At 40.3% G+C, this 144179-nt stretch overlaps 7 protein-coding genes across 9 annotated transcripts in view; 4 read left to right on the forward strand and 3 right to left on the reverse strand.

Moving 5' to 3' along the window:
• Positions 1-4585, forward strand: part of kcnk13b (potassium channel, subfamily K, member 13b) — a 14052-nt gene extending 9467 nt beyond the window's left edge. For both annotated transcript variants that reach the window (XM_061052537.1, XM_061052538.1), the window contains exon 3: positions 3907-4585. In XM_061052537.1, coding sequence (XP_060908520.1) covers positions 3907-4062 — 156 coding nt within the window. In that variant the 3' untranslated portion in view covers positions 4063-4585. The remainder of the gene's footprint in view (positions 1-3906) is intronic.
• A 4333-nt stretch (positions 4586-8918) lies between these two features.
• psmc1b (proteasome 26S subunit, ATPase 1b) lies at positions 8919-18236 on the forward strand. Its single transcript, XM_061052539.1, has 11 exons — positions 8919-8941; positions 9455-9508; positions 9837-9933; positions 10536-10660; positions 10809-10994; positions 11134-11262; positions 11418-11514; positions 14310-14499; positions 15049-15200; positions 15566-15720; positions 17848-18236. The coding sequence occupies exons 1-11, from the start codon at positions 8939-8941 to the stop codon at positions 17980-17982; spliced, it is 1323 nt and encodes a 440-aa protein (XP_060908522.1). The 5' UTR covers positions 8919-8938; the 3' UTR covers positions 17983-18236.
• A 4534-nt stretch (positions 18237-22770) lies between these two features.
• calm1b (calmodulin 1b) lies at positions 22771-34635 on the forward strand. Its single transcript, XM_061052540.1, has 6 exons — positions 22771-22918; positions 27550-27580; positions 28418-28561; positions 32268-32374; positions 32668-32803; positions 33568-34635. Exons 1-6 carry the CDS (start codon positions 22916-22918, stop codon positions 33594-33596), a joined length of 450 nt encoding a protein of 149 aa, XP_060908523.1. The 5' UTR covers positions 22771-22915; the 3' UTR covers positions 33597-34635.
• Positions 34636-61143: 26508 nt separating this feature from the next.
• Positions 61144-68894, reverse strand: brms1lb (BRMS1 like transcriptional repressor b). The gene is made up of 10 exons (XM_061052541.1): positions 68610-68894; positions 68294-68384; positions 67186-67313; positions 66942-67021; positions 66139-66235; positions 65682-65771; positions 65469-65533; positions 65344-65383; positions 65040-65169; positions 61144-63064 (listed from the first exon to the last, which is right to left on the reverse strand). The coding sequence occupies exons 1-10, from the start codon at positions 68743-68745 to the stop codon at positions 62947-62949; spliced, it is 975 nt and encodes a 324-aa protein (XP_060908524.1). The 5' UTR covers positions 68746-68894; the 3' UTR covers positions 61144-62946.
• A 13859-nt stretch (positions 68895-82753) lies between these two features.
• On the forward strand, positions 82754-85138 carry LOC132985252 (NF-kappa-B inhibitor alpha-like). The gene is made up of 6 exons (XM_061052542.1): positions 82754-83052; positions 83571-83676; positions 83795-84002; positions 84116-84204; positions 84325-84585; positions 84689-85138. Exons 1-6 carry the CDS (start codon positions 82829-82831, stop codon positions 84716-84718), a joined length of 918 nt encoding a protein of 305 aa, XP_060908525.1. The 5' UTR covers positions 82754-82828; the 3' UTR covers positions 84719-85138.
• Positions 85139-87554: 2416 nt separating this feature from the next.
• LOC132985253 (proteasome subunit alpha type-6) lies at positions 87555-93601 on the reverse strand. Its single transcript, XM_061052544.1, has 7 exons — positions 93417-93601; positions 92710-92804; positions 90162-90243; positions 89385-89540; positions 89098-89276; positions 88820-88914; positions 87555-87763 (listed from the first exon to the last, which is right to left on the reverse strand). Exons 1-7 carry the CDS (start codon positions 93490-93492, stop codon positions 87706-87708), a joined length of 741 nt encoding a protein of 246 aa, XP_060908527.1. The 5' UTR covers positions 93493-93601; the 3' UTR covers positions 87555-87705.
• Positions 93602-114247: 20646 nt separating this feature from the next.
• Positions 114248-118535, reverse strand: zgc:153383 (uncharacterized protein LOC751751 homolog). Of its 2 annotated transcripts, none has more exons than XM_061052546.1 (5): positions 118362-118535; positions 117909-118118; positions 117656-117722; positions 116071-116168; positions 114248-115989 (listed from the first exon to the last, which is right to left on the reverse strand). In XM_061052546.1, the coding sequence occupies exons 1-5, from the start codon at positions 118518-118520 to the stop codon at positions 115777-115779; spliced, it is 747 nt and encodes a 248-aa protein (XP_060908529.1). In that variant the 5' UTR covers positions 118521-118535; the 3' UTR covers positions 114248-115776. The 2 variants fall into 2 exon arrangements, with proteins under 2 accessions (XP_060908529.1, XP_060908528.1); XM_061052545.1 differs by having other exon boundaries at positions 117903-118118.
• Between the last annotated feature and the right edge of the window lie 25644 nt (positions 118536-144179).

Genomic DNA, 144179 nt, shown 5'->3' on the forward strand with positions numbered 1-144179 from the left:
AAATAAAACAGGAATCACAAAAAACTAACACAGGACTGAGGCAGTAAAGAAAAATCACAGACAGGGAGTGTAGAAACATGAGGGTAGTTAATGCCCTAATAGAAAATGTAATCTTATCTATGAAAGAAAGAAAAAACTACTAAATCAAAAAAGAACATCTCATCTTGACACCAAAATTTGAACCAAAAATGAATGAAACCAATTCTAAAGACGTTTTTGATGCTTTTATATATGATTAAGCAATATCACTGGAGAGGGAGTGATGTTGTAATGAATATCAGCACTTCTGTGAGTCCCCCCCCCCCCCCCCGAAATCGGAATTCCAAAGTTAAAACTCGGACAACCTTCAGTAGTTCCAGCTAAAATCCAATATGCCTGCTGCCGACATCAACAATAACAGCAGCTTAGTCCTCGTTTTCTGTAATTTCATCAATCATTTAGATAGTATCATGCATGTTCTATCTGTGAACGTGTTGTCATGTTACTTTAGCCCGCTAAATAGCACGTAGTGTTATGTCATTGCCAGGTATTAGCTAACAAAAAAAAGAAGCTCCTTAGGCGCCCATGTTGCTTGTCTGACTTGTTGCCAACTCACAACCAGAATGCAGTTCTGGTTTTGAGTTCCCAGGTTAATAGAACGCACTAAAACACTTGGCTGTGGGAATGACACTCACTTGGGGAGGGTTACTGCCCTTTGTAATGTCACAGAGGGAGAATCTCCAAACGGCCTGTTTGAGAACACATTCTCTGAAAAGTGCAGCTGTTTTTCAGGCTATAATATTTGTAAAAATGTCTCTGAATACCAATGATGTTACTCACAGCTATCATCACCTCAACAGCCCTTGTAGCCACTCAAAGGTGTCAATTGTCCATACATTTCCATAACTGCTCCCCTACTTTTCACTGACAAGAGGAATGAGCATTGTGAGCAGCAGCATGTCAAAGCGATGCTTATTCACCCCAGGATTCTTGTGATTCAAAACAAGATTTGAATTTGCACACCTAATTATCACTCTGATTAAGAACCTGAGGGGTCTTGACTGAGAAATGACTGAATGGTGTGATAGTGTAGTATCAGGACACTTAAATACACAATCTGCTATTAAGATATACTTACATGCTGTGTGTAAGATAACCTTTAAACAGTAGTGTATTTAATTTCACAAATGTCTTTTATCACAATGAATTCTATGTTAAAAACTGAAATAATGTCATAGCTCTGTACAAGTTGTTCTTGTGCAGAGGGGAATAAGAGTTAAATCAGAGGGAGGGGTGGAGGTCCTCAGAGGGGGACTTGTCAACACAACAAGTTAGAGTGTTGCTACTGCTGCACATTTTCAATCAGCACCAGCTGAACATCGTGCCAATATAAACTGGTATTATAGCCTTTGGAGTTGTGTTGGCGTTACACTATGACAAATGTCTTTAATACTTGTAACCTCTCTCCAAACACTGAATCATCTTCAGAGGTGTGTCAGTCTCAGTGATTGGACCAGATACTTCTGATAAGGTCATATGGATCCATTTACTGAGACAAGGAAAATCCTTGATTAGGATAACATTGTAAGTTTGAACTCAATCAGTGCTCACTGCTGCATTGTTCTCTAGCGTGGGCCGATTTCTCACATATAGAACAGGACGTATATCTTACTATGTTAGCTTGATGCTAACACATAGCCTACTGGAAAGTGCCAACAGAAAACACTTAACAAAATTTCAGAGGGACCGAACCGTTGTTTTTTTAAACACAGATCATAAATAAAATGGTGATGCAACGTAAGACTAGTGTGCAGGATTTTTTCTTTCTAATGTGATAGTTTTATGTCCTACGCATCAACTTCATGAGATAGTTGGATGTGTGAACACCTCCTTTAAAACTTAACATACTTAACAAACATCACTCTATGCCTTTGTACTGACAGGCGTTTAACATGACTTTTTCTTTATTTCTTTGTTCATGGGACGTATCACTCTGCTGCCTACTTTAACCTGTTGTTTTAAAGAGTAGCAAAAGGGCATGTGCAATTTTTTAACGAGAGTCTAGAGGGGCTCGGAGCGCTGGATTCTAGCGTCCCAGACCGAAAACACATCATCAAAAAGTGGCAACCTCCGGTGTTGAAAAATGAAGCCCTTGCAGAAGTGCGAAATCCTGCAGTGTGTCGAGCGTCTGCTTGAGGCTGGCTGCTGAAGCACTGGAAGTCACATACACACCCATTTAAAAAAAGCCGTTTTTACAGCAGAAATCAACATCCTTACATCCTGGTACAAAAAACTAAATTGGTCTCATTATCTCATGTCTCAATTTGCGCACATCGTCAAGGGGTTGAATCTTTTGATAACTTATCCATTTTGATTTTATGAAGGATAAGCGTTAATCACAATAATGCGTGAAGCCTACCTGATTGACAGGCGGGCGCAGTATGTATTCAGTAAAGGTCTGTCATTCTCCATGTGGGGAGTAGGTGGGTAGCGCACTACCGCCCTCTATTTACAATCCGCCACTGAACACCATGATGATACAACTTTGTGCAGAGAACATAGCTTGTAGGGGTTTAATCATGACTCAGCGTTTCTTCATATCCAAATATAGCTCCCTTACATTTTTGAGGTACGAGGATCCAACCTTATGGAGTTACACTCTTACACATGTTCTGTTTCATTTTATTTTTTTAAAGCACCCTGTCACACTCTTAACCCCTGATATTAGGAAACCACATGTTCCTTTTTTCAAATATAGCACAAACGTAGTAATGTGTTTCATTTTCCAATCTTCATAATTGACTGTTCCCTACGAGGCTTGATAGCAATCACTTCAGGAATAGATACAGCTTGTATCAGACAAACAAAAGAGTGATTTGACAATAAGGTCAAGATGAGAAAATATTGATGCTGATGTTGATGATGATTGATTATCACACTTTTAGATACACGTTTTTTTTTACAAGGGCTCTTTGTTTTAATTCATAAAAGAAAATTGCTTTGCAAAGATTGCAAGCCCAAATCTGTTTTTTGCACATGCAGAGTGAGTCCAGATGGATTTAAGAAGGTGTTGACGGCAACATGTGTGGTTAATGTTAACATTGGCTGTCAGCTTAATAACTAGTCAAAAGTGACCCACTTCACTTGAGGTCAAGGAAATGATTCATGACACCGTTATGATGGTGTAATAATGACAGCCAATGCCAACATTCACCACATGTGACAGGTTCATGATAATCAGGCTCGACATGTTAATGTGAAGTTGTCATAACAAAGACATCCTGAACAATGTCCACTTTGCATTAAATGTGACATAATTTACAGGACACTTAATGACAACATCCATACACATCCATAAAGCCTCCTTCATGTTAATGATATGTCATGTCATGGTTCACAGTGTCATGTCAGTCTTATGCATACCCCTTCAAATTAAGTGTTACCTAAAAGTCAGTGGAACACCAAAGTGAGTGGGTCTTATACTGATGATACATGTCTGCACAAAATTCACATGCACTATACCACATATTTTATAGCACTTATTTTGCTGTTTCCATGGGGGTGGAGTAATGGAGCATCCACACAGTCATGCTGCTATCTGTGCTTACATCTCACAATTATGTGTTTAACACAGTTTAGCACATCATGGACAATCTCCACTCATCCATTTGTATAATGGACGAGTGGGAGACTTAATTCATGGCTTCTTTCAGTAACTCTTGTTCAGTATTCATCGTCTTTGTTCTTGTATTTGATCATTTATAACAACCCACAAAAGAAAAAAGAAAAACACCATACGGCCTCCTTCTATCACACCTGTGATGACACCAACACGTTGTCTTAATCCTGGTTTCACAGGGTGCACTTAACACTTCCGAAGAGAGACTGAAATAGTTTCCACATCTCTGTGTTTCTGTATCTCTGCAGGTGAATCTGGCTATTATGCAGAAGCAGCTTTCCGAGATGGCAATCGGGCACCCGCGCCAATCCAGCTCCTGTTCGCATCAGAATGGATTCTCCGGAGGGGTGGGCGCCCTCGGCATCATGAACAACCGGCTGGCAGAGACCAGTGTTGACAGATAGGGGAACAGCGTGAATCCTGTTTAAAGGGTACAAAAGACTGGCAGGGTGAGACGGTTATGGACAAATTGACACTGAAGAATGCCTTCCTGAATAAAAACCCCGGCAGAAGATCCAGGTGGTGAACAAGACTGAATTTATGAATACAACTTTTCCATCATCGAGCAAGCTGACCCCCGAGCAAGAACAGAGTAGAATCAAACTCTCTTCTCTGACAAGAACATGGCTACATGAAAGATGCATGATAGTCTGCTGGAGCATCACATCTGGACCACGCTCTGTGTGCTGAAATGTTCCCCTGTGAGGAATTCAGTTTCCATGGTGATGTAAAAAAAATTCCTGCCTAGAGATCTTGTACCCAAGCCTTAAAGACATGATGGACTACATGCTTCTTCACACCAAACCGCTTCACTTAACTTCCACTCATCCACAGTACTTCACAATACTCTCTACAAGTCCAACCATGTCCACGCTCTATCTGTATTTAACGAAGAAGAAATAGCTTTAATAAAATGCCTGTTTCTTGGCTGTGTGTCTTACAGTGGTTCTTATTATTTAGAGTTTGGTGTCATGTAGAAAACTCTACACCAAACCCCGTTCATTGATAAGTGATAACTGCATATGAATCTTCAATGCAGAATACAAGTAGAGTATTTGATTCATGCACTTCATGACTGAATGTTCCACAGCTATATTCAGCAGCCTCTATCTCTGGTATTGCTTTCTATAATAACAATAAATAAAATTGTCCTTCCTCCAACAGAAACCTCATTACAAGCTGAACAGACCAATCTATAGCTGCCGTTCTGGGTCGCAGATGAAACCTGTTCTGAGAGAATGCTGATTACTATGAGGCTTCCTGCACATTTTATCCAAGCAAAGACGCAGACACTTTACACTCTGATTACAATCAGGTCTGTAGGTGATTGGAATCGACATGAATGTCGAGACAACAAGTCTATCCAGAGAGAAAATTATTTCTTGTTTTCAGCCCAGTGTAAGGTTTACATTTTCACTGTGCAATAAAAGAGGATGGGATTGTTGGCAGCATGCCTTTAGAGGGATTGACTCCTGTGATGCAAACGAGATGAAATGACATGGTGAGAATTCTCCACACTTCATTCATGACATCCTCAGCTTTGATAAATCAGACTTCACTTGTGTGTCTGCTTACATGACAACAAGATGGTAGTGGAACGAAATCCATTGTTGTAACCTTTATGAAAAACGCCATAGCAACACCACAAAGAAATCATGTGCAGTATTGTTCTGATATTTGTTCAGAATTGCAATGGGTTTGTTTTCAGCAGGTTCAAGAGATCTTTATGTGAGTCGACTGTTGCCAAATCCTTTTCATTTCACAGCACAAACTGAGAAGGAGGTGAGATCCAGGCGGAAATTAATAAAACATATGCAAGGTAAAGAAAATATCCATACAGAAAGAAGGGAATTTGATGTGGAAAACATCCCTTTTAACAGTTATTTTTGCATTCAGGATTTTTTATAGTAAGGCATGAAAACCTGTTCAAGCTTTAAACTTCTCCAAATGTTGAAGAGGTAAACAATGAGCTGTAATTACAGCAGAACATAACGCTGTTTTTGCATTGAGATTTGACAAAAGTGTCTTTTTTGGAGACTTTACAAAGTCAAAAACACACAAGCAAAGTGAAAATCAAAAGGAGTTGAACAGTGTATATCTACTTTAATGAGACGACATCATTAGCACAGCCTCCTAATTAACTTCTCTTCTCTAAAGAGAGTTGATAGGCTGTGCAAAATGTAAAAATAAATTAAATGTGATGATTTGCAAAACATTGAAACTCCAAATCCTTTTGAAAATAGCACAAAGAGGAGCCTAGTGGTTAGTGTGTGTGCCCTGTGTACAGAGGCAATAGTCCTCCCATCAGGCGGCCCAGGTTTGAATCCGACCTGTGGCTCCTTTCTTGCATGTCATTCCCCACTCTATCCACTGTCCTATCTGTAAATAAAGGAATAAAAAGCCCAAAAATAAAACTTTAAAAATGAAAAACTAAAGAAAATTGCCCAAGGACAACATCAAAAGTTGAATCTGGAAATGTTTTATTATGATTATGAGCCCACCTAGAATTTGATGCCAATGATAGATTAAAAAAAAGAAATTGAGACAGAGGCAACAAAAGACTGAAAAAGATGTTAAAAGCTTAAAAAACATCTGATGGAATATAATTGTATAACTATAAAAAGGAAAGTAATATGATTTGCAAGACTTTAAGAAAAATGATTTTCATCTAAAATTGCAAATAATCAGGCGATTTCATCATGTACATGAAATAAAATCGTTTAAAGACTTAGACAATCTGAAAAATTCCCTGTACACAGGGGACGAGGACGGAACAGTGGTTAAAACAGACTTGATTCAGTCTAGGACCTCACTGCATGGGCTCAGGACACTTTTTCAAATTTTGACTTTCTGTTCTCTGGAAAATCTGTTCTCAAGTTCTACAGTAAGCCTGCAATCAAAGGTCACTGCTTAACAATGACATGCCTACTTTTTTCCTCATTAGTCTATAATCAAGGACCCATTAATTAATTTCGATATCAAGCAAATTTGCCACCAGTATGAATGCAATCTGGTTATTTGGTGTGCAATTAAATAGAGTAAAAATAGAGAGACAGGCTTTTGGGAAGCAATGGGTCAATTGCTTCAGCAATTTGACTCACTTGTCCAAACAGTTCACGAATGTACTTAACTTGTCTATGCTTTCAAGACAATAAAGGTAAATGGTAAAAGACTTGTATTGTCCTTTTTTAGTCTTCTAGCTACTCAAATCACTTTTACACCGCAGGTCAGACTTAACCCCTTCACACACGTTCACACACTGATAGCAGAGGCTGCTATAAGTGTCGTCTTCCATGTATTTAACAACCTATTCTAAAATCTCAGCTACATATTTAGCAAGTCAGTAAAATAATAAGTAAAAGGGAGAAAATAAGACAGGCAGGAATAATTCTTTAGTTTGTTCTCTGATATCTTGTGCAAAATAATGAAAACTGACTAAAATATCTTGATTCTTGCAGCCCCCGCTCGTTGGAGACAATCCCAGACAAAATGAAGATGCACATGCATGTTGTGCATACACAAACAAAAGCACACACAAAATCCCACACTCAGGAACATAAACACACACACACACACACACACACACACACACACACACACACACACACACACACACACACACACACACACACACACACACACACACACACACACACATACAGCCTCACAGAAAATGAGAATATGCCAGAGAAGCAGTGCCTGGTAATAATAGCTTTGAACAAACCTCTGTGTGTTTCTGTCTGTTATTGTGTCGGTGCGTGCGCACGTGTTTGTGCTGAAGTGGACTTTGACATATACAGACATACAGAGACTCTTTGTTTAAGCTTTTTTCTGAGTCATGACAACTCCCAGAGAGTGACTGACACCAGTGTGGTATCCACTGAGGTGGAGACAAACACACTCTAATGGAACACCCATGTGGGATTTTACAATGAGGTTGATTCTGCCGTGCTGCAGATGTGGCCTCAGTGTTACCCCACCACTATGGTTCAGTGGGAATCTATAACATCTATAACATCTATAATCAAACATAGAATGTTTGATTATAGATGTTTAATAAAAGATAATAGTAACATAATATGACATTTTAAAAATATCATATTATGTGATTATATAATGTGATATTTATCATATTATATATATCACAGTATTGATCACAAATTAGCTACAGAAATGGAGGCAGCCCCACACAATAAGCTAAATACCGCAATGGCTTAATTAGGTTGGGAGGCATGCACTGTTAATGTTGTGTGAATAATTATTGATTAGTCATGTGCACGAGTGCAATGGAGGAGGGAAAATAGTCTCTATGAAAACCAAGGCTGTGAGATCTAGGTGGATCGTGATGATAGTTATGTGAAGAATACAAAAATCACATTATTTGCTTTTTTTTCTATCCACCTTACTGTTGAATAAACAGGTCATGACCTTGTGCTGTTCATTAATTCTTAAGTCAAACTTTGTGTCTTTAACTGAGCGTTTAAATGTACATGGTTTTAACCACATTGGTTATTTCGTTCACCTTCAAGGAATACAATAAACCAACTTTAAGTGTTATTATGGTAAACACAAGAAAGAGCTGACAGTTTGTTTTTCAATGCTATCCAGTCGGTGAACTGTTTGTTACACCTTGCAATAATGTGCAAGTAACCATGGCAACATATGTTATGTGATGTCAATGTGATCTGAGAATTGCCTTCAGTAGACCAACATAGAGTGAACTATTCCAATTAAACTATTTCTCTTCAGGTGTAGATAACTGTGGAGCCTCAACTGAAAATTGTTGCCTCAAAGGAATGATGGCAAAAAAACTGTATTTTAAAAATATATATTGTAGGTTAGTTTAATGCAATTGCAGATACATGCTTTACATTTTCCTACCAAATATATTGTATTTTACAGAAATTAACATGTCTGCTACTTTAATTCCTTTCCATTATGCATTCTTCTCTTTCGGCTAAATTACTTTTTTGTTTTAAAACGACAATGATTGAATTATTAATAAAAGGCTACGTGCTTAACTCGACATGTTACTGATTGGACTTTAAACCCTATTTTGTATCAAATTACTTTTTTTTTTTTTTTTTTAAAACACAACTGTATTAAAAAATAAGAGAAACGAAAACGTAAAAGGAAGGAAGCAAATTATTAGGGATTGACTTGACAGCGGATGCTCAAACTGGATTGATCCAGCGATAAAAACTAGTTTTGTTATTCGGTTGATTTTTGGCCCTTCGCGTAGCCGTACGCGCTGACGTCATTAGAGAGCGACACGTAACAATGGTAAGTGAGCAAGCAAATTTCTCTTCGGCTCCTATGTTTATTTTTCAAAAACCTTTTTTATTGCGAATAAAACACAATTTGCAGGGCCGGACACTTCAACAGTCACACTAAAGTATAGTTCCAAGTGGCTGTATGTCTTATTTTGTATAATTTAAAGCAGAATTAAAAGAAGTTAACAGCCTACGAGCAGCTAGCAGCATTAGCTTGTTTCTCCGCAGGTAGCAGCTATGCTAGCTTTTATTAGCAAAGTCATCCGGGCTGCAGACACAGTTTCTCTTTTAACTTCATATTATCCTGTTTCTTACGGGTCTACTTCGGTCTCACGTAGTTTGTCTCTTCAACAATACGAGTTGACGGGTTCAATCTATCTTACCGAGCTGCTGACGGCGACGCCAGCTAACTTTATTGTGACAAATTATCCATTAAGGAAAGATAAACAATGGATATAAAACTCTCAGACTGGGAGCTTCTTGTCTTTTTAACTTTACTGAAATATGTGTGATATTGTTTTAGGGTCAAAGCCAGAGTGGAGGCCACGGTCCAGGAGGAGGAAAGAAAGATGACAAGGTGAGAATGACACAGCTTCTGATACATGTTTATATTATTACATTTTATATTGTAAGATATGAGTCTGATCTGACAAGTCATCAACACAATTTATTCACAAACTTCCCTTCAGCAAGTTTTCTACAACACTTTGAGTAAAATTAGGAAATTAATTTGTAGAGCTACTGGTATCAAGATTTAAAAAAGTGTAGATATATAGACTACATTTGTTTTATGTTGCAACAAGTTAAATGTGTTTGTTCAACATTTGTCGTCTATTTGAATACTGATGTTTATGCTTTATGGCTTCCTTTCTGACTTGCACCGATGCTATTTTTGCCTTCTTAAGGATAAGAAAAAGAAATATGAGCCTCCAATTCCCACCAGAGTTGGCAAGAAAAAGAAGAAGACCAAGGGACCAGACGCTGCCAGTAAACTACCTTTGGGTAAGGATCTGAAAAATACAAAATAAAGTTGTGAATTCATGTTTTCGGTCTGATGGGAGGTACGTATTAGCCCTTTTCCTTGTACAATCCCATTACAGCGTCGTAACGAAGCTCCACTGTCATTAGCAAGAGCTCCACATATACACACAGTCGGACATGAAGACACAGCGCTGTTCTCGCGTCTCACCCCTGTAACGCACCTTTTTCTTGCTTCAAAGGCAGTACAGAGTTGGGGAGATCACTTTGTCCCCCCATTACAATATAGGTTGTTATATATGTTCTTAGGTTTCCTGCCTTACTGTAATGAGGTCAGCTGATGCAGATAATTTGCAGATATTCTATCTTTCTCATGTACCATCAGTAATTACATAAGAAATTCAAGTACCATGTATCAGTGGCACGACACTGTCTTGATGGGGGAAAACCCTGCTTGCCACATTTTTAGTCGATTATTTCTTGTGTTATTGTTGTAATTCTACCTCCTTCTCCTCCTTTTTCCGCACACACACACACCTACATCTCTGCTTTCTTACTGCAAATACAGGGCCTTTATTTATTTTTATAACCAGACTAACTGTTGCTTACCTGTTTTTGCTTTTCAGTCACTCCTCACACTCAATGCCGTTTGAAGCTGCTGAAACAGGAGCGGATCAAAGACTACTTATTAATGGAGGAGGAGTTCATCAGAAACCAGGAGCAGATGAAGCCTCTGGAGGAAAAACAGGAGGTCAGCCTATGTTCCATATTTACATCACTTGCTTCTGTGCAGTGTTTTTGTTTTTCAAAATAATTCTATTCTTTGACTTCTGTGTTATGAAGGACCAAAACTTCTCACAGAATTGTCTTAAAAACTAAAACTGTCCTTCTTTTTTTAGGAGGAGAGATCTAAGGTGGATGACCTGCGTGGAACCCCAATGTCAGTGGGCACTTTAGAGGAAATCATTGATGACAACCATGCCATCGTTTCCACCTCAGTGGGATCAGAGCACTACGTCAGCATCCTGTCGTTTGTGGATAAAGATCTGCTGGAGCCTGGCTGCTCTGTTCTGTTAAACCACAAGGTCATTTTCAGTGGGAATCCTTCTCAATAATCTTTCTTTTTCAACTATGAGGCAAAGCAAGTCTCATACAGTTACTGAAAACATTGTAAATAAAGTTTGTAAAATGTTTGCCCCACTTGGATTTGTGTGTAACTTGTAGGTCCATGCTGTGATTGGGGTGCTGATGGACGACACTGATCCCTTGGTAACAGTCATGAAGGTGGAGAAGGCCCCTCAAGAAACCTATGCTGACATTGGAGGACTGGACAATCAGATCCAGGAGATCAAGGTACATCTCAAATGTCTTACAACCTCACATGACTCAAGAATATATTATAATAATGCGCATAAAGAAGTGATAAAAACAGGCCAATGGTTGTTGCAGGTTTATTTTCCTGTCCCTGGATACTGAGTCTGATTTCATTTTCATGTCATTTTAAACAGGAGTCAGTGGAGTTGCCTCTCACACACCCAGAGTATTATGAAGAGATGGGAATCAAGCCACCTAAAGGTGTCATCTTATATGGAGCACCTGGCACAGGTAAATTCTTCTTCCAAGTATTTTACTGTAACTAATTTCCAAATGTGTAAAACCCGATCAGAAGATAGTATTTCCTAGGCCAGGCATTCACTGCTTGAATTAAAGTAGTTTAGACCCGATTTTTGAGTCACAATACTGATTTTGAAGTTGGGACGTATTTCAGATGAATCATTTGAGCCTAACTGCTGTCCAGTGTACAAAGGTGCAAAATGGCTCACCATGTCCCGATCATCTCCTCCTGATGGGTTGAATTAATTCTAGTATGTTAGGAATTCTGTCAGCCGACAGCATACTCTTGTAAAGTGGAAGCAGAGCCATGAGACAATCCCCTAATTTTAAGGCTCTTTTTCTTCATTGCGCCCACACAAAATGGCAGACAGTGTCTGAAAGCACTTAAAAGTTAGTCCGTAAAGAGACCCCATCCTGGATAGATGGAACTATTAGAGATTTTTCCAAACCGACATGGTGCAAGAAACAGTCAGCTGCAGAGTTTGAACAGTTAAGGTTTGTACTTTGGATGGCAACGTAACAAACCCTTAACGCGCTCGAGACGTCTGCTGAGTGTCACAGATCGGAGCTCAGACAAACAGTCAGTGATGGGAGATAAAATCCTGGTGTTTAAACTGATGCTGCCGGTGTTTTCTGCTCTCTCAGTTTTTACAAATTACTAACAGGCCTCTCCACTCAAAGATCACCTGTTGTGATAACGGGAACGAGAATTAAACTACGTTATGAAGCGGAGGGAGGCGATCATATCAGCGAGGTCTGGACCGTGGTTGTAAAAAATGTTTTTGAACAGTAGGCTAAAATCATTTATTTCCATGCATCAGTATCAATGCATGCTGCTTGAAGTAGGCCTAATGTCAGTCAGCTGCTCTTTTTCCTCTTGTTCAGTGTGCAACAGGCAGGTGAGAGTAAGTAACCATGGTGACTGTCAATCAATCAATGATGTCCCGCCCCCTCTATGAATAAAACTCTTACTTTGACTGTATGTCGCAGAATAAACACATTCTGGATAATGATTGAAATCTACATGTTTTTAAATGAATGCATCACTGTTTCAAATATTTAGGCCTACCTGATGAACACTAAAACAGATTTAAAGACACAAAAGAGGACACAATACTAAATCATAATTTTAAAGTGGTGCAGAAAACCCTCAAATTGTGCATGAAAAATTCTGAGAATGCAGGGAAAGACATTTCTGGTCCTAAAAATGTTCTGGGTGAGACCACCAGACCCCCCAACAAAGACATGTTTCAAATAGACAAAAATTATCAGCACACTTTTTGTGCATTTAAAGAAATTATACATGGAAAAAGTGGTTGAACTGGTCAGTTACTGGAAAAATGTTTCTTTAAGATCAGTATGAAAGAAAATCGTGATTGTGATACTACCATAAAAAGATTGTGATGGCATTTTTTCCATATCGCCCACCACTAGTGTATGTTTCCCCGGCCTACATCCCTCTAACCTGTAAATGTTTATCAACCCTCTCTTATCAACGTAAGATTCAAATAATTGATGAATGCACCCGATATTTAACATTTCATTTACAGAAAGTTAGATGGTACTGAAATCGATGATGTAAGTTTTATAGATATTCACCTGGTAAGATTGCAGGTTTGGACACCCAGTTTGAAAAACATATTCTCTACAAATTTTTGCTTTTGCAGCTCAGTCACATAAGTATGATTTTTTTTTTTCTTCTATAAACTAGCAAGATTAAGAGGTGGCTACCACTGATTGACATCACTAGCACATTGCATTTGGCCATTAGAGACCTTTTTGTAAAGGGCACTGCAACAGGGAAGGTGCCAGACTGTCACCAACCTCCTGCAAGCCTCTGAGTACTGCCTCAGATTAAAATGCTCTTAATTCACTTTTACCCTGTTGTAATAATGAATCAAAATCCATAACATAGGTTTTTTTCTTCAACCTGCTTTTGTTACATTTGCATTTTAAAATAACAGTATGGTGGTCAAAAAAGGCAGTAGAACTAGCCATAAACCAGAAGGATTGCCTTTGTGAAACTGACACATTCAACAGTCATTCGGTAAATGTTCAAAGCAAAGCTGTTCTTCATTAAAGAAGATCTTATTACATCTGAGTGGCTGTGGCTCAGTGGTAGAGTTGTTTGTCTCAACGGGAAGGTCAGGGGTTCAGTCTCCAGCTCCTGCAGTCACATGTTGAATGGTCCTTTGTCAAAACACTGCACCACATATTGCTCCCACTGCTGCATCAGCGGTGTGAATGTGTATGAATAGATAAGTTAATACTGATGGAGACTTGACATAGCAGCCTCTGACATCAGTGTGTGAATGCGTGGGTGTGACCTGCTGTGTAAAAAGGCTTGGAGTATTCAGAAGACTGAGAAAAGCGCTATACAAGCTCAAGTCCATTTACTCTTTTATCATAAAAGCAGAGAGTGCTTGGCTTTTGGCAGTACATTTAATACCATCCCTTTGACCTTCATAGTGACTTTTTGAAAACCTTTTCCAAAAACTTCACATTTAATACAAATACAAAAAGATGAGTAGAAATACAGCTCCAATCCATCAGATTACCAGGTGAATGAGACAATTATGAGTTCAAATTTAAAATATATATAAAATCAATGTAGTCGTCATCCTATAAACAATGTTTAGAGGGATATTTTGAGGATTCATTTAAATTTTTGTGAACAGAGTCTCAAGTTTCAGTCTCTAATGGAGCCACAATTTGAAGTTATTACTTTTTCATGCTGTGTATGTTACTGTGGCAAAGTGTAAACAGAGCTGTTCCTCATGTGCCAGGTAAGACGCTGCTCGCCAAGGCTGTAGCCAATCAGACATCAGCCACATTCCTGCGCGTGGTGGGCTCCGAGCTGATCCAGAAGTACCTGGGAGACGGGCCCAAGCTGGTCCGAGAGCTGTTCAGGGTGGCAGAGGAGCACGCTCCCTCCATCGTCTTCATCGATGAAATTGATGCTATCGGCACAAAGAGGTACGCAGACTGTCTTCTTAAAACTTTCATACCAAGAATGTGAGAGACCGAGAGCACCCGAGCAGAGGTAATGTGTCACCTGCTGTTCCAAGGAGTCAGGAATAGATAACAAGGTGTTGGATTAGTCAGTGAGATAACTGACTGTTCCTGAAAATATCACAGCTTTATTTTTAGGCAGCATTTGACAGTAGAAGTTGGTTAACTTTTGTCATTATCAAACTGAAAGTACTCTTCTCCTCGAGAAATTTAATTTCACTACTGATGTCACACTTAGCAAGTTTGTGTTTTAGGTTGGCATGATGAAAAACATCATGGCAGGTATAGGACAAGACTAACAGAGTGCTGAAAATATTGATTTAAACCCTTTTCTTTTCTTCTTTTTTTAACAAGCCAGACATTGTTTTGATGCTGACTCGTGTTTATAATAAATGAGCTTGTACTGTTTCACCTCAAGGAGAAAATGCAGGATGGACAAGCTTGTGGTGCTTATAGTCTGCTGACATCACTTTATGTCGTAGATTGTATACATTAAGATAAATGTGTGTTTAGGTATGACTCTAACTCTGGAGGTGAGAGGGAGATCCAGAGGACTATGCTGGAGCTGCTCAATCAGCTGGACGGCTTCGACTCTCGGGGAGACGTCAAAGTTATCATGGCCACCAATCGGATAGAAACTCTGGACCCCGCCCTCATCAGACCTGGTCAGTGAGAGTCTTCTGGGCTCTGGTTCAGCCTGTATCTGTTGCTGACTCCCTCTTTTCTGTTGTTGATGACTGAGAGTACTTAAGCTTGATTTAAAAAAAAAACAAAACATGTTTTCCCTATTTTCAATTTCATAACGGCTCCACCTTTGTTGGAATTCAAAAAAATGTAGAACTTACAGTAATAATTAAACAGTACTGTTTTCATGAAGCAGTAGTTAAAGCTGCCTTGAATGACTACAATTTGATAAATGAAGTGAACAAGAACAGTGTTTGATCAGTTGGCACCCTTCTATGTTTCACAATCTAATTTGTCAGAAGCACATTTCTGGCAGTTTCTAATGTGTTTTTTCCTTCCCACTCAGGGAGAATCGACCGTAAGATCGAGTTTCCTCTGCCAGATGAGAAAACCAAAAGGAGGATCTTCCAGATCCACACCAGCCGCATGACAGTAGCGGATGATGTCACCCTTGATGACCTTATCCTGGCTAAAGACGACCTATCAGGAGCAGACATTAAGGTAAGTTGAGTCAGTCTGCAAAAAGGGTTTCTTCTCTGATCACAATAGTTGAATTAAAAACGTCCACGTTCTCAAACCTCAACAAACAGTGTGAGGGTAGGTGAGAATGGCCCTACTGAGTTTCATCTTTGTCCCCCCCTCTTCTATGGCTGTAAGTGTATCAGTTAAACGCACACTATCTAATCACAGCGGTGGATAAAGCAGCATGGTCCGAGTTGTCCAATCGAGCTGCGTCTTTACTCTGTCTGTTTTCCTAATTTGCTCCAGCCTGGATTTGTGACTCCAGTGCTTATTGATTATAAGAGAGGTTGGCAGCGAGCCAGCTCACTCTGTGGCTCAGCAGAAAGGTGAAAGCAGTATAAAGCTGTCTGAAGGGGAACCACAAGCCTGTTTTTTTTACATTATTGTAGCATCATCACTTTTTAATAGTGTTATGTTCTCCATCCAAAGTGTTAACTGTACATGTGTACCTATAGCTTACATTGACCCAACTCTGCTGCCCTCATGTGGCATGTGGCAGAATGACACTTTAACTAGGGTTTTATTTTTCTATCAAATTTAAATAGTTTCCTTTGAGTGGATTAAATTATTTTTAACATTTTTAAATAGATAGAAACGTCAGTTAATAAGAATGGCAGGTTTCAAAAGAGACAAACAACCTGCATGTCTGATATGTAAACTCAAACTAGAGAGGAAACCTTTAATGTCAGGACTCCACACCAAGTTTTTATTAATTTAGATACATTTTCAAACTCTGTTTTGATTCTTTAACAAAATTGACAAAAGAGCTGTTAATTAATTAAATTCAATGTTGAGATATTTTTCACTGATAATAAGCAAATGTTCATTTATTTGCTCAGGTTGCATAAAAAGTTGTGCTTTGGATAGGAACAGGATGATTCAGGAGTTGTGATTAAAAAAAAAAAAAAAAAATTGTGAACCTTTTTAACCCTCATGCATCACTATGGACATTTTTCTCCTTAATGACTCAAGAGGGTAGTAAATTAAACTGATGCCTGAGGGTTAAATGTTTTGACATGATTGAAAAATAATAATGTAACTTAAAACTATAAAGCTTACAAAACAATGTAGTGTAAAGGTTAACAGCACAACACTGTGTTGTGTTTTTTAGACAAAAGGCTAAAGAGGATGTGAGTCTGGTGAGAACTGCTGCTGCTGTGACGGTGCTTTGTTTCAGCACCAGGCGCTCTCTGTTGTCTGCAGCGCTGCTCGCACGCTGTTCTGTGACGAGAATGTTTGTGTCTGTTACTGATTGTCACGAGTTGTTAAGAAAATAATCATATAAATAAAAGTCACAATCAAAATAATTTTGCGGTGCAGATAGTATTTGCGAGGTGAGACCTCAAATACGATGACTTTCCTAGTTCCTCAGGGAACCTTTTAGTGCAGATTTTACAAATTTCCTCATCTAAATCAGCTGGTTTAACTTTTTCATTTTGCTGAAAGCAGAAAATGTAACCCAAAGGGGCGAAGTTACATTCAGTTTAGGTACCAGATCAGTTGTCGTTGTTTCCGTCTGATCATGAGGTTGTGCCGTTGTGACGGTGCCCTACGATGCTCAGTGGTTGGCTTGTCAATATTGCAAGGATTAATTTTTGCGGTCACCATAACAGCAATGTGTAGCCCCTGTATGTAGTAATGTCAATTCAAAGTCCTATGCCTTGTGTGCCCAAGAGAAGGCTGTTAAGTTCACCCTTTTATCTTAAATGTGGTCAATTTCTACTGTGTGTTTTTAGAATCTGTTTGAGTTGAATCAAAGTAGGGTTGAAGCAGTCTCTCTCTAAATACAGTTTTGCCAAATCAATAGTGTCCTTTTTGTGGTACTTCCTTTAAAACAGCTGTTTCCACATTCACAATTTTCCAAAGCTTTTTTCTTTTCTGTTTCTAGTTTGCCCTGTGAAGCAGGACGCTAAACACACACAGTCAGACTAAATGACAACATCAAAGCAGATCATTGTTACAGCTACTTCTTGTTCCCACTGCATTCATTAGAATGAGCTTCCACAGTCTGTCTACCTAATGTGCCTCCTTTTCTCCTGCTGAAGCATTTATTAAAGCGCGTCCCGTGTTATTTATATGTGCTCTCCTCTCCCTGTGCTCCTCCAGGCCATCTGCACAGAAGCCGGCCTCATGGCTTTGCGGGAGCGCCGTATGAAAGTCACCAACGAAGACTTCAAGAAGTCCAAGGAAAACGTCCTGTACAAGAAGCAGGAGGGCACACCGGAGGGCCTTTACCTCTAACCTTCAAACTTTTACAGATCCCTCACTTTCACCTCTCCCTCATCCCTTCTTTATCTATCGCTGTGTGAAAGAGAAGAGGCCGCAGCTGAGTTGTCTGCCTCCCCAGAGAGAGTTTTGATATATTTTGTGCATGTAATGTCCGGCTTATCCCACTCTCCTGTTACCGTTATGTGTAAAGACAATAAATAAAAAGGACAAAAAAAGCGGCAGTTTACGATGTTTTTGTTCCCTTAATAAATGGCTTCAGAGTGTTACTCATCTTTTTTATCTGTCTTTATTTGTTGGGGCGGTTTTTGCTCACAGCAGCACCCTCTCAAATCGTGTTTGCACAGAGGCAGCATCTGTTGATGTTGCTTCTTATTAGATTGCTGTGTATTGAGTTCATTGCTGTGCTGTAATATCTTGAGATAATTAATCACATGAATTATTCAATTAGTTCGGTCTCTGTGTAGCTGCCCTGTGTCACAAACATAATCAATCTTATCAATATGCAAAGTCATGTCTTTCCCTCACTTTTGTCTTGCATGCACACTCTCTGAGGATGTTACCTGTTATTTCAAAAGGTGAGAGGAAAGAAAGGGGCCTGCTCATGCCTTCCTTTAAAGAGACATAATCCACTAATTACAAGAATAAGACTCCCACACACTAGACGAAAGTGCAGATGCACATAATTAAATCTCAGGGTTACAGAACGAGATAAAACATCCTGACTGCAGCATTTTACTCGGACTTTGCCTCCAGGAGCAGCATGTCATCGCAATAATGCTTCACTCTGAAGTGTTTAAGGAGACCGTTCCTGAGCAATAAACAAAAGTTAACTTGACTCTCGGTGCATGTTTTGGATTCATGGTGCATGATGACACATTTGGCAGAGGGATGAGAGCGCTCTGATTTTATTTTGCTGTCTTCTATTCAAAAATCAGCCTTCCCGTTATTACAGCACGGTTAAGTAAATCCAGCTAAGCTGCCCGCTCTGCAGTCTGACATGAGGGTGGTGGTGGTGGGGGGGGGGGGACAGCAGAGTTGATTTAATTCCTCTTGATGTGGAGCCATGTGTAACTCAGTGCTCAGCAAAAAGTGGCCCCATGCAGCAGGCATCGAACCACTTTGCAGGGCCATCTCTGGGGCTCCGAGTGAGAACGAGGCTACTGCTGCTGCAGCCCCCTCCTCGGAAACACTCTCCTTATTAAATCAGTCACGCATTTCAACCGCAGCTCATACATCGCGGCGCATTCAGCAAATGGGAGAAGGGGGGGAAAAAACCATTTAAATCAAGCGTGGCATGTTGGGCCAGAGATGCTGGGAGGGCTACAAGAAGAGGGGTGTGCGTTCTAATGAGGCATTTGCCCTGTCGGCTCAAGGAAAACTCTGAGTTGGGTTTTCTAAACCACCCCTGTGAGAGCTTAGATACTGATGGGGGATGATACGGCAGGGCTGATCATAGTGTTGGCATTCTCTGAAATGTCACTTCCACATAACTCTCCACTCATGATGTGTACAGAATGTGCTGCTAGATAAGAAGTGCTTGTTTTAATGTCCCCACATCAAGGGATAAAGACCTTGTAAAATAACCCTCCCTATAAACCACACAGGCCCAAATAAAAGTGCCACAGATTTTTAGATCTACATGAAGTGAATGTTTTTAAAAATATATATATTTAAAGGCAGTACATCATTTTTATTATATGGAAATGATAATCATGATATTGCACATTAGATAAACTTGAGTATTTTAAACCTTAAATACCTCAGGCCCATTTCTCTGATACTTTAAAGGGAAATGGGAGTTTTAGACGAAAAGCATTTATAGGACAAAGAACAATGATGCTCAAAAAAATCCTCAGCAAGTTCCCTCACCTAGGTGACTGGCTGGTAAAACTGGGCACATCCTCAGTGTGACTGAAAAGAGTGAAGAAATATGTGCTTGTGCCTGTGTGAGTGAATTAGAGACAGGGAGACGCAGAGCAGCGAGACAAATGTATGTCTGCTTATGTAATAGCTATGTCTCCCGTTAAACAGGGCAAAACACTGAACAAATTCAGTAGGAAGTCCAGATTAGTTCCAGTAGATTAACATGGGAAAAAGCTCAACTTGAGTTAGAGTTACTTAACCTGATGGGAGGACTGGCTGGACACAGACTGGACTGCAGAGATTTGCTAAGTTGTGCACAGAGACCAAATGATTATATAAAAATAAGTGTATGGATCCACTATAGCTGCAAAAAGTGTGAGAGTTGCTGTTCACGTATGTTTGATCTACGTTCAGATGATTCATGACATGTATTTGCATATTCACATGCACTCACATTAAAAAACAAAGATAGGATAGGCCCATTAAAACAAGGTTGAGCAGTAGTCAGATATATACCAGTAATCAGCAGGCTACCACACAGTGCACTCCACAGACATATGCAGAATGAAGAACAATACTTCCATTATATTCCTTTGATGACAAACTTTTTAAGCCCTGAATCAGTGAAACATTTTTTTTCAGTGACTCACTACAAATCTCTTAAGCTGTTCTTACAGCCAGAATGTCATCCAGGGATTTTGTGGATAAATAATAGTAGGATATTCATGTGAATGGCTGCACTATGCCAAACTGTCCTCTCTTTAGAGCATTGTTTTGGGCTGCTGTGTGACTGTTACCGTTTTATCCATTGTCACTTGTCTGGTGTCAGTGTCAGGGGGAGTGACTCAAACAAACCTTTAACAGCCTCAAACACAATGTGAAACTCTGATTCCTGACTTGTTTCCCTATGTAGAGGGTCAACATTCTTCATTTGAGTAATTTTGTGACTTCATGAAGTGTAATGAGTCTTCTTTCCTTGTGTTCTGGTTGTATAGCCCGTCAATAAGTTTCCTACTTCTACACTTTGTCCACTAGGTGGTGCTTTAGGTAGGTACACTTCACACACTCACACAGGCAGGAGGAGGACTACTGTGTGTGTAGAATATGACAACACAGCGATACTATCTGCATTTCCCATTTTTGCGTCGTCATTCTTCCTTCAATTCAGTGTTTTACACTCAGGAGGCAGACATACGATAGTTAATTGGCTAAATGTCACAACATGGTAGTCTCTTCTTCCAAGCTAGTCTGTTGTATACGGATAAAATAAACAGGCAGCATCTCTGCCATGCTTCATTGTTAATTTCACGTTGGCCTACCACACTTTGTAGTAGCCAATAGTAAGTCTGCGCACTTCCTATATCGAGCCTATCAAACATTTACCCCGCACCAATGAAAATCTGTCGCATTTTCCGTCTGCTTCAACCAAACACTTCAAAATTACTATCCACATAAATAACGCTGGGAAAAGACAGCACTGAATGGTGCTTTGGTTTTTAAGTTTCTCGTATTTATATTTATTATACTTCCATCAAGTGCCACTGCCTGGTGCAATGCAGGTCCCGTGTAGCCAATCGATGAAGCCGACACATTGAGTATAATATTGCAGGTCTGCAGCGACCAATCAGAAACGCGATCACACACCGGCACAGCAAATTCTCCAGTGTCAAGCAGGCTGCTTCCCAACTGAAGTATCCTTCCGCGGCTGCAAAGTAGTACTCTGTGTGGGGAGATTTTATCCCTCTTTTTTGGAATAATGACCAAAAGGATAGATGGAAACGGCCTGATGGACCATTGCGAATTTGCAGCATATGTATTTCACCTTGATCATTAGATAGCCTATATTCACTGAAGTTAAGAGGTGTCACATTCTGCCCCAATTTAAAGGACAAGTTTGCTTTTTTCAAGCCTACATGAGTTTGAGTACAGTGTTTAAAATTGTCATATACTGCAATAAAATTGCATATAAATATATAAATAGGTGTTTGATGCTTTGATCTACACGTTCAATAACTGCTGGAGCTTCATTCAACCTAAACTATGGGTTATAATATTTTTTTAGGTCTTCAAATTTTAGACTTTAAATACAGACTTCTGATGGTAATTGGGTTGTGAAAACTTTAGAGAAATCTTCAGAGAAGACTTTTGAGTCTGTGGAGACTGAAACTGACAAAACTCAAGACAAACAATTCAGTGTGACTTTGTCATTAAAATGTGTATATCCTCTTTATAATAATGGTAAGGATGGTTATGGCTTCCTAAGTTCATTATATTCTTTATGCAAACTATGGTCACTTAAGTACAGTTTAGGCATTTGATTTAATGCTATGCCGCTACATTAATAGATTAAAAAGGCCTTTAAAGAAACTCCAGAAAAAAATTGCAATATATTTTGTAATATGTGTCAGTTATGTAGTTGTGCAGCATGCAGATATGAAACAAGAAGGACTGGTGTGAAAAAGTGTGTGAAATGTGTTTAGCTGTGGTGGTTATATTATTTATAGATCTATGTGAATTAAATGCATAGCAGAACTAAAAACATCCATTCAGACCATTCAGAAGTACCCTCACCCCACATGACTTTGGCATTGCTTCCTGTAATTGAGGTTAATGCTTAAGTTAACCTAGCAGAGCATCAACACATTAACTGGTGGAGGTTTGTCCATAATGTGTACTTTGTATAGATATATGTATTCTATGTATGCAGGTAAGTCATTACAGCTTAAGAGTGCATTCTTAAAACACCATCCCACAAAGTAGATATAAAATAAATTGCTGAATAATCACTGCATCCCCTGTCATGTAGTTCAATATGTGTGTAATGATGCTCCTCATGCACTGCAGGCGTTTTAGCCCTAGTGATTGGCATGTCTTCTGCTGGGGGCCTGTGCTACTGCAGCAGCCCTGAATTGAAATAGGGAAGTGAGTGATCAGTGCTAGTGTGGCGGAGGGATACACAGGCAATCCCCATTCTGGCCACGGCCAATATACACACTCCTAACCCGCCAGTGGAACTCCATCTAAGGAACGACCACACTCCTAGTCTGCCTCCACAGACCAACAAGCACACAACCCATCCGACATGGTACGTATTGTCATTCATTCTGAGTAGTGGGGAAACGTGTTTTAATTGTAGTTAAGCCTGGTTACTAAAGGTGTAAACCCGGAGTAGCATAATGCGTTTCCGTTCCTGTAGGCTATTTGCTATTCACTCATTGATTCCTCTTATGAGCTATTCGTGTGCGCAGAGGAGACGGAAAACGCCCGTAAAGCTCGTTTCATATGTTGAAGATAGTGCACGGCTTAATTTGAAGCCGTGAAATAGTCTATAATTTTCGCCTTCGCGGATTTTTGAGTGAAATTGTGTTTATATTCAAAATGGGGCCGTATTTCCTCATAACTGCGCAATTCATACAGCATTATTGGCTATACGACTATATCAAGTCGACTAGGTTGTTCACGGCTGCTTAGTGCAGATCAAATTAACTTTTGGACTTAATGTTGAGGTGTCGGAATAACTACCAAGCTATTCTTGTTCATTACAGCATATTTCTGCAGTCATAAATGCGTTAGGGTAGATTTTACAATCCGCCTTTGCAGCGCAGGCGTGTTGGGAAGTCTGCCTCCCCTTATATTAGTTATTACAGGAGAGGCATACGCTGTCCTTTCTCTTTCTGAATTAACGTGTTTCAAGATATGTCAATGAAATGGTCATGCATTATTCCCTGGCTGTGAACGTGGTGAACTCGAGAGTGACGCTCCTCGTTATGAGGAGAAGAAGCTGGTTGCGTTTGACTTCCCCTTTCTCTACGTTGCACCATCTTGATGGAGAATGACACTTTTGTATCTCGTCAGTGTTCCGCAACGGAAACGGACCATTTTCTGTAATTGCGAGGTTATATCTGCATTGTGTGCCTTGGTCGGTACAAATAAAAATGGCATTGGACGCAGTTCCACCTTTACCGAGGGCCTGAGGGTTTATCTTAGGCTGTGTTATCTATCTGTGTTATGTCGCCTGATTTGGTTGCCTCTTTGCAAATTTTTTGATGTTATGCAAACATGGCACCCTACGAGTTGTCCAAGAAGCAATGCCCGAGCACTGGGCTCCAAAGAACACCAACAGCTGGGAAGTTAAAGTTGAATTTCCAAGCCAACATAATGCCAGCGTTGCAAAATATGATTTAAAGGACTAGCATGCTACCCTGCAGATAGTATTTTTGACAGGAATTCACAGTGTTGCACGAGGCCTCCATGACTTGCAATATTTATTGACATGCACACTACCACACCATTTTCACCAGATGTTGGGGACACGTTCCAACCTGTACTTACAAATGCAACCGACTCCACTAGCTGTGCCACATTATAGAGAGAAGTTACCAAGTGGAAATGATCTGGGTGTGGAAAAGCAGCCTTCAAGCTGATCCATTGATTATCAAGCTTGATAGATCACTAATGGCCTGATTGACTCAAGACGCTGTATACCTTTTATTCCCCCCTTCTGTGATCAAATGTCCCATATATGGTGTTGATCTGCAATGCAGTTTCACGTTGCAACGCAGCGCCGTAATTGGAGTGTAAAGCGGAATTGTTTTGGAGTTAGCCTGCGTATCAGCGTCTCTGAAAAGTTGAATCCACAGGCGTAAGCCCCTTGTCTTCATCAGTACGCCCGCTGAAGTGGAAACAGTCTCCCCCATTGAGGTTGAAGTATCAAATAAGTAGTCAGACCATGCTAGGGCCCTATCCTGTTCCTGTTACGCTCTTGTTTGCTGATGCATGTTTAGTAACTCGATGGACATCTGATCCGCTACGATGAATAATTTATATGCTTGGCGGCAACGCCATGTCCCATGTTCCTAGTGTCTAGGAGCGATAAAGTGCTCTCTGTGGTGCGGAGGAGTACCCAGCCACCTACCACCACCAGGCCATATGGTGGACCAGCCTTGTCTGCGGGGTGTAGGGAGGCTGGTGTTGTTTACACCCACCCTTCTCTGCCTCCTCCCCTCCAGACACAACTCGGCCCCGAGGCCTCACTGTCTTTTGTCCGGCCTGAAAGAAGAGAGGCGTTGAGTGCTTTGTGGTGCTCAGTGCTCCTATAGAAAGGGAGTGTGTGTTTCACACTGACTCTTTGTGTTTGTGCTTGGGTTAGGGTGAATGGAAATGTGTGTGTGTGTGTGTGTCACACCCATCTGTCAGAGAGACAGCTGGTTGTGCACCTTACATTGGTTGAATATGAAGAGAAGCTACTTCAGGTATTGTGAAAGTACTTTACAGTCACTGATCAGCAAGTTTTAATCTGTGAACTATGTTCATAAAGGAGATTGTGGTTGACAAGCTTTTACAGCATTTTATATCCCGTATCAAATAAAATGTGAACAGGAAACAATGCAGCTTGTTTGTCCTAGAGTGATACAGAAAGAGCATCTACATTGGTCCAGTGAATTGCCTCCTGTCCCCCACAGTCCTGTTTGGAGAGCATTGCTGGGGCCGGCTGCCGAGGCAACACTGGGAGTGGTTGACCCACACATGCCAACTACACCACCCCCAAACACTGACACACTCCTATTCCTCTACAAGCTGTTATTGAGACAGGAAGCCTGGCAGTGAATATCTCTGTCCATAAGACACTGTGGATGGTGAATCACAGGGAGTTTCCTCTTAACAGTATGTGGCATATAGAGAGTATACGAAGAGAGGGGAAGCGTCTTGAGGAGGAGGAGTTGTTGCTGTTGGCTGAAATCCAAGTGCCAGGGAATGAAGAAGGAGGAAAAAGGAGAAAAAGAAGGGATGGGCTGCTAGTGGGCCTCATGGTGCAGCAGCACCATGAGGCCCCAACAGCTTGGGCCTAAGCCAGGAGAGGATTCATAGCACTGAGTCACTAAACCCCACACCCAGTCCACTTAGGGAGACAGCAGGGAAAGAAGTGATACAGCACCAGCTATGCTACAATACAAATCAAGTAAAGGAGGGAGGAGATGCCCATCAACATGGAAATTAACAAAAGAAAAAGCATTACAGAGGAGGATGGCACCAGAAAACAGACAAGACTGAGAAAAATGCTCAAGCTGGGTGGCATGTTAGCGCTGGCAGAGCTTTTTCATCGCTTGACATTTCTCATAGATAGAAACAGAGACAAGAAAACCTCTCCATATCTTGCAGGGAGGGATAAAGAAGAAAAGCATGCGCTGTTGTGTGCGGTACAGGTTATTGAATCATGTCAGCTCAACGTAAGAGCACTGCTGAAGTTGTCCATTCTCCCTTCACTGGCTTAATCAATCCATCCTGATGCTGCTGCTGCTGCTCAAGCCATGGAGAGAGGCCTTTTGTTTTCGAAAAGATAAAGGTCATCTTACAATGTGTCATGAGGTGATCAGCTAAATCTTATCAAGTCTAACAAAATCAAGTCATTATGCATCAAATTCAATTTACTGGCTTGGGAAAATACCCACACTTCAATCACGAACTTAACAAGGCTCAGATTTTCTTGGCAGTTTTCAAATTCAGACTGCTTAGACAAACACGTAAACACACCAACAGGATGCAGGAATTTGCTTTGAGGCAGACCTGGCTTCTCTGACTAATTCACAGGAAACATGGCGATGGAAAGTATTGGTGTCGAGAAGGAATGCTTTTAAGAGGGACTCTGTTTGCAAGAGTACACGTGTATGTATGTGAGTGTGTAAGCGTATGTGCACATCTGTTAGTCTTTGTGTGTTCACAATGATGTCAGTGTGGTCAGCTAACAATAATGATAAAAAACTTTATATCTAAAGCGGGAATGGGAGGGCTTCTGTGGGAGTTAGTCACACCACAAGCTCTGTATTCACACTTTTGCTGCTGAGGGTGTTTGTTCATCAGTGGCTGCTTCACAAAGAGGCCTGATCCAGCCATGTAAAAGGCCTGGCAGTGGATGCCCGCTCACCATTTACAGCGCAAGTGAGTCACTATCAGCCATTAGAGCTGAGCCTGTGCTAGCAGAGGGAACAGGCTGGGAGGGGAACAAACCACGCCAACCCAGCAGGCCATTTTTCCTGTTGGTAGGAGCATGGAAAAAACTCCCGTACTGCTATGTCCTGAATCAACCCCGCCTAAACATTTTCTCCTGGTCTGGAGGCAGCACTTCATCCATTTTATTACACTATCTAGTTGCCCAGCAATCCCCCTTGTGTGGACCGCCATGGTGTAGCCTACTTTTTGAACAGGGTGAGAGCTAGTCCCATGGAGATGCTCATCAGCCAGATTTACTTTTGTGCTGTGCCTTTCTATAGCTTTTTCTTTGGTGGCTTTCTAGCAGTCTATCAAACAAATAACACCTTTAAAAAACATTCTGATAACACTCTGCTTAGACTTCAATTTGCAATTAACAAATACAGAGATTTGAATGGTACACTCCTCCTTAGAGAAGAAAATGCATTTGAGAAAATAAATGTTACAGAAAGTTTGTTACCTGCCGGCTCGTAGTTAATGGGGCTAATAGTTTATTTGGGGTTTTTTAAGGAGTAAACGTTCAAATTTTGAGAGAAGATTGTTGCTGAGGTCTCTGGGATTTGTCAGGTCTGGACACTGCAGCCAGTGTTAAACTGTGTGGTGGTTGGTGTATGTGTGGGGACGATGAGGAATGCATTGACGAAACAGTTTGCTATGTAAAATTAGGGCCTTGTTGAGTAACTTCATTGTTTGTGACTCTCTCCCTCCTTCTCTTTTTTCCAACCACAGGCTGACCAACTAACAGAGGAGCAGATTGCAGGTATGAACAGAAACAGTTCTTTTTCATTTTCAAACCATCATAGTCAAGGCCTTTCTTCATGTATTTTCTGTATATCGGGGAATCAAATCTGTACTAGTTCTCTTAATAAAACACCTTTGTTGCACAAGTACAAGAAGATCTGTTTTACTTGCTTGGCTTGTTCCAGTGTCACTTTTGAAAAGTATGAAACTAAACTGAACATTCAAGTATTTGGCACTCGTCCTCTCATGGTAGATCATTAGCTTTCTAAAAACAAAAAGAAAGTTTTTGCAGTGTGTCATGACTTAGGATGTAGAGCCAACAGACAGTTTGCAGGCCAGCTTAGGGGTAGTTTCATTCACAGAGGCATCTTGATATCATTATTAATAAATGATGTGGCCTATGTACAAAAGTAGAGGCTACACAGTTTCTTCCCAGCCAATTTCCTTAGTGGCTAATTAGCTTGTGCTAAGGCTGCCAGGCTAATGCTCACTGTTATCTGCACCTCCCTGGATGGGTTTATATGGGCGGTAGTTTAGACGCATTGCTGCATGAAGAAAAAAAGGGTGCAGACATTAATATTCTTAGAATAAAAGGCCTGAGCCGGTGTCTCTTTTTTCATCAAAATGTTGAGATACCTGTGTAGAGTCAGAGCTCAACACATTTGCAACTTCACAGACACCCATGCTCATGTTTGCAACAGCCAGGCAAGATGGAACTGTGTGAGCACCAAGGCCTCTGTAGTCAAAAGGGATAGATAACAAATCTCAACCTAACTGCAGAGTCCCAATACAACAAATGTATGTATCTTTAAAGCAACAGTAATCTAACCTCAAAGTCCTCCCTCTTCCCCTGCAGAGTTTAAGGAGGCTTTCTCCTTATTCGACAAGGATGGTGACGGTACCATCACCACCAAAGAGCTCGGCACTGTCATGAGGTCGCTGGGTCAGAACCCTACAGAGGCTGAACTGCAGGACATGATCAACGAGGTGGACGCTGACGGTCAGTACACAAACTTGATTTCCCTATGACACTAACAGTTGTTTGCTACTCTCTGCTGATATGTCGGAACATAAATGAGGACTCTGTTTAATAGGTCATATGCCAAATAAGGAAACAGAGCGAGAAATATCCCCTTCCCCTATCCATCGAAAAGTGAAATAGGTTTCAGTTCAGAAATACCTTTATTCTACAAGCAGCTCTAACAACAGAAGAATTCATAGTATAGACCTCATTTAATGTGTTATATCTTGAAATTGGACTGCATATACATATATTTAGTGAATCATTTTCTATCCACGAAAGCAAAAAAAGGTCCCATATGTTGCCTTAATTTATAAAATAATTTAAAAAGTTGATAAGAAGCTGTTTAAAATGAAATGTTCTCACATATTACCACATCTACTCTAAGCTAGAAAGAAGGGTTTTTATATTTAGGTTAATAAGGTGGCACCATTTCTTTTCTATCAGCAATTACACTAATCCTTTCTTGCACACACACACACACACACACACACACATTTTTAATCAACGTAATGACTTGCAAGTTGACACTTTTAACTGCAAAAACACTTTTGGTTAATAGATCTATAATTGTCACTGTTTTGTTGCATGCCTTCAGTGATAAACCTCTGTAACAAATGCCTTAGAGATTAGATTGAGCAACCATTACTGCCCCATCTCGAAGCACATCATCGGGGTTGTTGCCCACCTCCCTTCCTTTTTTACCAACTGTCAACCAACTGTCCGAGCCAACTGTTCAGCTGGCTTTATTTTCAGATGACGTGTCCCTCTGTGTCAGCACTTTAGTCACTGCGCGTTCAGCTCCATCATAGTTGACAATGTGAGCGTGCAGGAGGTGCTTTCACTCCTCGTGAGCGGAGCAGGCCAAGTGTCAAAAGACTGTCTGTTCAAGCGCCTCGTGCTGGGTGTCACAATTCAGGCAGAGGTTCAGAGAGTCTTTATCCTTCTCTGCAGCGTCTCCCAAAGGTCCCACAAGAGAGATGCAGAGAATGAGGGACAGAAAAAAAAGAGAGCGAGGAGACAGAGAAGTTGGCTAGTAGCTCCCCAGCTGGCCGTCCTTGGGCGGTGTAGCTGAGGATGTTAGCTGTCAGTGGGGCTTTTACCCCAATGCTGCTCTGTCAGCTTATAGGATTTTTTAAATGGGACGGCATTGATCAGGAGAAATCAATTGCACCCCACTCCCTTTATTGAAACGTCCTCTCACTATCCTCAGCGCCCTCCCCCTATGTTACACCCAAGAGCAACCACACACACACACTTGCAAACACACCACCACTAACATCCCCTTGTTCTGCCTCTGCCTCCCTTGGCTGATGCAATCTAGGTCAGACAGCAATGAAGCTAGTAATGGAAAATAAAAGTGGTTACATAAGGCCTCTCTGCGCTTTGCACATCCAGTACCCACATCGGCAGCGATGGGATGTCAGCTGGCCCATTGAAAATCAGCTTTATTTACCAAACAAGGAGGCTGTGGCAAAGAATCACGATGAATGGAGGAGAGGATGGATGGCTTCAACTGTACTGAAAGCTGTTAAAAGAAAAAGTCTTCTGGCTATAGGATTGTAAAAAGCGAACTGCAGTTTATGAACAGTTCAGATTACAGTATGAAATGGAAATGCTGCAGTTTATCCTACAACCACACAGATGGGACACAAGCAAAACCACACCTGCTTGAAAAGCAGTTTCAATATTCAAGGCATAAAAAAGTCCCTGCTAGGCTACAATACGTAAAAGAAGTTATATCATGCTTGACACAAGATAAACCTTTTTAATTATGGATGAAAGAACAGTATGACAAACATATTAGCTTTGGTCCCTGCACACCTCTCATCATCATTACACAACAGCACCCTGCCTTCTTATCTCAGGGAGAGAAGTTGGCTTTATGATGCAGGAAAAAGTGATGACCACACACAGAAGTGCGCTGAGATGCCTCAGCCTTCTATAGTTTGCGTCAGCACCTCTTATGTGTAATCGCACCATCTCCCACTCGGTTCACTCCTTATATTCTCTCCTCTTCACATCTCCCTCATCTCCATCTCCCTCTCTGCCGCCCACTCCCTCCCTCCCTCCCTCCCTCTCTACTTTCTCTCTCTCCCTCCCACCATTTTCTCTCTGTACCCGCCTGCCTTCCTCCCTGTCTTCATCCCTCCTTGCTTCCATCCCTCCCCCCGCTGCAGCAGCTGGCTCGAGGTGCAGTTGAGCAGAGATAACTCAAGGGCTGCCTTGCTTATGTAGTCAATGCCACCCCCAGATGATGGTTTTCCAGTTGCAGTTATGCCCTTCTCCAAGTCTGGAGAGTAACCCCCCCCCCCCACCCACCCACACACACACACACACACACACACACACACACACACACACACACACACACACACACATAGCCTCCATTCAACCCCCAGTGGCAGCATGTGTTCCCTCTGTGCTGCCGGCTGTCTCTGTGCGTTAGATAACAGGTCCTTAGATTGTTACCCCTGGCCATGAGATCACCATCTGCCCCATCACATTATTGCATCCCTTTTTCGTTCCACAAACACACACATCCATTCTGCCTCTCTCCGTTCTCTTATTCTCTCTATCTGGCTCTCTGAAGCGTGCTCTGTCATTGGTTAATCTGCGTACAATCTCCCCCGCCCCAACTGTCCCACCCCAGGGCTAATCCTCCTGGGTACTTTACCCTCAGTGTCCCTGACCTTCCCTTCAATCCCCTGACATTTTTTTGTTGTTGTTGTCGGTTTTCAATTATAATACCCCGACTATCTCTGAAAATCTCCAGGTCCTCATAAAAGCCTTTCACAACCATTAGATCCACTACCAACGCTCTCGTCCTCCCTCCTGTGGTCGCAGTCGGCGAGCTGCTGAGCTCCTCATAGATCCTTCCCCTGTCAGGAGGGTCTGATCCTCTGCTAATCCTGTCTTGACAACAGCAACATGATATTGATCCTGTTGCACGCATACATGCTCCTCCAGCACGGCAGCTGCCATTAGCCCCCCCATTAAAGCCAAACCTATAATTCCTGTATGACCAACACATAAAAGCACAAACTAGTAAGAATGCCAAAGGAGACAAAAAAAGGTTTTCAGGGTTGATGAATGTGGATAGAAGGGAATTAAACATCTGGATTGAAGCTCCCCGTCCTTTCTTCTACTTTTCCCTTACCCCCCCCCCACCGGGGTTTCTGACAGGGACACAGCATTTGATTTAACCAGGCTCTTAGAAGGCCATGCTATACAGTATACTATATGTCTACATTATGGATGAATAGCCACGTGTTGCTGCGCTGTGTTTAAAATACGCAACATCTTCCCAGGGCTTCCCTGAGGAAGAAAGGAAAACACACACACCATATAAATTCCCCCTCCTCCTATCAGCCTGCAGTAGCTGTGTTAGCACAGGAAGGAGTGTATAGGTGTATACTAAAATGAATAGAGTGTTCTTTTGTTCTGTGATTTCTGGTGCACCGTCACTGCCAGGAATGCATCAAAAGAATAGAGACGTTCAGCCTGTACAATAATGCAAACTGTCATAGTCAGGGAACAAAAGAGGACTGGAGGACTTCAATTTTCAGTTGGGTGCATTTCATCAGCTAAATGCTGGCTTATATTTTCTCTGCTTATCTGAGTTTGCTTTTAAGTAATTGCAATTTTGGCTGATTGAATGTACCTCATTGATCACCCATTCCAGGTAATGGAACCATCGACTTCCCAGAGTTCCTGACCATGATGGCCAGAAAAATGAAAGACACAGACAGCGAGGAGGAGATCCGCGAGGCTTTCCGGGTATTTGATAAGGTAAATAAGGTCATGGCTCTATAGGCGGAAAGAGACAAAATGTTTCCATGGTTGGCGAGACTAAGATGTAGCTTTATTTGAATGCTTATTTCATGTGGACTAAGGTGTCAAGTCATCTGGTAATCTTTTATAAATTAGCATGTCTACTTAGTCAAAGTCAATCACTTCCAGACTTCCACCTTGCCTAACACCTTTCTTAACAAGTCAGCTCATTAAACGATCAGGTGGGAATTTTGTTCACCTGTGGGATTCCTTCATGTTTCACACATTTGTCCCACGCCGTGTGTTTCCAGGACGGAAATGGCTACATCAGCGCTGCAGAGCTCCGTCACGTCATGACGAACCTGGGAGAGAAGCTAACAGACGAGGAGGTGGACGAGATGATCAGAGAAGCAGACATTGACGGAGATGGACAGGTCAACTATGAAGGTAACATAAATAAGAGGCTAACAAAGGAAGCCCACATTTAAAAATAGCTTGAGTTTCTAGGCCATGCTATAGGCTTTTATTAAACAGGGGGACCAGAGAACTTGATTTTCCAAGCTGTGTATTTCTCTGAGGACGGCTGGAAGACAAGCCAGCCACACATAATATTAGTTATTAGATCGGGGCTAGGGATGCTGTAACAGGGATAGGAGAGAGCCATCCTTCTGAATCATCATCAGCGTGCGAGGAGACTTTTCATTCTTTCTCGCTGCCTCCCCTCTTCCTTTTTTCTCCCAACCCCCCTCCCCACTGTTGGTCCCTTGGCACATTACACAAGAGACTGCGCTCATTTTCTAGAAGGCTGTTGATATATTATGAACAGTCCATAAGTCTTGGTTGAAAAGTGTCCTAGTTCTACACTCCCGTTGTTTCTCAGAATATGTACTCAACAGACAAAGGTCTTCTCTTATTTATTTATTTGTATTATGTATGAGCACACATATCTGCAGCCACAAATGTAAGCACAAAGCCAGTGCTTTTTAATCAAATGAGTTTAATGAGATGAACATGGAAGCCGTTTGGAAAGGGGACACTAATTAGGATGTGTGTTCTAAACCTTCTCAACTTGATTAAAAAATTAATAAAGCATTTAACAATTTAGGAGGTGAGTGCTCTCACTGGCAACCGGCTGAGCCAAATCCTTAAACCTGATGTCCTCACTGTCCTTTGTCCTCTCTCTCTCTCTCTCTCTCTCTCTCTTTCTGCAGAGTTTGTACAGATGATGACTGCAAAGTGAAGCCCGCCCCGTCCTGTCCCCTCTTAGAAGAAAAAAAAAAGGAAAAAAAAATCAAAATGTTTTACTTACCTCTTGGAAAAAAAATGTTCATTTATTCATACTGTTTCTGTATAGAAAATAATTGAATGTTGAAATAAAATATCCTTCTGTCCACACAGGAAAAATATAAAAATATACAAAAAATATCTGCATGAAATGATGGTTAGTGATCCTGTCCCCTCCCCCCGGAGATCAGTTTAGCATCAGTACTTAACAAGTAAAAATAATAACAACAAACCCTGTAACTACAACCTTCAGACTAAGCTAAAGCATTTGGCGAACTCCTTCCAGTTCCATTTGCTAGTGGTAAATGTCTGGGCTGGCCATCTCTTCTTTCTCTCTGTTTTCTGTTCTTCATGCATGCAGCTTGAGACCGGAGCACTAACCCCTGCCCCCCATCCCTCCTCCGGGCTACCAGAGCGTGCTGATTCCACTATAAGCTGTCCTCTTGTTGGTTTGGTACAGTTTTTTTGTATTTGGAGAGGAACCCTGTACTGTTAAGATGCGAGACTATACCAGGTTCTAACTCAAGCGTTTAAGTGGAATGGGACTTAATTGTATGCTAGATAAAACGAGAAAAAACAATGTACAAAAAATACATTTTCAAATGTTTGGCATGTTCTTTTGTTTTTGTTATGTTATTTGGACAGCCATCTTAGTAGTTGTGCGTCTTTCCCTCTTAAGGAGGGGGGACATAAAGAGTCTTATGGTGAGCTTTCTATTTTTATTTTCTTTTTATTTTCTTTTTTTTGCTAAGATGGAGTGTCTGTCCTCTTTTCTCGCAAGAGAGAATCACTGGCCTTCACTTTTCTTTTTCTTCTTCTGTTTCTCGACTCAGACTAGAGCATAGTGAGGGGTGTACTGTGTTCGCAGCGCATGCTGTTAGGAGTGTCAGTGCACCGTACTTCGCAACTGTTCATCTGAGTTCAGTTTACATTCATTCCAAGTTGTACATGCTAGTCTTTATTTTTTTTTTTCAAATAAAAGACCATGAACTTTATCAAGTCTTATGTCATTTTTATTATGCTCGATAGTGAACAAAACCCTGTATAAAGACAGCATATCAAGTGGGTATGTTGTTGGCCTCGAGAAATGTGTCAATAATAAATACTTTTAAGCATTGTTCTCTCCATGTGGAGTGTCATTGGGTGGTGTTGAGCAGAGGCAGGACAGAGGTGCATTACTCTGCTCCATTTAATGGCAGTGAGGCTGTGGAGAGAGTGAGTAGCTCACAGGGGAGGGAGAGGCAGCAGAGAGTGTTTGCTCTCGCGCTCAGCCTTGGATATACATACACATCTATGACGCCTCTCTACTCTCTCAAGACCCAGCCGGTTGCTAGGCAACAGGAACATGCTGTAACTGGGATGATGGGGGTTTTTGAAAGGCAAGTGGGAGTTTGAATAAACCCTCCTGCTTCTGCCGAATGACTCCATGTTGGCTTGTCCTAGTAAGGCAAACCAGGCCACAACACTACTGCCGTGTGCACTTTTGAAACAGCACACACACAGGCACACAGGAGTGAAGGACAGAAAGGTCTCAGCCGGGCCTCTGACTCGATACTACCTGAATGTCTAAAAAGTCAAGTGCTGAACTGTTTTACTATATTTGAACTGTATTTTGACCATGTTTGGAAAAGAGCAAAGACGGCTGAGACAGCCCTACACCCACCAACAGCATGTAGTGAGCTCTTCACTGAATCATAGCCCTCTACATAGGCTTTCACACACAAGATGGGGTGGGGTTCTGCTTTCAAGGGAAAATGCTCAACATTTCCACTTTGCTCATACACTCATTTACAATTTAGTTGTAAATTGTGGAATGAACATGGCCTGCAGTAATCAGATAAACTGAAGTTTAGTGAAGTAAGGATGAGAAACCCTGCCCAAATGCTGCCAGGAACTGGAAATCATACAATCCCTCTAATTACAGCCATGGTGTTTTATTCTGAAGAAAACCAGGCATGCTGCACTCAGTCTTGTCCTCTCCCCTCCCTGCAGCACTAGCTGAGCCAATAGTAACTGAATTGAAGTTGACTGACAGCTTGGACTGAAGCTCTGCTGTTCTAGGGCAACTCAGACAGTCAGATGCTCAAACCTTAACATTTACATTTGAGGGAATATAGCCAAGCTCTTTCCTTAGAACTTGAATTGTTCAACATTTGAAATGAAGCCAATCAAATCGTTATATATAAAAATTATATATAAAATGTATTTGTATACTCTTTAATCCAAGTCTTGTTATTAAAAATATCTTATACAGGTTGTTCTGTTTTATGGTTCGTTTTCACTCGTTTAAATCCTTTCTTAAGAAATAGTTCATCAGCCTGTTATTATGTTCTTTATGCTACTTTCCCATTAACACTATTTCATATTGTTATTTATGTTTGTATTTATTTTGGCTGGCCCCATACATCTCGTGTCAGGGCCACCCCTCCAGCACAAGCAGCCTCAGCTACGTAGCTACTGAGCCTTGTAGTTAGCTGGCTACGAGGATCAATGAACAAATAAGAGACACTGCATAATTAATATTAACAAAGCTGTTTTTCTAAGGAGCGGTTTTAAGAATTAAAACACAGTCTGAATTTTCCAGCTAGCTGTATACGTTGGCTCTCCAGTCTGAATCCAAGAATAAGCAGGTAACCTAAGCTAGCAAGTTAGCTAACTAATAAGATAGCCTGGTGAAAATGAGCAAGAACTGAATTCAGCTTAATGTCTTTATTTTTTTAAGCAGTGGCTGGTTGGTTTATTTGGAATAACTTTGCTTTGCTCACAGGTTTGCTTTAGTCATACTGTTACTAAGTCAGTTGTTAAGCCCTGTGTTTGACAGAGAGAAGACGGGCATGGCATGCAAATATATTACTAGTAGAATACAATAAAATTTAAATATGTTGAGTGTAACTTTTCATGAAAGATTGCAAGTTTTTCTATAAAGTCTCAGTCATTTACATAGAATAGAGTTCTTATATCTTTGGATTAGAGATCAATTTGGCTTGAATTTAAGCATTATAAATGTTCTAGAAAATACTTTTCTTCTCCACTTGAGCAGCCTGAGCCAGTCAATGTCAGAGATGTTAGCACAAGCTACATCTGCTACAGATTGAAAATGTAGCTTTTCAAATATTTGTTGCACTCATCAACCCTTAACTACAGCATAACCTTATGTACATTATGCACACTCTGACAGGTATACAGTTAAAAATACACGTGAACTTTTCAAGCAGAAAACACACACATACACTCTTTCAGAACAGGTGGGCCACTTTGACGGTATGGGTAGTTCTACCATTCTGCACGCCAGAGAACGATGAGGTAAAACTAAACACATCCTGTCAACCAATCCCAAGACAGAAAGAGAGTGGCGTCATTAATGCGGCTGCAGGATCCCTGTAAAAGGCCTGCCTTCCTCTCGGGGGAGGAAGGGACACTTGAGCACCCTGGGGGTTAAATTAAGAACATCAATATTTCACGTGTAAATGAAGCAGCACACTGCAGAGGCAGTAATGCGAGAAGGATTGACTGGGCAGAGGTATCACATATCAGCGCCCCTGGAAAGAACAGGCACACTTATGAGACAGGCCCATGACATGCAGCAGGGGTGTGTGGGGGTGTGTGTGTGTGTGTGTTGTGTGTGGGTGATGGGTGGGTGGCTGGGTGGGTGCAGACAGGAGATGGTAGCAGTGACATGGAGCCTTGTTTGTTGGTGTAGTGTCCAGCTATATTAGCAAGTTGAGGAAGTGGACGAGGTGAGCTAAACCAGTCACAACATCAATATGGGGAAGCTTCTGGCACTTTCTGGCACGCACACACATACACAGAAGCAGAAGTCCATTAGGAGCATTTTAACGTGGTTTGAATGTTGTTCTATTGAGCTGTACAAGCATATTTTACCTCCTGGTGGTTGTAAAGGTGCCAACGTTTAAAAGGCACGGACCAATTCTCTCTAAAGTTTAAAGTACAGTGTCAGGAGCAGTGCAATAAAGAACAGCAGAGACGACCTTTTAGAAAGGCTTGATTTTTACACTCTTGCATTCACGCTGAGCATTTGCACACGCACACACACACACCAGAGCATGCACATACACACTGATGCACTTCAAAATGTCTCTGTTGTGGACCTCATCTTGGCCAAAGCAAGAACTTTCCTCTCACTAAATTACTGTATTCTGTCTTTTTCCCGTAAAAGCTGTTCTTCGGGTTTTCTTTATTTCGCTGTTTTATTCATGCCAAAAAAGAAGGGACACCTGAAGTAATTAGCTTGTATGGATTTAGCCATAATGTTTTTGCAGCCTCACTGCTTATTATGGGCCTTGGAGGGTCGTTTTCACCGTGTTGCGCTAATGATGACTGTAGAGGTGCTGGAGCAAAGCGCCGCAGGGGGTTTGGCTGTTCTTGCTCCTCGTACTCTGCAATGCAGCGTGTCCCCCCCTCCCACCCCCCCACTCCCATCCCCTCGGCCCACCACCACCACCATCCCACCACCGCCACCACCACACCAACAACCCAGCTTAGCTTCTCTCTAAATCAGTCCTGGTGCCTTTTCAATTACTAGGAGCAGCGTGGGTCTCTCACTAACTCTTTCTCTCAACCTCTAATAGCCCCATCTCTCGCTTTTTTATCCTTCTCACTCAGTCACTCCCTCTGTCTTGATTTCTCGCTCGGTCTCCCCCTCTTGTCCTCTCCCTCTCTCTTTCCCCCTCATTTACCTTCTTCTCTCATCTCCGCCTGCTCTATTTGTCTTACAGTGCATTTTCATTTTTATGGACTCCAATCACTCTTGTAGTTTTTTTTCTCCTCCTCCTTCCCCTTCCTGCAGCCCTCTTTGTGGTGCGTCAGTGACACCATCACTGTCACCGTCACCGTCTTTGGGCTTTTCCTCATTGGCGTCGGGCCTCCCTCTATTTACCTAGAAGAATGGGCTCATCCATCTTTGATTGTGAAATATTACAGCCGTGTCACGACAGCCAAGCCTCCGTGAACCTCATGCAATATTCAGAGGCGATGATATAAGATTCCTGCTAATGAAAAAAACAGCAGCCAATACAAACTGCGCTTTAATAACGGCCCTGGAAGAACAGCCTGATCCCAATTCAAGAGTGCTGTCAGTTGGCTGTTGTCAGGGGCTGAGAGACCTTGTACATCAATGCTGGATCCCTTGGGTGAAGGCACCTGCACACATGAACCTTTTTGCAACATGGGGTCCACTCGCACCATCAGTCTTGTATAAATAAAAGCATAAGGGAACCTCTGAAGCACAAGACTTGCCTTGTATATTGCACAAGCAGGGCAGGGATGAGGACCAGCACAGTTATATATACAGTATATATTTCCTGCGTGTGCTCAGGGTATCCCTAGCCTTCTGATACACAACACATTTAAAATGCAGATCAAATGAAAAAAAAAAAACACTTACAAGTATGTACACACATCACATACACACATGGGCAGGGGGTGGACCTACAGTGGCAGTGGATTGCATCAGTAGCTTTTTCCAATGGGGATAACCCCCTTCCTCCCCAACCAACCAAGGAAAAAAAAGAGAAAAAGCGAGAAAGATCAATGTAGAGGAACCAATCTAAAGAGACAGGAAAGAGATGCAGGAAAGGGAATGGAGGGAAAGGGGGGAGGGAGGGAAAAAACGAGGCCGAGGGGATGGAAGGAGGTGGATGTCAGAGAGAAAGCGCTGAGCTGGAATCCTCCAGCGAGGGATTTCCTCCCTCTGATGTAGTCCCCCCAACCCCCCACCCACCATTTTTACCGCAACGTAATCTTCCCCGTGCTCATTGCATATTCCTTGCCAATACCCAAAACGCTGCAAACCGCTACCTTTACTTCAAACACTACTAATGCTGCTGCAGACCTAGTGAGCCACGTCCTGCCCTGTCTGCACAACAGCTTTCTGCCAAGCCTCTGCTGATTGGCACCAACCTGACACTGGAGAGAGGGATGACAAGGCGGTGGGGGGTAAAGAAGGGCAAAAGTAGAAAGGGAAAGAGGTGGGGGAGTAAAATGGGGACCAGTCCTGCAGAGGCAATGCAGAGGCAACACGATGCAAATGCAACATAATGCAGTGGTGCTCGGGGAGGCATTGCAGATGAGACGGGGCAAGGACGTCCAAGGGAAGGCTGTTACTCAAAACCCTTTGGGCATGAGGGATGGTGTTTGAAATGCATCCTTAACCTTGATGGATGTATACTATAAATGTATATATTACAAACAAGTGCTAAATTGAAATGTGAAACAGAGGCTGCAAATGAAAATGAGACTCTTCAGAGCTTTTCCCGCATTCCCAGACGACAGGTTTTTTTGATTTGGCATCAAGTCAACCTTCTAACCCTTCCATCTGCCAAGCAAGCACATGAACATTCATCAGCTCGCGCGCACACTTTCAGAACCTCATACACAGTCGTGCCCAACTGTTCAATTATTCATTTCCAATGTTATGTACCATATGAGCAGAACACAAATGGCTCAAATGCGACTTGACACAAAAGAAGTCATCACGGCAAACAGGTTGATGAAGACATGGCAATCTATGCTGACGTAGTTTGGAGTAATACAATTTTCAGAAGTAATCTTGTTTCAGGTCTTGCTGGACGGCGTACAGTCAGAAAGCCACAACCCCATTCCCTTTTCTCTCGGAGTACAAGTCTGGAGAATGTTTCCTTAAATGTGAACGTCCTCCTTTTCTGATTTAATAATTCAATGAAGCTAAGCTTAAAATGGTCTGTGTTCTCTCAGGGATGCCAGGAACAATTTAATTAGCTCGACTATGTGTTGTGACAGCCTGGTTTGTGCTTGGATCCTTTATTTGTGCTTTGTGTTTGCGTAACCCCTCAGCACCAACCACCTCCCTGTCCTCCTCTCCCTCTCTCGTTCTGTCACTTCTTCCTGCATTGACAGTATATCAGGGTGCCAAGAAAGCTGAGGCAACTCGCCGACTCAGACATTTTTTTTGTCCTGCTGTGACGAGCCGCCGGCCACATTTTGTGCTGTGGGGGTAAAAAGAAAGAAAAAACCCTGTTGTCAAGGGGTAGTTGAAGGAGACAGCAGGGAGAAATGTGATGGGAATGGAGAGGCTCTGCATTTGTATAATATTGTATGTGAAAGGTGCTGACAGGCGACAGTGTGGGAAGGGCAGAGCATTCGTTCCCAGGATGGGTCGGTCAACCAACCGTCAGCGCAGACTAATCCAGAGCTGTGTTGACTGACAGAGGGCCAACTGTCAGCAAGTGAAAAAAGCCTTGTTCTCAACACCTCACTAAGGCCTTTCTGCACAACAGCATCAGTCAACATGAACACGTGTCACATAAGAAACCTCAGGCCTGAAGAATGATGGTGGCTGAGTACGTGCCAGTTAGAATATGGCCACGACTGCAAATGACCCTGTTCAAAAATCCCTTCTCAAGTCTCAATCCAAAGATGAAATTTCATCTAAGTAGTCAGTGCACATGTATTTGCATTACACGACAGTTGAACAGTTAAAAGTTCTAAGAACATCTTCACAACGGTAGAATCCGCTTAAATAACACATCAGACAAAATAGACCGATAATAAATTCCATCTTTAAGAGCTGTTTTTCTTCAGTTTGTTTATTATGACCCCATGATATGTCTGTAAGTTATGCTAGCTTCACTGAGAGGCTGTATAGAGACAACATGCTGGTGTTTACGAGGCATCGTTATCCATGTTCAACACGGTAAGCTTGCTAACTTTGTGAATAAGCACTACAGACCACGGCTCTTAAGAATATAGCTGATGGCTAATTGGCATGTTTATATTTTTAAAATCATATTGAGTAAGTTTCTCTAGTTACCTGCCATCACCTGCCCCAAGATATAAGGATATGATAGCTGGATAATTATTGGAAATGTTTGGCACAGCAATTTTGAATTAAATATGTATTCATCTGTAAAATCCTTATGTGGCGGTGGCTCAGTTGGTATCGGTCGTGTCTCAACCGAATGAAAGGTCGGGTGTCCGATCCCCAGCTCCTGCAGCCACATGTCTGATGTGTCCTTGGGCAAGACACTTAACCCCAAATTGCGCCTGCTGCTTCGTTGGTGGCGTATGAATGTGTGTGAATGGGATTAGTTACTTCTGATGGTCGTAGAAGCCTCTGCCATCAGTGTGTGAGTGGGTGGGACCTGCGGTTTAAAAAGTGCTATGAGTACTCAGAAGACTAGTAAAGTGCTATACAAGCTCAAGTACATTTACCATTCTCTTTATGTGATCAGACCTGTTTTTGAAATGCTTGGTTTTTAGTGTCTTTAATAGATGTTTAAAAAATGTACTTAACTTTCCTGTGATGTTTTACAATTTTCATCAACTTGGCTAGAAACTAAGTTGATGAAAATTGCCGCCAGTGACTTTCTGACTTAACAGCAGCCAGTTTTTATAAAGCTCAATGACAAGCGGAGGAGATCCAGATGTTGGAAAACATGGCTCACTGGCTAAAATTAAGTTTTACTTTCTAAATGTTTTAATACTAGTTTTGTAGTACTTGAAATCGGTCTTGGTCTCAAGACCACTTTTTGAAGGTCTCAGTCTTGGAAACCTTTTGTATTTGGTCTTGTCTCGGTTTCAGACTGAGTGGACTCCAGATTTTCAATCAAGACCGGTCACCACAGACAGGCAATTTTTCTACGCCATTACTGTGATTAGAAATAAAATGTCCCTTTCTAAAAATACTAATAACTTTAATGCATTCATAATTAGATTGTTATCCTCCATTTACAGGCACAATCTGTGCTATGGTCTAAGAGAGTGACACGCCCCCTGTACACAAAATTATGGTTTTTATTGATATTAATGGTCTTGGTCTTGTCTTGGTCTTGGTTCTTGACTCTGTCTCCATCCCTAAATGTCTTGGTCTCAGAGCACTCTGGTCTCGGGTATCTCTAGTGTAGTCTTGACTACAACACTAGTTAATACAGTCGTTCATTATCAGCTACTGCTTGCTCCAACTACTTGTAGTCCAACAAAGTAATGATTATGATGAATGAACATCATGTTCTATTGCACTGATTGATTAAAATAGCTTCAAAGAGTTTCAAATCAGTGCAGTGAAAGCTTACTGTTCAAAAATCTATTTTAACCACAATTGCACAAAGAAACAATGACTGTGACTCCAGTTATTCAGAGGAAAATGTGTTCTTATAAAGTATGGAACAAGACTGGTTGACAACTGATTCTGAAAAAAAGATCCCTTTTAAAAACACCAAAAATTAAGTCTATCTTCAAAATCAACTCTATCTAGCAAAATGTTGGTTAAAGTTTCAGAATTCAGTTCAATTCAAACAACTATTAATCCCTCTTGGGGCAATTGGTGTGGAGCAGCTCGTACACATGAGAAAGAAACATGAACAAAGACAAGTTGACGTACAAGCCTACACAAGGAGTTAAAACATAGATAAAACCTAAAGGAGACACTGATATTGGACAGACGGATTAAAAGTCAGCCAGACTAGAGAGAAAATATATTAAATTATTTTGGGAAAATCAGCAAGCTATTTGCATCAATTGGCATTGAACTGTATCAAGGCCTTTATGCGTATGAAAGTGTGTCTGTACATGCAACCACAGAGACAAGGCTGGAAAGCAGCAGTGTCCTCTCCGCCGTGTCCACCCACACAGAGGCCTAGTCACCAGGTGGGCGGCTGGCAGTCCACTCTCATTGGCCAGCTGAGGCCGCCTGTCCTCTGGAAACAGCGAGAGCACGGTTTTCCCAGCCAAATGAAGATCATTTCCATCTCCTCAACTCCCCACACCAACGTACCCCCTGTCACAGTGATGAGCAGGAGCTGATTCAGAACAGAGAATTACCTCGATATAAATAGTTCTACGCCATCATCCTGCTAAGATGAGCCTTCACCAGGAATTTAAAATGATGCTTAAGAATTCTGATAAATGTATGTGAGTCACCATGAGCTTGGGAGACCTGTTAGCCTTTGGCTTATTCTTACATGGAAGTGGAAGTCAATGGGGTTAAAAACAATCGCGCAAGGCGGCATTAAAACACCTCTCTAAGTGGGTCATATCATACTAAGCAAGTGCCTAGTTTGGATGTAAGTGATTACTCAGACTTTTTGCCACCTTGAGTAATGGCTTGGAAACTAAAAAAGCATTATTGAAGAACTGAAAATGAGAGAAGCATTCTTATAAAACCGCTGTCTACAGGGCTCTAAATGATACATTTTCCTCAAATACCTATCTGTTACCTTAAAGAGCTTCCCTTTTTTTGCTCTAGTAACAAATTGTGTTATTAGCTGTCTTGCATTTTCTTTAATAGAAACTTTTTAAAATGTTTACCTCAATCATTTCAATCATGCTCGGCTTTATGAGAGGCTTAAGTCCTTGGCAAAGTGATTCTGACTGCTGTACTATCGAGACAAAAGTCAATGAAGTCTCTCCAAAACCAAGCTTTCAAATTTATTCTCCAATTACTTCAGGTCTTTCAACCATTTTTGATTCTTTTTGATCACTACTTAGTTAGTTAGCACACAAAATGTCCTTTGATGTTGTTTTATAATTTTCAGTTTATTACATTTCCTTACATTCATTTCATAAACATGATTAAGACGTGGAAAACATTTTTTTAGGTCAATTTGGCAGCACATATAACAGCATACCAGCAATTTCAGCAACTGGTCGAACCATCTTATTAAACCCTCACTGACATACAGTACCAAGCTTTGTGCTAAGAAGAGTCGGTCACTTTTTATCCTTTCCCTCACTCTCTTGCTCTCGCTCTCTCTCTCTCTTTCCCTTTTCTCTCTCTAATTACTGCCTAGCAAACTAATGAGGAGGATCCTCGGTTAAATACAAACAGCAGACTGGCCCTTAATTAGCAGCCTATCTGCCTTGTTTTTTGAAAACATTGTGGGGGAGAGTAGTACATCTAACAAAGGCCCAGTTCTGGTTGACACTGAGACAATTCCAGGCCAAGAACATTATGCGGTTGGTCAAATCATTGAATATGTATTGGTGATTTTCTGTTTATGTGTATATCTGAAAATGGGACCTCCTATTACTCTATACCTGTACATGTTATCAGTGTTTGCGGAAAAGGATGAGTGTCTGTTAGTTCCTGGTAAACAAATAAGCTGGAACCTGAAAGGATATTCCAAGTAATAACTCAACAGGGAAAGATATAATTGGGCAGGTTGAAAACAAGCTAATAGAAATGCTAATGCTTATATCCCTCCTTGCACAGAAAAAGTAATTGTTTGCATAACTATGTGCATACAGACAATGTTCAAGTGCTGGTGGCAGGAATTAAAGTCACTATTCCTTCTTTTGCTCACTCATGTTGGATTTTTTCTCTGCCCCAGCTGACTGACTGTGAGGTTTCACCTCATTCACAGATCTCAGCAGTTAACTTTGTGACTTGGGACAATGTATCTGATGCTCAGATAAAATCCAAGAATTGTGAGTAATACTGAAGGCTCATTAGAGGTAAAAAGAAAGAGAGCAGGACAGATTGAAATCACAATGAATTAATGAAACTCATTTTATTATTAACTGTGTTCTCATTGGATGATATTGTTTAATTTTGGCTTTATTATGAGATTCTCCTGTCTTCTTGTGTTAGTCAGATAACCATTTTTCCATTTTTATTAACCAATGTCAGTCAAGGACTAACGTTTGGACTCTTCTTCACAGAGAGGCCATACAAAAGCATCATAAGAGCTTGATAAAAGAGCTCAAGGGAAACTTGAGTGGTAATGGAAATGCTGTTTTTTGAGTTGAGCGGCAGATCTAATTGCCCACAAAGGTCTGGCCACATTAATTCAGTTCGGTACTAACGGAAGGTCAAAGCTCAAACATGGAGGCAAGGCTTGTTGAACTAGAAATGTATTTTTACCCTGCGTTCCTGTGGATTAATAAAAAATGACATCCTAAGCACACAACTCACTTATCTCTCACATCCTCCTTGATCTCTCTCCAGCCAGCATGACTGTTTACTGTGCCACTGAGCTGGGTGCCAAGGGTATTTTGGGGAGATGGGGGTTACTTCATCCTTAGTTGCCAAGGACACCTGCGGGAGACTTTGAGATGAAAACCTGAATCTGAGACGACAGAAGTGGCCTGCTGAAACTTGCCACCAACGTGGCTTCTTCAGTTACTGCTGAGGCACCTGCAGTCAGCCTTTCCAATGAAGGCCAATCACAATGGCTCAGTAGCAGCAGCTGGCAAATGATGGACAGCTAAGGATCAACCAGTTTGGTTAGGGCAGCCGGCAGTGGCCCGATGAAGTCACAAAAGCAATATTCGAGGAAGCTGAATGGACCACTAATGAGACATTGGATCCTAAATGATAACAGAGTGTTTATGAGAGGTCACCTGAGATGGCTAATGAATAATAGAAGGGCTGTAGCCTGGTGTGAGCAGGTGCACTCACCAGACTGTGGTTAGAGCTCAGCTCTGGGCTGGAGCAGCTGCCAGCCAACATCTAGAGGCTCACGCTTAGCCTCACCAGAGGGGCAACAAGTGAGAGAGGCAAACAAAGGCCAGTGGGCACAGAGCCCAGGCCAGAACGAGGCACTGAGCAGGAACAAGGTCACTGTGATAATGAGACCCAACAGTTTAGTGAGCAACAAGCCCAAGTAAACGACAGATGTAGAACCTGGTTTGACTCTCAATACTTTGTGGTCCATCCATGCATCGTCCATCCACCAATCATCCGTTTATCTGTCCATCCATCTGTTTATCCATCCGTCCATTTTCCTTTTATCCATCCATCCATACATCCAGTCTTCCATTTATTAATTAATTAATTCATCCATCCATCCAGCAAGCTGTTGGTCAACCCTCCCTATTTGACAACAGTGAACTTCATCCAAAAGGAAGCCCCCAGGAGGAGCCCTAATCAGTTGCCCTATACATTCTCCAAGCAATGTGACCGTTGTAAAGGCCCATTAGCTAACATATTATTTCCATAGACAAGAGGACCTGTTTCATTGGCATTTTTTGACCATAAGTCTTAAAAGTTTTCTATTTTATAATCAGACAGAATTGAGAAAACCAAATGTTTTTTCGCTGAAGAAATGATTATCACAATAATTTTGGCTTTTAAATAACTATATAAATGTCCTGCCAAAATCAAGAATAATAGTTCACAAACACCTTCACACTCACATTCACACCAATTTGAAATTACATTTTTCCATTTCAGCTCATTTGCTTTGTATATTTGCGTAGAAAACCTGACACCTGGAGCACACCCTTGTTGGCAATGGGAAGGACATCCAAAGTAATGTTCTCCTCAGACAGGAAACAAGTTTGATCCAAGGACAGTCTTGCAATGATTTAAACCTGTAAGGCAAACCGTTCATGATCAGCACTGATAGTGGGTTTTCACTTAAATGGACTTGTTAAATGGACTTGAGCTTGTATAGCGCTTTTCTAGTCTTCTGACTACTCAAAGCATGTTTACACCGCAGCACACATCTACCCATTCACACACAGGCTGCTATGTAAAGTGAGTAAGTAAGTAAGTAACTAACTAATCCTATTCATACACATTCACACTTCGAGTGGGTTAAGTTAATTTAGGGCTAAGTGTCTTGTCCTTGCCAAGGACACGTTGGACATGTGGCTGCAGGAGCTTGGATCCTAACCCTCCAGTTGAGAGACGACCGACTCTACCAACTGAGCCACAGCCGCCCCAACACAGAAGTATTTAATACTAGGTGATATTCACTTGTGCTGCTGTAAATCCTACCCCTCAGAAACATTCATAGTGTACTCTTATTAATATTACAGCGAAACTGGGCTCTTTTTTGGAAGTGCTCTTTAATAACAATATTGTGCCAAAACAAAGAACAGTGGCCTCAGTATGTGTACAGATCGCCTAAGGAGCAAAGCAAATGTGTTGCGGTTAAAAGCTTATTGAAATTATTTTGACTTTAATGATTGGATGGATGGTGGATTACATTAGTGTCCTCTCTCTTTTTCTATATGTTCTCGTTGATGTCGTCTCTCTCCCTCTCAATCTTACCCATTAAAATGCATGCATCACTTCAGAATTAAAGCCCTATTTTTCCAGTCTTCCCCAGCCCCCTGCATTAGCTCATTGGCAAATAAAGGGAACAGAACATTTCCTTGTAAAGCAGACACATCAGCCTATTCATTTTCATTTTAAACATGTATGTGGATGGATGGGTCAGGTAGAAGGGCCTGTGCTTTGCTCTTAGTGTGCTTTGACTTCGTGAAGGTTCCAGCGGCAGTCTGCGGCGCTTTGCACGCACCCCTGGGCATCACTGAGGCTCAATGAAGCCAGCACATAAAGACAGAGCAAGCCTGCTTCTCTGCTTGCCCTCCTTCTGAGGGTTACATAAGAATGGGAGATGCAGGCATACCGATGTTGCTGAAGCTGGAGGTGAAAGTAGGCTTGTTACGCCAAACGTGGATATGTGGATGTGTGTGTGTGAGAGGACCATGTGAGGAAAAAAAAAAAACAGCTAGAAGCGGTGGGCTGGGCTGGTGCAAATGGAGCCACTGCTGGACAGGAAATTCTATTTACTTATTCATAAATAGAAAGCCCAAGGGCTGGTTTTCTACACATTCACATTTTGTGTGTGTGTGTGTGTGTGTGTGTGTGTGTGTGTGTGTGTGTGTGTGTGTGTGTGTGTGTGTGTGTGTGTGTGTGTGTGTGTGTGTGTGTGTGTGTGTGCTTCTTAAAGTATAAAATAGTGATAATTTCCACGCATGCATGAACATGAGCAATAAATAAGCCTACAGGTAAGCTGTAGTTCCCATAATTTGCATATCCATGTCCTCTCTGTGTCACAAAGTGCATTTGACAGAGACAGAAACAAATATACACCTCTGTATGCAACATGCAGAGCACAAACACAGTCTTGATCGACACGACCTCCCCTGGCTCTCCCCGGCGCCAAAAGGTGAACCTGCGATTAAACATTGATTCACCTCAGCAGTGCACACAAAAGCTGCACCCCCTCTGACTGCCCCTCCAGCAGTCTCCCCGGAACAACATAAGGCTTTTACCACAGACAAGAAGACTTCATACATATTCATGTTGCCAACACTGCTGGAGACGCAACAGAATTTGCTGAGATCAGCGCCGAGAAATCCCCATTGTGTGAAAACGCACAAGTACCCTCGTGCTGTACAGTATGCATTCGCTCTCTCTCTCTCTCTCTCTCTATTTTTCTGTCTTTCTCTGACATCCCGCCCACCCACGCACATCAGAATGTCGAAACACATGCACATGCACAAGCACTGACTACAAACCACCTACATAATTTCATGTTTGCACAGTCTGGCTGATGGACATTGTAGTCCACAGCATCGACGATAAGGACAATCTGGATGCAATAATTTGGTACCATCCAGCAGATGAAATGCTTAATATGCAAATGTATCAGTGAGTTTGTGTTGTTTGTTATGTATCCGTATCTGAACAGTGGTTTCTCATTCACATTATTGGCTTATCAGCCTCACACACACTATGATTGTAATGAGGCTGACCCCTGCATAACCTAATTAATTGATTTGGAGAGGCATCACAGCACTTGGACAATTTTACACTGTGTTCTCTCTTGTGCTCATGAGTCAGTGCTTCTCATCCTGTCCTCGGATGGCTCTGTACCACGTGACCAACACCTGCCTTTCAACTTTGCAGTTCCAAGTTGCTACAGTAGCTTTGACAGTACAGAGGCAGACTCTTGAAAATAAACGAAGATGACAGCCAATCTGATGTCCGCTTTGGATTGTGCCAAGAGGCCAGGCCTATGGGCCCAGACATTGACAAGTACCCTCATGTGAGTGCTATACTCTGTGGGTCCCTGGCAGCGTCGCTCAGCTCACAGCTGTCGTTTGATGTTGTATTATGACTGAGATGTAAGTGACACAGGCACAAGCGGAAGGGAATTTTGGAAATTAGCTTGTGCTTAGAAAAACTGGTTTGTTTTAATATGAAAGTAAACTTAAGTGTATTGAATGAAACAAGAAATCACGTAAGAGAGTCTGAAACATTTCCTAGCTGATTCACCTGCAACCATTACCCAACAATACTACAAGACTACACATAAGCTGGCAGCTCTGTGAGGTTGCACTTGGCAACTAATATGCATGCTAATATGCTTCTTTTTAGCAAGCAGTATGTTGACAATATATGTCAGTATGCTAGCTAACATTAGCTAATGAGTGCAAAACACAACAAAAAACTGAAGATAGTAGAAACACCACTTACTTTGCAGTTATTTGAAAACCAAGAGTATTGCAACAGTAGGGAAAAACTATGTCATACAGTATTTCATGTTATTGAATTAATTGATTGTACAAATATTCAAAAACAAGCCAACTCAAAAACCATAAATGTCAGGCCAATGGTCAAAGTTGTTGACTTCTAAAAACATTCCCCTCCATTGATATTCAATTGAGAACATTGATTTTTTAAAAAGGGAAAATGCCAAGTAACCCAAGTACCATTTCTAATGTTGGAGAATTTGCTGGATATTCTTATGGTCCTGGTCATGTGTAGTACATGAGAAAAATAAAGTCATGCATATTAATCTATAAAACGACTAGTTGATTAATCTATAAAACGACTAGTTGTCTGTCCTGAAGCTCTAAGGCCAACCGATTCTGATGGTAATTGAAAACATGCAAGGGTGATGGTTTATGAGCCACTGGAATGATTCCCAGTAACTGTTATCCATATACTGTATAACCAACTCATTACAGTAATTGCACTGTAGTCCAATGGGAAAAGTGCTGAGGCTAAAGTTATTTCAGCAAAGAAATGCACTGAAAGGAGCTCTTTGGAGCTAACATATGTGAATGCATGTGAAGTAAACCTAAACATTTTTAGGAATTTAAATATGAAGGAAATGTAGAACTCTATTTACCAACAATGAAAATGCATACACACAAACACACGTCAAGTGTCTTGACATTATCTTTCTTACATTTTGTTTAATTAATTTACACAAAAAATAGGTTGTTCTTTTAAGGGGAGCGGTAACATTGAACTTTGCAACAAGGCCAAGGGAAAACCAAGGGATGACCACACGTCATATAATGCTTTTTGCTCATTTGGTATTAACAGTCCCGGTAGAGCTTTATTAAATTTGGAAGATAGTGTGAATATTTTAAAATCCTGACTTCAGATAAGGTAAAAATAGGAAGACATACCAATTATAAATGTGATCCATGAGCTGCTGTGTGTTATCAGGACTGTTTGCCATGTCATGAGGCTTCATAAACATTAGCACATTTATACAGAGGGGAAAGAGAGTCTTAGAGAGACTGCCAGTATTTGATATAACATTACAGATGTATTGTGAGTGTAGGGGGGAAGACACAGACAAAGGAGACTGTACTTAAAATGTGGGGTCATCCCCTGATTGGTCAAAGCTTCCCTCACTCAGCCCCCAGCAGTTTCACCTTTTAAACTCCCATCTAGTTTAAGTGAATTAAGGATGCTTCAGCTACTCTCAATGCCGAGCCTTAAACATCAGTCTCTAGCTTTTTCTGGAACATTCCTTGAAAGAAGTACTCAGTGAACAACATGTGCTGGTTTCATAACATAACGAGTCAAATTTAACCGTAATAAACTCAAAATAGGTTCATTTTCATTTTTAGATGAAATGTATGAATTGCAAGATTTTCTTTCCTGATAACTAAATATTTCATGCTAGTTTGAAATGTGATGTTACAAACATGGATTGCTGTTGTGTAATGGTGCTTTCACAAAACCTGCGGGATGTGTGAATGCTAACAGACAAATGTTTCACTCCAACTTTACCTGAAAATGTTCCTGCCAGAGCCTCAGTTTATTTTACTCATGAAGCTGATTTGAGAACACAGCAGGAAATATTCACAAAAAATCACCGCTAAGGGAGCAAATGTGGGTAGTGACGATTAAATCCTGCGACTGGTGCACGACCACGGACTGTATGCACGCGACCGGCACTGATGAAACTGCTTCATTATGTTCTTCTCTCTTTTGTTGATTTTTGTGAATGTGCTGCCACCACAAACATTCAGATAACTGCTTTGTATATTGGACTCGTCGTTGTTTTTACAACTAGGTTTTTCTAGGTTTGAAGCCAACTCTGACATCTCATTTCTCCTTGATAGCATGATAGCAGTTAGCAATTGGTAAGGCTCCAGACTGAAAACCAAAATGATGAAATATGAGTATCTCATACAGACTCAGGCATTGTGTTTTGTTAGGCCTTGTACATATGGACAATTCAAAACTGCTTTTCAAATCCAGCTAGATTGTAGTAAGTCTTGACAATAAAAACAGCATAAAAGTATTGGAGGTGGTTTTAAAAGTGCTGCAGTCATCTATGGATTTCTGTGTTGCTGGATCTGTCTGGTACAATTAGGGAGATCAAGATCATAACTGCACAACTCCTTTATTTGGAGGTGATATCTCCTTTTCTCCATTTCTCAATGTTCAATGTTGGAAAATTTGGGTGAGCAGCATATGTAGCTGCCAACGCCTACCATTACCACGGCAATCCATGCAGGTAAGTTGATGATGATAGTACAAACAAATCTGATCTAATTGATTTGCAAAAAAGAAACACAGCAGACTTCCTGTTTTAAAATCTGATTTGAAAAACAAATCTGTATTTGCTGCAGTCTAACCAAAGCCTTACAGATACATGACATCATGGTGTTATAATAATGTTTTTGTGTTGATGGAGCCTACATATGTTCTCATTTTTCTTCTCACCCTTTAAAAAGTCATGTCATATCTCTCTGGCTGTGATTGCAAGAAATAGTTCAAGGCAACATCTTAGCTATAATTCACAATCTAAGATATCAGAAATCCTTCTTAGCACAAAGATTTCCTTGTTGGCAAAAAAAAACCCACTGGAAAATGGCTGCTAGGCCATCATTATCGGTTATTACTCAAAGAAAATCCACTTCAGCTAAATTGGCTTCAATCTCTGTAAATGGCTTCCAGTTAAAGTTTAACTTCAATTCTTTTATTCATGTCGGGTAAAGTCATACTGAAATGTATCTCTATCCAGATAATTTCTATTATACAATAATAATAGAAATGAGTAATTCATAATGTGTTAGAACCTTTTTGTCCATTTGGAGTCTGAGCGAGAAGCCTTAATATTGCACCTTAATAAACGACCTGAAGTCATTTGTGTGTTCCAGTGTTTTCTTTGGATTCTGCCTGTGTGAAGGAGTCCATTGAAACATCTATCACGTCTAAGGTCCTTCTCTGAAAGCACCGACCTCCATCTGTGATGGGGCTGAAGCGCATGAGATTCTCTCTATTTTGAGTTATTAATAACTTGTAATTTTGGTTTGACCACATTTTTTTTAGTAGGTAAGACATATTGTGGTATGTGAGGGCCAGTTTTGTGTCTTACTCTTGCAGCGCCTGGTATCCTTTATTTGGGTTAGAGCTTGCCTATTTCGTGTTCAGCTGAATTAACTCGTTTTTGCATTGTTTTGTGGCTTTTCAGAACCAGAACAGATTAAAGATAAGGTTCTCTATGATGATGTGAACGGCAAGGTACTTGACTCTTTCATCACCTCAGGGGATTGTTTGCGGGCATAGTTCTGTCCTTGCTTTTTTGCAATTTCTCTTTCATCTCCTTTGTCTTTCTAATGTTCAGGAGTAGGTTGACCACAGGGTTTGGTCCTTCAGGCAGGCGTTGCTACTGTTGCCTGTGATCAGGCCTAGAGCTGTGTTGTGGACAAACTGGATAGTGTTGGAGTCCAATTTTAGTACACAGTCATGTTTGAACAGGGACTACAGCAGGGGGCTCAAAACATAGCCTTGGTGTGCACCAATGAACACATGTTTACCAGCTTCACTTTCTAGAGTCTTCCCATCATGAGGTGGAAAATCCACATGCATGTTGAAGTGATAGGTCCAAGATTATTAAGCTTTGTCACAAGCCTAGTGGTAACAGTGGAGTTAAAAGCTGAATTGTAGTCAATAAACAGCAACAAGCACCTCTCAGTTACACACGGCACTTCTGAAATTAGCCGGACACAAACAAAAGGAGTTGCATGTGAAAAGTCAAATGTCAGGCAAGTTACAACTGCAAAGAGGTTTTTCCCGAAGTCCATGTAGTAACCAATTTACCTAATGTGTGAGTGGAGCAAGATATCATTCCAAGCATTAATTATCAGTGTGTGCTGAAAACATTGGTGCGTATAGTGTAGCTGCTCTGTACTCTTTCTGCTCTCTCTGATGCCTGTATACTGATTTTCACGGTATGCAAGATACATCATTAAAGATTTTATTTGAAATACAGTAAAAATCATACAAGTACATTTTTAAATGATTTGACAGTTAGCGGTGGCGTAACCAGCTTAGAATAGTGATTAAATCCTCCCAAGCCAGTAATACAACACTTTTTCCTGTTCTTCCCATTCTTCTGAGTGCCAGACTATCTCTGGACTGGGAACTGTAACTGTCAGGCAACCAGTGGCGTCGATAGCAAAACAAACTAAATTTATGTTGTTAATAAGTACGCTTCCGTGGTGCTGATAGACAGATTTTGTTATCTTCAAAGATAGCCAGGCTAGCTTTTCCACCTTAATGCCAATCTTTTTGCTGAGCCGATTGAACAAACAGTTTGCTGGCCAACTTTACATGATCACGTATGTGAGTAGAACGATCTTCTCCTCTAAGTCACCTATGGGTGTGTTTTCCAAAATGTATGATTATTGCTTCACGTAAAATCCCAGTTTTAAAGAGTATATAAAATACTGTTGCACAGCCTAAAAGGACTGTATGTAAAATCACAACATATTTTATTTCCTTAAGTCTAGTTTGACAAATATGATTATGATTCGGTGTTACCCTAGGCATACAGTGTATGACATAACTATACATAAAGTGTACACAATAAGAAAAGGCACCTAAGGGATTTTACATTTTGTAAATGTATTTATGAACGAGTTGCAGTGAGGGAAAGGAGTGCATTAAGTGATATCATTGTGTGACAGAGAAGCAAAGTGTCGGGTAAAAGCACCCTAAGGCGGAAACCTCTCCTGGCGTTAACTATGGTTCGTTTTAGATGCTGGTTACTCACAGAGTCAAGTATGCCATTATGATGAATAGTACTCTCGATTTTCTGAACCCAGGTCGTTTGTTTTTCTATGATTTAGATGCAAGGCTAATTAGTACTTTACAGAAGTATCTATAGAAGTGCAAACACATTCACCTGCTTACATAACAGGAATCCAAATACATATGTGTGAAAGCTCCTTTATGTGTTCATTTGTGTTCATGTTCGTTCGTCCACACATGCACGCACACACACACACACACACACACACACACACACACACACACACACACACACACACACACACACACACACACACACACACACACACACACACACACACACACACACACACAAAAAAGCCAAGCAGACCTCTGTACAGTAAGCCACCCAGGTCTGATAAGAAGCAGACAACAGTCTCATTAAGGCTGGCCTATCTGCACCCTCCCTCTTCCCCTTTCCTGTATTCAAGCACTAAAAAAACAACAGGCTTCATAACATGTCAAAGGGCGCCACTTAAGGTTTTTCATGCTTGAAAAATAGTAGAGCAGGAAATTCCTAAGAGAAAATCATTTCACCAAGCCTGAAGATGAAACGGGAAGAAACAGAGTACCTGTCTGTGCGATGTGCTCTGTCAGCATCCTGTCAACAGCACGCAGCCAATTAGGACTGCAGCCAACTGGCTGGGTGAGTTTTCTGTTTCTCACTCCACTGATTTTGCGTCCAAAATACTCACCCTGAAATATACACATACATACATGCAGTAAATAAGGCCAGTGCACTTTTAACTGAGCATTCAGTTGAAACCTATAAATCAGCCTGTGTTTACGCTCACATACATGAACATGGTAATGTAGAATAAACAAACAGCCTGCAAACCAAAAGGAAGGAAGCTTCTATCTACATTTTGATGCATGAGAATCTCCCTGACTTCTAAGTCTCTGTTGCCTCTTATCCTGTTGCTGATGCCAGTTGGCTATTTGACTACATTTCCATATTGAGCCTGCACTGAGCACTTGAGGCTGAGCCTGCAAGAGGTGGATAAGTTGTGTGTGGTTGTGTTTGGGGAGATGATGCTGAACTTGATATAGCCTCACTATTTAAAATCCTAGCAACAGTGCTGCCACTGGCTGTGGAGCTCATCCAGACACACACAAAAATGTAGAAAAGGACAAACACACACATAAAAAACACTGCCCTTGTCTACCTCTGCCATGCTACAGTGGTTCTCGTTGCTACTTTGCATATCTGACATGACATAATGAGGAGATACTGTATGGTGTCTGAGGACAGTGGGTGTGGAGGTGGAAGGTGATACTGCCACCTCGTCTGGTCAGATAAATAAAACTGACACATACAGGCCTGCCAGATGGTTGGAGCTTGCCAGTTTCAAGCTATCAAGTCAAAATGACTTGAAGAAGACATTCAGAATACCAATTTTTACAACTTATATACGTAAAGAATGAACTCCAAGAGCTTTAATGTCTCATCATTGGCAAACATCTGTACAGATGTCAACAATATCAAACAACAAAATCTGTTGTCCAAGAGATTGCTTTTTTCTCATTTTGCCAATTTTTTTGTTTCATTGCCATAATGATTGATAAGCATTATTAACCACATTCTATGCAAAGTAGTCCTCAAACACAGCCTGGACATTTGTTGGCAAGGGGAAACATTTTATTTTGCTCTCTTCTGCACTCATCTGGTGAAAGCCTAGCTCCTTTGGGAAAGTGCAAGAGGGCAAAGTGTCCTTCTAAAAGATACATTTCACCAACTGAGCTGTAATTTAGGAAACTTGAGTGGTGCACCTTATCTGCCTTTGCTGCAGGATTTGCTGGATACCATACAAAACAAAGGTAAACTTATTAAGGGCAGATGGAAATTTGACAGACAGCTTCTCATGTTTTCATTTGTGGGTCATTTAAACCAGCTCAAACCTCTGAAGGAATTCAAAAAGTGAGGGGCCTACACCTTGATGCTGACATACAAATGATGTTCCTATGAGAAAGGCTGCTGTAGAGCTCCTTGTTGAGCGTACAAAAATAGCCAAAGGGGTCTTTCTGAGAAAGCCCATTACAGCAATTGGTGAGCCGTGTGCTACTTGCCAACCACAATATCCCACAAGAAAAGAACTACGTTTATATAATGCAAAACCTGACAGAGTTCACTGAGTCACTCCGTATCCAAACAAATTGTCAAACTAGATAACTGAAAGGGGAGGTTCTGTCTGAAGGTACTCTCTCTCTCTCAAGACACGTTGACAAAACATGCAGTTTGGGTGGTACCAAATGGGCACACAGCTAATTCATTCTCTTTCCTGTTTAAAGCACACACAGCAATGTTATCTTGCTAACAGCTCTAGAGGATCTTGCCTAATGGGTCTAAGCTTGAAACTTCTATTTGAGATGCAGATGCAGTGGCTGACTCAGAAGTTGGGAGTCTGAAATAAATACTCTTGAAACCAACCAAAAATGGTTGAATGTGACGGACAAAAAAAGGGGAAAAAATGACTAGTATGTGTTCTAGGTAAGCTCACATCAATACTATGGAGCAGCCATTTTGCTTTGGACGCAGAAATGTCTAAATGTGTTAAAGGGTTTTTTCCGCTTTCAATGGTGGAATCCATCCTGGCTGGTCGTGTCCATCCATACTAGGATTCAAGACTTAAGAAGCTTCCCAAAGCTGAGTACTGTGTCATACATGCCATTTGCCAGGGATGACACTTCTAATGTACATTAGCAGGGATAGCTCATCATATCAAATGTGTGTTGCTCAATCCAAGAGATTGACAGTTATTTCCTACAGTCTAAGTCTCTGACAGCCAAAGAATCAGATGGAGGGGATCCAAAACATTGGCTTTTGGCTATGTATCATGAGCAATCATATCCATCCCCAAGGGTGGATTATGTTGCTTTGAGGCATCACAGTCGAGGCTGTCGTCGCTCTGTTGTGCTGCATTCTTTAAACTGACTCCCAATCGGGAGTCCTCTCCCTGGCTCTGAGGGTCTCTTGGTCAAAGTCCATCACCACAGAGGTCGGCCCCCAGCAAAACCTCACTTTCTAACTGCTGTGAGGAATTATGCAATGCCAACCTGAGATACTCACATCGGCGTATGGAGTGATACAGCTGCTATTCTGGGCAGTCTTTTAGTCACATAATCAGTTTCTGAATGGGTCAAACAGGTGGAAAAAGAACGTTTCCTTTTGTTTGATACGCATTTAACGGACCAAGTTGGAAACTAAAACTGCTGATTTGATCACAGTATTATTCCATATGGTTCCATCTTTTTGTTATTTGTTCTCCTTTCAGAAGGTAGTCCTGGGACAACTAGTGATGGGGGGGCCATTATGGTCATGTACTGCAGCAAAGCAGGAGCATGTGTTGCACGCAGCGCTTCAAAGGAAGTCCTGTCAACTGCTACAAACAGCTCAAGGTCCTTACCAAATATGGAGCTCCGTCATGTGAAGACCCTGGATGAAGAACAACTGCTGGGAAGTCATTGAAAAGATGGCTCTGCAGACACGTGATGCTGGCAAAAGCCTACTCATGAGTAGGAAGAAATCTCTGCCTAAGTTGTAATGGTAACGGACAGCGTGTGATGTGTTGTGCAACTTGCAATGCCATATAAGATAGACCTTTGGTAACCTTGAGTGGGATTTAGAGTTGTTCTCATCTCCTGGTAACTCTCAATCATAAGTACAGCTTAAGTTGACTAATGCACCTATTTGCCAGACATTTGAAATGTTGTCCTTTAGGATGTATTATTAAGTGATTGCATTGTTTTAGTCAACTTGAATTTGACATTTTCTTTATCAGACATTGTCACCTTGTGGGAGAAAAGTTTCTTTATTTATGTTTTCCAAAACTCACCACTTATCATCTTTGATTGACAAATGGAACAATTGTGTGGAAAGTACAAACTGTTGTGCTGAAGTGACATGCAAATGAAATAGATTTACAAGAATACAAATTGTGAAAGCATTTAAATAAGGTGTGGTTCTCTTCCCCTTACTTGGTTCCCCTTTGTTGTAGTCAAGACAACAGAAATCGAGACCAGGACACACCCGAGACCAGAGTGCTCCTAGGGCAAGAGCCAAACAAGACCAAGGCAGGGCAAGACCGAGACAAGACCAAGACCTTAAAAAGCACAGAAAAATCAACATCTTGTGTGCATGTTACTCACTTAGGCCGTAATACAGGGAAGGTTTCAACCGTAATCGTGGGATAAAAATCTAATTATGAATGAATTAAAGTTATTAGTTGTGTTTAGAAAGGGGCATTTCCATCTCATCACGGTAATGATGAGGGAAAATAGCTTACCAGTGGGGGTCTTGACCAGTCTTGTTTTAAAATCCGGAGTCCTCCCAGTCCGAGACGGAGACAAGACCAAGTAAAAATGCTTTATATTCCTAGAAGAAACCTTCAAAAAAGTCTTGGGACCAAGAACAATTTCATGTACTACAACACTACCTTGTGAAACTTGTAAAAAGCTTTTCAGTCAGACAGGCCGAATGGTAATAATGGTCTTATATTTGGCACCTAGGTTCTCAACAATATAAATTGTTACTTACACTAAAGGACTGATCTGAATTATGTCTTTCCTCCCAAAGTTTTTTTTATAAAGGGAGACAACCATAAAAGAATCAGCAATTTGATGCAGTAACTGTAACTGCTATACCCTGAGTGCTCTAGGTGAATTATAGGCCACTGGCAATGACACAGCGACAGAGGTGATACCAGGCTCAATCAGAACACAGGTCGCATGCTGCAGCACAGTCCAACTGAATCCAGCTTGTTTTGGTCTCTGCTGATGACAGGCTGCTTGGTTCATCCCTTTGATGTTAACTTACAGATCTATGCATCCAACATACTCTTACACAATCAACATCAAAGGTTCCCGCCCACGCATCGGCTCGGCAACAGCAACATGCATGTATGCACAAAGGGGCAACGCATACACGGTTTTACTCTTGAAAATGCATAGCTATGCAAATTGTACATACATGCATCACATGGATGGGCAGGGATATAAGTAATTTAGTACAGTGTGACACTTTCACGGTCTAATTAGCCCCAGTGTTGCAGTAAACACGTCCCAATCACCCTCCAGTTCTGGTTACTCATTAAGTATACATGGAGCTGAAGATGGCCACATCCTTTGGACACAGATCCAGATTGTTCATCATAAGCAGACAGAAAAACAAACAAGGAATCCCTTTGCTTTGCTGATATGCCAGAGAACGTTCATGTCGGAAAGGGCATACCATTTTTGAACCATCTGTGATTAGATTTTAATACACGGATTCAAGACTCTGAAGGGATGCTGCATGGAGGGTAGAGTGACAGGCAGCTCTTTTGCTTGCTTGCTGCTGCCTTTGACGCGGTGATGGGGATTTTCCTCTTTCCCTCTCTCTGTTGCAGTAGCAGACGTGGCCAGCGAGCTGTGATCAAACTGTGCCTTCATCCCTCCTCTCTCTCTCTCATCAGCTGGAGGGCTTCAGCAGCAGGGTGCCCCAGATTCACAGACCACCTCCCACCTCCCATCCAGTGCAGAGGCTGCTTCCTCTCCTCAGTGGAGCACCACTGACACCTTGTGGCCTAGACAGTGGTAGTGCAACAGGGAAGCTTCTATCTGGTTGATTGAAATTTGACATTTAGAAATTTGTTGTCTTTCATACTCTTCCTATTTGATATAGTGCTAAATAGAAGGAAAATACTATTCCTTTAAATATTCATTTTGGGTAAAAAGCTCTATCTGAAGATGGAATTCAACCAATTAGCCTTTCAATTGATTCCTTTACATTCCTGGCTACATTGCCGCATCCAATCAATATTTCCAATAGCTCAATCAAAGGTTGCAGCAGTTCTGCATGAGGCGTGTGCACAGGCCCGATCAGAGGTAGTTTGGGCCGAGAGGGGGGCAAGAAAATGGTACATCAGCATAGATCTTAAATCAATACCAGTATGTGGTGTTAATCTAGTGAGTGTCCCTTTGGCAGAAATAAGTGCATGAAAGGTTGAACAGCACAGCAGACCAAAGGGCCATTATCAAATAGGACTAGCTCAGCATGTTTTCCCCAAAATAAGCCACTTCTTTTTTGTCATGGAGACATCCTGCCAGGGTTCAGCGAACCTCGGGGGTGACTTTGGGTTAAGCACTGTCAGGGTCTTTCTCCTATTGTACACTGGAGTATTATATAAGATTGTATCTGGACTTTTTGTGCATGCTTTGCCAAAATGAAAGTAAATTTAAGTTCTGTGCAAAGCCCTGATATTTTTCATCCAATGCTGTAAGGTCCAAGAAAAGAAAATTAGCTTGACTTAAGCAGGGCTGTGCAGATTGATACTGTAATCATATCAATGCACTGACAGTCTTTTTTTTTTTTTTTTTTTTTTTGCTGCAAGAAATGCAGACAGAAAGCCTTTTTTAAATACAGTGGTATCACCATTTCAATCAAGTAAGGACTCTCTTTTGCATATAAAGGATAAAGAATTGTTTATGTGCAGGTTTGAATCCCTTCAAATGATACAAACAATATATTTCATCAGCTCTGCATGCATTGGCACAATGTCACATGATTTTCCTTTCACCTGTAATATGGAAAAAGGTACCATAGTGCATAAAAAGGTAGAAATGTAGCAGAAACAAAAAAAAAACTAAACTTGCAACAAACTACGACGTTATACTCAGTGAACGCCACATCAGGCTTCACACACACTTGATGTTTATGATTTTTGTGTTGCACCCCCCGCCCTCTTTTTCTTATTTTACAATACTATTGGCAGGTAATATCTCAAGTATGTATGCAATGATAAAAAAAATATTCAGCACCGTAAATACAACACAAAACAAAATCTCTGCATTGAAACGAGTACAAAATAGAGAGACGGAGAGTTCGATTGGATGGATTGTACACACAACAAAGAAATCCTTAAATTTACTGTTTGTATGTCATTGTTGAGGAACACTTAAGAGACAGCAAAGGGAGAATAGGGAACAGAAGAGACAGCTATGAGGGGGGAGCACATAAACAAACAAAAAGGAAAAGTGACAAAAGATACTTGGTAACATTAACACTGGACGTCAACACTCAAAATAGGCTTAATTTAGACAGAAAAAAATTTAAAATGGCACCATGAATAACAACTCTTAGGCTGTTATAGGACCCTCACCACAGGCAATGATGCAGCCAACACAACTGTGGAGTAGAGTAAGTTATGTCTGGATCCGCCCGTACATTTTTACATTCAGGCACTCGCAGAAACATGGCAACATGATCGGAGAAAGAGAAAGAATCACAGTGACGAAACACAAATTCTATATACAGGGCACCTCCTTTCACTGTATTCTTTAAACACAGCCTCCAAGTTTCTAATGCGTAGTGCCCAAAGCTGGCCTTAGTTTGAACTTCAAACATAAAGCTGTGAAAATTACATTTAAAAATAAAGAGCTCATTTAGTCAAGTGGCTCCTCGAGTTGGGCTTCAAGAAAAGGGAAGACGATTTCTATCTTTCTATGTTCACAATATAACCACGTTTGCTAAATTGATTAATCATTCAGCATCCCTGTATCGACACTTGTGCAATTTGTTTCAACTAAATCAAACGTTTTTTTCCTCTAACTGGGGTCGCTGGGGATCCTGATATGGATTAAATAGGCTCTATGGAGCATGAAATTCAAATCTCACTGATGCGGCTGGAGAGCAAAATCAAACACACAGCTGACAGCATCCTCACCTGGATCAGGGTCTCTCGCTCACTTGTTCAATGACCCGCTTCAGTCCTCTTAGAGCTAACACAGTACAGAGTAAGGCTTCACTGAATTGATAATAATAGTTTACCGTTATTATTCTTGTTTTTTTTTTTCTCTCTCTCTCTCTTCTCCATCAGCAGAGGCTTCATCTTATCTCAAAAAGGCACGCAACTCATCTCCACTGTTCAAAGTTCGATACGGCTCCATTTCTTCGCCCCCTTGATTTCTTTAGCAGCACTTTGCATTGATCTCCGGTCCAGAGAAAATGACACTTTGTGACCTTGTCAAGAATATCAACATACATACATATTTACAGATGATCATTCCCTTAGACTACAAGGGTCAGTCGATAGCTTGTTTTAGTAACTATAAACACTCCTCAATTCCCCTCTCTGTGTGTGTGTGTGTGTGGCTATACATATGGCAAGTAGGTTGAAGGATATCACAATGACAGTAGACAAATTGAAACACAGCAGAGATGAGGGTTGTTTTTCTGTTTGTGTCTGCGTGAGACTGTGTTGTTGTTTTTTTACGAGTGCTTGATTGTGTATTTGCCTTTCTGCAGCTGGGAGATGTACAGCTTTGACTTGGTGCCGTCCAGCCGTTTGAACCACACCTCATCGTTGTTCACGGTGGTGATGATGGCACTGCATGACACAGACGTGCAACAACGTTACCACAGAATCAACTCCTGGTGCTCACAGACACAGAGTAGTCATTTGCATGAGACGTCCCTGAATGCTGAAGACCGAGGTTGCTCCACCATGAGTGCAGTGAAGACAGTAAGCCTCTACTGTCACAAGTTAACAGGGTGAAGTTAGCATGAAGCATAACATACAAGGTAAACATACACATTGGAACAACTCAAACCACATCAAATTCAAATGTTTGTCTTTAATAGCCTAAAGGCATGGAGAGGAGGGCCTTGTTAATCCTAATAAATCTAATGTTCACAACTGTCTGATATATATAAGAACTTATATATATCTTATGAATATGATCAGGTGTGTGATCAACTATAACCTTGGTTTAGGGACTTTCTAGTTCTATTTGAAGTGCAGCATTTTGTTCCTTTCTGATGAGATTTACTTGAATATTGAGATTTGATAAATACATATTTTGTGTGTGAAAAGCCATTACCAGCATCATGTTGACTGCTCTGGCAGTGTTGTTAAACATTGTTGGGGTGACAAAAAAAGATCAAGTTTCACCATGTCTATGCTGTATTTTTAAGGTCCTAGGAATCAGGGAAATTCAGAAGTGTTGATGTCTGCCACCATGTTTAGCTAACTGAGGGAGTGGATGTCAGACGTGAGAGACGACAACTTTTGGTTAGTAATAGTTAATAAAGAAAAATCCACTTCTGGGGTTGGGGGGATGTCGAGTCTTTAAGATATATTTATATATTTTGAAATGAGAGGAGGAGCGTAAGACAATATCATTTATATGGATACAGTTTATGTTGCACGGGAAAAAAACGTGTATGTTTCTTCTGTAGAGCCACCAGTTCGCCCGTTTCTCGTCTCACTTCCTCTTCACTCTGCTCCGCCTCTCTCCCTCCCTGAAAACTTAAATACCAGCTGCATTACAAAGTACACAGTTCTTGTATTTTCTTATGCAGGAAACAGATATTTGATATTTATTGCTGTTTCATGTCATTTTTCATGTGCATGTTGACCTTTTGCAGCTGGCTGTAAATCAAAGCTTGTGTGACATTTGGCTCACGTGGATTTGACTTAGAACTGACTTTGTCTTTGTTGTTTCTTTACAGGAAAAATATATTTTGTATATTTATTGTGTATCAACATTCAGCTTAAACATATCGAGGTTTGATTTTTGCTCCCCCATGGGCCAGCCTTAATCAACACACACATATTTAATAATGGAACAAGAGAGATCTGTTGTCCCTCAAACTGAAACTGTTGAGGGTCAAGGCAAGTGAAACTTCATGAGTAGAACTAAAGTTCTTTCTTAAGATTGAGACACTTTGTACAGCTGTAAGATTTTTCTTAAAACCTTTGTGCATTTTATTCATACTTCATGTTGTCCCTCTTAGTGAGAACCACTTTAACCACCACCCTGAGAAATACTGTGTGTTTAATTGAAGACTTGAATGCAGCTGATCCCTTTGTCTTCAGGTTTGGCTTTGTGACACATACAGACTTACTTGGTCACAAATAAAATGTTAAACTAACTTTAAGTTTAAAAAGGTGTTTCATAACCACAAGTCACCAGAAGTTCTTCTCAGTGTTTAAAAAAAAATATATAACATAACAGGAACTCAAAATGTTGTCAGAACACATGTGCTCACCTGATTTAGGGTTTTCACCATCACTTCCTCTCATTATTACAAAGACAATAAACCCTCCTCTGTCACACACACACACACACACACACACACACACACACACACACACACACACACACACACACACACACACACACACACACACACACACACACACACACACACACACACACACACACACACACACACACACACACACACACACACACACACACACACACACACACACACACACACACACACACACACACACACACACACACACACACACACACACACACACACACACACACACACACACACACACTACAGACCTAGTTGGGTACTCGTCTTTCCTGTTGATGCAGATGGCCTGTCCTCTGCAGTACCACTGGTTGTCATAGAAAAGTCGACCGTCCTCAGAGCGAGCCACATGGTGATGTCTGTCAGGTTTGACTGCGGGAGCTGGGGGAGACATTAGAGGGGAGACAAGTGAGGCAGGGACTGTGTACGTTTAACGCAACTGTCTCCTTTTCCAAATATGAGCAGAAGGGATTGAATGGAGCCCTCCTGTGCAGCTGTGGGTCGATGGCTCCACTTAGCCAGATATTGACTTTTAACAGAGGACAGGGTGCTTACCATCCACCTTCACCCTGTGTGGCCCAAGAGACGCCATCGCCTGTGAGGGGGAAAGAGACTCAACTTCAGAAGGTCAAATCACAGTTACATTCCTCAAGTGACTCCTCTCAGAGTTTACAAAATACCTTTCTTATTGCAGTCCAGTCTTCAAGAATATCAAGATCTTGCAGCATGTAAACGATATAAGGCCGTGATGAAGCGGGTTAAGGAAAAGTATAAAGGGAGGTGTCAGGAAACATCTGTCTTCATTTGTCACTGAAGAGCGAAAGAAAAGAAAAGATGTGGTGTGTGGATGAATGATGAATAAAAACAAGGACAGGATAAAAGGAAAAGGATATCAGAGACGACAACCGGCTTCTTCTTCTTGACGGGGCAGAACGGGTCTTTCTTTTTGTTTTTCCGCGAGTGCAACCCGTCATTCCACAACTCTGGAAAACAAAGAGGAGCGATTTGAACATGAAAGTCATTTCTGTGGGATTTTTGGCTCAAATTCGCATCCTTTTTTTTTTTTTTAACAATTGCAAGTGCCAACTCTGTAATATGTAAGTCAATATATATTCTTGATTAAAAAAAGATGGTGCTTAAGCACAGTATGGGACGACTTTGCTAGTGTGAGTGTGCCTTTAATGAAACACAAAGCTTTAACCAATTGACAGTTCTGAGAGATTTTCTGTTTCCCATCAATATAAACTGAATACTGTGGTATCTGGGGGGTGATGGACAAGTGCTATGATGGATAAATGGATGAAAACAATATCATATTATATAACTGTTGGCTGCAGCACAAGTAGCTACCTGAGGTGATGTCAATACTGTGTCTGTCTTCCTCCAGTCTTCTTATTTTCTCCTCCAGTTCACTCTGCACGGTGTCAAACAGCAGCAACTTCTCACTCTGGGACACGGGGGGGGGGGGGGAGAGACACAGGTAAGAAAACACACAGGTAAGAAAAACTTCCCAGAAGTTGTAGCGGGGTTTCAGTTCAGTCTATGTAGGTCATGGATTCTAGTGTTGTAATGAAGACCACAGTAACCGAGACCAAGACATACCAGAGACCAGATTGATGCGAGACCAAGACAAGGCCGAGGCATTTAGGGATGGAGACAGAGTCAAGACCAAGACCGAGGCAGGACGAGACCGAGACAAGACCATTAATATCAATGAAAAAAATCATCATTTTGTGTGCAGCAGGCATGTCACTCACTTAGATCATGACACAGGAAAGGTTGTAGCTGTAACCAAAAAATCCTGACTACAAATTAATTGAAGTTATTCGTTGTTTTAGAAAGGGGAGTCTTCCTTCTTACCACAGTAATGGTGTGGAAAAAATAGCCAATCAGTGGTGGTCTTGACCAATCTTGATTTAAAATACAAATACAAGACCGGGTCAAAATGCGTTTGATTCTGAGACAGGACTGAGACCTTCTAAAAGTGAGACCAAGAATAATCTGGAGTACTACAACACTAGTGGATACCAGGGCACAAACCAAAACATCCTGAATCAGAGTACTTCCCAACATTCAATATCAAACATGTATTATGATGTGTAAAATGCTAACGTCACCCACACAGTAAACCAACTGAGATGTTAACCCCTCACCTCCCAGTGTTGACAGGCAGCCTGGATCTCACACTCATACTTGTTCTTCACCGACTCCAAACACAGCTCCTTGTAGATTCCTGTCACAAACATTTCAACATGAAATCAGTCTGCTGCAGCCATCAGAGGAGATGAGATTGTGAATATTGAACTGTAAGCCTTCAAATTCCAAAGAAGTGCATTTACTTTAGTTACAGATTAAGATTTAGGTATCTTATAGCAAAGCTTGTAGTAATTGACCAACCAGCAACTTTGGTCCTGATCTGCATGTTCTCCTGCAGGTTGGCTAAAGGCTCCAGGTACTCTTGGGCACAGCCGGCCATCACCTCCTGCAGCTTGATGTCCACCTGGCTCAGACGCTCTTTATACAACCTGTAGCAGAAAAACAGTTACATTGACTTTTGACAATATCTTTTGAGAAAATTCAAAACATTTCTACTAAATGAAACGTAAATACAAAATCAAGCATCTTTAGAAATCTTTTATCGTTAGGATACACTAACAAGTACACTTTCAGATTTTCCAAAGGTCTCTTGTCTGCAGAATAGGAACATTGTCACTATTGAAAACTAGATGCTGTGATGTCACAGGAAGAGGCTGTCTATTGACACACCTGTGAGGGTAGCAGGTGTCTTTTTACAAACCAACCCCACTCAAAAAATGTATCCCACCACCAAATCCAATATTTAGAAGCAATGTGCTGGTGGCTGAAGGACATTTATCACTTTGTATTGTTACTTTGTGTGGTAAAGAGGCTAGAGTCTGAGTAGTACAGTGGAGGTTGTTATCCAGCATATATGGGAACACTTCACGTATAGCGTGTCAGCGTATGTTTACCTATTGCTTACCCTACTTTGCAGTACAGGCAGCAGAGAGGGAACATTTTCATAATAATATACGAGGTGGTGACAGTCTCAAAAAAATTACTCCAATGAGAGACTTTTTGGATACTTAAGTTTGATTATGATGGTCCTCACAAACTGAAATGAGGAGCCAGATTTTAGACCATTTTGATAAGAATATTGATGCATAATCCATTAAGAAGAAAAAACAAGTTTAATTCCTGCACTTATTGTTTACCAAATCTGTGGTCTTCTTCCCTCTGATTGAAATAGTAAGGGGTTTATAAATGACAGATTTGTTTGATTCTAACAGACTAAAATGTCTAATTAAAATGGTATGAAATCCCTGCACATAAAAGACCCCGACAGGTGAACCTCTGCTCCTCTGAATGAAAGTGTAGTGCAATGCGTTGTCTCCTGGAGCAACACAATAACAAGCAGTGAGATGAAGTAAACAGCAGCAGGTGAAGCCATTACTTTGTTGTGTTCAACATGGGGGAAGGAACTTACTGCTCCTTCAAGTCAGTGAACTGCTTCTCCAGGGTGGTCATCTCATCCAGACACTCCATCCTCCTCTTCTCACAGTCCTCATCATCCATCTCTGTTCACATGAACACATGACAGCTTCGACATCACATCTGTATCCACTGCTTACCCCCGTCATAACATCAGAGTATCTCCACCCCGCTGGATCTAACTTTCCTTCTCAAAATGTCACCTATTTTACAACAGCACCCACAAACTATGATGAGACTAGGTCAGACAGCACGACATATTCAATTAATTTAGTTGCTGGTTGATATTTGAGGCCCATTTTTTTTCCTACCGGAGCTGTCCCCATCTTCAGACACGGACGAGCTGACGGTGTCCTCCTCGTCTGTGCTGCTGCCGTCCTGCTCGGGATAATCCACCTCCATTTCTTCGTGGTTGCTTTCTTTCTTCTCCCGGGAGTGAACCGGCATTGCGACCTCCCGATACGCCGTTGTTAACGGGGTGGAGGGGTGTTTCGTTGATTATACCCCGAAATGTAGAGGCAAATGTAGCTCAGGCAGCTAACCGGTTAGCTGCTTTGCATCTAGACAGCTGGCAATGCAGACATGGCCACCATCAGCCAATCACAGAGAGCTTTACTGAGTCTGTCCAATCAAATGAAATGATGCGGTGACCAACACGAGGTTTAAGGGAGTTGTAGTTCATTTCACTTTTTTAATACAGCTCAAACATTGGCCTACGGGCAGGTACAACGGTAATGAGATTTTTCCCAGTATGCCATGTAAGAGAGAGAGGTCGTGATATCCTCAGGCGCCTTTAAAATTTGATAAAAAAAAAAAAAAAAAAAGAATCCAGTAAAGTATTATGTACAGAGCCCCTGAAGTCACAAAAAAGTTAAAAAAAAAAAAAAAAATCTTGTGCGCAGAAGAAATCATCGAACTTGTGCACACTATATTTGTTTCTTTCTTTAATTATTGTTGAAGAAATTACTAAGACTTGACTCCATACAATAAGACTCAGTTGACTCAGATGGCTTACGTTGATGAAAGTTTATACATCAGATGAATACTCGAGGAGACATGATTCAACATCTCACTTCTGTACTCGTGTCTTGCTCCATCACATCTGCAGAACTTTTCAAAAGGCATCGCATATATCCTAAAAGACATTATCATTATAAGGGTCGTGTCACATTGACCCACCTAGACTAAACTGTGACGTCTATAACACTGGAGCAGACAACAAGTCTACCAAACATCCTTACAGATATCAGGAAGAACAGTTGACACTCTCTAAGCTGTACTTGGTGTTCTAATAACAACTGAACTCTGTCAGGTCTGACTGACATCAGAGAACAGTGAATAAACCTAGTGACATCTGTACATTATAATCTAAATAACTACAGAAATTCCACCACAATTATTATTTACTTTTTGGACTACAGGGGCTCCGTAGTTATGGGTATGGCCTACTCCTTTCTCTACAATAAATGATTTATAAACTGTAACTTACCTCTATAATAATAGGCTAGTTACATTATTTACACATGCTTTACATCAGTAATGATTTTCTTATAAGAAACACTTTTCTTTGCTTGGTTGTGTCTAGACCATTTGCCTTTGGTTCCCAATCACAGTCGATCCCCTTTTACCTTTTGTAGGCTACTTGAATTGACACTCTCTAGCTAATTCTTAAGTTACAGTTGTGGAAGTTGTGGAAAATGGTTAGCTTGAATATGCAAATCATTGAGAACTTCCCCTGCATTGAAAATTGTGGGACAGTATAGCCCAAAAGTTTAGTTTGGGGTTTGGTTGGGTTTGGTTTAGTTTAGTTTAGTTTAGTTTAAATTTGTTTAGTTTAGTTTGATTTGATTTGGTTGAGTTTGGTTTGGTTTGGTTTGGATTGGTTCAACTCAGAAACCTGTACTCTAAAACAATCGTCGTGAAATTTTGAAAGAATATGGCGCTCGACCAAAACGGTAGAATCTTGTTTATTCTGGCAGGAGAGTCATAGCTCCATTGAGCCTTGTATTCCTTTAGCCCTCAGCAGTAATGATTTCCTTAGCTTTTTCAACAACAAAATTCTAGACATCAGAGACAAAATTGGTAACCTCCTGCCCTTACCTGGTGTAGATACGTCTGATACGGCAGAGACAGTTCCAGGACCAGATATTAGTCTAGACAGTTTTTCTCCAATCAACCTTTCAGAGCTAAATTCAATTATTTCTGCGTCGAAACCGTCAACCTGTCTTTTACACCGAATCCCAACCAAGCTGTTTAAGGAAGTCTTTCCCTTAGTTAGCAACTCTATATTAGATATGATCAATATGTCTTTACTGACAGGCTATGTACCACAGTCATTTAAAGTAGCGGTAATTAAACCTCTACTCAAAAAACCTACTCTAAATTCAGGAACTCTAGCTAACTATAGGCCTATATCCAACCTTCCTTTTATCTCAAAGATCCTGGAGAAAGTGATAGCTAATAAGCTGTGTGACTTTCTCCATGACAACAGTTTATTTGAGGAGTTCCAGTCAGGATTTAGAGTCCACCATAGCACTGAGACTGCATTAGTTAAAGTTACAAACAATCTACTTCTAGCTTCAGACAGGGGACTTCTCTCTGTGCTCGTCTTGTTAGATCTTAGTGCTGCTTTTGACACCACTGACCATCAGATCCTACTATACAGACTAGAACATTTACTTGGAATTACAGGGACTGCTTTAAGTTGGTTTGAATCCTACTTATCAGACTGATCTCAGTTTGTACATGTTAATGATAAGTCCTCTATGCACACCAAAGTTAGCCATGGAGTGCCACAAGGTTCAGTGCTTGGACCAATTATCTTTACATTATATATGCTTCCTCTGGGAAATATTATGAGGAAACACTCCATACAGTTTCATTGTTATGCAGATGATACTCAGCTTTATGTATCAATGAAGCCCGATGGCACCAGTCAGTTATGTAAGCTAGAAACGTGCCTTAAGGACGTTAGGACCTGGATGACCAGAAATTTTTTGCTACTTAACTCAGACAAGACTGAAGTTATTGTGCTAGGCCCTAAAAACCTCAGGGAGACTTTTTCTAGTGATTTGACTGTCCTTAATGACATCAGCCTGGCATCTAGCACCACTGTTAGGAATCTAGGAGTTCTATTTGATCAAGATATGTCCTTTAGCTCTCACATCAGGCAAATTTCAAGAACAGCCTATTATCACCTTCCTAATATATCCAGGATCAGGAATATCCTGTCACAAAATGATGCAGAAAAACTAGTTCATGCATTTGTTACCTCCAGATTGGATTATTGTAATTCTCTTTTGTCAGGGTGCTCTGGTAAGTCTCTAAAGACTCTTCAACTAGTCCAGAACGCTGCAGCTCGTGTACTGACTAGAACTAGGAAAAGGGACCACATTACTCCTGTGTTGGCTTATCTGCACTGGCTCCCTATACAGTCTAGAATAGAATTCAAGATCCTTCTTCTCACTTACAAAGCTCTAAATGGCCAGGCACCATCTTATCTTACAGAGCTACTAGTGCCGTACTGCCCCTTGAGAACATTACGGTCCCAGAATGCAGGCCTACTAGTGGTACCTACAGTCTCTAAGTGTACTATAGGTAAAGCCTTCAGTTATCGGGCTCCTCTCCTCTGGAATCGTCTTCCAGCCGGGGTCCGGGAGGCAGACACAGTCTGTATTTTTAAGAATAAACTTAAAACTAGAGTTAGGGCTGGTGCTGGTGTAGACCACCAGTTATGCTGCTATAGGCTTAGACTACCGGGGGAACTGGCACCTTGAGCTCCTCTCTCTCTCTCTCTCTCTCTCTCTCTCTCTCTCTCTCTCTCTCTCTCTGTGCATATACAGTACATCATATTACGGCATGTATCTATCTGTAAATCTCAGTCACTAACCACCTACTTTCCTGGGAGCTCTTGAGCCGAAGATTTCTGCCTTTTGATAAGGCAGTTTTTTCTTACCACTGTAACTTTTGCTGCTTTGCTAAAGTGCTCGTGATGGATAGGCCGGGTCTTTGTAATATAGCAATAAGTAAGGTCTTTTACCTGCTTTTTGTAACATAACAATGAATATGGTCTTTTTACCTGCTCTTTTGTAATGTTAAAAGACAAAGAGTAAGGTATTTTACCTGCTTTTTGTAAAGTGTCTCGAGATAACACTTGTTATGAGTTGACGCTATACAAATAAAAATTGATTGATTGGTTTGGATTGGTTGGGTTTGGTTGGGTTTGGTTTCTCATAAATATCTTTTACCTCATTAAAGTTACATAAAAACCTTGAATAATAGATCGAAGCAGCACATACAGTATGTTAAAAACATAACAAAATCAAGACAATTCACTACGAAATCTTCTAAACAATATTGAATCTCATTTTGTATTTAGACAGAGACAGAGAGTCTGTTAGTAAGTACATGAGACATTGAATTGTATTGATACTTGTAAATCTGCAGGGGACATTAAATCCCATTGAAGTTGATGAGGTGGGAAGGCAGCATACCACAGAGGATGCATCAAATGTGCTGCCTGATGATTCACGACCGAGTATGTGTCAGTCCTGCAAGTCTAGACTTTATTACACAGTCGGTCAGGAGACTTGAGTACACTGTTTCTGGTTTTTCAAAGTGAAGAAATATGTTGAAGAAGTTTTATAAAGCCTGTGCTAGCTGACTGGAATGAGTTAACCAGCCTGGGGCTAAATGTGCCACTGCTTGCTGCTTCAGTCTCTTCTCGATCATCTGGTGGCCATGATGGACAGACTGAGGAGTGGGTGAAGGAGAGCTGTGTCGTCTAATGTATAAATATTTGTGTTCAGGCTCAAAGTATGCAACCAAATGCAAAAGAGACAAATACAGCAGGCTTTTACATGTAGGCAATTTATATTATTTCTTATTTGCAGGATAACGTTTCAGAGTAGGCTGTTAAGTTATTTTTAAGTTTTCCACGTTTGAATCAGAAATGATGAAAGGTGGAGTTACCCTGCCTTTAAAGTCGACTTCTAACTTTGTAATGATGTACATATACACCACAGTCAGTGCAGCCAAATGTTGTTAAGCTAAGAACCGAAAAACAGCTGAATTATTTGTCCATTTAAATATCAATAAAAGCTGCAACCCCTCTACTGCAGACATGATACTCTGGTATCATATAAGGAAAAGCCTGGCGGGACTTGGAGGCCGAACATTTTTATGAATGGAAATTTGGAACAAGCCTCCTCCAGTAGATTTACTTGCACATGTATTTAAAGACTTCACTTACTCATAAAGCTTGTGAACTTTCCTAGCTTTTCAGTTCATCATTGTTATAGACTGTTGTACCGGTACATACTGTATGTTAAGATAAACACTCAAAAGGCATCACCAAAGTGGTAGTTAAGCAGGGAATACACAGGCACTATGAAGATATATACACCTTTTATACTCTCAGATATATATTATTATAACATGACATATCTCTGGTTGTATTAGGTCATGCAATAAATGTAATATAACTAATAAACTAATATAAACTAATAACTACCATAAAAAAATGTTATTTAATTCAATCTCTTCATATACTTTATCAATCCCAAGGGGAAATTCTAGATTACACTCTGTTATTGAGAGACATGCTACTCACACATACAGGTCCAAAATACACATGCACAGAAACAGTGTACATGCATTAATGGAGAGATGTCAGAGTGGGGATACTAGGAAGCCCTCCTGAGCTGTTGAGGGTTCAGTGCCTTGCTCAAGGGCACATTGGCAGTACTCAGGAAGTGCCCAAATCCTTTCAGACTGAGCTACTGCCGCCCCAGATATAATAAAGTATCAATATAATATCAGTAAGGGTTGGTGTCTCATGTATTTATTGACGATAACAGTTTCTCAAGGAATCCTCCAGAATCTGTGCTACATTGAAAAGTAATATTGCATTTATATGAATAGAGGGCTTTATCGATATTGGGCTCTCCTATGTGTGTATTTTTTTTAAGATAGTCCAGATTTTAACCACAAGAGGGCGACAAATACCGTTACAAAGTGGTGGAACAATAATTCCTCTTCTAACATTTTAGTTCAATTCTCAATACATAGAAATAATTTTCTTCCAAGGAAAAACATAATTCAAAGAACAGAAACTATTTTATGTAAAGGGCATGATTTAAGAGTGGATGACTGGTTATGTATTGAGTATTATGAAACTTTAACTCATACCAGTAGGGGTCATTAAAGTATTACTTCACCCATTGAAACATGAATCTGTATTGACATTGGGTCATATATGTAGTAGAAATGTGAAATAAATGTTGAAGTTGGTGCCTTCTTGGCCGAGTAAAGGCAGAAAGTGTCTTTTTGGCTCGTGTGGATGAGAGACACCAAATCCCAGAATGCACAGCACCGCAGGCCACTCCCACTAAGGTCAGGTTTACAGACATGTTTACTTCAATGCATAAGGCCATTTCCTCAACTGATTCTGAGATTTCTTCTAGAAGGAATTAGCATCTTGGAAATTCCTGGCAGAAAACAGACTCTATGTTTGTGTCCATATATAGGCAAACAGTGAGAGCACAGACACTACCAGTCCTCCCCAACTCGAGCCGGCCCCGGCTCCTCGTCCTCACAGCCGCGGACAGGCAGACGGCCAGCAATGTAGCCCTGAGACGGTTGCTGCCGACAGGCCGGTTTTGTTTCTCGGCTGCTGCGGACAACGGTGGCCCTGGCCTGTTGCAGCAGCCGTCTTGCCGCTATATGTATATTTTTTCTCTATTATCAGCTTTCTCCATAGAGCCTGTTAGCATAACTTCCAAGCAATATGGCGGACGTTAAGTTTCGATTCTGGGAGTCAGTTCCCACCCACTAATCTGTGATTGATCTGTAGCTTCAGTGGTCGAAAATACGAGGAACTAGCATTGTAGTTTCACACCACTAACCGCAACAGCTTCCAGTGAAGCAAAAATCACCATTTTGCGTCACTTCAAGCTCCTTTTCAGACTTAGAAATACAAAGATTTCCCATCTCAGGGGAAAATGAGGGCGGGATGCACGACAATTCAAAAAATACTACCAGGTTTCTAATCATACAAAGCTAAATGCAAATGGATGAAGTATCCCTTTAAGTAATAGCCTACTACAAAGCTTGACGTTTTTATGTGACACACAAGATAAAACAGCAGACAGAGAGCTGGTTCAAACCTTACAAAATACAAATTAAAGCACATGCAAACGTTAAACAGTGGCAGATTTTTCTTATTTGGTTTACAGTTTGATTGTGTATAGTCTCAGTGTCTCTGTGGTGTGTCTCACAGTGCCAGTCAGATCCTTTTACACACTGCTGAAAGTATGTCAGGAAACTTTGCTGCTCTCGTTTTGTATTTAGGGCAGTGCGGTATGAAATCAGAAAGTCTGAGTAGTCTTCTTGGTGAGTTTCATTATACTCTTTTAATAGATTTTTTTCCTCTGAGGCTCATAGACCAGAGTGGAAGATGCTGACACAATGAACTATGAATACAGTTTTGGAATTCAGGATCAATTCAAAACTGCAGAAGTAAACCAAACATTGAAACACAGTTTAAGGTCAAATAGCAATTCTCTTCCAGTTGTGACTTATGACTTCAAGCTGTTGGAAAATGGTGTCTCTGAAGCCAAGAAGATGTTCTTTGAACATTTTTATTTGCATGGCTGTGACTGCTTTGCATGTGCTTTCACATGATGGAATCAGTGTAAATATCTGTCGTCAAACCAAACTTTCTCACACAAGCTGCATGCACTAATGTCTCGTGATATGATTAAAAGCTCAGTTTCAGAAACACTTTCACCTTCTGACTTCAATTGAAAGACTCTTGAATCTAAGCTCTTATCGTCCTTTCACAACAAAACCAATGGTCAGATTACAGACACAACTTCCCTGCGATTGAAAATTAACAATCATAAAAGAAGTTCAAAATAGTTCTCCGATGCTTTTATCTGATCTCCTTTGAACTGCAGCTCCCTTTATTCATGCTGCAGAAATCACTCTTACATCTCAAGCCTGTTCAATATGCAGCAATTATTTGAATTAAGGCCAAGCAACGCTTTTTGTAAATCCCCAAGAACAACCATTCCTCTGTAGTTATTATTTAAACTATATTGACAGTGAAATGCTCATGTTTAAACCTGTATAATTCTTCATTTGCATTGGTTTTTACACAGACTAGGATCCTCCCACCCTTGTGGCACACGTCATTGTTATCTTTAGTTCAATTTGATTAATGTGGTTATTTTGAATGTTTTCATTGGAGCAGAGCACTACAACGTGTTCACATTGAGATCTTAATTCACAACTGAATCATTAGTATATGATCAGAACCATAAAATAATATTTAGCTGTAAATACAGTGAAAAAACCTGCCTTTAAGAGTGGCAGAAATGTAATAAAATATTCAAAAGTATGTTTTCTTTAGTGAATCATTGCCTGAAAATAATAATCCTTGTGTTATTATTATTCACTGAACATTTTATACCTGCAGAGAAAGCAAGTAGTCTGCATGCTGCACCGCCATGTTTCAACATCAACACAGGTTAACAAACCAAACAATGGAGAGGACCATTTCCTTACTTTGTCGCCGTAGACTCTTTGACGCATGGAAAACGAGGTCAAGGGGCTGGTTAATAGTTGATTTCTATTGGCTGCAGGCCTTACATGCCCATATGTTTTACCACGTCATGTGCTCTGGTACTGTGGAACATTTAACACGGGTTGAAAATGAAGCAGCTAGCTTTGCTGAAGACTCCAAAACGCTTACCTGGCCTTAAAAAAAAAAAAAAAAAAACAGTGTTAAAGAACAGGGTCAAATATTTTTTTTATAGTATAGCACCTTTAAAGCTTGCTATACTTAAAATGTTGTGTTGAGCTTGTTGGAGATGTAAGTGTAAAACATAAAGTTATTTACATTATGTGATGAGCCCAAACTGTTCCTTTCCAAGGCAGAGGCTCAACTGATGACCTGGCCACTGAATGTGGATTACAATCAAACAACAAATTATTTCTTCTCTCTCAACATTGAGTCTTTTTAGTGTAATTATGCTAAGCAAAGCTAAAAAGAAAGTTAACAACGTTCAACCCTTTAAAGTGTTTTTATGCTGCTGTAAGCTACAAGAGTGTCACGAACTGTTGGAAAACAAGGGAGGTGGACCCAAATGGAGAATAACCAGAAATATTTAATTAAACAAAAGCTCAACAAAAAACTCAGGGATCAAAAACAGGGAGCCACAGAGGAGCACGAGCAAAAACTGACATATCAACGAACGACATACAAACAACAATGAACTGACGCAGAAGGGAAGAAACACAGAGACTAAATAGACATGGGGTAATCAAACACAGGTGAGACTAATAACACAGGTGAAGACAATGAGGGCAATCACAATGGAGGGAAACACACAGAGGAAGGAATAGACACAAGAAACACTGAGGACAACTACAAAATAAATACATGAAACACTGAAGACACACAGAACTCAAGAATGAACAAAACACACTAGAACATAAAGAAATACTAAACACTGAAAATACAAAACTAAATAATACCAAATCATGACACAAGAGACCATCACCTCTGAACCTGTTAGTGATATTATTGTATTTCTGTGAGATGCCTTGTGGCAGTAGGGCAGTAGGACAGCAGATCATGTCACATACAATTAATCCCTGTGTGGTAATGTATGTGCATGTGTTTTTCTTTTTTTGTATAACACCGTGGGAATGCCTGCAGAGAAAAAGAAAGGTATTACCCCTTGCCAATAAAACTCCCACGCTTCCCAGACATGATACGCATTTGCACATTCAGCGCGAAACTGAGGCAACCAACAGGAGGATCTCAGATTTTCACCTCTGTTTGAAAGTTTCCTTTTGTGTCTCAGATGTCTTCAGTCACTTTCAGAAGCAAAAAAAAAATCACAATTTTTGAGAACATCTTTTCATTCCTTAAGTCTCATGATGGCTCTGAAGGAGAAAAACGGTGTTCTAGTTGAACAGTTCATTGTTGAACAGTTCATTCATTAGTTATTGGAAACACACACAATAAATGACTTTCCATGTACTTTTCTCTCGTTACTCGTAATATTACATAATTGGATTATGTCATGAGAAAAATGGTCAAACACACGATTATCTTCATTCTTGTTTTACCATTGGTGTTTCTGTAAAAATCACAAAAAAATGTAATACGACGGGTATGTAAATTATGTAATAAAATGAGTCACAAGCTACTAATACGAAAATAACTTGACCGACTCCTTCATTAAACACTAAGTATCATGTCCACCACCTAAGCCTACTCCTTTTTTAAACCAACCACCCATTGTTAAAACATAAAGTGGGCGCAGTTTGTTTAAACCTTTGGGTGTAGAAATGCTTTGTCATCAAGCCCACACAAGAATGGCCTGGTTCAGGATGACTGTGACGAGAATGACTGTAACATTGATGGTTTCCTTCTGAAAAGAAGGAAAGTTTTCATGAATGACATGGTATGCCTAAAGCCAGCTAGGAGCATATCAGTGACTAAGCTACTGACATAAATGTGACATCATTTCCCAGTAAAGCTCTGTTTATTAATACACTGTAAAACATTAGCTTTAGCACTATTCCTTTTTATAAATTACCTTCAAGGCTGTTTATATTTGATATGGAAAAAATCAAGTGAATATTAAATTACTTTTAAGACAATGATTAAAGTAGCCTAGCTGTGCACATCTCTGTAAGCTAACTATGTAGCCAGAGCTAGAAGGCTGTTAGCTTAGAGACTGGAAGCAGGCAAAAACAGCTAGCTATAGCCTTCTGCAAATAAAGATATACATAAAGCCAAGCACTTTTCCCTAAAACTGCTATTTTGATTGACACTCACAGATACAAGTATAGGCCTATACAGGCTTGTCTAAAAGCTTATTATGGAGACCCAGGATGTAATTAGCTTAGCTAAGTTTACTGGAAGCAGGAAGATTAAACTATCTCTCTTCAAGCTACATGCCTGCCTACACCCCTAATGTTAGCTAGTAAGTAATCTCATTCCTTTTTTTAAGGTTTATTCTGGGGCTTTTTGTGCCTTCATTGTAAAAATAGGACAGAGTCAGAGGGATAGAGTCAGAAATTTGGGGAGAGAGAGAATCGGGAATGAGTGGGAAAGGAGCCAAAGATAATATTCGAGCTCAGGCTGCCCGCATTGAGGACTATTGCCTCTATGGGGCGCGCACACTGACCACTACACTACCGGCGCCCCTAATTATCAAATTTTTATGTGTAAAAATTAAATAAACCTAATGAATGAAATGTTATTTTAGTCCATGCATTCAAACTTTAAACCAAACCAATGACTGTATGGAAGGCAGTTTTCATCTTTTTATCTAACTCTCTGAAGAAGAGCCACACAAAGAGGTCCAAAAAGATCAAACTGCTCCCTTAATTGCAAATAGTAATGGATTTCTGCCAATGACACCTTTTGGTTTCATATAATTAGCCTTGATGTGATTTCAGTAGGCTACTAGTAAACTGACAGTTTAACCCTGTGCTGACATGACTATATTACTGTTAAATACTTTCCTTTAATTAAGCATTATGATTTTGCAATCTGATTTACACAATATCATTTTTATCTACAATACATTTGGTAGGCTAATGGTAGTTCTGGTTTGTTTTGTTTTATTTAACCAGGTGTTATTCAGTCATGACTTATAGGCATACACGTAAAAAAAAAAAACACCAGCCTGATGTATTCAACAGTCCTGATAGTCCAACACAACAGATGGTAAATTAACTGCACTTATTTGCTTTGAGCTTTTTTCACCACTTTTCAGCAGTTACTTTACTTTTCTACTGGCTCAGTGGTAGAGCTGGTTGTCCCCCAACCTAAAGGTCAGAGGTTCAATCCCCACTTCCTGCTGGTTGATGTGTCCCTGGCAATGTGAATGGGTAATTGTGACTTGCGTTGTAAAAAGCACTTTAAGTCATGAGACAAGAAAAGTTCTATACAAGGTCGAGTCCATTCACCATACACTAAAATGGTGCCCTTAAGACCCAGGGACAATTTAACATGTTGGCTGCAGGAGCCAGGAATCGAACATGCAACATTCAGATTGGTAAACTACCCCACTCTGATCCACAGTGCCTCCTATATAAAACAATTCCAATTTTAAAAAGGATTTCAGAGAGGTGCTAAAGACATTTTGTTTGTGTTATTAATAGCATTCAGTGCTGTTTATATTTTCACTTAACACCCATTTTAATGGCAGCTAAACTGCAGGCTCGACAGTGATGGAAGATGTTGAGTTGAATCAACGATAATCTGCAGGGCTGCTGTATCAGACTGCATTACTTCCAACTTGGGTATTAACTATCAACCGTCTGCCCAGTGTGACATAGGCCTACTTTTTTTTTTTAATGCTTGGTGAGTCTGGTGTGTGACTTCACAGTGAAAGGGTGTGATGCCCCCGTAGGTGCTCTGCTGACTCAGATAATAGGTGCCGTACCAGAAGCACAGCCAGAGGGCAATGTGATGCACTTGACAATAAACTGGCGTCAATGCTTTCTCAGCGGTTAGTGTCAATAGCAACCAGTGGTAAACAAAAGGCAAGTAGAGACAAGACAAGAGCAAGAGCACAGCTTAAAAAAAAAAATCTTGACGTTAGGTGGAAGTCCCAGTATTTCCCATATGGCTGAATAGCTGACTATAAACACAAAAACATGCAATCTAAGCAACAGGAGAAAAAACACAAGGCTGCAAGAACAGTTTGTCCTCAGATGGCTCATTTGGAAGCAGAGATTAAAACGTGTGGAACTCAAGAGGGCATGCCATGTGCCTTCAGTGGGGACATTTGTTTGATATGACGCACACTCACAGACAACCAGTGATACAAGACGCTGCATTCTTGTGATATCACAGCCCTTCCCAGTGTGTGTTCAGTTTGAATAGTGTAATGTCTACGGAGTATCGCCCCGTAGAGGTGTGAAGGCATCACTGCACTTGGATACTGTTGCTATGTTTTGGCCAAGCCTACCTTTCACAATGTAACCAAAGTCATCCTGGGAATTTTATCTCAAATGTCAGAGAAGCACAGACAGGTATCACGCACATAAACCACCATGTTGTGTAACAGAAAGGAATTTCCTGAAGAAAAAAAAAAGACAGAAATACTTAAAAAGAAAAAAAAGAAGGAAAAAGATCACAAGAAAAGTCACAACACAGACAAGGAAAACATTCAAAATCCCTACAGGAAGTCATGCTGACAGTTTGCATTTTCTTTCTGGAATGAAATAAAAAAATTGTAATCTCCCGGGGTGTTCACAGCATGTGCAATACTGGACGGATAAGCACAGATCATACTGTGGAGCATGTTGGTTTCACAAGGGAGTCTCCAGCAGGAAACTTTAGAATGTTTCCCCACTTCAGCACGCTGTGTACTGCAGGTGTTCACTTTGTAGTGTAGCAATGCTGATCTTTTCCTTTCTGCATAAACCCTTGATATGCTGCACGTTAATTTGATGTGTTTTCACAATACATCACTGTTTTCAAGCATGCATCATTCGTTCACTATTTTCAATCATCAGCCTACAACAGCAAGATATTTTCCTTAAATTCTTTGACATAATAAAGGAACAGATGTGGCAAACTCATACGCAGGATATGGATAGGCCTACATATAAAACCAATGAAAAACATGTGAATATAAAATAAAAAAACACTCACACAAGCAGAGTATGCATTCATGTCTACATGTTTTTACCCAAGCCTCTTGTCTTTAGCCAGTAAAATAATGCATTTTTGAAAACCCTTAATAAACCGATCAAACCAGATCAACACAACATTTTAGTGAAATAAAATGTATATCATAATGTGTGTAATGTTTACATGTGTAGGTGAATGTATCTGATATTCAGTTGAGGCAGAAATATAAATGTGCAATGCAAGCCAAATTATTTTGGATCTATTTTGTGGTTATGACACAATAAAAAACTGTTATAAGATTAGACAATGTGGTTGTCTTAGTGTAGGTGTGAGCTATATGCTCCATAGTTCAGTTTAAATTCTGGACATCAGTTTAATAAAGTGGATTTCTCTTTTTGAGTGAGTTGAGGTTTGGGCCCCTGTCAGACTTAAAGTGGGAAATAAATGGAAAATATGTAAAGTGTCTTTGGTTAGCGACTTGAGAGAAATAATTTCCCCCTGCAGAAGGGAATTCTTGAAGAGCCTGGTAGGGACTGTCTCCCTCTCATTCATGCCCATACAGTCTCATTCATTGAAAGAAATAAAGTCATGACCCCTATAATACATCACAGGTGAAAATAGGTGTCTAATAGGAAACTACCAGTTTTCTTTCTGACTGTGTTGAGGATGGGGGGTTTCTAACAAAAGCACAGGCCTGTGTGATTTCCCTATGCTTATTCTAAGATAAGTCAAGTGGAATTCCCCACTGAGGCCCCGCCCAGCCGAGCGCACAAAACCCAGCGCGCCTCCCTCCACTGCACCAGACAGCCCTGACCCTTGGATAGAGACGGAACTGTGTCTTGTGACAGTCGCAAAGTCAACATGGACGTGCAAAGAGTTTCTCACCACAACCAAATGGATTATAACTTCGACAACAAACACGGGAAAATGTTGCCTTGCCACGATGACCGTTTTGATTCCGGCCTGGACTCCCTGAAGGAGGACGAGTTGGTGAACGAGTTTGAGGACATGAGCGTGAACGCGAGCGAGGAGCTCACACAGGAATACGAGCCTTGGAGGACTGCAGTGACTGAAGATGGTGACACGTAAGTTCGATTTTTGTACATTTGTGCAATTTCGCGTTTGCAGATTTAATGCGTCGGCGAAAAATGCAGAAAAGTTTTGCACCAGAGCGCAGCAACTAAACGACAAATCAACACATTGAAAATATTTGTCCTTTTAAATGCAAAAAAAAACAACCCAAAAACCATGAAATTGTCGAAAGTAGCACGAAAACAAAAGGCCTTTTAAAGTTTGTTTGAGTGTGTGTGCAGCACAGCGCGCACCAAATGCGTGCGTGTGTGTACTTTGGCAGAGCGCGCAGTCTGGGCGGTGCTAAAGTCCGCTCTGCGAGTTCAGGAAAGTCCCTGGCCCGCTGCCAGGAACTGATAAAGCATCAGATGTGTCAAGCCACAACTGGTGGAAATAACCCGACAAAACTCCATTCTTGCGAAACGCTCGACTGCTGAGGCTTTGTTCTTTTTTATTTGGTTGGAACCATTTCCTCTGCGTAGTTTTTTTTTTTAAACACAAATCTCTCTCTTTTTTTTTTTCCATCCCACAGACTTCTACACTTGGCCATCATTCATGAAGCCACAGACCATGCCTTTCAGATGATCAAACTGTCCCAGAATCACTCCTTCCTCAATGTGCAGAACCACCAGAGACAGGTAAAACTCAAAACACAATTGAAAGCTGAATACAACCCCTGTTCTCCTCATTATTCATCCAATTTAACTGCAAAGTCCAAATTATAATTAAACATTTTGTACATTTGTTCCTCCTCAGACTGCGCTCCACCTGGCAGTAATCACAGAGCAGCCTCAGCTGGTGGAGAAGCTCCTGAAGGCCGGCTGTGACCCACGGTTGTCTGACGACAGTGGGAACACAGCTCTCCACATCGCCTGCAAGAAGGGCTCTCTCTCCTGCTTTGGCGTCATCACCCAGAACTGCCAACGCCACCTTTCCTCCATCCTGTCCTTCCCCAACTATAATGGTAAGCGTTTGTATAAAATAGCTTCTCTAAAAAGACTCCCACACAATCATGTTTCACTGAAGCTGTTCTTTGATGTGGTTTTTAACTGAGCCTCTCCTGATTTCTCTCTACAGGACAGAACTGTCTCCACTTGGCGTCCATTAACGGCTTCATCTCATTGGTTGAAACCCTTGTTCAGCTGGGTGCAGACATCAATGCACAGGTAGGTGTCAAATGAACTCCAAATGAAACCTGTTATAAACTCAATGATTTGAAAGAGGATCCTTGAAGATGAAAAGTGCAGGAGGAATCTAACATTATTCCTGTGGGTGTTTTCCTGTAGGAACAGTGCAGTGGACGGACGTCACTCCACCTAGCCGTGGATCTCCAGAACCCCACACTTGTCCGTCGCCTCCTTGAACTCGGCGCTGACGTGAACTGCTTTAACTATGGTGGCTTCACGCCGTACCACCTCACCTACGGGCGCCATAACGAAGAGATCCGCTGCCAGCTGTACGAGAGGACGGCCCAAGAACTGAGGGCGCTGCCTGAGAGTGATTCAGACGAGAGTGATATGGAGGACGTGGACGGGTCGGAAGATGAGGTCAGTATTTCATATAAACATGTTATAGTGATATCATCTTAAGGTTTTTAAAAAAAGACTTTCTAGTTTTGGTCCCTAACCTTGTTTATGTTATTTCCCACAGCTGTACGACGACATAAAGTTTGGAAAATAAACAGAACTGTTCCCCCCGTCTGGTGGTGTGAACCACAGTCAAGCTGCTACAGGGTTGCCCAGAATCAGCCCCGCAACGAGGGACACATCAGTCCACGTCCCCCGCCCAGGCCCAGGTCCAGGTCCAGGTCCAGGTCCAAAGAGCTGGTCCTGGGATCTCACAGACATGAATGAAGACGGCGTAAACTATGGTCAAGTCCAGTCCAGATCATGAGACGATCTGAAACCATAATACAGCGAGACAACGACCTCCATGTTCTGTAAAGTGCTGACAAATTGATAAAGATGTGTAAATATATGTGACTGTTGTAAAATATTGTAAATACAGAGATATTATTTTTTTTACCTGTACAAATGTGTGAATTTAAACACTATTAACACACAATGTTTGAGAATAAAAAATAAGTTTATTGAATATAAACACTTGACTGTTTCTTTATTCAGCCAGAGGGCCATGTTTCTTCTACTTGATGACTGTTTCATGGCCTTTCCATGTTGTAGATCATCTCTCGCTAACAGAGTGACGAGACTGAGAGTCATCAGTCAGACTTGTGAAAGAAACGCAGACAAAAAAGAAATGACACTCTGCCTCTTGGAACAGTCTGGGATTTCCTTGTTGGGGCGAGGTCACAGGGTCTCTGAGTCACCGCGCTGAAAGTCCCTTAACTTAAGAGGAACATATTGTACTTCAATATTCCACCCTGCTCTGGTCCGAATGCTTAAAAGCAACAAGGAAGTAGTATTCACTGGAAACACCAAAGAAGTGGAGGGAGGAAATGTCTTAATACGGGAAACTGAAGCAGAAAGAGTTAGATTAGTCTGTGTCACAGTGACAAGGAAACTGAGCAGCACTCCAGCTGTGGTGCTGGAAGAACTATTGATCATAATGCACAGTGTAGTACTCTGAATCATGTAGTATCATGCACTGAAGTTAAAGCAGAAAATGTCTTTAAATGCTGTTATACACCAACATGTGTCTTTTAACTTATGTTGTAATAGAAGAGTATTACTCATGCATTTAAAACATTTTGGTTGAGTGTGGCGCTAATTGTTAACTTCTTCATAATTGGACAGTAATGATTATTTTCACAATCTGGTTGTGACTTATTGTTCACTCCATTAAATCAACTCATCATTTAGCTTAAAAAAACTCTGAAATAATGAGAAATACCAAAGTCACACATTCACAATGACTTTTCCAAAGTAAGAGTCCAAACTTGAGCAGTTTCAAAATAAAACAAATATTTAAATTGAATCATTAAGAGAAAGCAACAAATATAATTTTTTTTTAGAAGATGGAAACCTAAGACACTGGGCATCCTTGTATGATATATTATATCACAAATACAGCAATTCATCGTTATGTTTTATCAAACCCAAAAACATTCATGTATCCATAAAGTTTTTTCTGCAGTCGATAGTGTGATGTATACATAGTTTGCCGTTTCATTTTAAACAAAACATATAAATTCATATTAACAAGTGATGCAAAGTGTCATGACGAATGTACTTGAGGATAAGAAAATTAAATTTAAAAAAATGATACTTAAACGTGTACATGTACTTCATATAATCTGCTTTTGGATCTGGCCTGCACACCTGAACCATCTTCAAACAGTATTCTTTTACAGCCCTTCCTTTAAATTAGTCCCTTTAACTTAAGGGACTTAAGTTAATTTTATCTGCGTTATGATTGTACAGCTCTTTGGTCATTTGTTTTTTTTTTAAATGTGCCCTAACCCTAACCCTAACCCTAACCCAAAAATACATTTTCCACAGATCAGATTGAAACTCCAGCACTGGTGAGAAGGAATCCCCTGAAATACTCAACACACCATGCACTGATTACCAATCTGTAATCAGGAAAATGTCCCTGCACGATAAGCTTTAATAACGGAGTATATCACTGTGTCTCCCTATAATCCTCCATGGGGCGATAAACATTAACAGGGTTGTTTACCTGTACAGGACTGCAGGGGGAATTTTCCAAGGACAAAGCTGTTACTTCTTAATGACAGTGGAGGTTACACAAGAGGCCGAGGTTTTAAACATTCATCCGAGCAGATAGTGCTCAGAAGACCATTTCTGCATTTAGGATGAAGAAGAATATTACAGCTGGATTTCTGAGTCTGTAACATCTGCAAAAAGACGCAATAGAGAAGGAAAGGAGTAAGAGTGATTCAACAGGACTGATGGGAAATGCTCTTAAATAAACTGAAGAGTGAGTAGCTGATGACGGCACATTATTTCAGATCATGTGCTGATGATGAAGTCTTTGTTACGGCTGAACTGGACGGGGTCATTGAAGAGAATTCTGAGCCACTGTTTCCCCTCCTGACACACAGAGACACACACACACACACACACACACACTCTTCAGGCCATATGTCAGCTTTGTCAAAGCCATTCTGAAACACCAAGGGGGTCAAGTTTCCCCTTTTGCAAAGAGAAACTCATCATGTAGTAGGATGTTTCCGGTGGGTTGAAGTCGTCTATTTCTGACATTCTCGATGTGCCAAAACATTAAGAGAACAAGGTCAAATCTGGTCTACATCACTGTGTAGTAAAAACTACCTCTCCACAGCACCTCTGTGTCGTGTGATTGTAGAGTACTCCGAGCCACAACAGGAAGCTCAGAGGAAGAACTCTGCACTCGCTTGTGTTCCCAGAAACGTTTCTCTGCTGCTAAATTCAACCAACAAATGAAAACACAGCTGACATAACAGGGCTCGCATGCAAAGGCTTCTGTGCATCTTCATGTACTTTAAATATGTTCTAACCGCTTCATGTGAAAACAAACTTTACAATAAAAAGAAAACAGATATAAAGACAAGGGGTTATTTTACTCCAAAAACTTTTTTTTTTTATTGTTGAATGAAACAGTGTGGGTAAATGTACAGCAAACAAAGATAACATCAGTCTCCTTCTGGGAACTGCATATCCCATCATGCTCTAACTTAATCCGTCAGGTGACAGGGCTCTGCTCGCTCAGTCTCGCTCTGCCAGGGCCATCAGGTGGGTGTCCACTTCAGTCTCTGCCAGAATCCTGGAGAGAGCAGACAGGGCTCATGAGTACTGTATCCAAAAGATACATCAAATACAAGGAAACCCTAAATAAAGATGCATCGACATACATTTTTTCATACTGACTGAAAATAATAAATTTGTTTTTTTTACAAGCAAAAAAAAATCCTCCGCTTGAGCTTAACTTCCATAATGGTTTCCGTTAACGTTATATTTGTTACTTGAATTTAGACTCTCTGAAGAGACGAGACTACAGACCCTTTTGTTATCTATTTCTTCAACCCGCACATCTGCATCATGTGTGCTGCAGCGACGGAGGGTAGAGAAAGAAAGTCCCGTATCTAATCAAGCTCTAGTGGACAGAAGGTCCTGATTGGTCAAATGAGGTGTCCGCTAAAAGGTCATAGTGCATGAACAGCTGAAGTTTTGAATCAATCGATGGATCTTTATGGATGTAATGTGTTTTTCATTCAGTCTTTTACTGGATTTTTTTTGTCTTTTTTGTATATTAATGTGGACAGAGGAAGAAAGACGGGATGACATTTCTGCACAATGAATGACAGACAGACAGAGACTCTGCAACTTTCATGTTTTGTCAATAGCCCACAGTAACCTGTGTTCAATATAAAATATAGTTTGTATTGATTAATTAAAAAAAAAAAATTCCATCATTCAAAGGAAAGGAACTGAACATTCAGACTGTTGGTTCAATAAAAGAAGCTATTGAAGAACATCAATATGTTTCTTGGGAAACTGACGGGGTATTTGGACAGTTATAGACAAAATGCTTCAATGATAAAGCAAGAAAATATGCAGATCAAATGATGAAGAAATGTATTTGCTGTTGCAGCCTAACCCCAGTTTATGAGAGAAAAATCAGCTTCAGTTCCATGAACTGACATGTTATGTCTTCAAGGTAAACATATATAAAGGCCTATTTGTATTTGACAGAACAGTCTCTCTTAAAATCTATTAAAACATGACACTGGTTGCAAGCAGAAATGCCCTATTGATGATTCATGTTATGCCTAAGGATCAAAGATCAGAGTCACATTTAGGACTGCAGATGTTCTCTTACCTGAACTTGGGCTCCTGTGTTGTGACCACGCCCACCTCCAGTTCAGAGGGCTTGAAGTCAATGGACAGAACAGTTGACAGACAAGAGATCGCCGTCTGAAAGGAAGTTTTACACCGTGTTTATCGTATTTGTGTCTCTATTACACGGATAATTTACGGGATATCATAATTATGGTAATAAGATAATAAACCACACAGCTGGAAACCACCTGTAAGGTTACTTTTACTTTCATGTTTCTCTACCTCAGTTCCCTGCCTGTAAAGAGATTTCATTTGTACCTCAATAGTTTGTTCAAAAGTCCAGTCCAGTTTCTTTTTTACTTTCTTCTCCAGGAAGCTGGTGGCTTCTGTCTGTTTCACTCCAGCAGCAGTGGCCTTAAAGCCACAGTAGTAGCCTGCTGGGTCGCATTTGTACACCTGGGGTCCCAACTCCTCGTCTACGCCGATCACGATCATACCTGCAAGCAACAGAGGAGCAATGAGAGAAACATTTGGAAACACTGCTTTAAACTGTACAGACATGATTTAACCATCAAACTCGACAGTAAATGAAGAAATACACTCACAGCAGCCCAGTGGTCTCATCTCAGCGTTCTGCGTGTACACTTGCGAGATGTCAGCCATTCTCTTACACAGCATGTCCACTGGGATCTCATAACCGTACTTGTACTGCCAGTTGGCTGCCTCGTAGCGAGCTCGCTGGACTTGGGACCGGCTGTCAGCTGGAAGACATCAGACACAGACAGTGAGAAGGAGGGAAAAGTGACAGATTTTATCCAAAGCATCCATTTAACTGTAAAGCAGCCATAATGATACCTCAAACATGAAGTGAAATGTTTGAAAGAAAAGACAGAAAGCGACTCGCTTGGTAAAATTAACAGTTGTTAGGGTAGAGGAACAGTGAGCTACAGAGAACACAGAGGTGATTATTAACACCTAACCCTTTCAACTTTTTCTAAATATTCACAGAAAATACTTGGGATTTTTCTTTTCAAGAATTTTTTTTTTTCCCTTTTTTTGGTTTCCAAATAAGGAAAAACCACTGAGGGTCCTGCTAACAGAGGCCAACACAGTTTAGAGGAAAGTGGAAAGTTTATCAAAAGCAATCCCCGGGAAAGGGACAGAAGGAAGGGAAATTTTGCTGAATGCACAAAAATGAAACATAAAATAAACAAATGGAAAAACTGCAAACTGTATTTTCTTAAATAATAAACAGAAAAATCCCTGGACTATTTTTTATAAAATTGGACAATGACAATAAAAGACTATGCTAACAGTATGTGTTTAATTCATTGCTCTTATCAAACAAAAATTGAAATTGAATTGAAAAGTCTTCCCCTCACCTGTCATCCCAGACATTACGCATCCAATATTATCTGTTATTCTGAAAAGGTGGGTCACTGTGGCGGAATCCAAAAGCTTGTCCTGTTTCGAGAGAGGAGAAGGTTTAATAGAAAACTAAAAGATGAATCAATGTAGCAAAAGGAACACTGGCCTTAAAGATTTTTACTGCATCCACTATGGTGAGTTTGATAACTTTTTCTGAGAAAGTCAATTCCAAATGAGCAAAGTAAAGTTAAAATAAACACAGACGTATTACTCACGTAAATAACTTAAATATATCTGACAGTCAGCATTGGCTGTTGCCAAGAACAAGTCTTATAAGTGCAGGATGAAGATCACAGTAGCTCCCTTACACAGCCTGTTCAAGTCAAGACTGTGAGGCCTCTGTTACGCCTCACCGTCTGTGTAAGCCACAGGGCCGGAATGGTGGGACAAAGTCGTTCCACCTCTGAGCCAGCAGTGTATGTAGTAATAGAGAGCTAACAGAGGTGAAACAGTGTCTGTCGCCCTTTCCAGATTATGATTCTGTAACAGCTGTGTAACAATTCTCCACCATCCCCAGGCCTTTGTATTTTCATATTGATTCCACAACATTATTGATGTCCGAGTCTGTGACTTCACATTACATTACGGTGTTGCACAAGCAAAACGTGTAAACAAACTGGAGATGCACCCATTGCACATTTTTGGACGATTCTGATTCTTTTATTTCTTTTACAGTCTGACCTGCCGATTCACTTTTTCTTTCTTTAAATGACTTTAATTGACAGCTAAAAAATACGATTTCAAGTTCATGATAAAACACTGACTGTTAATAAACGATTTATGAAAAAAAATCTTTGCACTAGGTTACATGACCAGCTGACTTTGTGCTCACAAACACATCTCTCTTCTCTTCATACACAGAGCAGCCTGCCCCTCCCTCATTCTGTTTCTTTTGAACTGCTGACTTAATTCATCAGCAGTATGTTCATTAAATCACCTTAAAACATGACTTGTTTTGTACAGAAACTGAATTGCGTTAAAAACAAGCTTGATGTTCATAACGTGGCGTATCAAAATGATCAAATCTAATGTAAAGTTACTGAATTACATCGGGTACAAAAAGCTCCATTTCCTAAACAATGCCAAAAGTTTACATTCGACAGAAGAGGTCTAGAAAATAACTTGTGCATTTACAAAAGGGATGTATTAAGAGTGCTTTTCAGCCCAGTGTGTGTATGTCTGTAACAGTAAACAGGAGATGGAGGGAACATACAGCCAACACTGTGCACTTATTGATTGATTGATCACGGATCACCTCTCTGCAGAAAGAAAAACGTAGATGATGAGGATGCCCTACGAACAGCACGTGTTATGCATATAGGGAGGGAGATCAATACTTTTCTCCTCTGCTGATGGGCACCTCACATCCACACTGTCCAAAAGGTTAGCTAGTGTGTGTGGGTAGTTGTTGCATAAGTGTCTTTATCGCTGTGTGCATGAAATGTGCTCATGTGTGTTAATCTGAAATCAGCGTAGAATCGTTTATATATTTGTGAGGACCAGGCAGTCACTGATCACGGACAAACAGGCTGAAAATTTGATAATTCCGGTCGCCAAAAATTGATGCATCTTGAAAAGACACAGTGGGGACTCCACATAACCACACTCAGATATGCGCACACACACAACTGTTCTTCCCTGATGGCTCATATCTCGTCCCTGTAATGCCTCTGTTCCTACATCTAATGCTGGCACAGAGGTGGAATGACTTCACCATCACGCCTCCGGACATTAAATATTGAAGGGTAGACATTACAGGGGTCTAAAGACATCACATTGAACTGGCTAAATGAAAAGGACATTTTTAACAATGATGCCAACAGGATGGAACAACATTGGATGTGTGAAGTGAAGCTTGCACTGTAAGCTGGTGCGCGGGGGATTTCCCAAGGTAAGACGTAAATAAACAACGCGGAAGTAGCGGCCGAAGCAACAGAGTCCGCTACACAACGTTATAAAGAGAATATTTGCCTTTATATCAATGTTATGTGTAGTCCAATGGAATGACAACATACTGACGAACAGAAAACATAATGCAGCCGTTTAATTACGTGCACGGAAATCGTAGTAGTCGCGGCCAGACACTTTAGCTGGTCACTGTATATAAACGTTATTCTCTTCCTATTGGCTCAAATTGAAAATCTCCGGAGTATATTCGACCGCGTTCAGACATCAGCTCCTCCGGATTATCTGCGGAAAAAAATACTAGGGGTCTGGCAGGATAAACTCCGGGTAATATCGGAGTAAAAAATTTGGCTGTTGCGTTCACACATACAGCTCCTCCTGGAAATCTCCGGAGTTTTTCAGGAGATTTCCGTATGTGTGAAAAGGGTTTACGTTAACAAGTAACGGCCCTTTTCCTTTGCTGCACTGTGAAATAACCCAATATTAATCCACTGTGTGGTTCAGTGTAAAAGTGAAAAGGTAGAGTAAGAGTGGAGATTTGTTATCATACAGTAGATGAATCTATGTGTAAAAAAAGGGCTCATGATGCCAACTCACCGGTACTTTTTTCTGTGTTACAACAACAGCACAGTCCTTCCCCCTGACTGCTACAGATGTTAGTCCACCTTGGTTAATGGCCTTGAAAGCATATTCTGCAAAACAAGAAAGACAAGGATAAGAAATGTTGATCCCAAATCAAAGCCACTTGTAGGGGTTTATTTACATAATACATTTAACTAGACGTGTTTAACTTCTGGGGTTTGTTTATCAGATAACAAATTGGTCTGTCCATGTTCAGTTCAACTTTAACAGTAACATGATTACATTGTTATTTACCGTGAATTGTCCCTTTAAGTCTAACCAGGTCAAATAAACATAGGATAAATCTAGGATAGTAAAGATAATTTCAGCTAAAGAAACAGTAAACTAACTTCACAACACTGTCATATTTGACCGAATAACAAGTTTACATAATCAATGAATCAGCTTGCTTATCTGCGAAGCTAACTGTGCTAACTAGCTAGCCACTTTGAGTCGCTGTATTTTGATGAATTGAAGCTTCAGTAAAGTATAAACAAAAAATATAACACCAGGACAGCACACTCACAACTTTCATTTTTACTTATGATTCTTCTTTCGTTTTAGGTGAGTGTAATTTATCACATTTATCACCCAGCTACGCAAACCATGACAGAGCATTTAGCTAGCTAGCAAACAAGTTAGCCTCCGAGCCGGCTTTTGTTTGATCTGTTCTGAACACTGACCGACTTGATAGAGTCTTCCTTCTGGAGAAAAGATGGTGATGTGTCGATCAAACCCTGCACTCGAGCCTCGGGACATTGTACAAGGTTATGTTGGCCGAGAAGTTCCTCCAAATGAATTTGCAATCTGAATTTACTTCATGCACAATATTTCCATCCGGTAGTGTAACTCACGGCCTCCCAACTACTTCCGGTGTCAAAGACCTGCCGCGTTTCCATGGTGATAAGACATTCAAACGTTGGAGCAAGAAGCCAAAAGCTAATAATAATGTCAATTAAATGAAAATTATATTTCTAACCAGATATTGTAAAAAAATAAAAAATAAAAATAAAATACACAAGACACAAAAAACTGGTAAAATTTGCAATAAAACCCACATTATTAAGACATTTTGATGTGACTACAAATTCCTAATGCGAGATAACCATAGGCCCATTATGTTGTAGCCTAATGTATCGGATTGTAGTTAACGTGTAAAAAGCAACTAACATGTAAGTTTTCACATGACAGCAACAATGTAGCCTAGGTGTCTGCTGATGTTTACAAATAAGGTAAGATAATAAACACACCTGTGTTTTGTATGTCCACTCAGTTTAAAGTCCATAGGCCTACATGAAAAATGTATTCTGCTTAGGATTGTCTTTAACAATAAATTACTTTATAAAATACTTATTGGTTTTAGGCTGTTGTATTTTTTTTTGTGTTGTGTCGTCAGTGTTTGGATAAACCTATTAGGGCGAGTGAGTGGCTGTGTGCTTTACATTATATGCCTTAACAGTGGGGCAGTGGGGGTCCCTAGTCTATGGCACCCTTATTTTCGAGATCGCAAGCTTGAAAGTGTTGGAACCCCTGTTGAAAGTGATCCAATGCTATTGTTGATAAATTACACTGAAATGGACATCTCTTCACTGTACTCAAGCACTTTCAATATCATATGTCGGCCTACAGGTTTGCTTATAATAATAATGATGTCTTTGGAGAAAATAAAACGTTATGAGTGCACCCTGTAATCATTTCGAATAGGAGAATAAAAAAACTTTTCTGAAAATCATTGGGATTTGACACATAGCTACAGCAGTGGGGTAAAAACCAAAACAAAGAGGATGTGTCAGTTCCCATTAGTGTACAAGTGAGAGTGTTAGTGTTTCATAAACTGCAAATCAAAGCTAATAATAGCTGTAGTTTTTATATATAGCCTACAATTAACATTCACATTTATGGAAATAGGCTATACTGTATAAAACTACTTGTCTCAATCACATAGGAGAAAGCAAAGGTGTTCCATTATAACCAAAACAATGGCTCTGTCATTGTTCCACTTTGCCATGTCATTGTGACTTGAAGCCCGCTTGCGCAGTACCAGGAATTATTGGCGCCTGCGTGTTTCCGACAATTATAATTATAAAATTCCTTCCAGGAAAAAACGATTGTCATTGCATACTAGAACTTGTATGCTATTATCAGTGTTATCAGTAACACCGGTGCTTTTTCTGCTATGAAAAGTCAAATGTTTGCCAGGTAGAAATGTCTAGTTCCTTGTGGGTAAAGTATTTATCTTGTGTGTTTAACCATGTCATGCATCTCACAATAATGCAATTGAATACAGAACCATCACACAATCCGCCTGCTGTTACACACATGAATTGATACCCAAGTTAAGCAAAACTGTTGTTAATGTACATTTGTAAATTTGAGCATGAAGTATCTCCTTGTTATTGTCAGCTTCTGCTTGCACTTTGTTATATGACTCTTCATATTTATACATTAGCTGTTAAATGAGTGTGTGGAGTGTGTTTGCCTGCTTCAGCAACAACATGATCTTGCAATAACCTGCACAGAGAGGCTACAATGGTAACTATATATGTCTAGTACTGAGACATAGTAAAAACAGACTCTCTTGTGACACCACACGTTTAATTTTGTTATCATATAACAAGCAGAGTGAACTTGAGAATGTAACCTGAGTAAGCGGTCTTATTAATCGTTTAACAAAATCACCGACAGATTACATCCTTTTTCCTGAACAAAAAGAACTGCAAGTGTGCATGTGTCATCATGGATTTTCCCTTGATCGCCAAATCTAACACAGCTGCATACAGAATGTTTCCTTCCTCTTTGTGGGTCACCTGCACCTTTAGATAGTGACTCATACATTGTACACTCAGTGCGGTATCATGACTGTTGATAAGCAGGAACTTAGTCTGAGGATTGGCAATGCCATCAGGAGTTACCTTGTAGTACCTTGCGATATGGTTATTGTGAAAAATTCCAATCCTTGTCATTGGCCTATTTTAAAACTACACAGCTTGTGATACGACCACTGATGACCTATGTGGGAGTATTTTTATTTATGTCCTAAACCACTTTGCTCAGATATGACTCAATCACACAAGATTTACGCAATAATGTGTTTTTTTTTTTTTTTTATAACAAAAGATCATCATCACCCCCTTCCTTATCATCATCATCATCATCATCATCATCATCATATAAATATTAGTGCAAACTCCAGTATTGCAAAACGTTTCCACTCCTGCACAAGCAGTATTTATTCTTAGTAAATAAAGCGGCAAAATGATGAAGACAAGAGTTTCAAAGTAGATTTTGCAACTCCTAAACATGCATCTATCAAAAAAAAATTCTAAAATTCTAAAATCTAAAATCATTGTAAAAGTTGAGGAATTTAGATGACATTCATATTATACCATATATTTTTTGGAGATATATTCTCAGGGCCTAATTGAAATTGTTGCCGAACTGTACAATTGCTCTGTGATAAGGAGAGCCCCCCTGATCACAGAGGACCCCTCTCACCCCCTCCACCACTCCTTCCAGTTACTGCCATCAGGCAGACGCTACAAAGTCCCTCTGGCCTGGAAAATCATCTACAAAAAATCCTTCATTCCCTCTGCAATAACCATTCTGAACAAAATCAAATAGACCCCCCTTTTTAGAAACTGTTGTTTTTAAGTCCTCTTTTAAGGTACTGCACTTTCTATTTTTAATGTAAGTTGTGTTTATTGTTCGAACCTTGTCAAAGGACAATTTCTGTCTCTGTTGGGACAGACAATAAAGTCTATCTATCTATCTATCTATCTATCTAAATTATTCAAAGGTAATACCATGCTTCTAGGTTAGGTTGCATCTGCACCTAGACAGCAAACCTCCCCACCCATGCTAATACCCCTCTACCCTGATACCTCTCACTTACCTCCCCCTTTCCTGTCCTCTTCCCCACCTCCGCTCTCTCTCTCTCTCTCTCTCTCTCTCTCTCTCTCTTTCCCTCCCCCTGGTTCTGTTCTTACGTTACAAAAGCACAGCTCATTCATATAGTCCCAGAGCTGCATTTGCACACTGTATTCACATCTGAAACCAAAAAAAGACCCCCACCTCCATGTCTCAGAGAAGAGGCGTGGGACTAAATTGTGGAGTGCAGGGGGATCTCCACCATCTATGAAAATGCTTTTCTTTTCTTCTTTTTTTTTTTTTTAACTTTGCAAAGCCCCAATCTGGTTAATGTTTTCCAAGCACAGAAGTTTAGATGTTAGGCAATATAGGAAACACTAAAACCCCTCATAACTTGAAATGAAACATGAGCAGTTTAGACTCATTCTGTAATAAACATTTTAACATCATATTTTCCCGTAACAAGAGACATTTTTATGACTATGACAATTTTCCAAATATATTCCTCTCTGACTGTCTGTTGAACACGCAAACTAAACCACTATTTTATTCTCATAAGAAAGCATGAAAATATAAAGCAAACACAAAACATTTATCGCATCACAAAGCCGACAGTTTCTTAGAACGTGCATGCTCTGAGCAGCTTCTAGGAACAGCTTATCGTTAGTGAGGTGGAATGCAGAAAGATGCTAAAGTGATATAAGTCTACAGTGCACGTGTGTGATAACAATGTTGCGTGCTTTCTTCCTTTTCCAACACACACCCTCTTCAGAATTTGCATGCTGGCCCTGGTAAATTGTCTCGTGGTTTGTGACACACGGACACACGGACACACAACAGTGGTTGCACATTAGCCTGTAGGTGAGTTGCATTTAGTGGCGCCCTCAAATTACGCTTAAGGGATTACTTAAGGTATGAGTTGGAAAATCCCCCAAAGAATCTTGTCATTCAGGACTGGCTGCATGACATTGAGACAGCAGACTCCTCCATCTTTAGGGTGTAGCAACATTGGGGTTTAATAGTGAACCACCCAGGTTCTTTGTGCAGATTCATATTCAATGAGTGTTGTTGTTGCTGTAGACAGCTTTACTGTGCAGAACAGATGACAGACTTGTACAATGAAATCACACCTGTTTATTTTATTGTTATGCAACCCATAATCCTGATACTAAGTCCAAAATGACTGGTTAATGACTTTCCCCCTCTACCTGTTTAAAAAGAATCCAGACACACAAACTATGTAGGAACATGCTTGTCCCCCACTCCTCTAAATGTGTGTTGTGTCAGCTCCTCCCGACCGAAGGCTGCAATCAGTTAGTGATACCAACAAGTTCAACTCTAATTGAATAAATCTCTTTTAGCTTCTTGCCAGGAAATGTTGCTGTTGGCGTGTATTTTTTATGGCATATCTTGACCAACCTCAATTCATGTTCTATTTAGGAAATATTGTGGTTTTTATGACCCAAAATCCAATCAGCACTGATGTGATTTTTTTTTCCACAGCTAAAGATTGGATGTGCTCTGAGATGGGAGAGAAGAGAAAACAAAACATACTTTCATTTACTTCTAACAGAAATGAAAACACATCTCAATTGCAATCACTTGATAACATAACACATAACAAATGCCAAAGCAAAGCTCGACTTCAATGATAAACTACGTTATCTAGAAAATAAACCACATCACATCCTTCCTCTTTTCCAGTCTCTCTGTTTTAACTTTTTAATATTTTATCATTTTGTAACATTGAAAAGTGTGTTACAAGTTACTTACTAAGTTATTAACTTACCTTACATCTGCCTGCAGTTGGCAGGGTCACATTTAATTACCTGCCATTAAAAGCAAATTAAGATATGAATGCATCCAGATGCAGTGAGATCAGATTGTCCTGACCACATCTGGAGGGGAATAGCTTTGTATTCTGATCAGTTCTTACCGTGGTGTAAGTGCAAACTGCAGTGTGGCCGTATTCTTTCTTTTAAGTGTTGATTCAGCATTAGGGCTTTGATGTATTTGAAGCTACAGTGAGGAGTTTTAAGCTGGTTATGAAATGAATGCTGAGGCCTCTACAGTATATGACCGACAAGAGCTTATAAGAGCATCTGGAATAAGATTGTTCATAAGACTATTTCTATGTATTGTAATGTCATTGTCAGAATACGTGATCAGCTGCAGAAACAGGCTGTGTTTATGTTTTCCACGGCAACGATTCAGGGTGAGTTTTATGCTTGAGTGTTAAAGACAGCAGGATGACATTTTTTATCAACTTGCGCATGAACAAGACAACCTTGGCATAGAGATACAAATGTGTTTCTTTGTTTACATAGGGGACCAAAATCTGCCAAAAGAATGTCCCACAGTGCAGCTTTAATGACGTGGGGAAAGAGAAGGGAGAGGCAGAGATAGGGGATGACCTGCAATGAAGGGCGCTGTCTGGAATCGCTTGCTGCTCTAAGGACTTAAAAACAGAAACTTGTCTATAAAGTTGAAATCTATACAAACAAACAAAAAAAAATCCTGCCACAGTGCAAGATGCCTGACAAATAGTACAAATAGTACCTGCAGCTAGCAAATCTTCTCTTTCAAAAGCTGTATGTGATGCTAATTTGTTTAATTTATTTTCTCAATTTGAAACCATGTTTGTTGACAGGTCCATCAGTCTGGCCATCTGTTAATATTAGGTGTTCATGCAAAGAGCTGTGGGTTGGATAACATTCCCCGGGCAGAGCTCAATCTGGGGTAAAATAGATTTTAGGAATTTAATATTTTAGAGGGGTATTCAGTAACTTGCTTGAGTTTTGAAAATGGTTTATAAAGTACAACTATTGTACAAAAGGTTAACATGTACACTGCAGCATTTTTAGAAAACGTTGCATGTGGTGATTTACTCTGCAGTTTACTTCAGTTTAAGCTTACAGCTGGATGCAAGCAGCTTGCCAGTTGCATAAGTTATACTGATTGCACAATTACAACACATCTTACAACACAGCTTTGATGTGTATTTTTTGCTCTTTGACAAATTTGTCATGGACAGATACAGAGTTTTATGGAAAGTTGTCACATGACTATTGTCCAGAGTTTCTAAATCAGTCAAATAAATCCTCCCAAAGGTTCTTCATCTCTCTATTGTTTTATTCACACAGCCAAGTCTTACATTCGAGTTAATAATAATGAGGATCAAAAACATGAAAGTTCAATGACCTCGAACAGTTTTCAATTGAACCTACAACGGGCTGCTAAAAATTGGGGCCATCGTCTTGTTCTCTCGGAATGTTGTTTGAAACCAGTTTCACCCCTCCTGTGCCATTACCATACCTTTAATCACAAAAAAAAAACGTGTCTACAAGTGAGAGGAGTGAGTAAGAGCTGTTTAGGATCTGAGTGAACCATATAAGAACATGTGTCTGTGGTAACAATAGGGCCCGTATGGAAGGGGGGATATCCGTGGTTTTAACCCACATATCGTTCTTTAAATGTCACACATACAAAAAAAGCCTAAAATAACCGACACATGGCATCCCAGAGACAGACACTACACTAAATGTATTCACAGACACTGTAGTAGGGACTGTAATTCAAATTAAAATGTATTCACTGTATGCACACAATCTGAAAAGTAATAAAGAAATATAAATGGGATATAAATATGAAAAGAAAGCCACATGGCGGAATGTCAGAGTGGTGGGAGAGATTAATAATAGAGCCAGCGTACTCCCACATACGTGCTTTCTTGTTCCTGAATATAACCACAAATCTGTTCTGCAGGAGGGGTAGATTCATTTAAGCTCTAAAGGAGAGGGCCTGCTATGCACATTAAAAAACAAGTGCATAGAAATAAATGGAGGCATGCTGAACAGATTGCCCAAACTAGACCTGAAGAAAAACCATAATAGGGCCTTCAGACGACAACAACAACCTTAACGTTGTGTAAGCCATCTGTTTGAGGAAGTAAACACGTCTCACACTGTGCCACAGGGCAGCAGGAAACCCAAACCCTCTTCTTCTCCTTTTTCAAAGTCTCTCAGCGTTTTGAGGCAGAGAACCCTGCACAGTGTCTCTCCGCAGGCGTATTCAGACAGGCCTTAACTATCAGGTTCTACTGGTGAGCCGTGTCTCATACCCAGCTCACTGTATCAGCCTCTACAGTCAATTATGCCTCATGCCGGGCTATCTCATTATGTGTCCCTTTAATGCCCATCATATGATAGCGGAGTGCAAACCAGACATGCAGGGTTTTACTCACGCACTGACAGAAAGTGCAACCGTACTCCTCGCCCTCAGGCTTTGAAACCCTCTCTTTCATTTTGTTGAAATTAAACCAGAAAACACAAAAGTTAGTGCAACAGCTAAGGATTAACACACCCAGAAATCAGCCAATTTATTAGCTATGATTTTATTCTGTGGATTCATTTAATAAAATCCTCATAACTATAATACATTTCAGTTATCCTACACATTTACTAAGTACATCAATTATTACAGCACTGACTGATTATTGGTCATTTTGTTTCTGGACAACAACACTGACATATTATCACCTGTAGGTCAAATTGACATGACAAACATGCTAACTGTTGCCTTTTTAAACACCAATAAGTTGCAATTGCTACTGTTTCTAATTACTCATAAAGGCCTATTTTCACTTTCCTTTTAGCTCTGGTATTTCAAGGCTAAAATATGACATTGAAGCTTCTAAATTCTTCACTTATTTTGATATAGCTGCTTACATAGTGAGCCCTAAATGTAACTTAACTGAAAAAAGAAACATGCTAACTTTGACTTTTTTGTGCCTTTCCCTCTTATGGATGGCCATCGTGGTAGCTTGCTCACACTTGCTTACTTGAAGAACTGTAATGTTATATGGTAACTATAAAACAGCTAGCACAAGCTATTGTTAGCCAACAGAGCATCAACATTTCACAGCAAGGAAATAAGACTCTAAAATACATATTCTGTGTAATCATTCGTATAATGAAGGTGTGCTAAATTTCAGTTATGCAGTTCATTAGAATGAGCATAAGCATCCAGCCTTATCTTATATGTATGTATGTATGTATATGTATGTGATTGACACTTATATACAGCAAGGTTAGCTGCCCCCTTGTCCATTTTTGAAGACTGTCTTCATTGCAAATGCTAACTTTATAATATTAACAACAGCACAGACGGCCATCAAAAGCTTTTTTTTACATTGCCTGTTCAAAGCGGGACTGTTGTGCATAAGCCTCATCTTTAATGTAAAACGCACTAATGTGAATTGGTGGCACAAAGACCTTTCGCGTTATGTGTTTGAGTGGATCTGTCTGAATGTGGGGAACGCATGAGTATTTTTACACGCTGCAATGGGGGGTAAAAATACTCTTTGGGATCAGAATTAAGCTGCTGTATGGCTAAGGGTAAAAATAACAAAGGCATAGAGACAGCAAAGCTTCTTTACAGCACTGTAAAGACAGAACTGATGTGTAAAAAGGGCAGACGCTACATCAACGTGGCACTTCTTCCTCTCCAAACTGAAGTAAAATCCTACAAGTGGAAACTAAAGAGATTTCCAGGTACAGATTTGGCTGATGCAAAACCTGGAAAACCAATGTAAAGAGTCATTTTGGAAGCTAGTAGTTCCTGGTGGCTTCAGTAATAACAGAGTGAAGTCAGTAATCTCCTGATGGCTTAAGAAAAGAGAAAACACCCTGCTGCACTGCAGAAATGCCAACTGTACTGTGCAGAAACTAGTGGCCAAACCATGTGTTCACTGGGCCATGACAAACTTGATCCTGAAAGAGATACATCAAAAACACATGAAACCAGACTGTGAAATATCAACACGGACAATAATACTGTTGTAATACTTAAGATTGGGCCATGTTTGAGCGAGACACTTGATGGACAGGCTTGTGGCACAGACTGTGAAAGGTCCAAGTTACAAAAAAAAAGCGTGACTCATGTCTGCACACTACTGTACGCCTATAAAAATCCCCCCCTTTCACACACATATGTATTCATGAAGTGAGTGTCCCCATTGTCCATAAATGGAATAACATGCTGTCATTGATCTTATTTGGTTATTTTAGATAGTCAAAGAGGATTATAAATATGAACACTCAGGGATGAAGTCACTTCGGGGAATGTTAGGGGAATTTGGTGTAAGAAAATGTTTCCCAAAGAAGTTAGGAGCTGATATGACCCTGACATAAAATAAGGTTGTTTATGATGCTACAGCACAGACTCAATGTAGAGATGGACCCAGACTGATTTATCTGCCATATAATCTAAACATTTTGAGGAGCTTCAAAATGCATTTGATGTCCTCCTCCCGTCTTCTGCCTGTGCTTTCATGCTCCCAACATTCCCAGAGTGAACAGCATCCAGGAAATCTAGCCGGCATATGAGCTTCCACGCAATATCCTCAGTCTAGTAAGATTTATTGCTAGCTTGAGGGTACGTTGGATCTTCAAACCGCCCCATAACTGCGAACTCCACTTTCATTTCAGCAGTAAGATGTTTTGAAAAACGCAGGAATGTGCTCATAGAGGATTGCTAGAGTGGAATTTTTGCTGGGAATTTCCCACTGCTGTGTGTTTGCACATGCGTACAGGGTGTGCATGCGGCCGAGGAGGAGCGCCTTTTGTCTCTGAGTGCGTCTAAACAAGTCACAAGGACTCAGGTGCATGTCTCTTTTTAAAGATGCAAAAAAACATGTCTGTGCCAAGACACAAGTGCCAAGGATGCCTCTTCTTTGTGCCAGAGCTATTTTGAGATCAATTATTTAAATTGGAAATGATCCGAGTTTAAAAGAACATACTGTCCTCTGAATTTAACAACATGCTGTCAAACACGCCAACTCATTCCAACCTCTTTTCTAATTCTCTTTTAACTGGGTTAGTTACTACAACAGGCTTTGTGCATTTCAGTATAAACTTTAACATGTATGGTTAAAAGCTGCTTCACTTCTAGACGCAATTTCAAGAAATGAAAGGAAGAAACTGTGTGCAAAACCCGCAGTTGTGCTTTAAGTTAAAAGTGCGCTTTTGCAGAAGTGGCGGACTACTGCTGACCTCCAGTAGCACTTTCACAGTTAGATTCTGCTTCTCTCCCTTCTGAAATCCCCCAAACTTTCCCCTCCGCCAAATCCTTTCTCCAGGCTGCCAAGATAATGGTCTTTTCAGGCCTCCCATGATCCACACTCTGCTGTGGATCCGCCGCAGCTGGTAAACTGGCTGCCTTCCTGGCAAGGAGCAGCTTGCATCGGCCATGTGTTCTACCTAATGGCTTTTCCAGGGTAGAGCAGAGGGCATTGTTATATAGACGGGACACGGCGGGCTGGAGGAGGTGTGTGGGGAAGCTTTCTGGCCCAGATGTGTGCAGTAGCAGTCAACCAGGCGCACATCTGCAACCGTTTGAACCTACTTGGGGAATTCCTCTCTACACTGTGTGTTTTTTTTTTTGTCGTGCTGAATCCTCATCTCAGGACAATAAGTTGCCTGACTAACTCCTTCTGTTCTTCCTCTCGTATTTCCCTCTGAGTGTCTGAACTGTTTCCCCCACAGACAGACTAACAGGTCGGTCTGGTAGCCACTTGAGAAGGTGTGGGATCTTTTCTTTATGGGACGTTTGAAGAACGATAAAAAGAGCCAGGTCTTTCTGTAAATATACGAACAGACAAAACAAGCACTTCGGCATGAGGCTGGTACCGTGGTCTTTGAATACACGCCACCACACATAACCATGACAAAGACAAGACGCAAAGATTTCAGCCACAAGTGCTTTATCAAAACAACAAGTACAAGATAGACTTCGGCTTACATAAAGAGCCTCCAAAAATGTAAATAGCAATTTAAGTTTAAGTGCTGTAATTGGGATATATATAACAAAAGGCTAAATATATCTATTGTTTTGCCGCTGCGTGGGTTTGCCAGGGAACAACAAAAGCAGGGAGTTTCCTCTGTAACAGGATGTCGGGAGATTTCCTCGTGTTTGCATTTTAAGATTCAGGACATGATGTACTGATTGACATTCATCTGCGCTGATATGCAAATCAATCTATGACCTGCTCCGGGGCAAAGTCTCCCATTACTCTGCCTGCATTATTCTTTTTGTCAAATCAAGTTCTGTTTAGGCTGTGTGTTATGTGTTCATGTAGGTGTTGTTTCCTCATAACTAAAACACTCCCTGAAGACTCACACATTCAAATTTTACCCGAGCTGAACTTTAAACACTCATTTTTGTAGGTTGTAGGTGACTGAACATACCCAGGGGTCTGTTGGGGGCTTTAACACATTAATGCAGTCTTTTAAGCAGCGGGACAACTGGGGCCTTTGGCATGTTGATAACAGACAGAGAACAGTTTATACAGACGAGGATCCAAGTTCTCCTTTCCACATTTGGTGTAACTCTAACTAATGTAAAAGCTCTGGGATTTTTGTTCCGTGTATTTAGCTTGAGTCAAATAACTGAAGGTGTATACATTAGGGACAGATTGGACAGGATGTTCTGTTGCCTAATGTTTAACTCCTGGTTTCAGCATTATGTCTGCAATGTGTTCAAAGTGTCATAAATCAATATGTTATAGTCTACTAATAAAAGTCCAGAATACCGTGGTGGCTATATGAAGCAACAGAGAATTACATAGACCTACAAACCTTTCAGTCTACTATAGCTCCATGGCGGTTAGCATCTTTTAGTACAATATATATATTTTTTTAAGCCTTTAACCCTAGACTTTTAGTTCAGCCATGGCACTCGTATCAGCAGATATACTGTAGTAATTTTCGGCAACAAAAAATTGGCACACTTCCTGAATAGCAACAAACAGCAAAGATACATATAGCACCTAGCTAAACACATATATAAGCATTAAGCTAGCAGTAAAAAAAAGAGGTAGATATTACTTTTTTCAGTTCCTAGAAATCAGAAATAAGAGTGAATATTTGATATTTGAAATGAACACAATTGTTGCATGTTTGATGGTTGTGTAAAAAGGCAACTGTTCACTATCATTTCTGCCACAGGCTAAATGTCAAGTTTTAGCTTGTCTGGCTGTGCAAAATTGGCCAAAACAAAATGCATAAATGATGCTTTAAAGCAACAATATTTGACGTTTCCATCTTAAACAAGAAGTTTCAATGGTTAATTTAAAAGCACTACTTTTGGGTGGGTTATTCCTCTTGGAATAACAGATTATGATATCTCTTTCCTTGTTGATGTTCTCTGAGCTTTATGAGGTTGGAAACTTGCAAACTTCTTAAAGATTGTTTAGTCCTTAATGCCAAACTGCTAAACTTTTGGCAGCTGTGTTAGAAATTACCATCAGCTAGTGTTAAAAATCCCAAAAATCTAATTAGACTGAAACATAAGTCTGAAGTCAAAGATGGATTAAGTGGTATCATAATAACACTGTCAAAGGGCATGTTATGAATGATCCACATGCAAACACATTGCAAACAACGGGCTGAGGATGTTTGCAGAGTCATGTTTGCACATAATCTGGTAATATTACTGAACCTCGTCAGTCGACATGGTTGTTTAGTTTCTCAGAACATCTTTGTGGGCTTCACACCCTCTGCTTGTAAACACATGTACATTCTCTAAGAGGGGTAGGCATAACAGCACTATGTGTGTCTTACAAAGGTGCAGTTGCACTCAGAGACCTGCAGTGGGCACCAAACCCGAAATTCCTACTTATTGTTGCTTTAAGTGACCACACTGTAGTGTAAATGAAAAGACAGTTGTATACTAAGAGGCAATTGGATAGGTAATCAACTTAATAAAATTTTATCAGATAAGGTGTTCTTTGCATGTTTTTACCCTCACCCTTAAACAAACTTTTTTTTGAGCTCAACAAAGGTCTGTTTATGACTTCAAAAGATCTTGTAAACTTATTTGAAAATTTCGATTTTAAGTGGATTACTAATGAATTATATTGAAGCGCCATTCAAACCAATAAAGGAGAAGAGAAAACAGTCTTGTGTGCGCTCTTTTATTAGCAAAGATGCAGCTTTTTGATTTACATGCATTTGTGATATTATCTAAACTGTTTCGTGCCCAGGTTACAAAGTAAATGAATGCTTCAATGGATACATAAATACTAATGAGCTTATTGCTGATGTTAGAGGCATAGTATATGCCTTTTTCATTCATATCCTATAGTTTAGATACCATCTGCAGTGTGACTCTGACTGGACTATATGGATCAGTTTAATCCCATTCATGATAAAAATGCTTATCATTTTATTTTCTACATTTTCATTAAATTGTAGCATTTTCAAAAATGAATTGAGCGCCAACAACATAAACAACAACACAGGGCCTCAATGCAAAAGCCGTCAACATGACCAGCTCAAAGGTTTCCCCAGTATATAAGAAAAAGCTATTTGTTCTGCTGTGAATGATCATCTTTTTCCAGAAGCTTTTACTCTTTTATTTATATGAACAACACGAGACAACCACAAGCCGAGCTTATCGACATATTTACTGCTTCCATGTTTCAGGCCTCTGTTCACACCACTCGCTGAACTGCACACCTAAAACATGAGTGACAGACAGCGGGGGGGGGGGGGGGGGGGGGGGTGCTGCTCTTTAGAGAGGAAAGTACCCGAAGTGTACATGTGGACCTCAGTGTGAAATAACACTCTCCACCCATTCAGGCTCATTATTCTGCAGAGAATGTTTCACTACTGGATTGCTCTGACCAGCAGTTACATAAGCCATTCTGCAGAAAGGAGCAGGCCTCCACCCTGCAAAACGAAAACACCCACTGACCAGTCAAGTCTAAAGGCCAAGATAATGAGGCTGACTGCTACTTGTTCCAAGAGGAAATCAAATTAAAGTAGTAATTCAGGATGTCAAAGGTGGATCCTTTATGTCAGCAAACATTTAGCTATTGCCTTATTGAATAAAAAAAAAATATGACCATTTTATAGTCTTTTTTAAGCTTGAACTGCATTATGACAGTTTGGAAAAACACAAGTACATTTTTCCAAATATATTGTACAATTTGAATCGCTTGTCTTTCACTTGAGTCTGTTATGCAACTTTGTACTTTTACTCAACTATCTTAGAAGCAATATGGAACTTACTTCATATTTATGAGTTTTTAAATTCCTCTTCTGATATGTGGTTACCAGGTCTGTGACACTGATGATACAAAATATGATGATCTTATAATGTTAAGTAATGTTTCAGATAAAACCACCAATCAGCATAAAAAAGTAGGTTTAGGTTGAAGTGCTGGTTTAGCTCATGTGGTAGAGCAGGAGCCCCATGTTCAGAGGCTACAGCCTGCTCTGGTAATAGGTCCGCTTCCCAGTCCTGGTGCTGTGTGGTGTATGTCATCCCCCACTCTCTCTCACCATCATTTCCTCTCTCTCAAAAGCAAGCTGATCAAATAAGGGCAAAAGACCAAAAAGCATTCTAAAAAAAGTAGATACTTTATTGATCTGAGGGGAATTCAGGCATCCAGTAGCAGCTTAAAATAGAAAGGACATGCAATGAATATGGCAACCCTTACACAAATTAAAAGAAGACCTACAATAAAATGTGAAGTACAACCAGTATAAACCAGTATAAAAGCCATTCACAAATTAACACACAACTTAAAATGGACCCATTCAATGTTAAAGGAGCCCTTCAGTATGTCATGCAGCAGCACAGAAATATCTGCAAATGCACAGCAGTGTATGTATGGAGGTAGCACATATTTAGAATGAGTACATCCAGCAGCAATTCTGTTGGGGCCCATCAATTGGGAGGCCCTCCAACCAGCATTCATCACCATCGTGCCTGCCAGTGTCCTGACGCTTACTGCTCGTCCTCTTTTTCCTGTTTATTTTTTCTCTCCCTTTTCTCGCATGCAACGATCAGCAGAGCATTTTAATGATTATTGTTATAACTGTTGTTATAACTGTATAATTGTTGTTACTGTTGTATTATCCAGCTTTGATACTTCAACAAATGACCAAGTAACTTCTCACTCTGCTGGGGGACATTTTTACGATATCCATCATTGTGTGGAGAGATGAGGACAAAGATGGAGATTATGATCACGGACACATACAGTAGCATCCAGTGACGATGATGATGGGAGCCTGAGTCATAATATGTAAAGAGAAAAAATCTGATAAGTTACAGATTCTGTCAGATGCTTATACAGGTCAAGGGACTGAACTTACTCATGCCTGCATCACATTCCAGGCATGCTTTTTTTCTGAAAGATATTTATCACTTAAGTTGCAAATAAAAGGCACAACTTCAGCAGAAAGTATAAAATGCTTCAATTGAATGAAGGTAACAAACCAAGTCCAAATGCAATGTGTCTTTTTTAGAGACGGTGTAATATTTGATGCAGTTATTTATTCATCCTTGCTTTGAAACTGAGGTATTCAGGGCGACAGGTTTCATCTCGACCCTCAGTGAGAGAAATAATTAACTACAACAAAGAAATAAAAAACAGAAAAAAAAAATTGACATTAAAAATCTTCAATGAAGTAATTGAAACGACAATTTTTGACAGGAAACCTGTCTGTGTTAATTCAGAAATATCATTCAGAAGAATATCTTTTTTTGTAAAAAGGGGATTTCTACTAAAGATATTTTATAATTCTTCACCGCAGTGAGGCTCTGCAATGAGGTTAGATGCAAAAATAGAAACATTTTACAAGTGCATCAAGACTAAGGTCAGATTATTGATGCAAAGACGTTTTTCTTTTGCTTTGTACTCTTGGGAAAAACCTTGCAAAATATATAATAGAACCCAACCCTTCACAGCCAGAGCTAGCTAAGCTCTGAAAGCCCTGTTTTCAACACATACAATTCATCTTTTTATTTTCTCCGTTCTTTTTCAAACAACAGCAGATCAACCGACGCATGAGCAGCTGGTACACTGTAGAAACAGCAGGTTGAAAGGTTATGTGGTTATAGCATTGTTGTCATTGTATTAGCCACCTGTACCAGCAGACTTGTAGCTGAGATACACCCAGCTAGTGCCAGGGACTTTCCACAACTGAGTGTGTGCTCGCACGCACGCAGGCGAGCGTGTGTGTGTGTATCAAGTTCTTTTTGACAGTCAAGTGCACATTTAATTTGGGTGTGTGTATGTGTGTTTGGGTGTGTGTAGGACACTGTGTGTGTGTGAATTGCATTAAGTGTTGGAAGACATGCAGCAGAGCTTTTGCTGCATCGTAGTAGAAATTATGAGCATGCATAAAGAAGGCTTTTATGCATAGAAAAAATAAATGAATCTTTGTTTGTAAAAAGGAAAATAAAATCATTTTGATCCCTAAAATTGAAAGTTCTTTGCATGCAAACCATATACACTTTTGAGTCAATGCAACATAATGCCAGCATCATTTAGTATGTTAACTTCAAGGAAAAAGGAACTTCATGCCTCACAGCGAAGCAGCACTTACACCAGCGTCATGGCCGTACTCTACCCCACTTTACCCCCAATTACAATGTGGTAATAGTCTTATCACTAAGATGCAAACCCCTGTGACAGTGTTTGCCCTAAAGTCTGTGTCCCTGTGTAAAAGGGCTCTTAGTGTTTCTTTTAAAGCTGTAGCCCACGGAGGAAGCAAAGGCTAGGGGGGCGAGACAGCAGACCAGGCGGTTCTGGAAATCCCCTTCCCTCAGCAGGCCTGCCTCGTCTGAGACACACAGGGCCCTGCGGAGGCCCACATCAAAGGGGCTGCTGCTGTTCTCATCATCCTCCCTCCTCCTGTCTCTCTATATGTCTCAACGTCGTTCTTGGTCTTTACCCCCTCACCTCTGTCTCTGTGTCCTTCATATAGCCTAGATGCGTCTTTTAACAGGAGTAGATTGTTTAAAAACGGTGTAACATACCTTTAACTTGTTTGGGTATTCTTGTGTGGAAAGAGAGCCAGGTTAAACATTGCTCTGCAGGGTGTTTTGCATTTGCATGCACTTTTTTAACAGTGTTTTGCAGGTGACTAACCTGCATGTGCCCCTGATTACTAAACTCACCAAGAGTTCATGGATCAGCACATATGGCGGTCAGATACTGTAGGTGTAAGAGATTTTTGGACATGAAGTTTGACTCATGGACCACCTTTGACTAAATCAGAAGTGAAAATGCTTGCTAAAACTGTTCTCCCCACCCCCACCACTCACAGCCCGCAAAAATGTCAGGTATGTTTGAAGCAGCAGACAGCTTGAGGCCAGCGCGTGGACACTCAGGCGAGGGATCTGACATGAGAAGTTGAAGTCTGAGATGTACAGATTTTGCACAGATGCGGACGCACAAGCTCAAGTGCGGGTGACTGTTTGTGCACATGTTCATGGCTGCAGCAGTAAACAGTCAGTCACAAGGAATGGCATTGTGAATCCTCAGCTCTGGATTTTCCCTCTTAATCACTGATTGCCCGGTGACTGCTGTGTGTCTCATGTTGCCCAGAAGGATGCTGCTGCTGCTGCTGCAAAAAACTTGTCTCTGCTGCACCAATTCATTATATACAACATATATATACATGTATTATACACGTATTTGTATTGTTTCTCATAACCTCTAAATGTAAACAGACTGAAGATCAACATGCCTCCATTATATAATGTTTTCCTTTTGTTGTTGTTTTTTTCCCATCATGGTTTGTTTACTTCCACATGATCAACTGTACCATGACAGGAATGTTCAAACTTTCCTAAAATTATTCACAAAAGCCAATTTTATGTGTTTATTTACATACATTGTTGCCTGACCTTGAATGATGTTCGTGGCCCACAGTAACCCCAGTTAGACTATAGTCTGTTAAATCCAGTACTTCCCTCTAGTGGACTGACAAGGAACAGCAGCACATTGCCAGTAAAATATTGACTGTGGAAAGGAGGAAAAAGAACCCAAAACAGCTATAAGCCTGGACAGACTTATGTACCTTAACTACCCAGATAAACACTATCAGTACATTTAGGGCACAGCTTGCCCAGAATCAGTACTCACTTGTGTGTTTCTACAAATTATAAAGTCAACTTGTTGCGAATGACTAATCTTGCTAATTGTTTTTTTTTTTTTAAGTGAAGATAGCCATCTCCTTCTTTAAAGTTTACTTTTGGTCGTTTATGCCTTTATTGAAAGGAGAGTGGATAGAGTGGGAAACAGGGATGATGGAGCTGGGAATGACATGCTTGAAAGGAGCTGCAGGCCGGAGTCGAACACTTTAAGGAGAATCGCCTCAGTACCGGGGTGTCTGGTTGGCTATCTGGCTCCCCACAAAGCCAACTTTCGGCTGATAAACACAAAACTGCAGCTCAGATTTCAGTTCATGATTTGGTTTCGATTTTGTGCATGGTAGAGAGAGCAAGCAGTACAGGGATGTTGTTCAGGCTGGGAGAGAGGGAACAAATAACTTAGTGAGAAAATACACAAGTGGTATAAGATCCCAGCTGGCTGTTAATAGACCATTTATAGTTGAGTTCAAGTTAAAATTAGTCTACTTCATTTTCCTTATTATGATACTTACCAAAACTGTCACAACTGGAAGCAATCAGTTTACTTATATATAAACTTCAACACATGATGGAATGAATAGAAGTTTTATTTTCATGTCCTTTCTTAGTCAATAAGATCAATCACATTGGACTTGTGAACATCACAGTACAAGACACAAAAAGGCTGCTGCCTCTGTTAGAACTTTTGTGTATTTTAAGTCTTTACTCTATACTGTGGATTGTTTTTCTAAATTATGTTTATATGTCACGCTTTACAGCTTTGACACAAACTGCCTTAATGGATGATTCAGTCCAAAATCCCAGAACTAACTCACTAAATAAAAGCTTAAACACGTTCGATCCCGTGAAACATCAGCTCAATATATTCATCTATCTATTGTGTAAACTGCTTTTCCCGTTCGGGGTGGCCTGGAGCTGATACCAGCTGTCATTGGGCGAGAGGCGGGGTTACACCCTCGACTGTTCGCCTGTCAATCACAGGGCTGGCATATAGAGACAGACAACCAGTCACACTCACATTCAAAGTCACCATTAACCTAAAGAGCATGGGGAGGAATCCACACAGAGAGGCCCTGTCAGACGGGGATTCAAACCAGGAACCTCCTCGCTGTGTGGCAACAGCACTAACCACTGCACCACCACGCAGCCCCCAATGTATGAAATGTATCCAATCAGAGAAAACTACATTCTTATTGTCAGCCAGTCTTGGATGTTGTTTGAGGCCAACTTGTGTTTCATGGCTGTTTGTGACTGTGGCTATACTTCATATGGCTATACCATAATGACATGGTGCAAGTTACAGGAGCCTCCACATGGAGTCATACCCACCACCAGCAGGCTTTGTGAGTTTGTATAGTCGCAAAGTGTCCCAAAATATACTTTCCCAGACTGTTCAAATGATCAGTGAGAGAGTGGAGGCGTTCATAATCATAATGAAAAGGAAACTTAACATTCCTGCCACGCTTTCTGAGAATGAATCACTTGACTTGAGGGTGGAGTTAAAGGTGATGAATTGCAAAACTATCACCATTTTTGTCTTGAACAATGTTCAACTCTGAATTTAGAAAAAAATGTTCGACCAACACATTTTAAGTCAAAATGAAACTAAGAGAAAACGAGATATGGCTGACAAACCCTGGAAAGAGCACCTTAAATTAAGATTCTTTTGAGAAACAACCTCGTCCTTGTTCGTCTTACAACTTTGTCAACCTCTTAAACCATAAAAGTACACAAGCAAATGGCATGAACACGCTGCTTAAGACTCTAAATTCTTGTTTTGAAACTTGTTTTTAACAGATTACAGATACAAAAACATGTTATAACATTAGCTCAAGAGCTAGTAGCATGGCGGTTTTGTTACTTTCGGAATCTGCTGTTGATTCAAATGTTTTTAGAGAAAATCATTTTTGGAAACCTTAATTCTGTCCTAATTGGAACACTTTTATCTGGAAAACGTCGAAAACTAAGGGTGTGATCTGTACTGGAGTTTGTATAGTGCTTTTATAGTCTACTGACACATCCACACGCCGCCGACAAAGCAGCATTACCTTGGGGTTAAGTGTCTTTCCATGGACATATCGGACATGTGGCTGCAGGATCTGGGGATCAAACCCCTGACCTTCCAGTTGTGAGTCTGCAGACTCTACCACTGAGCCACAGCCGTAACCTAAAAAGCAGACTTGTGAACGTGTACAAAATGACTCAATAAGATGGATTTTTGTTTTTGTTTCATGTCAAAAAGTTCAGCCATGGTAGGGAGTGAAATCGTAAGATAAATAAATGCCCCATTCAAGGGTTTAAAAAAACAAACATGTTGATGACTCAAGCATGACTTTCACCGTCACAGCAGCAGCCAATGCATGTCATGATGTTTGGATTCAGACTCTGGCATGTCTGACTCTTGTGTGTGTGAGTATCAGCGAGGGCGTGACTGCTGCAGAGGTCGTCCTGGGCCACAGAAACCAACTCTGACCTGACAAAGGACACATTGTACAGTGACAGGCCTGAGTCTCTGACCTCACAGCAGCAACACAGGCTCTTTGTTATACCAGAGATAAAGACAATCCATCGCATCACTCACGCTGCAGCAGCACCAGGAGTGAGGAAAATAACCAAGATCTTCTATTTGATCCTGTCCAACCTGCTCAAACGGAATTCAAATGAATGTTTTAACAAAGGAACTAAGAGACAATGATAAAAGTCAGACATAACTATAATTTATTAACAGTAATTACAGTGTTACTTTACAAAGGAATAGAAAACTAAAATTAAGTGCTTTGTCAGTCCAGTAAAATAAATACATACATATCAAAAATGGTACTCAAAAACAGTTAGTTTACATTCCTTTATACAGACTTAGTGTAACAATGCTCCCTGCCAGTATTAAAGGTGTCATCCACTATGCTTTAGTGCATAGGAGATCAGAGGAGAAATATACAACTTAACCCGTTTTAATACTCTTTTAACAACACATCCGACAGTCTCGTCGTCCACAGATGATGTCATCATGCCTCAAGGTTAAATCTGCTCAGTGCTTCCACACAGACTGAGTGCAATTTCAAGCGTAACACGCATTAACACGAAACACACATAAGACACAAAATGAAGAGGAGAGGGAGTGTTAATAATGGTCAGCTCTTTGGTGCAGCAAGGTGTACCAGGGTTGCACCCGTTTGGCAGATCCGGACAGAACGGCTGTTGTTCTTGCACGAGATGTTTGGAAAAGCTGATTGGACTCGATGCATCTTAAAAGCCTTCTCTGTCCAGACGTGTGTCTACTGTATGTTGGCTGTTATTGATGATTCGGGCACAGTATCTGGTACGTCAGAGGCACAGGGGAGAAACATTTAACCTTCACTGCACATTGATGTTCAAGTTTGGACAGCTGCTGCAGCCACTGATGATGCAAAATCTGCAAGAATGTTTCATAACTAGGGCAGGAAATAAGGATTACTTTCATTATCAAGTGCTCTTATGAATGATTTTGTGATTAATCAAACGCCAGAGAGTAGTGAAAAATGCTCCGCACGCCTTCCCAGAACTCAGTGATGCATGAAATTGCTTCTTTTTTTTTTTTTGGTCGAATCAACAGTTAAAAACCAAAGAATTTAAATAACAAAACGACCAAAAGAAAAGCAATTCCTTACATTGAACTTTCTCATTTAAAAATAAAACCTTCAAACCATACTTATGAATCTAATTAAACATCAAAGCATGTGGCAATTGCTTTCTGTTGGTCCATCAATCAATGTTTCATTGTAGCACTAGTCATAACACTCTACATTTGAGAGCTGCTGTCCCAAACACAATATTATGCACAAGTGCAATGTTGGCCCTGTGAAGCCTCAGTGATGTCATCAGGTCGTGTTTTCATTGCACTGTTCCTGGAGGTGTGTCTCTTACCTGTGACTTACCAGGGTCACATAATAAAACACCTTCTGACCCAGATTGTATGTTTTCACTCTTTTGAAGATGCAGCTGTGCTTCTCCATATTCAGCAGTTACGTCATCAGTTTCTACTCTGTTGCAAAAGGACTCGTAGCAGTCCAGAGGAGTAATTCCGGCCCCTACTGTCCTCGCCCAAACAACCACATTAGAGCAGCTCTGCCCGCCTACAGCTGAGCTACACACAAACCAAACGGTGCTCGGTGAAACAAGACAGTGTACCTGCTTAGACCAACAAACAGACAATTAAGCACAAAACGTCTATATCTCTAGGGGTTGTTAGGTTGCCGTGACGATAGCAGGGACCGTGATGGTGCTTGAATGTGAATGATTTTCATTCTCGATCTGATAGGTCACACCAGGGTGGGGATCAGCCGCCTCAGGCCGGTCGGTCCCTGCGATCTGTTTGTCTTCATCCTCCTGATGCTGCAGCTGGTCGAAGGATTGCTCCGCTTCTTCTGACAGGCGGTTTTCTTCTTTCTCTTCCTCCCTCTTGACACCAGAAGGAAACACATCAGCCGGTAAACAACAGTAACACGGATTCATGACGATAGAAACCCGAGTGCAACAAACCTCTTTCTTCATCCTGTAGTATTCATCAATAGCGTACTGATATTTGGCTGATGTAATCCCAAAGAGGGAGGCCATCCTCTCCCCCAGGTAGTCGCAGGCTGGAAAAGAAAAAAGAGCAAATCAATCTGCAAATGACACAACACACGTGTACAATGAATACATTTCTAACTTTCATGTAGAATGAAGGCAAACGTTCAGTGAATTTAAAGAAAAACAACAAACTAAGAACTATTAAATCATTGTCTGACGTGACATTTTCTTCTTAAAATCTCACAATGTTGAGTTTCAGATCAGCAGCGTCTGAGTTCACTGATCCATAATAAGAAGTGTCTTGATAAATAATACATTTTCATACACTTGAGGAGTGAATCATGAAGCAACTTTCCGTGTGTGTCTTTTAGCTAAACAGCTTCCTTTGAGCTTCCTGGAAAACTTGTACTGAAGCATTAAGCTTCATATCAACTACATGTGTGGAAATCTACTGTTATGGTGTAGAGGCACTCATTATATGCTTTGTATTTCAAATTTGTGTTTCTAAGGAAGAAGAAAAAATTAATATATTAGCGGGCTACGAGCGCTTCCTCTGACAGTCCAAAGACATGCTCGTTCGGTGCATTGGTGATTCTTGGTGTGAATGTTTATTTGTGTCTACATGTCAGCCCTGTGACTGACAACCAGCCTAAGGTGTACTCCGCCTAACAGCCAGGTTCAGCTATAGCCTGCCCCACGACCCCGAAGGGGGTAAAGAGGTATAGATAATTATCCCCCAATGCTAACAGACTTTCATCGTTAATTGTCTGGTTGTCCAGCAGAGGGTGCACTTCAAGTTCAGTGTCTGCTTGCCCTCTTGCATGTCCCGATGACCTGATCTGTAAACAGGGCACCGAAGTACAAACTAAGTTAACGTGCCATGCTGATTGAAAAAATAAAAGAGCATCTGAGAAGTATTTAGGGTTTCATGCTGTAGACGGATAAACAGTGAATAAGGGCAGGCAGGCAAAATACATCTGATGAGTAAAAAGGCCTCTGTGGATTTGTATCAGTCTTTTGTTCACCTGTATGAAGAAGAATACATTTCACGACCAGCTGACTGATCTCGATTTTGAGTGGTTTAAAGCGTTTGATCTGATTTTCTGTATTAAACGCCTGCAGCTGACATGAAACCAGAACAAATCAAAACACGTCAGTAACTGTTTCTATACCACAGCAACCAAAAAAAGTCAGACACACCCTATATACTGTGTGCTTTTATTTTCCAAACATTGCAGGCTTACTCCTGCACACTCTGTAAATTGCACAAATACTTTTGGTAAAGTTTTGCCAAGAAAACATTGCAGATGGTTGTGTGCAGCTTAGACAGTGCAGTCTGCCTTTTGCTCGCCGCAACTTTTGGTCAAAAATACGACAGATGATCTGATGTGTTTTTTTTTTTTAAAAGCTTTGATAATTTTTGTACTATGGATCACTCAAACACTGGAGACTGTATCGTTTGTGACAACCTACTTGCAGTATAGGTTACCATAGTGATCTACCTTGGTTATGAAACCCGCTCTGAGGCACCAGAAAGCTTAAGTCAGGGACAAACCTGAGATGGTTGATGTGGCCGCTCTCCACATGTGAAACCAGAAGTATGGACCCCAGGTCAACTTTGACTGCAACACAAACAGTAAAGAATGCTTTTTTTTTATATTTGTAAAGGGATCAGACAGAGGTCTCCTGTTTCTCTGATTTGAATAAACAAAACCCTTCCTCCTTCATCGCCTCTTGTCCTCAATTGGCTCCTTGTACCCACACACACACTCACATTCCCCGTCCCTCCACCCTGTCCTCACCCTCACCGCATCGACCGGAGAGGACAGCAGGTCTTTCCTTTCCGGCTCCTTGTCCTCTCCCTCCTCCTCATCAGTGCTGTACTCTTCCATGGTCTCCCCGCTGGAGAAATGAATGATCCTGCGAGGAACCTTCTCCCTCTGCTGCTCCTCCTCCTCCTCTCTCTTGTTCAGCTCTCCCAGCTCCACTCTCTCAAAGTCTTTACACGGGTTTGTGCTCTAAGTGTTTGAGGACATAACAGTGTGTTATTATGGCTCTACTGTATTTCTGAAGGGAGATAGATAGCTCCTTCAGCCTCAATGTAGAATGAAGATATTTCATTTTCCAGTATTATTTCAGGACCAACCCCAACGACATGGCACAAGTGACAAGTAGCTACGTGCATCATTAGCATCATTTTGAGTAAACAAAACAGAAAACAAATATGACGTCAACGTAAAAATAGAGAGCTATTTACCGACCTGCTCCACATCCATGGTCTGTCCTATAGACACATTGACGTTAGTGAGATACAGTGATATATCGGCCATTGTCGTCGTCTTCTTTGTATCTGTGGATGCTGCTGCGCCCACAACGACGTCTCTCTCCTCCGCACAGCGACACCCGGAAGTGCCGTGCATCCTTACGTAGCGTGACGTCCAATGAGGTATCGGATTAAAATGAAAATGTGCGACTCGGATAGCAATGCTTACGAGATAAGACATCACATTATTTATTAAGCACCTTGTTTCATAGGAACTATTTATGTGTGTATATATATATATATATATATATATATATTTCATGTATTTATTTTATTTTACCAAAGTATTTTTTTAAAATATTTTACTCAATCTATCAATTAATTCTCAATTACTCACTTATTTTTTTTAATTTATTTTATTTAACCTTTATTTAACCAGTAAAAAGTCTCATTGAGATTAAAAATCTCTTTTACAAGAGTTAGCTCACTTAATGTAGGCTTATAGCTTTTGATACTGACGAAAAAATAATGTTCACACTTGATCATGATCATTTTTTGAAGATAAAGTTTGTAAAGTAAAGTTTGAGGACAATATTTTTTAAATATTCAAATCATGAGTCTGTAATACTGCCAAACAATATGTTTTATTGTGTAGCTTACTAGGTCTATACTTTTACTTCTGTACGTATGAAATATTGTAATTAAAGCCTTTTATATTTATCTAACATCTATCTGCTCTGATGAGTAGGGCTGGGAAATTAACAGTTTCAATTTCAATTACTATTTTTGCTTCCCATGAAATGAAAATAAGATCATTGAGATTAAACGATTACTGTGCTCATTTTGATCATGCGTTTTGTTTTATTTGGCAAAATGAGTTTGTTTGTTATATTTTGGCCAAAAGAGTTCATCACCACTGCTGGAAAAACAGTTTATATTCATAAATGTATTATTATTAGGCTATATTATATTTTGTATAGCCTATATTCAAAATGTTTCACATATTTATTTTCCACTTATTTCTTGTTTTTCAAAGTGTTCAGAAGGTTAAAGTGATCATAATAATGATCATGATTTTTGCCATAATCGCGCATCTCTACTGATGATGACCTATTATATTATGTTACATCCATTCAAAGTGTATTTTCAGTGCAGCAGACATTTTCCCTCTGTGCATGTAAAGTTTAGAAATAGGAAACATCCCATTACCGTCTACATACAAACACGTACTTGCTCATACACTTAAAAAGTGTAGGTAAGTGTTTTACTTTGCTTCTACACACGACTTCTCAATATAATGTGCAAAACCTGAAAGACAATCCTGAGTTGTTAAATCCTGCTCTGCCCTCTGCTGCTGGAGGACTGCCATTTCATCCAAGTCCTAAAATACACACTTTGCATTTGATAAACCATTTTAATTTGGTTGACAGTGAGGCAATTCTCCTTGCTGCAAGCTAATCCTGCAGTCAGTGGTAAGACACTTTGATTCTTTAATTCTGATGTAATCAGTTGTGTCAACAAAGATATAAGCTGTACTTTTCTGTGTTTCTATTTTTGCTCAATTCTGATTATTTATTTTATTGGTGAAATAAACAGGACAATGTAAAAGTGACCAAAAGAAATTGAGGGGAAGACTTGAAGACAATAGACAGACAATGTAAAAACATACAAATAATAATGTTTACAGTAATATATGGATGATGTAGGACAGGTCTGAGATTTAGAGATATAATATTGGTAGATGAGCAAGGGAGGGGAGAGAACAGAAGTATAAAGGCAATAAGGAAAATTAAATTTAAAAAAACAACACAGTTTTGTGAAAAAAAAAAAAAGAATTGGTATTTGGTTAAAGGAATTGATGATGGAACAGTTTTCATAAAGAGCAAGAGAATAACATTTGTTGTAGAGAGTAAGGGAAGTGAAGAAAAAATAGCAGGCAAAATGTTTTCATTATAATATTAATATTAACAACTCTGATTCTATTGATTTTCTGTTTGTAGAAATGTGCAATTATCATAAACCAGGGCAGAGAAATTAAGCAGTGCATGCACCAATCTCAGATGTAAGCCGGTGTCTAAGTTATGAGGTGCTATAGTCACAAAAACTATGTAAGGGTCTTTAGGGAGACCCAGACTAATTAAGGTGTTGATAAAATAGAAATTGAAAACAGCTTACCTTGAGCCACAGTGGAGCTACTGTAACAGTTCACCAAGCCTTGTTTCCACCATAAAGACACTGACACCAGGTACTAATGCTGTTATATGTTTTCTTTATGTGTACCAACCGTGCAAAGCTGCAAAACTGTGAGAACACATTTCCCCCTGGGGGACAAAAAGTATTGTACTGTATTGTAATGTTGGTGTTGCTTTATGAAAACATCATACTATAGATTTGTAATTCTCCTAACTGTTTTACCTTCATCATCTCCTTGGCCTCCACAAAGAAGTCCACCAGGTCTCTTTATGTCTCGTGTTCACAGCTGATAAAACCCACAACTGCAGGGTCCTTCAAAAACCTCGACAGATGAAACGCATGAGTTTTACTTAACTACAGAACCAGTTAATGAAAACATAGAGATGCATTTACAAAAGTGTAGCAGTTCTCAAACAGCTGGAGAAAAGAGTCCTACATATAAAGAGCACAGTTTTGCTCATTCATCACTCTAAACATAACAAGGTAATGACAACCCCAAACACACACTGTAAAAACAAAAAGTCATGATAACATAAAATTCTAAGTTAGTTTTATTTCAAGTCTATGAAAATGTTGTGTTAACTCAATATTATACGTTTATGTCACCTCAACTAATTGAATGTTTTCCAACTTTGAAAAGTGATTCATATTAACTTAAAAATGGCGAGCTCTATTTTCGATTGAGAGGAGTATTTCTCTTACCTCGTTGCAGCAAGGGGGTTTCGGGGATGTGGATGTGGATGGAGATGTACCTGTGCTGGGCAGTGAGTCTGAACGTGCTCTTTTGTAATCTGGAGAGAGGCTGGATTTCCTGGTTTTCTTGGTGAGTGAAGTTGCCGTGATCATGATGCCGACAGTGGTTGAAAAAAGTTGTCGAGATCATCAAAACAATTCTCCAGGGGGTCCAGGTCTGTTAAAATTGTATTTCCAATTTTAGAAAAAGAAAAAGGAAATGGAGTTTGTAGAGAGAATCCAGTAAAAAAAATGCTAAAAAAGTCCTTTGTTCTTTGCTGGACGCCGCCAACATCTTGCACTTGTGAGAGTTGCGTTCAAAAGTGGCATTGGACTTCCTCCTCTGAAAAAATAAACTTATCGACTTTGACACCGGAATCGGGAGAAACCAGTGGAGGATTGGGGTACTTCTCAGTATGCAAAGAGGAGGAAGGGCAGCCATTGATCCCAGTCTGTAGCAGTATAGTTTACAAACTTCCAGAGCATCTTTTTCAGGGTCTGGTTAAAGCACTATATTAACCCATCCATTTGAGGATAATATTGTGTGGTCCTGAGGCTCCTGATACCCAGTAACTGGTATACCTGTTTCAACAGAGTAGACCTAAAGTTAGTTCCCTGATCAGTTAATATTTCACACGGGAAGCCCACCCTTGAAAAGAATTATACCAAACAGAGAGCAGCTGCTTTTTGCCTTTATGGATTTTAGTGTGAAGACTTCTGGATACTTGGTAGCATAGCATAGCATTATATCCAGCATATAATGGTTTCCTGCTTTGCTTCTCTCTACAGGGCCAACAATGTCCATCCCAAGGCGTTCAAATGGGGTGCCAGTAATGGGTAGTGGCTATAATGGTTTAACAGATGTTATTTGGCACTTTCTGCATACCACTTATATAACCTGGAACTTGAGACCATAGTGGCTCAGTGCTGGTTGATGGTGTCACCACTGTCTTTTGGAATTTCTCCTGCCTACTCTGTCTGCAGGTTTTCCAAGACTTCCCAGGTGTGGTCTCCAACTCCTCATTGAAAAAGGGCAGGGCACTGAGAATTGCTGAGGGCTCATTGGATTGCTTGGCCTGCATTCTGGTTACCACAGCGTTACACTTTCTGCTTTGTTCTGGCTCCAACAAATCAAAAAGAACTGGTAGGTCTCTTTCTAGAACAGCATCAAAAGGCAACCCCAATGTTCAAAAGGTAAATTTGACCTTCTACCGTACATGTCAGCTGTTGGATAGGGCTTCTCGTCTCCATGAACACAACAGCTAGGGATGGTGTCACTGTTGCTGACAATGTTGGGTGGTACCAACTTCCTGTGTACCAGTGTCTAATCACTCACTCGAGCAAGGCCCTAAGAGTGGTTCTATTAACTTCAATGTTTTGCATTTTAATAGAACAGTAATTTTTAAGCTAATTTTCAATGTGAGGATGTGGTACAAAGCACATTTTTGTGTCATCTTAGCCGAGTTTTTCAGGCACATGGGTTTAGTAAGGCCTTCCAAGTCCACATAGATAACAAATTAGCTTTTTGCTAGAGGGTTTTGTTGGCCTGCTAGCTGGCTGGTAATTTCACTTACTTCTTGGATGCTTTTACCTTTTGGCTGGATCCATTTCCCAAAGAGCTCCTTGAGCCTCACATTGGGTTGACGTCCAGGGAGCGGAATCTTTGCCTGTAAGTCTCGGGGTTAATGTCATTTTTAGCAAGAATGGCAGACTTTACCCTTTCATAATTAAGAGAGTCATCAATGTCCATATGCACATAAGCACCTCTAGCCTTGCCAGTAAGGAGTAGTATTAAGTGGAAAACCCAATCAGATTTTTGCCACCGGCATGCTACAACAATATGTTCAAATGTGAGTAGGAAGTGGCCCATAAAAGAGGTCAACTTCATATAACTTTAAATCAACAAGATGAAAACTAAGGTATGAACTCAAAAAACAGACCCAACACAATGAGATAACAGGAGAACTTATATTATAATAATAAAATATAATAAATCAAACTAAGTGTGCAAACTGTTTGTATTGTTGACTGCTAAATAAACATGTGCTGGTGAAAAACTAATGAGGTGAGTGATATTACCCCTGTGTGGCTCTGGCCATCACAAGGACATAGTAGATCAAATGAAGGTTTCCATTTCTTTCGCAGACAACCAGAAACTGTCCGTCCAGGCAAACATCAATGGAGTCCACATCAGTTTCTGAAATGCAAAGGATGTGACTCATCAGTCATCATTAACAGAATCCTATAGAATCAGTTAAATTAATGATTTTCAATAGGTATACAGAGGAGGAGAGATTGCGATATTTGATTAAATTGTCTGCTTTGTATATTTATTTGCTCTGGAAGATAATCGTTGCTGTCCGTCTTTTCAATCTTTGACCTGGCGCTTTGCATTGAGGGAAACAGTCAGCGAGAAGACTGGTCTGATGATCTACTGAATATTTGGCCAGAGAAATCAGTACGTACTCAAGTATTGCAGATGTTTCAAAACAGCATGAGAATTTGTTGAACCTTTTTTCTGATACGGGTCCCGGACAGATAGCAAACTGAGTCAGAGACGAGAGGAACTTACTGAGATGACCGAAGTGAAGAAGCAGCAGGATTGTTTGATAACCGTCTTATCAGCAACAACAATACTACAGTTTGAACCACTGGAGGAGGAGAGACTGGGATCTGCCTGAACCTGAAAAAACCCAGCATTTCCACAATTACAAATCGGCACACTAGTTAGTGTTCACGTTGATTGATTACTCTTTATTGTCAGACAAAGTCTGAGTCCCTGCAAAACAGTAGTTGCGATACAATTGGCTGGAAAGCCTCACTGCTTCACAAAGCCTCATTTCGCCATCACTAGTAAGCACAAGTGTCTAGGAAGGTGGTAGAAAGGCAACTTCGCAGATGACGAGGTGAGTATTTATCTACAGTGATTACACCAACATGTGTTAACTTAACAAAACAACAAAGGTTCAATGTAAATAAGTCAACTTAATTCATAAGTAAATCAGTCTAAGACACATGTTCAAGGCAGCACGTCCTCACCTCTCCTCATGCAAGAACAAATGTCTCCTGGCTTTATAGACAGCCCCATTAACAAGATGGCCGCCACTGGGTGCAACACAACTCAAATAGTGGGTTTACACTTTTCTCTTAAAGCAAAGAAATCTAAATAAACTCTTAAATTAACCTCAGATCATTTTCTCAACTAAATGAACTTTAAATGTTTAAATTACATTCTACCAGTAACTTAAACGTGAAAGAAATTATTAGAAAGAAAACACATTTCTCAGAAATAAAACCCCTTCAGATGGTCTGCCCCAGTGATGTCAGCGATGACATCATCAATCTCATAAATACCCAGGAAGTGCTGGGCTAGGAACTGAATAAAAGAACAAACAGTGGTTAGTGGATAAGAGACAAACAATGAAATTTTGCAATTCCAGAAACTAAATAAAAATGACTGAACTAAATCGAGACTGTGTGTTTGCTTTAAGTGAATTTATACTTTTAATGTGACCTGTAACTTAATGCTAACACAAACAAACCCGGGAAGTAAGTTGCTGCAATGTTACACAAGCAATTACTCAGCTGTAATTAATAATGTCATTTGATATCAAATTGAGTTTTAAGTGACAAGTGCTGAATAAGAGAAGAGCTTCTCACCCACTTTGTCACAATGTCATGTTTTTTATGTGCTGATTCAGCTGACTGTAAACTCCCCTCAGTGTTACCATGGGGCTAATAATGCATCAAATTCAGCCGAGAGTTACGAAACTAACACGATTAGCTGCTTATGTCTATGGAAACCTTTGTAAACTTGAAGAATACAATGTAGATAACAGTTAGAGTAGATAGTAACTCACCTCTTATATAATTATAATGTAATATTCAGACAGCTTACATTTCAACCCAGAGTACATTGTAACCCATGTAGGAAAATAGACTACATGTGAAAAAAAGAGACTGTTACATTTTGAATTATTAAATAACTACTAATAATTCTACTTAAGAAATAGTGTGAAATATAATATTTCTATTGTCTATTTTATATTGTATTCATTGTTGTTCTTTGACCCAATAGAAATGTTTGAGAACAGGGTGATAATGTTATTTCAGCCAATCAGAAGCCACTAACGGCAATTAGTCCTGCCCACCTGTTCAGGTTTGTGGGTAGCAGGGTCGTGTTCCCGTTATGTGTGTCATGTTAGACAGAGAGCAGAGTTAATAGACAGAGAGCTGAGTTAATAAAAAGTTAATTAAATTACAGAAAAACGGGAGAAAACTAGGAGATATATTTAAACGTTTTGACTTAATGTTGATAAAGTGAAAAATACGGTCGAGAGTCCGTATATTGTATTAAATTTTTTTTATTAACTGGACGCTCTGTGCGTTTCCTCATCCGACTTCCTGTCTGGCTCAATTTATTCTGTCCAGTGTCCAGTTTGACGCGCGTCGCAGCGCAATCTGTGGAAAATAGACTTGCAGCGTATTTGAAACGGAGCAGAGCGTAGTGGCATTAGGACGCTCTGGAGACGGACTGCAGCGCTCGCTGTGGAAACTCAATCATTGACGTGAGTGGCAACGTAGTGCGTGGTGCTGACGGATCTTGGCACGCACTGAGTATGTGGAAATTGGGGTTTACTTCATCTAAATACACAACCCTCAACTTAAAGATATGTGCACAGTGCCACCTATTGGGCTTATATGCAATACTCTGAATTTTACAGTTACAACATCTTCAATACTTTTTTGATATGAAAATATGTAATTCAAAGCAAAAATGTGTAGAAAGCATTCCCTGTAAAAGTAAAATAAATAATTGTAACACTACTTGGTCTTGTAAGCTTTTGTAGCCCAAGAGGCATCATGGCGCTGTGGCCGCTCTGTTTTTGCTAACAGTACATTTTTATAATGTTCTGAACAATTGCATTTAGATTAAAAAAGGATATATCTTCAATGCTGCTTGCTTCCAACCATTTAAAAACTTACTACAGCATTAAGCTAGCTGGCAAGATGTAGTTCAAGTTGAACCAATATGCTAGCTGGCACATGTCTCAGTATGTCTCAGCATTGTTCATTGACTGTGGTTAAAGCAGGACATCAAAGGAACTTAAAAAACAACAGGCAGAGTTTGACAGTTTCATAGGGATACCACCAACTACATACAATCGTTTTTTTAGTAGTCTTTGGTTCTATGTAAGGTATTACACAACTGTGTCACCTAAATAGGTATAGACAAGATATAACAAGATAAGTGGAGGTATGCATTAAGTAAAGATGCGTACTTATTCAGCCTTAATGTGCTCAGACTTTGGCCAAAAGAGGTAAAGGTTACTGCTATCAATCTCAACACCATTATTCATGTTCCTACAATGAGCCTTCAAAACCAACAGAACAAATTGCAAGCTAAGTAGAATAAGGCTATGTCAAACATTTTATGGAACAACAGAAAATCTGTTTCAAACATTTTCTAATTTTTTACATTTCATAGAATTATAACTTGTGTGGTCCTGGTCTGGGCTTTAAGATGACACAATATACTTTAATTAATTAAAGAACTCTATCATAAGCAGAAATACCTTTAATAAGACACAAGTGAACAGCTGTTTACATAGATGTATCACTACTTCATTACTTCATCACTAAGGCATTGTCTTTGATTTAATAGTATAGGAGTCATCCAGACCTGAATGTTTGGACTAACACCACTAGAGGTCAGTAGAGCTCCATCAAATACAGGGATGAACCGCTGTGAGTCAGCTGCAGTGATTTATTTTGGTCCGACACTGAGTTGTACTAATCTCAGACAGAAACCATTAAATCTGCTCTTTCTGGGGAGCAATTATCACGATTTAGTTACCTGCTTTCACCCTGGAGAGCTGCAAAGTCACTTCATCAGGAAGAATTTACCAAAGGCCTCTAACTACAGGCCTTACTCTGAGAAATATGATGCAATCAGAGGTTAAAGCAGGAGTCTCCCCATAAAAAATGCATGTTAGCCTCATTTTGTGACTTTTTCAAACATGTTTGCTTGAGATGCATGAGGAAATCTTTTTCATTTTTAAACAGTTTGTATTGGTTAGAAACCAAAGTCATATTCCGTCTCCTCAGAATATCCCTGAGTCTTTTCACACTTCACTTCTCTTACCATCTTTCTCAATTTCGATGGGAATTAAATTTGCTCTCTGCCAGGATTTATGGCTTCACCTCTTCCCATCTGGTTTGTTTGGGTCGGTCCAAATTAGAAATGGTGTCGCCGTTTTTCATTTGCTCGTTCTCTTCTTCCATTACCAACTGACAACGGCATTTAAGCAGCCTATTTGTAATCAGTCAACACGATTGCTCAGGTCAGCTGTTTATTGGACAAAACATTATTAATCCTGAGCTGTCAAAATTTATGGATTTCTCAAAAGGGTAAAATCACCAGCACTTGGATGCATCGTTTGGGTCTTAGGAAAAGGTTAATGCTATCATGCGATGTCGCAAGTCAGTGAACTTTGAGAAGCTGCAGGTCCCATGATCCCATACTCTGTTAATTCATTCATTTCTGTATTATTGCTGCTCAAACACCATTTGTAGCCAAACAAAAGACGATTCTTCAAATAAGAGCAAGGGTACAACAAAAGAATCATTAACTTTATATTTGATTTCACTGTGACTGAATTTCTACAAAGTCATGGTCTTGGAGGCTTTAGGCGTTGTGAAGGAAAATTACAGCAGTCAGACACGAGTAAATCAAGTTTATTGTGGCTTTTGTATAAGAGACAGTTCATTTTTAAAATTGGATTCTCACCTTTCATTGCCCTCTTGGATTCACTTGAAAGTGGCGTGAAATCACCTGTGTCAGGTTGACTGCCGTGCCCTTGTTTCATGCAGATCTGATTTCATTGGAGCGTTCTCAACTCCTGCCAGCAACCGAACACAAAGAGGGAAAAGTGAGATTTGATTCAGCTCCAACAAATCAGGTGTAAAAAAAAAAAAAAAAAAGAAATAAAGCAGCCAGAGTGGTTACAGGTTTGTGGGTATGTTCACCTTCACGGGAAAGATTTGTGTCATTTAAAAAAATAGACACAAATTTGCCTGCACATATACTGGACAGAGAGACTTCATGGCAATTAGATCAAGTATAATGGCAAGAGGTTTAAAGATTAACCAATCAAAACGGACTTAAATTAACTTAACTAAAGATGCAATTACATCAGTATTCAGAACCCTGGATTGGTTTACAAGCCAGTCTAGATAGCATGTTTCTACGGTGATGAATCAGTTAACTGAATGTCTGATGCTTATCCTGCATACCGTGCTCAGTGTCTCTTAAGTCTCACAGGACCCTCAGTATGACATTTTACCTGTTATAGGTGTAACATTAGCATGCAAAAGAAGCCGCACATTTACTCAGTGCCACAAAAAGAATATTAGATCACATCGTTTTGAGGGTGGAAATGTGATTTAATCCTTTTTTTGTGGTGTTCTGGCTTACCTTCTTTTGAATGCAGCCACAAATACTGAACCAATCTAAAATTTAATTTTTAAGTTGTCAGTACTTTATATGAAGAATGGAAAACTTTTTTTTACCACTCCTATATAGTAAAAAAAAAACATAGTATCTGGGATCAAATGAAATATATCTTATTGAAAGTGTGCACAGACCTGGTTTCATTAAAGGCACAGTATTTAAATCCCACCACCAGGGGGCTCTCAGTCAAACCAATACAAACAGATGACTTCAAGACTGGCAGGGAATCATGGGAGTGATTCTCACGGCTTCTCCCCGTCCCTGAAAGAAAACTAACTCCAAGTTGACTGTAGTCGAGATGAATGGGCCAAACGGACCTGAGGAAAAGAAAATGTTTACCGACAATGTATCAGTATAGTGTACTTTACACAATGTTTTTATCACAGCAGCACATACAGGAACAGTACGCCAGCTTTCAGTAGCACTTCCCACTTCCTTATGCAGCTATCTTTGACGTAACATGCGATGTTCCCTTGGCAACGATAAAGTTTAGACTCATCCCGTTACAACTATATAATTAAGGATTCCTCTGGCTTTGATAACTGTTGGGAATATTTGAGCTAATGTTGAAGTACTCAGAAAAAAATGAAATGGAGATGGGAATTGTGCAGAACTAAGATATTGTCCAATAACATTTTAACCTTGAGAGGTCAAATAATAGAGCTGCATTAAAGCGTTTACACCAGAACCTTGAACAACTGTCCCGTGAGAGTTCTGTAGATGTATGTCAGCAGTTTGTTTTCTGTGATACTTGTGTAGCTTTGTACAATATGTTTGTTGTGCATGTATCGTTTTCATGCTTAGAGAAGTAGAATCTCCCAGCTTTTCCGTGTGTTATGGTATGTTTCCTTCCAGCAGTGTCTCTTTTTAAACCCCGGGTGATATGAGCTCCACTGTCGACATGAATCATCCCTCTCATTGGCTCATTGCTTCCAGGTTGGAGCTGCCTTGAGCACACTTTTCAGTAAGATCGTAGCAGTGTTGTTATGTGCTCTGCAGAACACAGGAACAGACATAGGAAGGCTTTAAGAGGCAATGAATCAAAAGAGACAGATGATATACAATCTCAATGTTCCCATGGTTACATCCAGATATTGAACAGACGCTGGACACCACAGGAGAAACGCAGCCATCTCCTCTTTAATTCTTTCCTTCTGCTTTGACCCTTTACTCCAGCCACTAACCAAAGTCACACAGTCAGACACACAATGAATCACGGGCGTTTCTTCAACTTGCATTGACTCCTCACACAATGTGACACTTTCACTAATGTTTCAGCACTGACATGCCCGGCAGTTATTGTGCTCTCTCTCTCTGTGCTCTATAACTCAAGGTTAGTCACACTGAATGGCTGAATAAGAAAATGATGATGTTATTTGTCACACTGTTACAACCTTCTTGCCCGTGCACTGGATATACCAATCAAACAAAAGCTGAATATTTGCTAAATAACCCTGCATATCTTTGAGAAGGCTTTAAAAGAAAGACTCCAAACTTCTGTATTGGCAGGAGACAGACAATCCAACTCTAACATTCAATAGGCTTAACTCCACATACTGCATGCAGTGCCCATTTACAGACTTAAGATTAATGTTGCGAGGCCTATCAAGCTCTCTGTTCTCACATGACACAGAAAGCTGTTAATAATTGTATTTTTTTTTTTTTAAAGTGTGACCTTAATTTTCTGAAAGAGGAAGACAAAAGCAGCCTTACTCCATTCTTGTTGGCAGTCCTGCAAACTCAAAGGATAACTTTGATTTTTTTTTTTTTTCACAAGTGTATAGCCGACCAGCTAATAAAGCTAAAGATGGAATACAGAGGTGTTTAAACATTTTCTCCCCCTGACTTGTATTAAAATAGAATCAGCGTAATGGGCCAGGTATGCTTAAACATACAAGTAATTTGACTTCTATAAACTGTGCTCTCCATTTACAAAAGTACAACATTAAATATTAACAATGAACAAAGAAAAATACATGACTGAATTCGACTATAGGGCAGTGGTGAAGAACGCAAAAGACGCTGAAATGAACATTGTTACATTCCCAGAAATGGCTAAGGAATGAGGGGAGTAAATATAAAAATGTAAAATCAGGAATGAAGGAACGAGACTAGGATTTTAGAAAATCTAACTAATTATTTAATACCAACTTAAAGTGGATACACCATCTTTTAAAACACAACTAAAGAGGAACCAAACACTGACAAAATGAAACACCAACACAAATTCCTGTTAACAAAATAAACTATTTACTATTGTAACAACACCCTCTGTAGAGGCCATTTTAATCATGATAACTTTAGTTTCAGAAGTATAGTTTAAGTTTGTGTTAATAGAGTATATTTTTTTGTGTTGTAAGAAATAAGTATTAATTTATGCGAAGTACTTGATTCGACATAGAAACCTTTATGGTGAATAATGGATTTATTTGGGCATATTTTGGCAGGTATTTTGTGTTATGGGTGGAGCCGAGTTAATTAATTTGGGTGCGACGCACAGGTGGTGAGAAAAAAGTAGATCGTTTTTTGTTTGTGGACTGTGGTGGAGATATAGGAGCCATGCAGCAAATGTTTTTTGATCGTGACCTTTTGTTATGAGTTTTGATATATTCATTTTGGATCTGTTCTGGAAACAAGTGGAATTACGAATAAAATAAGAAATCAAGTGAAACAACGGATCTGTGAGTATATTTAAGTGGACACGCATCAGGAACGAACAGGTTGGCTCCTATGACACAAGTGACAATTTTTATATGACACACAAGAAGAAATTGCCACTACACCCTCCTTCCACTGAAGTAGACTCTCGCTTCCACATGATCACTGTGCGACCCAAGGACAACTGCTCTCTCCTCTCTACTGCTTTCTATGAGGCCCTTGATTGCCCTTGAGAGCATCAGCCTGCAGAGCAACAGGAGAGAGAGAGAGAGAGAGAGAGAGAGAGAGAGAGAGAGAGAGAAACAAACAAACAAACACAAAACACACACACACAAGGACATGGAACAAACATGATTATAAATCATTAATTTCGGTAACAGATGGGTTAATTTACATGATGTAGACAAGTTTTCACAGTATTTACATCAAGGCAGAGTGCACAGATTCATGTCAGATAAGGAAGATAACAATACATATGTGATAAAGTAAGTGACCATGAAATGTTGTTACATAATCTTATTGACATTCAGTGGGTGGTTATAGGTTTTATATTTACATATAATGGATGTGCTTTAAGTACGGCTAAAACTACTTATCCAAGGCTAAAAGTTAGCATCCTCAATAATTGATGACCTAGCTAAAGGAAGAGGATTAGGATTAGATTAATTTTGGAGTTCTGATATTTTTTTTCTCAGAATTCTTACTTTTACACTTTTTTCATCAATGGACACATCCTCTGTGAATGCAAAAGGAAATACTTGTTGCATATCCTTCATTGACTGTAGAGGCCTATCAATACAGACAGCATGTCTCTGTCTACAAAAGTGAAGCCAGAATACCCCTTTAACAGGCAATGACATAAACCCTTTTCACACATACGGAAATCTCCTGAAAAAAAAGAAAAGATTTGGCTACCCGGAGGTTCTTTAGGTTATGTGTGAACGCAAACAGCCGCATTTTTCGCACGGACTTTGCCCGGAGTTTGCCCGGAGTTTATCCGGCCAGACCCCTAGTATTTATCCGCAGAATATCCGAGTGAACTGATGTCTGAACGCGGCCGAATATACTCTGGAGATTTTCAATTACAGCCAATGAAAAGAGAATGACGTTTATACAGTGTCTGCCCGCGACCTCTACGATCTCTGTAAATGTAATTAAACTGCTGCATTCTGTTTTCTGTTCGTCAGTATGTTGTTCTCCTCTCTTTTGTGGATGTTGTCATTCCATTGGATTACACATAGCATTGATATATTAAATATAACGTCGTGTAGTGGACTCTGTTGCTTCGGCCACTACTTCCGCATTGTTTATTTACATCACGTCTTACGTCGGGAAATCCCCCGCGGTCCCTCCCCTCTGACAGGGAAAGTCCCCCGCTGTGAGGAGCATATGTGAACGGCTAGTTCGGGAGAATCTCCGGAGAAGTCCTCCTGTTAATATGTAGATATTATCCGGAGTGCATATGTGAAAACGGCTATAATGTGGTGACATCATTTGGAACCATGATTTGCATCGAAGAGAGCTTGCTGATGGAACCACGGAATTGACGTAATGCCCCTTATGTTACGCTAAGCACACATTTAACAAACCGATAAAACATCACAGATCTCTCAGGTTGGTACAGTCCACGGCAGAACAGATTCTAGTAGTGTCGGTTGTAAGCAGGCACTCAGGGTAATGGAGAGTTCAATGACTCTAAGGTTAGTTTTTGTTGTGTTTGTTACCTTTCCTCCGATACTTTTGTCAACAGTTTCAGTTTATTATTATTCTTTTACAGCATAAAGACAGACGCTAAAAATATATTTCCTATTCCAGCGTCTTTAACATGGAGAAAAGAAAAGGCTTGACAGGCCTGCGTATAGTGCGGTTGTCAATTAACAAATGGTTTCCTAACATAGGAATCACATGTGTATAAAAGAGCCTGTAAGACCTGCGTCAGAGCATAATGTGAAGAGCAGCAGGAGCCTTCAAGGTAAGCAAAGGCGGCCCGACTGCATTACAGCAACACAAAGGAAATGAGGTGGCATCTCTTCAGCGTTGGAGAGGGAGAGAATATTAAATAGCATTTCACTGGATATTTGGGAACCCGCTGTGCTGATAAAAAAAGGCTTTCATTGCTTACTCTGCTTTTGGGTGGATTTTGCGAGCATTGTAACCACACTAGAATGGAGAGCCAGAAAAAAAAGGACACAAGAGCATCAGGGGTTTTTACGCCTTTTATACAGTTTAGCAGCTGCAGCAGATGAATTTGAAATGTTAATAAAGCACACATCAGGATGCAGGGAAAATAAACAGCCTAACATGGTGCAAGTGTGTGAGGTGTTTCATCCGGAGCTCATTTTCAGAAGCATGAAGCACACCTCTGCAAGTTTACGTGTAGGAACAAGTGTTTGTAATTATCAACACCTAGTTTTAAGCAGAAAAGATAATCCCATGTGTCCTCATCACCACCGCCTCTGACTCTCTCCAAAGTGTTTATCTGCCCTTATCAATCGTCTCCTTGCGAAAGAAACTGCCTGCCGCAGAGATTCATTTCCCCGTGTTTGCATTCAAAGTCCCGACATCAAAACATCCAGTTAACTCAGGGCCTCAGTGTTTGTATGGGCACATTAAAGCAGCTCATTACAAGTGAATCAACAGAGCAAAAGGGCAAGGATGTAATAATATTCACTGCGAGCGAAGAGAGTAGTGTACTGAGAGCGAGAAAAAAACCTATTTGGGACTGTACTGACACTCTTTACCACGCAATTTAAAGTTGAATCTTTTTTTTTTCATCGCACTTGAAATATTTCCTTGACACAACATTCCTCTTTGAGGTCAAATGAACTCAAATATCTTTTATCTGCTGAAAGAGACATTCAATAGACAGGAATTCATTGGTGCATTTGAAAGTAATACAACTTTTGAGGGATCAAATGATTTAGAAAAGATAGGATGAGTTCTGCAGCCACAAGACATAATGTCTTTAAAACTATGTGCAAGAGGTACATTAACTCAGTTTACAGAGAACAAATCTCTTTCCCCACGTTCATCTTTAATGCGAGAAACGTCCAACAAACTGCCTTTTCTGCTAATAAAACAAAGCAATTAAGCACCCAAATCAATTGAATTGATTGGGAATTACTCGCACAGAATGCAAGATTACCTCGGTGATTACATAAATATAGTGTAGAGGATATAATGAGGAGATTTACATCAGAATGTGGCTGTTTTGATCAAATGATACGATTACACTTGCAGCTTTCAAAATTGCAAAAATGAACAGATTCCTCCGTCCTATACCAGCTGGATTTGTTTGTGTATTCTCCGATCACTTCACAAGGTTGACCTCCTGATTTATTCATCTTGTTTGTTGCTGTCAGAGAAAAGGATTAAGCTTGTCACGTTGGAAATAATCGGATGAAGCGGTGAGAGTGCAGTGAATGGCACCTCTCCGATGAAGCCGATAGAGCTCTCAAGATCATTTGAATCAAAACCATGATCATCTTTGGATACCAGGATGAGAGTCCGGTGAACAAAATTGGATGGTTATCTCTTCTTTTCATTTTAAAATTCTTTATAAAAGTTTTCTCGTAGAAAGTGAAATTTAAGGCACTTCTGTGAGGGACAAAGAATGTTCAAACCTTACCCTTTTGGAAACCTTCACACATTCCTCAAGATACAATATTCAATCATTACAATTTAAACTCAGAAATACTTAATGATTTTTGAAAGTTTCATTCTTTTTATTTAAGAGACCTTTGTAGATTTTTAACATTACAGTTTGCTTCAGTTGATACCATATAAGGGGGGCGGGGCCAGGGCCACATTGTGGGTTGGGCTTCTGCTTGAGGCGGAGCAGTGACTGATAAAGGCATGAACTTTTGTTGACAATAACTGCAGGGTGAGAATCCCACTAGGGGGCGTTACTATGCAGCATTCCGATAGGTCTGTATGTGTTACTGAAGCAGGTTAAATAATCACTTATCTGTTTGTTCATTTAAATGCACGGAGATCGGATAGGGGTCGTGTGCGTTCATGTGAAACTATCGCAGGGAGTAAACGTGATTCCCCCCTGAATTCTCCTGACTCACCTGGACTTTACTTAAAAGACATGTCAAGGGGCTGTGAAAATACGGAAAAAGTCAAATAAAAAAAATCTGGCTGTTTGTGTTCACACATGCAGCTCATTCTAAAAATGTCACATTTTAAATGTTTTGGGGGAAGTGTGAAAGAACTATGGTGACAGTCAGTACAAGCAGATGTTATCAGAACATTTTAAACATATTTTTATTTTATGGGGCCTTATTCCTTTTTGGTGGCTCGGTACATTCTCTGTTTTAGGCCTACTAGAGCACTATTTTTTAGCTAACTGTTCACCAAGTAGTACCAGCAGATATTTTTTGGTCGCAAATAAAATCTTGAGTGGACCTCTTTCCCTCCATGTCTGCATGCTCACATATAAACCAGAGACAAGGAAGAGAGAGGGAAACAAAGAGAAAGACGTTCACCAACCACTTACGGTTCTACTTTCTCACATCTGCAGCTTCTGAGCGCCTCACAAATCAGAACAGGCTGCTTCCTCCTCCTCAGACAGGTTAGGAAAGGACTGAGCTGTCAGAACATCTATCAATAAAATACATCACACACACACTCCCAGAATACAACACACACACACACACACATATGCGCACAAACACAGAGAGGAGGCATGTGCCGACAGACACAGACACAAACCTACACACACGCCCCGACATGAAGATGAATGGCACACATCAATGTTTCCATCTTCTGCTCTCTGCGGGGGCCCTGCTGAGGGGCCTCTGCTGCAAAGACGAGCCAAGTTCCCCTCATGCTGCTCTGTCATGGCCGTGAAAATTACTTATCATAATTTATATGACGTGACTGTGCTTAAAGGAGGAAAGCTGCAACATGCTGCAAATTTGGCGTGCAGGAAACGTGGAGAAAAACAGGCTCAGAGCAAAGTGTTACTGCAGTAAGTAGCAGTGTTATGACTCATAGCCTGAAGTAGCATGCAAGGATGGAGACGCATCTGCAGACATCTTTCAGACCCAGGGAGTGTGTCTGAACATAAAGCAGATCTGAGGATTCTTTTCACTTAACATTACACAAAGTGTGTACACATGACCATGCAGGATGATGATTGGCAAATGAAAGTGGAGCCTGAAAGATGGATGGTACAATAGTTTGAATACTGAGAGTTCATACTGATACTGATGCTCAGCACTGAGTTTAGAGGGGATTACATGGCTGCCTTTCTTTGTTTCTGGGCTCCAAAGAGACGACACTGACTCGTTTTGACTGATATTTGGTCTGAAAATGAAACAAAAATGTGTTTTCATCTTGTTTTTTCATGTTTTTATAAAACAATTTTTTAATCTTGTTTCTCTAAATGTCCTCTAAAAAAATTGTGATATTATGTAAAATGCATTCCAAAGTAAGCAAGTAATTAGGTAGGGATGAATTGTTGATTAATTTGTCTGTTATCTCTCACAAAAGTTTTCAAATTTATGCAGAACATTGTCATTATGAATAATACCAAAGCAATTATTATCATTCATGCTGTCATAGATAATGCTGCCACTCTTATATATGGTTATTTTCTCTTTTTTCAACTAGAATAACACAGTAAAGTCAGCCTCAGGTGAACTCCAGTAACCTCTGCATGCAGGAGCAACTTCCACCAAAGCCCAGTGAGATGTTTACCTCCCCAAACCAGACTTAACCTCCACAAATCTCCTAACAATAGAGAAAGCCAGGGTTATGGGAGGACACAAACAAAGACCGCAGAGTTCAAGGGCCTCAAATTGGGGCCGGAGAAATGTTCCTGTCACTGACCAACCACAGCAGCGCAGTTAGCCGTGTCATTTCGCTGTCCCGTCTCCGTGATAGATTGATGGTGGTGAACCTCAGAGGAAATCTGCAATCTGTGTGTGTACGCACACGCACTGTCCAATCACACGCATGCTTGTGCCAAGCCCTCGGATGCCTCTCAGCAAGCGTGTGTACAAATGAATGTGTGGGCACGCTGCGTTCCTCTGGAGGCAGGATGCCGTTTCCACATCCTTTCTCTGCCTATAATTAGCCGTCCTGATAAAACACCGGTTTGCTGGCGCTTGCAGGATCAAACAGTGATGAGCAGGCAGCTCTCTTCACAGCACACTGCAGACGCCAGGTGGCTGTCCTTGAGTTGAGTGCTGGGGATATATGCAGTACGCATCTAGAGGGCAATTAATCAGAGAAAAGCCATTGTGTTGTGGTATGATGCCACCCTTGCAATCACAATTACAACGGTCCTTGTGATTTCATGTAAGATTAGATTTGTGATATTAAGAGGATTTGTAAATGTTTAGAAGCTTTTGTCATTGATTGTGATTTTGCAAGTATACTCAAGTCATTAAGATGCCCTGAATACACTCTTACAAACGGAATCTATTACTGTGACTCTCAGCAAGTCTCATTCTCCTCAAGCCCTATTGACACAAATAAAGCTGCACAAACAAGCAAGCCTGAACACACAAACGCACAGATCTATTTAAATCACATGCCAGTTAGGGACTGTAGCAAAGTTACAGCACTTCTTTTTTTGCTAAATGGGCGTTGACCTAAAATAAGGAGTAAAGTGAGCACTTTTTTTATTGCCATGATATTTAAAGAGTTAGTCTTTTCCAAGAATATCAAAAAAATCATAGTCCCAATATACTGTATCTTGCCTGTTTGAACTTTGATGGTCCACTTACTTATAGCACAAACAGCAGGTCGTCATTTTAGCTTCTTTAGGAACGTTTGAGCAAAAAGAAAAAAAAAATCACTCCCATGATTCCCCACCAGCCTCAATGTAAGCTTTAGTTATTGTTTAGATTGAGAGCACCCTGGAGGCGGAATTTACATACTGTGCGTTGAAGGCAGACATGTTTTCCATTAGTGCTTATCTTGAAATAATTGGTGAGGATGTTTCAGTTTTGTTCCTAATTGAAGGGGAACCTAAGACAAAAGTAGATGGAGATTAAAACGGGCGGCTGTGGATCAGTTGGTAGAGTCGTCACCTCTCAACCGGAAGGTCAAGGGTTTGATCCCCAGCTGAGCAACATGTCCAATGTGTCCTTGGGCAAGACACTTAACCCTGCATTGCTCCCGCTGCTTCAGTGGCGGTGTATGAATGGATTAGTGTTGTACTTACTCTCTGATGTACGTCGCTTTGGATAAAAGCGTATTCTAACTGAATTGTAACATTAAAACAAATAATAATACCGGCCCAAATAGGCCACTAATGGGTTTATTGGAACTAGCCTTCTGGACTCATATTCTTGGCAAGTCAACCAACACGTTCAATGCACTTTTACAGGTTGGATACATCAAACTGTTTATTCACACTTTCATACAAAATATTTATATTCTTCAATGACATACGATTAAAATGATCCACTACAATAAAGTGGGTAAACTGAAACCACACTCGCGGTAACACCAAGTCAAGAGGTGCTGTTAGTCAAGAGGTGCTGTTAGTCAACAGGCAATGCATGCAACTGCTAAGGTCTCCAGGCCAGTAGGGGGCCCCAGAGGGCTGACAAACTTTGAACTACAGCAGTGGCTCAAAATATGCAAAGGGAGCCCATCAGAGAGCACTCCCTCTTGTCACCCTGCCAAACATCAAGCTAATTATGAAAACCTACGTTTGTAATGAAAGTCACTGGAGGAAAATGTTATCCATCTCGGAGGAAAAAAAAGAAGCAAGACTGGTTAGTGGGGCGGATGATGCCAATTAAATATAATAATAAAAAAAGACTCAGTTGTGAAATAAAGTATTGAAAACATTGGTTATATTGTTTTTTATTTTGAAGCTATGCATATTGTTGTTGTTTTTTCTATATTTTACGTTGTACTACATAATATATACTTTGGAAACAACATTTTTAGTCGTCATTATTTCTGATCTAATGAGGATGAATGCTGGTTAGAGGGCCCCGCTGGGAATTTTTGCCAAGGGTCCCAAAAAACTCTTGAATATGCCACTCTGCCAAGAATGACGACACCGTCAAAAAAAAGGTATGCTTCATTCACACACCTGATTCCCATTACTAGGAGCTCCACCAGCATTTAGTGTTGATTTATATATAAAATATACGCAGTATGTGTTACCCTGTGTGTCTCATACAGAGATAATTAAAGCACAAAAAAGGAGGATTATGTTTGAGAGGAAGTTGCTATTTAAGAAAAATAAATTATGATACAGTAAGCCTTCCCATCCCAATCATTTTCATACAGTTCCTTAGAGGCAGAATATGAATCTACCATCAAGGATGACTCAAAGCCGAGGGAAAAGGAGTACCTTCAGTGCAAAGATAAAAGTAAGTGACAGGTTGGAGGTTGCAAAGATATTGCCTTGTGTATAAATGTGAAGCTATAGCCATGGGAAGACTCAGGGTCACCGTGCTGCGGGATATTTTGGCCTGACATTAGCTTAACAAACTTCAGTCCAGAAGGAAGAAAACAACTGTCTCCTCTATTTCTCCACTTGGAATCACTTTGACTTGAAACACCAGCTATGATCTGCTCCCAGGATTATCATCACAAAGAATTCAGCCTTAAAAATGGATAATGATTAGACTTCTTTCAAATGTAGTTTTCAAACCGAACTGTAACTATGACGCCAAATTACCAATGTGCCTACCTTATGTTTGAACTTTTTCTTGAAAAAATGTCATCAAAGCTGCTCTGCATTGACAGCGAACCCATTTACAGCATCGAGTGGGGACCGCCTTGGGCTGAGAGCTGTTAAGCTAAATTGACAATTTTTCCTTTTGTGTGGTGGAAGGTTTTGTGATAAAGAGAAACACTCAGTGTAAACTATCATTAAAGAGGCAGCCCTTCACTTATACTTTAAAATTCTGTCAACTGAACCACCACAAATGTTGAAAAAAAGAGGTTATAATTGGCCATCATGCAAGGATAATGGCTGTTATGTCAGCCATTCAAAGTGGGCAGATTCTTTTCTTCTCATCCCGTTGACTTCCTCTCTCCCATGCAGTCTAGACCTCTTTAACAAAGCAAAGAGGCAGAGTTTGATGGAGGAGTCAAAAGAGGAGGAGTCTCTAATCTGACATAATCAGACAGGCGGTGTGTTGATGGACTTAAGGTCAAGTAGTAGCCTCATGTGATCTCTGTGAGGATAAGGGGGGGTTGGCCCCAGGCCTTTATTCCAGGTTACAGAAGGGTAATGAAGTTGAGAGGTTAGGAAGAGGATGACGATCCAAGCCTGGAAAGGGTAGAGGTGTCAGAGGAACAGAGGGAGAGAGCTGAAAGAGCAGAGAGGTTGGTGGATGGAGTGGGTGGCTGCTGAATTGATCATGTGAATGTGCTTTTCAGCGCGTAAAAAAATCCGATGTTCTACTTTCACAGGCCAAATTCACAATTGGTAGGTGTTTTTAAAGGAATGTATTTTTGTTTATAGATTGAAATATGCATACAAGGGGGAACAGTTGGTGTAATACACTAAAACAGTGGTTCCCAAAGTGGGGGTTGGGACCCCAAGATGGGTCGCTAGCCACCAAGAGGGGGGTCGCGAGATGCCTTCCATAAAAAATTAAAAGTGCATAAGTATATCTTTTTACCATTTTTGTAAATATACAAAAAGTAGTCCAATGTGATATAAGACAGTATCATTAAGTGAAATGGAAATGAAATTTTGAATTCTTTTAGGCTGTTGTATTATTTTGTGTTACTAGTTTTTGGATAGGTTTATTAGTGTGTGCGTGGCTGTCGCTACGTTATATACCTAACTAACCACCTTAAAGAACAGTGGGGGGTCCACAGTTTCTGTCACCCTTATTTTGGGGGTCACGACCTGAAAAGTTTGGGAACCCCTGTACTAAAACATGAATGAGAGGAGGCGGCACAGATTTATTTTCATGGTGGTGTGTGATATATTTTTATAAGACAGCTTTAATTTCATCTTCATTCAACAATGGCGCTGGTCACCCTAGAAATCTGATCCAAAATCCCAAACTATGAGCGGCTATTTGCCTTGTCAGAGGTGAGACTTATGTTAGAATGTGTTGCAACATGCAGCTATCTTTCTTTGCATTACTAAGAGGTACATTTCCTTTTGTTAATAGTTTAAATTATGAGTTTTGATATACAGCTTCCTTTCAGGACCGTAGACATAATGTAGAGCCAGATGGCCTTAGCGGTTAGGTTACATGATGTATGGAGGCTTTAGTCCCCCAAGGGAGCAGCCAGATATCCATATCCACTGTCCTATCAAATGAGTGAAAAAAATAAATAAAATCAAATAGGATTATTTAGTAGGTTAAAATGTTTCCGTCTTGCTGTGTATTTTAAGGTAAAAACATCGGAAACATCCTTTTGATAACATAATGTGAATAAAGGATGAATTTGATTGGCTTGCTAGCTTTTTCAAAGCATTTTAATTGGTTGAAAACTAAAAACTGTAAAAAATACTCTGATAACGCTTTATTTGAAATATATTTGGCACATAATGGCACCTCAAAAAAGTCTGGCTCCATCACACTGTTTCCAGTTTTAACCATCTTCTAATCCATTGATTTGGTCCCTGTGCCAACATTTCTACTGTTCTGTTCTCCTTTCAGCCGAGCACACAGCTGTTCAGCTTTAAAAACCCAGTGCCCACTACCTGCCCATCGCCAAACAGCAGATAGACACAGCAAGCAACCAGAAAAGTTTGAAAAATGTAGAGAAAGTAAAAAAAACAAAAACAATATTTAACCTGTGAATTAAACTTTTTTATTATTTTTTTTATGGTTTAATAATTTTGGAAACATTCGGGATAATTTGTGGGTGATCCCCTCCTCCTCCTCCTCTGACCCTCCTCTATAACTCCCTTAATGAGCAGAGCTGCACAACCAAAAGGCTGCTTACCTGGCAAACTCTGAGAACAACAGAGTTGGCTGACTACGGGTGAGATTGAACTGCGCATTTGAAAAGCACATTTCCGTTGTTTTATATGTTTTATAATGTCATAAGTAGTTATTAATTGTTGTGCTGTATTGATAGTTTAAGTTGCTGCACAGCTATACCCTGTAGTCCTAGTTTGACATATTAAATGTTTATAATGATACAATCTCAGAACCCATCACCTATTGTCTCATTGCAATATCGTCCCATGGCCAATTTCTCTGTAAATCAGGCGTAGACAGGAGTTAGCCTTAGAGAACACCAAGCCAAGACTTTATTTTCCATGAACTACATTATTGAAAGCCCATTTTGCAACTTGAGGAGCAACTGTGTGTTTGGCTCAAAAGGGATGCAAAATTTGCCTTCAAGATATGTCTGCAATGTGAACGCTGTCATTTCCTGGCTCATTACTTTGGCTGGAGGAGCGCTCATTCATCTGTTTCTGGTGAGCCTTTGGTTTGAGGGTAAGAATGTGGACTTCATTCTGGCTTACTTCAGTGGTATACAACCCAAAATGAAGCTTATTTTCTTGTGATTTACTTGAAAAAAAAAGAGGTCTTAAGTTTGCCGAAATAACAGCACTATGATGCAGATGTGTGAAAAGTAAAAAATGCAAGATTTGTCAGGTCTGTATCAGGAGACGACAACAAATCTGCAACACTTGCTTGTTGAATGGAGATCAGATTGCGTGTTTCTGGTGTCTGGGTCTGGAAATCTAAACGCTGATTGGCTGTCACAACAAACAGCGTCATGCAGATTTCTTATTCAAGTTGACTTTTGAGTTGAATTGGTTTTGCTCTCTATATTGTCTAATTATATGGTATATGGTATTATGTTATAAATATGGTTGTAGGTTCTGACCTACTATTAGTACATTTTATTTCACATATTTGGTTGTCTTTATGTCTTCCTTAAAAAACATTTCCCAGCATTCAGCTGTGTTCTGTTCAGTCAATGTTCGACCAAATCCATGCAGCAATTCTGGTAAACAGAAATACAATATTCCAGTAATGCTGGAGTCCCCACACACATCCAGCGATCAGGAAAAAAGAGATTTGTGGGCCCTGAGAGAGCAGAAACAAAGGATCGCGTTTTCCCATTTGCTCTCTGTAGGAAATCTGTAATGTGAGGGCAAAGGGCCCGCCGGGCTCTTGTCTGATAAGTCCGGGCGTTCTGTGTTAGTTGCATTGATGGGAAAAAAAATCCTTTAAAGGGTTTAAGTTTTCACGCTGCTGAAGTCAATACAGATTCTCTATTGGATGCTGGGACAGTTTCTCTTCTTTCTCTCTCTCTCTCGCTTTCTATTGGTCTTTGTTTCTCTCTTGGTAATTCTTCCTCCCTGAGAAATCTTTCCTCTCTCTGCCTCTCTCTTCTTCTTCTTCTTCTTCTTCTATCTCTCACTGTCTCCTGTGGGGTATTTCTATTTCTCTCCCCTTATTCTCACATACTATACCTTTGCAGAGGGGTATCAATACTCGTCCAGAGTGGACAATTTATAGTGACAGGAGGGGAATGAAAATACCAACCTGACAATCAATTCGCTTCTTAACTGTGTCCCGAATCACAATTTATCTCCATTGTTGATTTCATCTCCTATTTGCCGGCATGTTCTTCAGCGGAAAGTCGGCGCGTGTCTCAATCAATGATCCGCATTCTTTCTATCTCATCTTTCTGTTCACTTAAACAACCCCGTCCAATGTTTCAAATGTTATATCGACCAAAGAGATGCAATGCACGCTGTGTACAGTATACCAAAAGAAGCTCTCGCCAAAATAAAAGTGAAAG

This window comes from Labrus mixtus, chromosome 12, assembly GCF_963584025.1.
Source record: "Labrus mixtus chromosome 12, fLabMix1.1, whole genome shotgun sequence".
NCBI lineage: Eukaryota > Metazoa > Chordata > Actinopteri > Labriformes > Labridae > Labrus > Labrus mixtus.

Excerpts from the sequence above, each read along its gene's own strand:
- psmc1b (XM_061052539.1), top strand. Across the intron at positions 10,995-11,133 it reads CTGTTCTGTTAAACCACAAG|GTCCATGCTGTGATTGGGGT; the intron begins GTCATTTTCAGT and ends TGTAACTTGTAG. Across the intron at positions 11,263-11,417 it reads ATCAGATCCAGGAGATCAAG|GAGTCAGTGGAGTTGCCTCT; the intron begins GTACATCTCAAA and ends CATTTTAAACAG.
- calm1b (XM_061052540.1), top strand. Across the intron at positions 27,581-28,417 it reads AACAGAGGAGCAGATTGCAG|AGTTTAAGGAGGCTTTCTCC; the intron begins GTATGAACAGAA and ends CTTCCCCTGCAG. Across the intron at positions 28,562-32,267 it reads CAACGAGGTGGACGCTGACG|GTAATGGAACCATCGACTTC; the intron begins GTCAGTACACAA and ends CACCCATTCCAG.
- brms1lb (XM_061052541.1), bottom strand. The coding sequence starts at position 68,745 with ATGCCGGTTCACTCCCGGGAGAAGAAAGAAAGCAACCACGAAGAAATG. Across the intron at positions 65,534-65,681 it reads GAAGCCGGTTGTCGTCTCTG|GGCCTTATATCGTTTACATG; the intron begins ATATCCTTTTCC and ends CCGCTTCATCAC. Across the intron at positions 65,384-65,468 it reads ACTGGACTGCAATAAGAAAG|GCGATGGCGTCTCTTGGGCC; the intron begins GTATTTTGTAAA and ends TCCCCCTCACAG.
- LOC132985252 (XM_061052542.1), top strand. The coding sequence starts at position 82,829 with ATGGACGTGCAAAGAGTTTCTCACCACAACCAAATGGATTATAACTTC. Across the intron at positions 83,053-83,570 it reads GTGACTGAAGATGGTGACAC|ACTTCTACACTTGGCCATCA; the intron begins GTAAGTTCGATT and ends TCCATCCCACAG. Across the intron at positions 84,586-84,688 it reads TGGACGGGTCGGAAGATGAG|CTGTACGACGACATAAAGTT; the intron begins GTCAGTATTTCA and ends TATTTCCCACAG.
- LOC132985253 (XM_061052544.1), bottom strand. The coding sequence starts at position 93,492 with ATGTCCCGAGGCTCGAGTGCAGGGTTTGATCGACACATCACCATCTTT. Across the intron at positions 90,244-92,709 it reads TAACACAGAAAAAAGTACCG|GACAAGCTTTTGGATTCCGC; the intron begins GTGAGTTGGCAT and ends CTCTCGAAACAG. Across the intron at positions 89,541-90,161 it reads CGTAATGTCTGGGATGACAG|CTGACAGCCGGTCCCAAGTC; the intron begins GTGAGGGGAAGA and ends GATGTCTTCCAG.
- zgc:153383 (XM_061052545.1), bottom strand. The coding sequence starts at position 118,520 with ATGCACGGCACTTCCGGGTGTCGCTGTGCGGAGGAGAGAGACGTCGTT. Across the intron at positions 118,119-118,361 it reads AGACCATGGATGTGGAGCAG|AGCACAAACCCGTGTAAAGA; the intron begins GTCGGTAAATAG and ends TCAAACACTTAG. Across the intron at positions 116,169-117,655 it reads GGCCACATCAACCATCTCAG|CCTGCGACTACCTGGGGGAG; the intron begins GTTTGTCCCTGA and ends TTTCTTTTCCAG.